This window comes from Pleurodeles waltl, chromosome 2_2, assembly GCF_031143425.1.
Source record: "Pleurodeles waltl isolate 20211129_DDA chromosome 2_2, aPleWal1.hap1.20221129, whole genome shotgun sequence".
In the NCBI taxonomy this organism is placed as follows: Eukaryota; Metazoa; Chordata; class Amphibia; order Caudata; family Salamandridae; genus Pleurodeles; species Pleurodeles waltl.
The window spans coordinates 309810761-309954939 of NC_090439.1; the positions used below are offsets into that span (position 1 = coordinate 309810761).

Below are 144179 nucleotides of genomic sequence, written 5' to 3' on the forward strand. Positions count from 1 at the left end.
TAGAACTACCCAAGATTCTAAAGAGTTTGTGCATTCTTATTACGAGAGGGCCATGCAGGCTTTTTGTCAGCATAGTGGATTCAAAAAATCCCAAAAGAGGAAATCTCTGGAAGTTTGGGTCTCCGTTTATTCTTGGTTTGCACCTGGAGATTAGATTGCACATTCAGCAAACTGATTTGTTGGCATGCAAAGCTTTTGAATGACATTTTGGATTATGCTAAATATTGCAGTATTGATTTGAGATTGAGGCAGATTCTTAAAGAGAAGTTCATGTTGACTCAAACAAAGTTAGCATAGAAGAGATTTCAGAATGGCCCCTATGTGGCAAACACAGGTTATGCTGTTAACATTGGTGCTGGAATGCAGGGAGTTGGATATCAATGTGGTGGTCAGATGACAAATGGGATGGTGTCACACAAGGTAGGGCATAAGGGAAGCTGGTTTACCCTAATGCAGGGGTGGACTTAGCCATGTTAAAAACAAGACTACTCCTTGTCATTTTTGTAACAAGATGGGCCATTGGAAACTATAATGTAACCTGAATCTAAATCAAAAGCCAATAGATGATCAAGTGCCTAATATGAATGTGATGCTGATACACAATAGGGAGATGCCAAGACATTAGAACCCTGACATGCCCTAAGCCCTGTTAATGCAACATAACATGAAAGGACGGAAGTTTAATACAAACCAGAACCCCAGCTCAGAAAAACCCTTTCACAAGTTTTGAAAGTCTCCAACAGTTCCTGGTCTTTGACAGTTTCTGAGATCCAGGTTCTGATCAAACACAATGACGGTGCCTGACAGGGGAAGCAGACTGCATGCTTGGTGCAGTCTTTGAGGTTCACCCGAGTAGCCCATATCTGAATTGACAGGTGAATATCCACCCTGTATCATTCCTTATGGACACCAGAGCTGTAGAGGTCCCAAACCACCCCTCTCAAGAAAACTAGTCTAAGTTGTAGGCATTTCCGATAAGCATATTGTAAACCCTGTTTCAGCTAAATTTCATGTGATTCAAACTAGGTCAATATATCGGGCAGGGATTTTCTCTGCAAATTAGATTGAGTGATGTACTGTGCACCTGATGATATTAAACTTCCGACACCCAATAAGGATGCAGATTTTAATTGAGCATATAGAAGTCCTCCATTAGACTGTTCTTGGTTTTGACTTCCTTCTACTTGTAGTACTTTAAGTCAGGGGACCTGACTTAAATGAGTCTATGTAGTTGGAAGTCCGAGATTCTGATGGAAAAGATAGTGGCCTGATCAAAGATACTGGACACTTGGGAATAACAAACCAAATGTGCAGTATCCTTGAACACCCCAGTAGAACATCCACTAGAGGTGGGGGCTCAAATTACCCCTTAATTGAGTCCATGCTGAAGTAAGGCATGTTAAAAGTGATATTAGGTAGTTCCTGCAATACTCTTATAACTGAATTGTACAAGATCTTCAAAAGGTCAATAATATTAAAATATTGTTGTTCTGTGGTGCAGAATCCTGCTGTGATACGGTTGAAAATACCCTGCAATGCTGAGTTGTTCATTGTCATTGACATGTGCCAAGCATTCTTTTCCACTCCTTTGCATGAGTACAGTTAGTTCCTCTTCGCATTCTGACTCCAAAATACAGTTCTGGCATTGTTCTTAATTCCAAGTGGGTCTACAGAAAGCCCCTCGATCTTTAACCACATACTGAAAAAACAATCTGGAGAACTTGCAGCTGCCATGCAACTCAGGCCCGGTCCAGTACATCAACAACCTAGTGGTGTGTCGACAAAAACATAATTAATGCAGACAAGACACCATTGCCTTGTTGAACCATCTGGCTGAGAATGGACATATGGTGTTCCCAACCAAACTGCAATATTGTCAGACAGAAGTCCTGTATCTGGGACATCATATTGAGTTTAGTGGTTTTACTAGACACCAGGGATATTTGTTTTAGATATCAGAGAGTGGCCCCTGTGCCAAAGCCTTTCCCCATTAATGGGGCATGATTTTGGCCATTTTCTGCCCTCCTGGGGACAGTTCGGCCACATTTTGAGGCCAATCCGCCTCCAAAGGGGGCAGAAAATATCTAGATACCAGGGATGTTTATTTTAGATGTCGGGAGTGGCCCAGGTCGCTACCCATTATTGGGACATGATTTTTCTGTTTTCTTCATCCCTCGGGGTAGACCAGCCATATTTTTAGGCCCATGTGCACTCAAGACATAAAACCACTAGACACCAGGAATTATTTTATTTTGATGTTGGGGCAGAAAACCACTAGACACCAATGATTCTTTTATTTAGATGTCAGGTAGGTGTCCCTTGGGCAAGGGCTGCTCCCCATTATTGGGGAAGTGTTTTTTGACATTTACCCCCTCCCGCCCCATCCCCCATTGGGGCAGATCGACCATTCTTTAGTCTGATCTGCCCCAAGGTGGGGGGACCACTAGACCCCAGGGAATACGTTTCTGTGTGGGCGTGAAGTGAAGTTTGGTTTATTAAGCCCTTGATGGCAACTGCTATATTTCCTGCAACCATGAGTCATGATCGGTATTTGCTTCTGCTTCAGAGGCTGCATTTTACTGCTAATGTTTCAGCACTGTCACAGGAATACCCTGATTGTGACCATCTTATCAAGATTCAGCCTGTCCTTGATCATTTTGTAGATCGTTTTTCAGAGTTCTATGTTCCAGGGAAGGAAATAGCTGTGGATGAGTCTTTGGTCCCTCTAAGGGTCATTTGGTTTTTAGGCACTATGGGCCATATGTACAAACACATTTCCCCATTGACACAGAATGGGAAAAACCCTTTGGTACATCTGGCCCTATATTCCTAGCAAGAGGGCATGTTATGAAATTAAGACTTATATACTGTTTGAGAGTAGTACTGGATATGTCTAGAATTTCGAGGTGTACACTGGTAGAAATTCTTCTATTGATCCCCCCCACCCCCAGTTGTCCGTCCGTTTTTGGAGTCAGTGAGAATATTGTGTGGGACCTTGATAGAGGTCACTATTTATATGTAGATAACGTCTACACTGGTGTACAATTGTTTAAGGAAAGGATCAAAGTGGACACTGTTGCTTGTGGCACAATCTACCCTAACTGTGAAGGTTACCTTAAAGAGCTTGTATGCAAAAAGCTTCCGAGGTGACAGTGTAGTGCCTTGCATAGTGGTGAAAGTCCAACTGTGAATTTTTCAGACAGTAGAGATGTCCACATCTTGACAACCATTCAAGATGAAAATACCTCACCTGTGACTATTTGGGGTCAGATTGCTGAAGTGCACAAACCTGTGTGCATTTTAGACTGACTATAATATGCACATGAGTGGTGTTGATAAGGTAGAGCAGATGTTGGAGCCTTGCAGTGCTATTCGTAAATCATACATTTGGTGTAAGAAGTTGGCTGTCCATTTGTTTCATTTGGCAACCTCCAATGCTTTTGTTGTGTTCAAGGATTGTTCTCTAGATTCAAAGAAGACTATTGTTCAGTTTCAGCAGTCTGTAATAGGCAGTCTTGTTGTGGTGGAGCGGGCAAGTGTTCGTAGAGTTGGAATGGTGGAGAATGCAGCTAGATTGAAAGATCGCCATTTTCCTGATTACATTCCTCCCACACCCTAAAATAACTTTGCGTGTAGGAGATGCACAGTCTTTGTCCAAGGAGGCATACGAAAGGAGAGTCATATGTACTCCCCTGAGTGTCTTTCTAATCCTGGGCTATGTGTGCCCGCATGTTTTAAATCATACCACACGCTACTCAAGTATTGGGTGCAACGTGAGAGTAAAAGTGAACTGACTGGCCTGTTTAATTTTTTTTTTTTTGTTCAGTTTCACGGTTGGCAGTAGTTTGATGTATTTAGTTAGACTTGTTGTGTTTGCAGTCATAGTTGGTTTTTCATCTCATTTGAATTAGTTTGTGTTTTTTTTTGTTAAAAAAGAAATGCGATGACGGTGTGCATGGGATGGCGCTTGGCTGTCAGTGTCCGTGGACTGATGTTGGCTGGCAGTGTGTGTGGACTGGCACTTGGCTGGCTGTGTGTGGACTGGCGCTTGACTGGCAGTGTGTATGGACTGGTTCTTGGCTGATGGCGTGTGTGGCCCGGCACTTGGCTGGTGGTGTGTGTGTAGACTGGCGATTCAATGGCTGTGTGCATGGACTGGCGCTTGGTTAGTGGTGTCGGTGAACTGGTGCTTGGATGGTGCTGTGCGTGGCCTAGCACTTGGCTCATGGTATGTGGGAGCAGGCATTTGGCTGGCTTTGTGTGTGAGTAGTGGCTTGCTGCTGGTCACTACACACACATTGCCAGCCGAACAGTCCACACACTCTGTAAGCTGCCAGGTAGTGTAATTTCTGTGTTAGTCCTGTGGGTGCATGAAAGAGATCGGCCCTTGAATGGCACTGTTTGTTGATGTGAGAGTTGTAATGTGCTGGGCCTGGAGCTGGAGGTGTGAATGGTTTTATGGTTGTCATCAATGAAAGGTGTGTGAATATCCTTTAAAGAGGTTGGTGCCTTGTCATAGCTTTACAGCTCACAAGCTGTGAGTCACTGGTTCAACAATTCAGAACTTTCAATTATTAACACAATTTCATTTTTGTGAAATCTTTTGTTAATAAACTTTACATTTTGAACTTTTCACTCATCCTCGTGCCAAATCCAACTAGTATGTGTGTGTACTTGAAGGGGGAAATGGTTGTGCAGTAATAGTTGTCTTTTCTGTCTTTCCCTGCCAGGGTTTACATTGTTTTTATGGAAAATATATCAACTCTAAATATTTTCGTAAATTAGATACCGGGGGGACTCCAAGGTGGCTTGCACGGTTCCCTCAACTGCAATATGCTGGGAGCCTCAAACTTCCTGCCACTCAGAGTTCTCACATGTCTCCTGGTAAAAATGGTACCTCAACTGTGTTGGTGGGCCTAGTGCCCACAAAAGTGTGGGCTCTAAGACACAGTGTGGCAACATCAATAGAAGGAGTAGCTGCAGTTTTTGGGCCTGGGTTCAGCAACCACACAGGAAAACCTACCGAACCCAGGTATTTCTGAAAACTAGACAACGAGGGAAGTACAGGGTGGTGTGCCTATTTTGGATCCCATAAACTTTCTCATCCACAATGCCCTGCAAACCTCACAATTGAACTAAAATCACATTTTTTCCTTGCATTTCTGTAAAGTTTTCTTCCAGAATCAGAAGGAATCCACAAAATTCCTACCAGACAGCGTTTCCCCACTTATCACAATAAAGTTGAATGGATCAAACTAACATCAATGGGAGTCCTCACAAAGGGACACTGTTAGAAATTGGGTAATTGTCCTTGGCTTGATCTGTTCCTGTCAGGGCCACTATGCCCAGCCCCTCAAGTGGGGCAGCATTTTTATTTAGATAAGTGGGAGAATGCCGGATGGAAGGAAATTTGTGGATTCCTGCTGATTCTAGAACTTTCCATCACAGAAATATGAGGAATATGTGTTTTAGTCCCAGTTTGAGATTTGCAAGGGCTTCCGGGTAGAAAACCTGGTGGAAGCCACACAAGACACCCCACCCTGGATTTCCCCAAGTGTTTGTTTTACAAAAATGAGCAGGTTAGCTAGGTTTCCCTAGGTGCTGGCTGAGCTAGGACCCAAAATCTACAGGTAGGCACAATGCAAAAAAAAGGTCAGTTTTCAGTGGAAAAGTGTGATGTGTCCATTTTACATTTTGGCGCTTTTCATTTTGTACCACTACCTACTCACACAAGTGAGGTGCCATTTTTATCGAGAGACTTAGGGGAACATAAAATAGTAGAAAAGGTGTTATTACCAAGTGTATTTCTCTACATTTGTGCCTCCCAAATGTAAGCCAATATGTACAAAAGAAGACATTTTGAGAAATGCCCTCTAATTCACATGCTAGTATGGGTTCCCACAGATTCAGAATTGTGCAATTAGCCACTGCTTCTAAACTTCATATTTTGTGCTCATTTAAAAAATGCATAGGTTTTCTTGATATTTATTTTTCACTCTTAATAATTTACCATATGCACCATTTACACAAGGAAAAACCATTGCAAAGTGAAGTTCAGTTATTGGCTCTGGATACCTCGAGTTCTTGCACAACCCACAAACCCTGTATATCCCTGCAACCAGAAGGATCTAGCAGATGTAATTGTATATTGCTTTTGTAAATCAGCCATCATGGCGAAGAGTTACAAATAAAAACATTGTCACAAACTGAAATTTTTTCCTACTAATTTTCTATATTTTTTTATTTCAAAACAGTTTCTTTGGGAAAACATTGAAGGATTTACACAAATGAACCCTTGCTGAATTCTGAAATTTGTCTTGTTAGATGTATAACTTTCCAGGATCCACCATGAGTTTTACACCACAAACTGGGAGGAGGTTGAAAGCACAAAAATAAACAAGCATTTGCAATGCAACAGGTCTCGCGTTTGCTTGTGTTAGAGCTGATAGCGTTGTAAACTCCTAACCCGACTTTTCACTGGTAGTGAAACCTATCGGCAAAATTGCATTCATGTACTAACCAGAAAAAGTGCAATTAACTGTGAAACCGGGTAGATATTATGTAAAGCGCTCGACTTCTGCCAAGCAAGATCGCGCTGGGAAAAGAGAGGAAAAAGTAGTCCATGAGCCGGACAGAAAACAGCGAGCCTCGCATGTTTTCTGTACTTGGTCGATGGGCTCGAGGAGGGCTATCCACCGGAAAAGGCATGACGTGAGCATGCCTTCCACTAATGAAATCAAGCAGATTCTAAATGGCAAGCCCACAAGCCAAACACAAACACTGACGTGATGTGGACAGGGCTCCGAGCCCTTTTTAGTTACAAAAGCGTCTTGCTTAGCGAAACGCATGCGCAAGCGCATGCGACGCAGGCTCGACCCTAAAAATGGGCTATCTCCCAGTAAAATGCCATAAGTGGGGTAAAAATTTAGTTTTCTGAATCAAGTCTGTTCCTTCCTGAAAGCTGGGAAGATGGTGATCTTACTATTGCAACTGTTTTGTTGATGCCATTTGTAGGAAAAAAAGAGACACTTTGTTCCTCAGCACTTATTTCCAATTTTTCCCCAAAACACAAATATTTTGGCTAATTTCTCGGCCCCTGTTACAGGGGAGTCCACAAGACCTGGGTACCTTCAGAATCCCCAGGATGTTGGAAAAAGAGGATGCAAATTTGGCATGGATAGCCTATGTGCCAAAAAAGTTATGGAGGCATAAGCACAAACTATCCCAAATAGCCAAAAGGCTACTGGGCGGGGCAGGCTTAGTCAAAAAGAAAACTTGCAAAACCTTGAAGAATGCAGGGGCTAACTATGTTTTGGAAAAGATTGATAATCTTTTGGTTGAATGTGAGAAATACTGCCTTCTCCCTTAGAACATTTTCCCTCTCCTTTACAGAGCACAGGTCCTTCTACAAACCGGGTGGTTATTCACAAGAAAATTCCCAATATGTTTAAAAAGCGAGGGACGCAGGGTTTGAGGCCAGATGGGGAACCTGGGGTGGATCAATTCGCTGCTCGCATAACATCGTCCTGGGCTGATGTGGCACAGTCCATCAGTATCAATGTTTTGCCTTATAGCAATCGTTTTAGCCTCCCAAGTGTTATCTCAGATACACATGGCGATTCTGTAATAGAGGCTCCTACGGACGTGATTACTGATACAAATGTTTCTCCTAATGTGGCTCAGTAACAGTATATTTCCCATATGCAGGATTTAAAAACTGAGGTGGTTGAACTTAAATCTATGGTATCCACCTTAATTTCTATTGTTAAGCAGCTGTTACCCCCTGAAGAGAAGACTATTCTAAGCAGTGTGCATATTTCTGATCCAGGCTGCCCTGGTCTATCTGCTGCATCGCCTAAACCGTCCCTGCCAACCTCAAACAAGAACTCTTTCCCTACCTGCTGTCCGGTTACCATTAATTCTGTCCTTTGTCCTGTCCAACGGGCAGCTAATTGCAGACCTGGGGGATTTTGGCAGGGTCCTAGTATAAGCATCTCTCTTTCTGCAAGGAAGGTGATGAGTGGCTTCACTGCAACAGGTTGCTGCCAGCCTTTTAGGTATCTGCATAATGCTGCAAGTAATTGCATAACACATTCAGTTGTTAGTGGGCTAAAACCTGCTAACACTGTCCTGATGGTTGATGTTCCCAAGTTACACCCTAAGGTATGCAATGAAGGTGTAGAATCTATCAAAAACAAGGTGATTCGTTTGATACATCACGTTAGAGGTTGTCACTCCATGATCTGTGATGATATAATTGGGTTTATTAGGAGAACAGATTATGACACACATGATTGAAATTAACACTCAGGAACAAGCACATGGTGGACAACTTTGTGGATTTAGATGCCAGAACATGTGCGCCAAGGTATTCTAGTATTCTAGTTTGAATATTCTAGACTTTCTTTTGATCATAAGGCATAATCTGTTTCTTATTCAGGGAGTAGCTCTTCAGGCTTAAATGAGAATGATTGACTTACAGTGTTATCTGATCCGTCTTCAGATCATCTTCTTTTTTCGCCAATGTTATCTACACATGCTCCTCTGAGTGTAGCTAGCCGAGATCCATCTATTCCTCATTGTATTTATGTACATAATCCCCGATGGTTTCCAGTTCCTGCTTTACATTCATCATGGATTGTGCCTTGTATGCTAAAGCTAGTTCTGTTCGCACCTGTGCCGCATCCATTGCTGTCTCTGATCCTTCTAGCACACCTAGTTTCAATTGTTCGTCTCTGCATGAAACCTGGAAGGCAGCATTTACATCCATTCTGCCATCAGCATCCCAACATGGTGGGGTGCATCGTGTTTCTTGGAATGTTGAAGGGTTGGGGTCTAAGATCTCTCTACCTACCTGTACTCAATTCATTGAGGACTATGAGATCTGCCTTTTCCAGGAGATATGGGACTTGGACCCGATTTTTAGGGCTGTTACCTGAATTTTTGATTTTTGGTGCTCCTTAGCCAGAGGGGTAGAGCCTCTGGTGGATTAATAACCTGGGTTAAAACAACACTAAACTGCTGCATTCAACAGCTAACTATTGACTCACCTGACATATTAGGCATTCAGCTACAGTTTGGGCCAAACCTAGAAGTAATTATTATCAATGTTTATGCAAGACGGGTTAGAGGGGGATTGGCTTCTTGTACTCTCCTCATATTGGAAAAGTTTCTTAGGCAGTGTCCCCGGCACTTTAAACTTATTGTGGCAGGTGACTGTAATGCCACTTTTGAGCCTCTTGATTGGGATGACCTCCATATTACTCACAAGGAAGATATGGTGTGGCCTGTTGCTTCTTTAGGTATTCCTCCTATTAACAGGTGGTCTCAAGTAGCCATTTAGCTTAAAGCCCAAGACTATTGCTTAGTTGACTTAAGATTGTGGTCTCTTGTCATTGATATATTGGTTATCGAGAGGATAGAGAGTGATCACAACCCGCTCTCTGTTGAAATGCATGTTCTTTGTAATCAAGTTCTTATGATCACAGCCCTAACCACACTGATGACGAATATTAACATGACTATCGATAAACGCCATTTCAAATGGCATCAGGTAGTAGCTTGGCCAAATATTTTAAGTGCTGTGAAAGTTGACTTTAAGATCTTACTAATGTGCATAGAGGCGTGCCATATAATCACTAATGTTCAATTGATAACATCTCACATCACATTTTTGAGAACACTGTGGCACAGTTCCTTATAGACAGTAAACCTGGAAGTAGCAGACCCAAAGGTAATCATCCCTGATTTATCAAGGAATGTCGGGTGCTAAATCATTTGCTGGCTAAAGCTATCAAATCTAAGAACACAGTTTCCATTTGCATAACCAGGAAGCCTTATAAAGTGGCCATCCTCAAAGCTAAGTGTGAAAGTGACGAACGGTGGTGGGTAGTGTTAAAAGATGCATCACTTGAGAAGGACTGTTTTAAGTTTTGGTCTCTGGTTCCATGAGGTCCTGATAAGAGTGCAGTGAATGTAACAATGAATATTGCTGCAGAAAACTGGGTAGATTATTTCAGTCAATTGTACTCCAACGATCATACTAGTATGGCCCAACAGCATTATTTGGCTTCTTGTGTCTAATCCAGTCTTCATCTCAGTTCTTGCCCTACTCAAATGTTTACACTTTCTGATATTGTGCATTCACTTTATATGGTCAAGCATGGTAGGACGTCTGGCCCAGATTGCGTCCCAGCTGATCTGTTTTTGTCTGATATGGATTCATGGTCTAGCTACATTCTTATTATATCCAATGCAATAGCAGCAGGGGCCCCAATCCATGATTCGTGGAAGGGTGCTATTGTTGTACATATTCACAAAAAGGGCAACAGATCCTTGCCTTGTAATTACATACCTATTAGTTTGTTAGATTGTCCCCAGAAAGTCTTCTGTCACTGCCTACTGGGGAAAATCCAGGATTGGGTGTCTGATTTCGACATCCTTAACCCATTACAAGCCGATTTTTGCAGGAGATTTATACCATAGATCAAGTTTTCTGTTTTTCTTGTGTTTTGGAAAATGGTTACAATTGGCAAAGGGAATCTTTATGTAGCTCTTGTAGACAGTTGGTTTAGTACCCTGTGCAAAGTTGTGAAAAGACCTTTCAGACATGGCAATGCCTCTCCACATTCTTTCATTACTTGTACATCTGTATGAGGGCAAATACGCACACATTAGGTGGGGTGACCAAGGTCAGCTAACTGACAAGATCTCAAGTTCAGGGGAGTACACCAAGGTTGTGTACTGTTACCCACCTTATTTTCACTTTTACTCAACAACATTGTTCCTTTTCGGGCGCAGGTAGAGTCAAATGTTCCATCTTTAGGGAATGTTAAAATCCAGGTCCTCTTATTTGCAGACGACACTCTGCTGATCTCCAAGACCCCAAGTGGTTTAAAGAAACTCCTAACATGTTTTGAAGAGTTCTGTTTTACTCATGGGCTGGAGATCAACACTTCAAAAACTAAACTGATGTCATTTAATCCTCACAAATTATTCAAAGGGAACATTGTCCTAAGTGGCACTCCACTTGAGATATTGAATTATTTTACCCATTTAGGTTTATTGATCTCAGAGAATATGTCCTGGAAGCTACACATTGCCAAAGTGACACTGAAACAAAAGCAGATTACTGGTGTATTGATTAAGGAGTTTGCTGCCTTGTATACTATACCTATTTGCCTGGCCCTGCAGGTCTATGAGGCTAAGGCCACGGGTACCACCCTTTATGGAGCAGAGTTATAAGGATATTCTAATGCTTAAGAACTATCATCAATAGCAAATAATTTTGTGAGGAATCTTGCCTCCCTTCTACAGAGCACTCTTTTGATCCCTCTTTTTAAGGATCTGGGTACTAAAGGGACAGGGCCCAAAGGGCGTTTGTGACCTCTTCTGTACTGGAGTCAGCTCTAGACTACTCCAGAGCTAGCCCACTATCTTGCAGCTCTCCAGGTTGTGCTGAAAGACGATATTTTACCAGTGGCACTTGGCTTAGGAGTGTTAAAGACACGTTTTATCTGCTTGGTCTGAGTGGGCTTTGGGGCTGTCCAGAGGTTGCCCCATTTCCTTTAAGACCGACTTAAAAAACGTGCTACTGGATGGTGGAAGATTCTGTTGAGTTGTGTGGTGTTGTTTGTTCTAAGTTGTCATGTGATTTTATTGATTTCAAAGATGTGAATAGATATGAGGCATTTGAGGATGCGGCCCTGGCTTTTAAGGTCAGTTTCGTGTGGGGTTCTGCCATTAAGATTGTTTACGTGCAAGTGGTCAACTGGGGGAGCGACTGCTTGTACAGCATGCAATGCTCATACTGAAAACTTACCCCATGTTCTATTTGTCTGGCCAGCCTATGCAGCACCCTGCAGGAAATGGCCTGCCCCTGCTTGTAGATTAATAGGTGTTTGAAGTTACTTAATCGCTCTTCGCATCCTTAGGACGGTCACTCAACAGGCTTTAGCCATTTCTGTCGCTAAGTTTCTTGGAGCCATGTGGCTTCTTAGAACAAAGAATTGACTTTTACCTGTGGAGGCTGGACACCGCTACGTTGCCCCCTAAATTTTAGTTACCATTTATATAATCATATGTTTTATTGGGAATTGCTGAGCTAGTTAGTTTCAGAAACTCCTATCCACTCTTTCAGGAGCTGATGCCTCATCCCACTCTCTTGAGACCCCATGCTTATTTTATTCCCATTCATAGAGTTAAACTCATGAGCACTTTTATTCTTCTTTGCCTGGTTGAACCGTAATTTGGTTGTGCCTTAAGAGGCTTTTTTTGGTGACATCTGCTGCTTAACTTCCTCGATATCATTTGAATCCCCAGCTCAGCAATAGGAATTTCCCTTTTCGGGAACCTGAATCCTATTCAATTTGCATATGGCAATCTTTAAATAACTTTTGCTTATAATTGCTATGTTGACTTGCTTTAGAATATACAGAACAATGCTTTTATAAGTTGATTATTAATTAGGAGTAATTTGATTGTTTTGAGTTTGTAGCTTTGCTAATCTGCTAATAAACCTTTATGTTTTTTGAACTTTACACTTTTTGTTGTCCTTGCGTTGCCAAAGGGGCTTCAATGCTATTGATGTATTGCTGATGTATTGGTGTTAAGCCTCAATTTGAAAAAGGTCCATCCACTAAAATGCTGCATGTACTTGAATTTGCACTAAAGAGTTGCACGGTGCAAACCTAGTCATGTGCTGCTTCACTAACAATGTCTCCTACCTCGTACATACTAGTAAGGCAAGGGATATTGCGACCTCACGGTGACTTGCATTTTGCGATGCATCCAATTAGTACATTAGTTGCATCACAAAATGAAGGGCAGGTTTGCACACCAGCAAGAGTGCAAAAACACTGACAGCCCTTTGTAAACTGGCTCTAAATTATTATAATGTTGTGACCACAGCAATCTGAATACTACTTCTCTTGCTTCAGGGTCTTCTCTTCTTACTGCAGAAAATAAAAAGAACTGACAACTCTAAATGAATGTTGTCTCTATATAAGGCACGTTTAGGGGGTGATTTGAGGGTGCAGTGCCACTTTCCTTGCGTCCCTTAGCATCCCCCTACCGCCACCATGTGTGTGCCGTATTTAAAATACGGTGCACCGAGGCACAAGGTAGGGGGCACTAGCGTCAGAATTTTTTACGCTATTGATGTAGTGTTCAGGGTTAGCGCCAATATTTAACCCAGAACAGTACATAGCTGCCCATGATACATAAGTGTGTGCCCCATTTTAATGCCTGCTCTGAGCAGGCGTTAAAAATGCCTCAAAAATGGTTTAAAAACATCTTGTAGATTTCTTTGCCCCATTTTTTCGCACCCTCCCCCCCTTAATTGGGGAATGCCCCTCCTTACATAGATTATGACTGGCGCAGGCATAATGTGGCGCAAGGGGTTACAAAGTGGCGCATTTAATGCATTGATCCACTTTGTAAATCTGTGGGCATGTTTATGAGTCCCTAGCGCCACCTTCCACCAAATTTGCAGCATTTATTTTGATGCACATGTGGCATTAAGGTGGCATTTCCCATGCGCTACTTTGTAGCCTGTGCCATGCATAATGTATGCAAGGGGGTGTTACGACACTGGGGGTGGGGGTGTAAAAATGGCATAAAGGAATCTATGAGATTTCTTTGGACCCTTTTTACCAGCATTTCTTAACACCTACTAAGTGCAGGCGTTAAAAAGAGGCTCACATTGATTACAGTGGGCCTCTACGTGCTTTGCAGGATTAGCGTCATAATGTGTGATGCTAGTCCTGCAAAGCGCTGGACTAGCGTCTCAAATTTGGCGCTAGTCACCCTAACTACCGCCATGGTGCTCGGTATTATAAATATGGCGCTACCATGGTGCCGTTGGGGGGAGCTAAGGGGCACAAGAAAAGTGGTGCTACACTAGGTACAGTGCCACTTTTCATAAATATGCCCCCTGGTGCAGCGACTTTCGTTGTGCCACATTAGTGTAAAAAAAAATGACGCTAATGTGGCGCAAGAAGGCGCTAGGCCTTCTTAAATCTGGGCCTTAATTTGCAACGAGTATCCAATAACTGAAGCAGTCAATTATATTTTCTCTTCCTTGTATGGAGGGAGGCCTCTGCTAGCTTGTTTGCTGTCATCATTATGAACTGGAACTACATACAGCCTGTGCGGGTGGGATGGGGGGAGAGGGGGAATTGATTATTAAAAAATATGTAATAGTTATCATGCCGTAACTGATCATCTAACAAAAAGTGCTATGTTTCACCACAAGATGGTGATATAGCCTTAAAAAGAGACATTTCATTTGCAAACTTTTTAACGTTTGAAAGCATTAATATCAAGTTAAGTATCCATTATAGCGTATTTTTCTAACAATGACAGCAAAGAAGTTTAACACATCTTTCATGTGTTAAACAATATATTAAATCATCTTCTTAGGGAATACTTGTAGTGGAACTATTTCTCGAAACACTGGGTCAGTGCAGGTGCTTACGAGCGGTAGTGTTGTAACAGTGATGCTTATAAGATATTTTACTGTTTGCACATCATTAGGTCTCATCTACAGAAAGCACTAGCTGTCTGACGAGAGCTCCAGTCATCACACAACACCTGCCACACACCATACGACACACATAACACATGCCTTTTGGAAAGGGGATTTGGGTAAATCTTCGTCAAGGTGTGGTTGGGTGGGATGGAGTGTCACCCTTCGGACACCGGCTCAATGGGCTGTCCATGACATTTTGAATCAGTCCACAACATTTTACGTCTGTTTTCAAGGCAGTGCCTCTCCTTGTATCATACACATACCAATTTTATAAGAATGTGTTCTTTTTTCTTGCACACAGCCAATCAGTGGTATTCATTTTAAAATGATGTACACATGCACAGACACACACACACGCAAAGTTATTTATAAGCTTTTTCATGCCCCGGATGGAATTCAGGCACGACTGTGCACTGCACTTAAAACTTGACACCGCCATTTATGCAGGGTATGTCATAGACCATGCGCTTGCGTGGAAGTGTTGTTACAGCATCTTGATATTGATAATCTTGATATTGATGGACCTCTCTGCTGCCTTCAAAATAGTTGATCATCCCACTCTCATATCCCCCCTGGAATCTCAAATGGAATTGACAGAAAAAAAACCTTCACTGATTCAGGTCTTGCCTTTCCAACTGATGCCAGTGTGTTCACTTGAGCACCTCCAGGTCCCAAAGATCCCTATTGCATGCATGTTCCCAAGGTTCCATACTGTCCCCTATCATCTTCAAACTCTACATGGAGCTGCTTGGTGCTCTACTCACAGATAATTGTATCAAGATCCACTAATAGGTTGATGATACACAGCTCTACTCAAAAGTCTCCCCTCCTCTGCTTCAGACATTGAATGCCTCAAACACTACCTGCACATCATCCAGACTAGGAAGTTGAGGACCTATCTGAAGCTCAGCCCAACTAACTCAGAATTCCTTTTATTTGCCAAGAAAAACAAGCAAGAAACAGTACAAACCCGGCTCAAAGAACTGAACCTTGATGGCTTCAAACCCCAGTTTCACAAAATGCCAACTTGCATTCACCCTGAATTAACCCGCCTATATTCCCCAGCCTCACCTCAAGGATCACATTGATAAGAAAACAAAGATGGCCTGGTACCAGCTCTCTCTTAGAAAGTGAAATTGTTTTTGCTAGAAATCGACTTCAGAACTGCTGTTAAAGCCATGAACTCTTGCATTTGGACAGTGCTAACGCCTTGTTCCATGGCCTTCCAGACTTCACACTGCAACTTATTACGGCACCCTCCATACTGCAGCATGTTTCTGCCAGGTTCTAAAGAAAGCTGATCAAATCAACCCATTCAGATGGAACTCCATTGGCACATACTATCTTCAAAACCAACTACATTATTTACAAAGCCATCATGACCAGCACTCCTGTTTATCTTGCAGAAAAGCTCATTGTATCTGGTGTTTCTCAGCAAAGCCACAGCCAGGACGCCATCAGAATGCAGATTAAAAAGTGTAAAAAAGCAAAAAAAGCAGCAGGTTTTTTTCCACCTATGCCCCCAGGGACTCAAACAACATCTCCCTATTCATAAAGATTGCTTTTCCAATTTAGGATAGAGTTGAGGGTGGACCTCTTTAAATAACACTACATCACAAACAGGGGTGTAGATGCTAGTGGTGCAGCTCCACCAGGTCCCAGAGGCATTGGGTGCCTCAGCCTCCACTGCTGCAGCTGCAGCTGCAGCTGCAGTTAGGTAATAAGCCTTCCTGGTGGGGTAAAGGAGGAAAAGGTGTCATTGAGGCATTTTCTAGCAGTTATTGGTGCACCCAAACCTGACCACGCACAGTGGACTGAACAGATGCTACATGTACTTGAGGCTGCTACATCTGAAGCTAACATGATCACATATGTACACATTCTGTGGCTGAGCACTACAAGCTTGACTGGGCCATACCCGTAACCCAGGGAGCTTGAACTTTGCTGTCTGGTCACTCCTGTAGCTCCACTAAAGGCATGACACCAATCACTTTGGAACAGACCTATATCTGCCCCACAGACAACACAATCACTCAAGGATATGTGCAGCAAAGCGACGCAATATATGCTATTTTAAAGTCACAGTGAGAGAATGGAGAGGGTCAGGGCTGGGGTGACCCAGTAACAGGGTAGCATTGATTCACTCAGACCCACCAACTGAACAAGCTCCGGGCTCCTTGTAATGTTTGCTGACAGCTTATGTTGACTGCTTTCCCAATGATCCAGTCATCACTTTCATCACAGCTGATGTGTGTTGGTGGACTGTGCATCTCCATTGGTAATAAATAAAGGGAGCAACTGCTAGACACAAGGCTTAGATCCACAATCATGTGCAGTCATTAACACCAAAGGGAACCCGCTCAGCACCTTTATGTGCTCACTTTCTCTTTAACCACATAGATATCTTTTTGTGTGGATTGATGTGTTATTTCACTAAAAGCTGCAACACAAACAGATTTTTGTGACAGTTCCTACTATGCAAATATTCTTCCTTCAGTCATACTGACATAACAGGTTTGCACTCTCATTTGCAGTGTGGGCGCATTTTTCATCCTTCGCACAAATCAAATGCACAACAACATCGATGAATCTTTTGACCCAGTAAGATGTGTGGTGAACCATAAATAATTACTTTAACACCACCCCAATAATTTAGACAGCATGACCAGTGTGACCGCGCAAGGAAAATTCCAATCAGGAATATAGTTCACATCTTTGTTATAAGCACAAGCTCAGAGTCATGTAGACTATGCGCAAAACCAAGTTATAAAGATACATAATCACCAAGGGTTGCCCAGGGCGACAAAACAAGTTCAAGCAGACCAACATTAACAGAACTAAACAATCATGAAGAATAATACAGAAAGTTAACCAAAATATGTGAGACACAGAAATAATGCAGAGCTCAGATTGCACAATCATTTAGTCAATTCAAATTCAATTAAGTCAAAAATCATTGGCTGGGCACATGTCAACCCTATGGCTAACCAAATTAGGGACATGCATGTGTGGTGAGTAACACATGCAGGCATGATACAAAATTACGAAAGGGCCAAATATAATTTGAAAAATACAGAATAATTCGGATTACAGGACATAAACTAAAGAAAAAGAAAATAAGTTTCAGCATTGTGGAGAGTCTAACCTAAAAAGGCGGGGAAAATGGCAGAAAGGAAGATACCTCTTCAAGGGATACAACATAAAGGAAATCTTCATCAGCAAAGCATCAGATCAGCAGCAAAATTCAGTCAGAAAAATGCAGAGAGGTTGGTTAAAACATTAAGTGCATCCCTAAAATAAAACACAGAAATCAAAATGATTTGTCGGATTAATGGTATCAGGCCACACAAAAGGGGCATCATCCAGTCAAACAAAACTGTGCTGAAAAACTGTACTAGGATAAGCAATATTATTACTTGTTTTAGTACACATTATGCACCACCCCAACACGGGTGTAGGTATCAATAGGGAGCTGTGGAGTAGCACCAGGGCTTTGTATTGTTAGGGGCACAATAACCCCTGTAATGGCTATATTTTACTACCCATCAACATTAGAGAGGCCCATTTTCTTTGACTGCTGCAGGGCCCATAGCTTCTTTGGTACACCACAGACCACAATGCAGTAACCACCCACAAATCTGTTACTTGTTCTATCACTGCTTGACTTTATGCTTTTTGTTAACCCTGTATAGCTTTCTGCTGTCTTTTAGCTAGGTTTGCACCATAGAAATACCTACCGCATACATATACACATACTAGGCAGGCGCAAGACAACATGTAGGCTTGCGCAGTGATACCATGGAAAGCGACACAAGGCAAAAGGTCTCTCCTGTCCTCGGCGGCATTGGGGAAGCAAGTTCTTACTGTCTTGCTTCCCTAAATTTAGTAGCAAGCATTGGCAAAGCCAAAAGGTCTTCCCTATATAAGAGCTATTGCCTTTGTCATTGTATTTTAGCAATTTCATGCTGTGCAGCATGGCTGAAAGTAAAGAAAAAAATGATATGACGTGGTCAAGTGCTGGCCACACTAAATTACAAAATGGCCAAACAAAATCTTGACAAAGTAAATAGCTTTTGTGTAGGTGAGACATTCTGACTTTGAATATATATATTATATATATATAAATATATATACATTATGGGGCATATTTATACTCCGTTTGCGCCGGAATTGCGTCGTTTTTTTTGGCGCAATTCCGACACAAAACTAACTCCATATTTATACTTTGGCGTTAGATGCGTCTAGCGCCAAAGTCCATGGAGTTTGCTTCATTTTTTAGCGTGGACACCTACTTTGCGTTAATGAGATGCAAGGTAGGCGTTCACGTCTAAAAAATCGACTCCGAGGCATGTGCGTCGTATTTATACTCCCGGGCAAAATTCACGCCCGGGAGTGGGCGGGTCAAAAAAAATGACGTACGGCTGCTTTTGCGCCGTTTTTTAGCGCCTGCAAAAGGCAGGCGTTAAGGGACCTGTGGGCTCTGAAGGAGCCCAGAGGTGCCCTCCCAAGCCCCAAGGGACACCCCCTGTCACCCTTGCCCACCCCAGGAGGACACCCAAGGCTGGAGGGACCCATCCCAGGGACATTAAGGTAAGTTCAGGTAAGTGTTTTTTTTTTTTTTTTGTGGCATAGGGGGGTCTGATTTGTGCCCCCCTACATGCCACTATGCCCAATGACCATGCCCAGGGGACATAAGTCCCCTGGGCATGGCCATTGGGCAAGGGGGCATGACTCCTGTCTTTGCTAAGACAGGAGTCATTTCTATGAGGGTTGGGAGTCGAAAAAAATGGCGCAAATCGGGTTGAGGCGAAAAAATTGCCTCAACCTGACTTGCCCCATTTCTTGACGCCCAAGCCCCATATCCCCCTACGCCGGCGCTGCCTGGTGTACGTCGTTTTTTTCCACGCACACCAGGCAGCGCCGCCGGCTAACGCCGGCTAACGTCATTGATTAAATACGGCGCCCGCATGGTGCTTCAGAATGGCGTTAGCCGGCGCAAATTTTTTTTGACGCAAATCTGCGTTAGCGCAGTTTTGCGTCAAAAAGTATAAATATGGCCCTATATATATATATATATATATATAATATAGTATTTTGGTTAATAATTTGGTTTTATGTGCAAACTACAGGTTCCATGATACCTCATAACAGGCAGTATGGAAAAGCAATATAAAAGGTAAACATAGTGAAGGGACTCGCTAACCGTGAGAAAGACCGTTTAGGTCGAAACACGTATGTGCATTTGCAATCTGTTTTTACAATACAGGATTGAAAGAGTTCATGGGTTGCGGTGCAAATTACTTTTTGGATTGTAATATATATGGTTGCGGTGCAAATTACTTTTAGGATTGTGATATACTGTATATCCGTGAACTCTTTCTTTTACCATTTGGATTTTGATATATATCTGTGAACTCTGTTCCGATAGGACTTAACCATAGTGACAAGAAAATTACAAATGAAAATTAAGCTCCTCATCATAGTTCAATCCAAAAGGAGTCATAGTCCGCAGTTGAATAATATATCTTGACTCGGTTTTCCAAAATCATTTTCCTACGCATGCCTGTAGTACTCCTTATATACCTAAAACCACAATAGCAATATAGAAACCCTCACAGCGCCTTGAGACACTCACGGGTGATAAGCTGCGCTATATAAATCTATATTTTATTTTATTTCAATAATATATAATATAAATTTAGTCTCACAAGTAATTCTATGTTTGATCAAAATTTCAGTACTGTCTCTAGTAGTGAAAAACTAGAGACAAGATTGAAATTTTGATTGGCACTCGCACAAGCTATTAAGCGTGTTGTGTAAAGTGACCGCATTGTGGATATATATATATATACATATATATATATATATATATATATATATATATATAGTTGTTAGCCCATCAAAATTTAGAAATGCCCACCGTCTGACCTTGCAAGCTCACTGAGCATGTTGAGTCGCCGAATAATATATAATAACCAAATAGAAAATACAAATGCAAAACTGCCTTCTAGTCTTGATTAAGGGCACTTGACAGGAAACGCTCCTACATAAAGAGGAAAAATATGACGAGCAATGGCAAGTATTGGTTTTGCTTTCTTATCTTGCTCAGTTTACTGTATAGTAATATTTCTCAGATTCCAGCCAGCTGGATAAAAATAACAAAATGATCACAGCTGCCTGGAGAGCAAGCACTTTTTTGTTCAAGCATACAATTTCTGCTCAATCAAAACATGTACTCCTGGCTCCTATCGTGTGGGCAAAGCCAAAGCCCCTCTTGAGCGATGCCCACATAATTGTCTGGCAACAGCTGCACTGTCAAGCCAGATCATAAAAATGGAATACAGGGGAAAAACAACATGCATGGAGCAACTCATCACCGAGTGTGCTGGAAGTGTTATTAATTATACAATTCAGCAGCAACAAACAAATGCAGCCTTAAAACAAAACACAGAAGGCTAAATAAACCTTTAATTATCTGGGATAATCATGTGCACTAGGGCATTCTGTAGGATTAGATGAAAGGGAGAGAAATCTGTGTATTTTCCTCAAAATGTTGACTTAATTTTCATGTTTCCCGCTTCCTGCCCCCTCCTTGATTCAAGCAAGGCATGAAGTGGGACATTTGTTTTTTACATTTTTTCAGAGACCGTGAGACAGAGCCAGGGCCTGTACAAATGAGTGGAAGAACAGCAATAGCAGAGTATAAATATTAAAGATGCAGGTGATGGAGTGTGATTTTCTTTTACAAAAATTAAACATGTCTATTAACAAAGTGCAATTTACAATTTAACATGACTATTTTACTTCTAATTTGTAGTAGGCAACCACACTTAGCTATTAAAAGCAATGCTTGAGATAACATGTTGTAATGAATTAGGTTAGCTTAATAGTTATACCGTTTTAAATGTTAACTTTACACGTTTAAGGGTAAGAGGGCCTCACATTTTTTCATGGTTGTTTTGCACACGTTGTTTTTTTTTTTTTCTCTTCCCACTGCAGATGCTGTCATTTTCCAGAAGCCTTCTATTAGCTAGTGAACAGACATTTGCAATGCATTAGACGACTGATAGTGAATCTCTCACTGGAAGGAGGAAAAGATGCCAGGAAGCCTGACTAGTTGGATGAGTCGTCTGTACAAGATATCCTGCCCAGTGTTACAGCTCAAGGATTTAGCCTGTGTGAAAGCATGGGAACTAAGCAAGTTTACCTGCCCCCAGCCTTTGGAGAAGGATGATTGGTTTTTGAGAGTGGTAACAAGATAAAATGGTGCAAGTAGAGTTTTGTTGAATTATATTAGTGTGTGTTCCTTAGCCTAGAAGGGGACTCCCTAATTTGCTGTCTTTCACACGCTTTGTGCACTAAAGGGATGCTCACTGACTCTGAACTGAGAAAATCTGCCTCATCACTACGAATCTCCACAAGTTGAGTAAAGACTTCATTCTTAAGCATTCTTATCCACTGATCAGCAGTGGCAGCTTGTACTTTTACCAGGGAAGGGACTGGTGGGGGCACAAACGCACACGTAAACACTCACTCCCACTCATGCATTCACACAGGCAGGTACACACACATACACACACACACATCCATTCACAACTTTAATTCCCAAATATTCATGCACACATGCACGCATGCACCAAACATTAAAAATAGAATTATACTCATCTGCATGCACAGCACTGTGCATCGGAGATCCCAGAAGGACTGGCTCTCACTGGCTGACCAAAGAAGGAAGGCAAAGGCCCCTCACTGATCACAGAGTTGGGGGAAAGTGAGACTGCTGATCCTACACCACTTTGTGACAAGGTGTCACTGATTGTCAGTCAGCCCTGGGCAATTCAGGGCTTAGAACTGGGGCACCCAGGTCTGAGGCAATCATTGATGGTCCCCCTCATCATGAGGGGGATGACCTCGAGGTGCTTTGCCAGGCTCAAGATCTCAGGCTCACAGGAGCTGTGACTTCTTCAGCCCGGCAAACATCAACTCAGGCAGCCAGGGGCCTGACCATTTAGCGGATGTCTAGCTCCTGGCTGCCTGACCTGAAAATAAAGGGTGTCTGTTAGGATGGCCTTTGCTCAGCCTGACAGACACTCCTTAAGGTGGCCAAAAGGTGAGGGGGCTGTGGGTGCTCATCAGAAGCCTGCATTTGGTTTTATGAAGCTGACACCTTATCTATTTGCTTAACCAAATGCATTTTTAACCAATCCCTCCTTACATTAGATTAAGGGTTTTACTTTACAGAATTGACTGTCTGGCTATTTTTATGTTCTTTATGTAATGTTGGTACCTGTAATGTTTGTTTCTTTTTCTAAGATATCGGCTTTTAGAAAATGTAAATGTATAACAATAAAACGAATGATTCAAAACCCTTTATTGACAAATGATTTGATCTTACTAAATTGTTAATAAGTCCCTTTTAAACTCTCTTTGTCATTTCCTGTGGAGCCTAAAGGTTTCACAGTTAATGGTAATATATGTATATTCTAGCTCCTATTCACCTTCCCACGTTGATGTACAAAGGTCCATAGACCAGTTGTGGGGTTTGTATGATGATTACACTTATAGATTAAGATGTAAAAATCCTCATTCCATCACAGGATCCCTGCTGCCCGGATTACAAGAAGCCTCTGGAATGCATGGATGTGCCTCCAGGCTTCTCACAATGTGAGGGACTTATGTATTTAGGAAGCAGTCACAGCTCTTCCCGTGCGCTGTCACTGCACCTGGGCCGATGGGGTCCTCTGTTTGATAAAAGCCGGGCAGCTTTAGGTGGGGTGCAACTGGTGCGGCCACACTGGGCGCTGACTTGGGAGGGGGCGCTGACCTCGGGGGGGGCGCTGTGTTTACCAATAATTTACAATTTAAAATCACCTGAAGCGCTGGTGCGTTCAGCTGTCAGGCAACAATAAAAATGTCACAATAACTTGTGAATAATGTTCGTGACAGAAAGAGAGATCGGAGTTTTGTTCAGTGGCAGTTTTGCCTCACCATAAATCAGCGCAGAGGGTTAATATGTCTGCTGCTTAGAACATATCTGTACTTTATGTGGATAGCTGAGCGGATTAGTAAAGCCAGCTTTTAACATGACCTTTCAAACATATGAAATGTATATCAGAGAGGGGCTATGGAGAGATGCGGGTCACTTTGCGGGTAGTAGTGCCGGATTCCGAGGAGGAAGTCATGGGAGGTGCGCCAAAACAGATTGTTGCACAGGGCACCACCAGTGCTAAAGCTGACCCTGGATATAAGCAATAAATACCTCACTTCTATGGAGCAACATCTCCAAAAATTATTAATGTCACCTCCAACCTCACTGTAAAAACATGGATTACATGTGGTATCTTCGAGGATTACCCTGATAGATGTAGGTGGGCAGGGGCGCTTGGCCCCAAGGCGCTGTGCGGAGTTGCTAGCTTGATGGTGTCTGTGGGTGACCCCAAGCAGGCAGCAGTACAGCTTGAGAGGCTAGACGGATGCTGCTCATCCGCTACATGCGTTATTATCCTGGTGTGCATGTCCCTGTGACCTTTGGAGCAGGTAATCTGACAGGAATATACTGAATCTTTCACTGTTTCTGCATGGGGTAAAGGAGCCCGGCATCTTGGGGCTTTGAGTAAACCGGTACATGACTGCTGGGTGGAGGGAAGGTGATTCTATGTCAGAACCGGAGGCTCAGATTATGCTTCTCTTTCCATGCTTTATTTTTTAACAGCAGCCAATGAAAATCATGGAAAAACAAAAACTACAAATCCCAACACTTGCAATGTCACGTGATGACCATAGAGGAGGAAGCCTATAAAGTGTTACCTCACACCCAGCCACTCCTCTTTCTTTGCTGCTTCGCAGCCAGTTAAGTGGTTTTTCCCTTTTCTCTGATAAATTGTATGTGATTTTAATTGTGTTTGGGAGCGGTGTTTCCCTCCCGATAAAACGTCGGTTTGGATCGCTTTTCTAATTGTGGAGTGGGAGCAGGGGAACGAGGACTTGCGTGTTTTCGTGCAGTCCTCTCTTTATAGCCGGTGTTATATTTATTTTATTATATATATTTTATGGCACGCGCTCTACGTGAGCGCGTTATCCGGAGCTGTGCAGCCCATGTGCACGCTTCACTCCGGAGCTTCCTTCAGTGAGAGTTGTTCGCGCTGAGACGCGAGTTGTTTGATCTGCCCCGGGAGGTCCAGCACGAAGTTGAACCTACACATCAATTGTTTGGAACTCCTAGCCGGCTCATTCGCAATCAAGAGTCTCTCTCCCCTCAAGGCGAACTGTTGTGTTCTCCTTCGTATGGACAATATCTCGGCGGTGAGATATGTCAAGTTGGGGGGAACTCGTTCCCGCATCTTAGCAGAGATAGCCAAGGAGTTTTGGCATTTTTGCCTTCAGCACAGGATTTCAGTTGTTGCGGAATACCTTCCTGGGGCCAGCAACTTGGTGGTGGACTGGAACTCTCGCCACCTGAGAGACTTCAGCGATTGGAGGTTAAATCCCAGAGTATTCAGAGCTCTTTCTGCACAGTGGGGTCCTTTTTCAATAGACCTTTTTGCGTCTCGCCTCAACCGGCAAATCAAACGTTTCTTCAGTTGGAGACCAGAACCGGAAGCATCGAAGACGGATGCCTTTCTTCAGGACTGGTCTCAAGAACAGAGTTACGCTTTTCCTCCCTTCCTCATGATACCCAGGGTTTTGGCTCAGATCAGACGTCAGCAAGCGGACTTGGTCCTGGTGACTCCTCTTTGGAGATCTCAGGCATGGTTCCCGTTGGCAATGGAGTTGAGTTGCAATCATCCGATCCTTCTTCCCTTCCGGGAGAATCTTCTCCAAGACCCTCTGGGTCTTTTACATCCATTAATCCTGTCGGGTCAGCTATCCCTGATGGCTTTGCGTCTTTCAGGGAAAGATGAATCATCCCAGGACTTTCGCAAGAGTCTTCCAAATTCATTGCAGGTTCATGGTCCTCCAGCACTCACAAGAGATATGCTTCGGCTTGGAAGCGATGGAGTGCTTGGTATAGTTCTAGGAGTGCGGATCCTTCTTCAGCAGATTGCTGTCTGGTCCTAAATTTCCTATCCTCTTTAGCGGCGTCAGGTCTAGCTTATCGCTCTATCAATAATTATCGGTCTGCTATTTCGGCAGGGCATTTACCAATGGAGGGAAAACCCATTGGGGAGTCTCCAATTGTTTGTAAATCAATGAGGGGTATCAGCTTGGCTAATCCCCCTCGTCCTCGCTATTCTTCCCTTTGGGATGTGAATATTGTCCTTAGTTTTTTAGAATCTTGGCCTTCCAATAGATTTTTGTCTAGGAAACAGCTATCAGCTAAACTCACTATGTTGTTATGTTTAATTTCCTGTAAGAGAGTTTCAGATGTTAGAGCTCTGGATTTGGCTGGGAGAGTTTTTTCCCCGGAGGGGGTTTCTTTTTCTATTTCGCATAGAACTAAATGCAATCTGAAGGAAGTGTCCTATCCCTGTTTTGTGGACAACCCCAAACTATGTGTGGTGCAGTGCCTTAGGGCTTACGAGGTGAGCACAGAAGAGTTTTGTTCTGATATGGGGGGGTCACTTACTCATTTCATTAGTTAAGCCTTATCATCCTGTTTCTTCAGCCACCCTCGCTAGATGGATGCGATGGTTGCTGAATGAAGCCAGCATTGATATTTCTAGATTTGGTGCTCATTCTTCCAGAGGAGCCATGGCTTCAAAGTCTTTGGCTTTGGGTTCGCATTTAGAGGACATTTTAAGGGCAGCAGACTGGTCTTCTCCTTCGACTTTTAAAACTTTCTATTGTAAACCTATGGTGGATATTGCATCGGTGGTTGTGAATCAGGTTTGAACAAGCATAATCTGAGCCTCCGGTCCTGACATAGAATAAAAAAGTTTCTAGCATTCGCGTTAAGAATTTTTCAATTCTATTAAGGACACGGAGGCGAGGATTATCCCGCCGCACTGTTGTATATGTTTTATTGTGGTACAAATTATTTCTTGAAGTTCATATACAAATTACTGTATTTCAGTGCTAACCCACACTGTTTAGTAGTAGATATAAGTATCACTTTATGGTATTCAGTTCTTATGGCCTGAATTTTCCTTTTTTCCTAGGAAATGACGAGAAGTAGCTTCCGCCCATTCCAGTATCGTTCAAAGTCCAGTCAAGTTGGCTTCCAGTTCTTCTGTTTTTTCAGGATTTCGTTTTCAAGTTTCAAGTTAAGACTTTGACTTATCTGTTGCGAGTTTGGACAAAGAAAGAGGAGTGGCTGGGTGTGAAGCAACACTTTATAGGCTTCCTCCTCTATGGTCATCACGTGACATTGCAAGTGTTGGGATTTGTAGTTTTTGTTTTTCCATGATTTTCTTTGGCTGCTATTAAAAAATAAAGCATGGAAAGAGAAGCATAATCTTCGCCTCCGTGTCCTTAATAGAATTGAAAAATTCTTAACGCGAATGCTAGAAATATTTTTATTGACTGGCACACAGGCCCGATTCACTGTACGGGCTTGCGCTGTATTATACAGCGGAACCCCACAGTGTAGTAGAAAGATGTGTATTCCAAACAGTGTGCATGTGTGACCCTTTGATGCTTGTATAGTTTTACGCATGACACTGTGCTAAACCTGTGATCGTTCAGTTTATGCAAGTGCGGGTATAATTTCACAAAACACCCACAGATGTCTTTTCTCTGTCTTGCTGCTCCCAAATTAATTCAACTGCAGTTTGTCTGGAGTACGTCTGTAACTTTTACTGTTTTCACTGCACATTTCAGCTACAGGACAAGAGTCTGCTTCAAACTACTGAGCCAACTGCCGCCTTGTAAATCTCAGGAGATTGACATGGTTTGAAGGATTCAGCAGGCCTCCTGTGCTAGTGCCGTGATGAGAACTTGCAAAACTGCCCAGGGTTTGTGCAAACGCTTCATGCACAACCGGTGTGCCCTAATTTGTGTGCAGCCCCCGCCCGCCCTCTCAACCGCGCATCCTGCACCAATAGCTATAATGTGAGCACACACATGTCGGGGGCGGATTGTGTTCAAGCACCGTGGTGCCTTATGTAGGAGTAGCTGTGAAATAAGCACACCGAGTGGTTCACGCACCACGGGACATCCTGCACTGTGATGTTGGGCCCCTAGACCCTCATATTAGTAAGATAATAAGACGCAGACACAATGGTAGGGTTCTGCAAACTGGCCCTGGGCACGTGCGCCCAGGCCTTTTTATTGGCAGGGTCACCTGACTGGTGACGCCTGTGGGTGGGTGTGTGATGTATATGTAAGACCAGCCCTCAGCCGAGTGGCTGGCAAAACACTAGAACATGTCCAGCAGGACACTACATCCCTCCAAAACTTTATTGAGGAACAAAACAAAGTCCAACCTGTAAAATAAAACATAGTAACAAAACACCACCATCAGTCTCTCGGCCTCGAGAAGGCAGGCTGCAGTATTGCAGGGGACAGGTGCAGCTGGGAGCACCCGGACACCTCCGCACAAGTCCATGATTTAACCAGGTACAGCTGAGCATGAACACTGTGTGGAAGACGTCCGGACTATGTAATAGTCAGATGGTTGGTTAAGTGTCCACTCATGCACTGTGGTTCAGTCCTGTGGACACTCATGGCGAGGCTGGTGGTGTTTAAAGTTCACTTTATTCTAATTGGGTGCCTCACTCTAATTGGGTGTCTTATTCGAATTGGGTGCATCAGGAGCGTTGGTGGTGTCCGCTGCGAATATGCTTTTTGAGACATCCTGGCTTCATGAAGGCAAATCCCTCGAAGACGGATTACATCTGTGATGGTGTGAAATCATCCGCTGAAGGCTTAATACATCCTGATACTTTGTCGGTGGAGCAGCTTCCAGACCACCTCTCTTTTGTGGAAATTTCCTTGAGGCCCTTTCAATGGACTGCCACAGGACTGACGTGGACTGTGCTGGGCTGCGTGTGGGCCATCTCTAGGCCTCTGCAGGCTCCCCGATGGGAGCCACGGTCAAGTCATTCGTGCAGCCACAAGGATGGATGATTTGTGGTCAGTGCGCTTGCCGACATGGACCAGGTGTAGGTGAGCTCTCAGAAGGTCTTAGGTAACTTGTCTCTCACGTTGCCAGGAGGGTGTCTTGTTGGTGTTGTTGTATTGCGGATGTGATGACCCACCTTGGTATTTTCTGCTCCTTTGATGGATACTGTGATGCACATGGCAATGATGGTGCTTGCCATTCGGAGACCTGGATGACAAGTGATGTTGCTGGAGTGAGGGTGACTGGAGGGACTTCACCAATAGCTAGTGCAGTTTTTATTTTCCTCATGTGCAGATGTTAGCAGTGGTGCCATCTGCTTCAAGCAGCCGGTGACAGGTGTCTTGGACTGTACTCAGTTCGTGCATTTAGGCGTCTCATAATTGGCACTCCCGCCAAGCTATCTCCAAGTGGCGTCTCTGCACCCTGGTGGCTGTCTTGTCTGTGGGTGCACTCTTTCTTCGTGGTATGAGTCCTCCATCTCTCCACCCTTTGATCTTTCGCTCTTGTACTCCTGTGGTCGTCGGTGTTAAAGTGTGACATGTGTTGTCACACAATCTCCTCTCTTCCCTTTTCACAGCGTTGCGTCACGCCACACTCTCTTCTCCTTTGTTGTGGCGCTTTTCTCAGTGTTGTAGTAGTGGCATCTTGCCACTCAGGGTGTGCGACTCTCCTCTTGCCTATTGCAAGTTGCTTTTGACTCCGTCTTGAGGCAGTGTGGGGGAGGCCACTCCTTGATTATTCTCTGGCTAATTGCAGGGCAGTGACGGTGGGTCACTTTCTTTCCCGCCTCCTCTTTACTTGAGGACGCAGTGCTTGCGCCTCAAGGCAGCGCCGTCGCAGTATTAGGTCTTGATTGAACCTGGGCGTGCTTTTCAACGGTGGCCATCTTGTGTCGTGCTAAGGTCGGCTGACACGGCCTCACTTCCCTTGCATTACGTTGGTCTCTGTCCATCTTCTCAGGCTCTTGCCCGTGTTGTCAGTTTCGGTGGCGCAGCTCTCTGTGCATCTCTGACATTGTCCCTTTTTTCTTTTGGGCGTCTTTTGTTGCCGCCTGGCATGTCCCTCTCTTATCTTGCAGTGATGTCCATCACTGCTGGGGCATGTGGCGTTCTTTTGGCGGTGGACAGGTGCTAGGGGATGCGCATTCCATGCGCGCTCTCCTCGTGCTACTTACGTCCATTTTTCACTGTTGCAGCTTGGCTGGGATAGCTGCAGTCTTCTCCTTGTCAGTGCAGCGCCGTACTCTTCGTTTCCATCTTCTGCACCATTTCCAACCACGGGCGCTTTTGTTCTGGTACAGTCACCCTCTGGGGTGTTGCTGTAAACTTGTCTTGCAACACAGGTTGTTTCCCTATTAAAACAGAAACAAGGGTGCAGTACCTATTTTGGCCACTAGATGCCCCTAGTGCAGTTTTTTTCAGCTGGACAGACAGTCTTTCCTCCTACCAGGCCTCATTTGTTCAAACAGATGCCAGTGAGGAGCCATGCTTCCAGAAGAGTTTGTCAGGCTGGAGGGGGCAGCAGGAGCTGTAGGTACGTTTTATTTTATTCTTTTTTCTCACTTTTCTTCATTTTTCCTTTCTGTCCATTTTTTTTCTAGGCAAAAATGCACAGCCTCGTGGAAAAAGGGGCAAACAACATGGAGTTCAGTGAGGGTGAGGGGCGGTATAGGGCACTTTAATTCTTCTTTTAGGTGCGTGTCAGCACCTCTCCCCTTCCATCCACGCAGTTCTTTGTTTTTTCTTGAAAGGGGGGCCGCGGCCCTGGGCACTTTTCTTTTCTTTGGTGCGTGTCGGGCAGCACCTTACCACCAGGCAGTACCTGTTTATGCGTGGGCACAGCAGCCTTCCCACACGCTGTGGACCACGCTTCAGCATTATAACTTGAAGAAAAGGGGGGTATCGGCCCGGGGCATTTTTCTTTACTCTTGGTGCACGATAGCACAATTTTCTTGATGCGCGGCTGCAGCAGCATGTCTCACGCTGCGGGCCGCGTTACCTTCTTTTCTGGCGGGGCGGGGTGGCCGGCCCTAGCCATTGTTCAGTGTTTTCTTTTTTGTTCTTCACGGTGCGCAACAGCACCATTTGCCCACATTATGGTGGCCGCAGCAGCATTCCCGCATGCTGTGGGCCGCGCTTCGGCTGACATAGGGGCGGCTCCGGGCATTTGTGCACAACTCTTCTTTGGTGCGCAACAGCACCACTCACGGCACGGTCGCAGCAGCCTTCCCTGATGCTGCAGGCCGTTCTTGCTTTTCTTCCACGGAGGAAGGGTGGCCCTGGGCACTCAGCACCTCGACAAAGCGCAGTAGCGCTTTCACTTCCGGCGACCGCAGCCGTTTAGGCAGTGCTGCTGGGCTCTCTGGTCGCCACCTCCTACCACTTCACATGCATCGGCAGGGCTGGGGCTGCAACGGCTTTCTTCTCCCCGACTCGCTCTTCCTGCGCCGGTCGCTGTCGTGCTGGCAGGATACACGGGGGTGCCTTATGCAGAGGCATTCTTTCCCCCCATGACCACCGGCAAAGTTCCTTTCGGCAGCCACATGGGGTTGTAGTGCCCACTCTAGTCGCCAATGTGATGTTGGGGCTCTAGGCTCTCATATTAGTAAAAACATACGACGCAGATACAGTGGTAGGGTTCTGGAAACTGGCCCTGGGCACGTGCTCCCAGACCTTTTTATTGGCAGGGTCACCTGACTGGTGACACCTGTGTTGGGTGGGTGTTGGATGTAGATGTAAGACCAGCCCTCATCCGCGTGGCTGGCAAAAACACTAGAACTTGTCCAGCAGGCCACTACATGCACCACTGGATATTACGTGACCACTCAAAGTGTGCCCGCAGTGTGTCACGCACCGCGAACCTCCTGCACCGAGAGCTGTGACTGGAGCACCCTTCGCAGAGCACGGTTTGTGTGCACAACCCACAGGACGTCCAGCCCACTTGCTGTGATGTGAACACTATTCCTGTGCATTCTAACGGGTGTGCCTTCTCTCATACACCTGGCACTGCACACGGATCGGATTCTGTCCATAAAGATGCTCTATCGACTGAAATAATAGAAGCATTGTTTTGATTTGTCTTGACGCAGGGATTGATTTATAAATCGTTTCCTTCATTGATTGCTTTGCGGTCTCCAGTCATATGAAATGATCAAATCTCATCTGAAGGCACCCCTGCGCAAGGGACGGCTGCGAGATATACTGTGTGAACTGGCATTGCATGTATGGCCCACCCAGTTACAAGTGGCTTTGGCATTAATATGAAATCCATCTAGGAGCAAATAATATGCTTCTAATACGGCAAATGTGTGTATTCTGCATTTAATTTGTACTTGTTGCTGAGATGGCATGATGCTGGTACTAGTAACGCAGGCCTGGCACGAAATATTGTATGGACAAATGCGACATCGTATTGTCACATACATTGTGAGAGCACAGCAGTCATGTTTTACATTTTCTTAAGTTCGCTTATGTTTTTACAGCCTCAGCACAGATTCCAATAGTGGTTCACATAACCATTGCTCTGGACTATTACAAGCTACATATTTGCACTTTTGTGTCTTTAATATGCATCACAACAACATATAAAAACGTAATGTTCTAATTGATGTCAGCACTCTGAAAACATAACATAAACTGGGTGGATTCAGTCAGCACTCCTGCACATTGAAGTGTGGAAGGCTGAATCTCTCTTGCCTGATTCAAACTCCTGACCTAAGGGTAGCTCTAGACATCCATGACAAGGTTTATCTGATTACCATGCTAGCTGTCTAAAACACCACTTTTATATTCTTGCGTTTCCTGAGAGATACCCAAAGAAGAGAAAGTGTGAGCACCTTCTCTGCTTTCTAATGGGTATGATGTCCTGAATCAGAGATTGGAGCAGAAGCTTTCCTGAACCTGCCAAACCTCACTGTGGTAACATGACTTTTACAATTTCTTTCTATTCGGAGGTGGTAAGATATTTGAAACATGTTTTCCATGGGCCAATATCTTTTTAACATTTCGCATTAGTTAAAACCTTTTGATTTTACTCATATTATATGTATAATAATATGCTTGCTTACAGGTGACTTTAGCCAGCCCCTTCATCCATTGGTGTTATTGTGTCATTCACATTTTCCTTCCACTCGCTGCACCACACAGCATGAGTTGATGGTTCATTCCAATTCAGCTATTGGCTAACTTCACTGTGAGAGATTACATTCTCCCTTTCACATGGAGCATGTCCACAGGCAAAGTAGTCCCCTTAGGTTCCAGGGACTGCGAAGTCTACTTTTTCAGGCCAAAATATATTTTTGCTTTCATCCAATGCTTCTATTTTTACTTGAGGTCCAAGCCTCTTCCCCAACAATGACATTTTGCAAAACCACAACAAAACAAGCATTGGCAAAGCCAATAAGCCTGCCAGCCAAAGGCAGACCTACTGGCTTTGCCAACACTTGTTTCATTGTTTCTATGTGTGCTGCTATGACCAATATATTGGTTCATGTCATCATACAGACCATAATTACAGCTCTGCAGTGCTTTACAGCATTATACAGAGACTGCATTTAGAAAAGGGTGCAACCCGCTCAGCATGCGGTTACATAGGAAGAGTGTCAGAACGTTTCACTGTTCTTGATATCGCTTGCATTGATGGATGAAAGGGTTAACTTCCCATAAATTACATTCTCTGATCAATAAGGAGAATCCCCGAAACAGGCAGAATATCTATATGGTGAAGAGACATTTGTACAGATTTATGGCAAATACGCAGCCGTCAGGTCTGCTAGAGGTTGCACATCACTTCTGACACGAACAAAAGAGAATTAATTCATGTTGAATAGAAGTTATTTAGGTAAACATAAATGTTTCATGTTATATTCTTCACACTCTCTTGATGGGATATTTTTAAATAGTGTGTAAAGGCATATGCCAAATGTCCAACATCTCTGCTTCTGGTTATTCTACCTGATTGACCCTTCCTTACGGGGTCTCTTAATCGGGATTCTCAAGATTTGCTGCTTGAAGACATTTGCTTTTTAAGACAGTGGCCCTTATTTAGAGTGTGTCAGATGGAATACTCTGTCACAAATGTGGTAGATGTTCTGACCACTCTATTACAAGTGCATTTGAACCCATGGAACCTGTAATATGACAGCGGGAGCATTCACCATGTTTTAAGAAAGTATTTCACGTTCCACTGGTAAGGTTTGATTTTTATTATTATTCATGTCACACTCCATTACTGTAGTTATTACGTTATTTGGTCTCCTAAATGGTACATTTTTCGTTTGTATAACGTTTTTTTCTTCTATGAAACTCTCCTTCATATGTTTTAATATCTAATATTACTTTTCTTGTGCTGAAGCCACTATTGCCTGAAATTCAGGTTCTCCGCTGTCCCTCTACCTTTCGGGGTATCCACTTTCTATCTTGGCTTCTTTAGCTTTCGTAGACTTTGCTCCCTGTATTACCACATCCATGTATATACAACTTCTGAAGATCATCTTCCACCTTCTCTTGTTCTTTACTATCTTGTTTCTTTCCCATTTCTTTGCTTTTGCAAAATTGATATGCCTAGTTTTTTCCTTGTTACAGCAGTTGTTTATTATACTTCTTGTTATGCAACTTAGAACTGTTACTTGGAATGTTAAGGGGCTTAAACACCCCCTTACACATCAGCGTGTCTTATCTCACCTAGCTCATTTGAAATGCCACATTGCTTTGTTGCAAGAGACTCACCTCAACGACTCTGAGGCAATTAAGCTTAAAAAACAATGGGTAGGGGACATTTTCTACTCCTCTTCCACAACAAACAAAAATGGGGCCATTATACTCTGTCATAAATATCTCAAACCTACTATATTTTCACAACATCAAGATACAGAAGGCTGCTGAGTACTTGTTACATTTACAATTGACAATATTTATCTTGCTATCCTAAATATAAAGGGTCCCACATGTCCAGATTCAAATATTTGGAAGAATCTTTCACATATTGTCTCTGAACAATTCAGTTGGTGACTGCAACCAAATTCTCTATCCATTTTTGAACAGACGTTCCACGTCACGTTTCGTTCCACATGCCTCCCACAAAGCTTTTAAAAACTTTATTTTATAGCATTCTCTTTCTGAGTCCTGGAGAATGTACAATCTCGACCTCTTGGAATATTCTTTTTATTCTCCTACCCCCCACTCCCATTCTAGCCTTGATTATATCTTTCTGAGTAAAGGTTTATTGCAACATATGGTCAACTCTGAAATCGGTGCTATTTTGATCTCAGATCAGGCACCTGTGATTACTAACCTTGATCTTTTTCTTCATGGTTCTAAAACGTCTTCATGGAGGTTTAATAACTCTCTACTTTCAGATGCTACTTTTATCTCTTCCTACAGTAAGTTTACAGAAGAATACTTCCACATCAACGATAGTGGTTAACTATCATTTCATTTTGTGTGGGATGCATTCAAAGCAGCCTCAAGGGTTTCATCATAAGTTATGCTCACTAAAACAAAAGTCTGCTCAACAAAAATCGACTTCCATCCTTCAAGTCCCTTGAACATGAATACTATACTCTCAAAGCTAGTAAATCACATCTAGAAGCATTAGTCTCAGCTAAAATGGAGTTTAATCAATATACCACTGAACAAGCATGCGGCACCCTCCTGAAAATAAATGCCAGATATTATGGTGGTAACAATAAAGTTGGTTCTCTTCTAGCTCAATATTTGAAACAAAGAAAATAAAAAATAACTATTAAATCTATCACAGATAACAATGGTGTTAAACACTATAGAGAGAAAGATATAGCATTGTGTTTCGCTTCCTACTATAAGGACCTATATACTCCAGAACACACACCATCAGTTGAATCTATCAACCAATATTTCTCTATTCTCAAACCAAAAGACCTAATGCAGATTGACCTCTCATCTTTAGACCAACCCCTACAGTTTACCAAAGTATATACAGCTTTACAATCTCTCCCCAAGGATAAGGCTTCAGGCCCACATGGCTTCACAGTAGAATTCTTTATTCAGTTTGCTAAGTCTCTCATCTCCAAACTCTTTCAATTACTTAATCACTTTATAAAGTCAGGTTCTGCATCTGGCTTATTTACGGAGGCCATGATTTGTCTTAGTCCCAAAAAAGACCGGGATGCAACTGAATGTAAATATTATAGACCCATATCTGTCATTAATACAGATTATAAACTCTGCCAAAGTTTTAGCTCTCTGTTTACCCCTATATATACCTGAACTTATTGATTCTCATCAATCAGGTTTTATCCCTAATAGAAACGTAGCAGATAATTCTCGTACTTTTTAAAAATATTATTAACAAGGCTTCTAAACTTAAGATTCCTCTTGCAGCTTTATCATTGGATGCGGAAAATGCCTTCGATAGGGTCTACTGGGGTTTCTTGTCAAAGGCATTGGAATGGCATGGACCAGGTACTAAATTCCGACATTTTATATCCATTCTTTATTCTTCACCATGTTCCTTGGTTATAACAAATGATATCCGATCTCCTTTTTTCCCTCTTAAAAGGGGCACACGTCAGGGATGCCCATTATCTCCTTTACTATTTATTTCAGCTCTCGAACCCTTTCTATACTAATTAAAAATGTCTGAACAATTTACGGGGTTTCAAATTAATAATACACACATTAAATTTATGACATATGCTGATGATATTCTTTTGTTCATGCCTCACTCTGACACTTCTCTTCCTGCATTCCTGTATGAGCTCAACTTATATTCTGATGTATCTGGCTATAAACTTAATATAGACAAAACAGTGGTCTTACCACTTAATTCTCATTGCACTGGCTCTGTATTCCTTGATGCAGGATTATCTTGGAATTCTTCTAAGATTAAATGCCTGGGGGTATGGTACTGCACTACACTCAAGGAAACACTAAAGACTAATTCAGAAATCTTATCTGCAAAGCTTGTACATCTCACACAGAAATGGTCTCCGTTATATCTCACGTGGTGGGGCCGCTTGGACACCCTTAAGAAGAGGCTTCTCCCTATCATTAACTTCTTCCTTATGATGCTTCCTATTAAGATACCTACACTTTTTTTAAGTTCAATTGATAAAATTCTATCCAAGTTGCTGTGGAACGGTTAACAACGCCGAATCTCTCTCTCGAAATTAAAACTTCCTAAAGTACAAGGAGGAGTTAATTTTCCTGACTTTTAAACTTATCACAAATCTTTTGGCATTAAGCAAATACAACCCTATTTATCTACATTCAATGATACACCTCAAGAGCTAAGGTTCTCTTTGGAAGAAACATTTATTTCTCCCTTTTCCCATAAACACATTATATTTATGTCTAACCCCTGCCAAAATTCTGTTTGCCCAGCACTATCTCCCATTCAGTCAACTTATTGAAACCTTTTTTTATTTTGCATCTTACCCCCATTAATCAATTCTTTAACAGTCCTATTTGGCACAATAGTTCTCTTAGGAAACAAGGTAAAGGTTCTTGCTGGTGAAGTTTGTTTGCTCTTACGTAGGATGACCTGTGGGAGATTAGTTCTCCTCGGAAAATGGCTTTTGTTGCATCACAAAGGGTCACCGGAGATACTTCACCAGTATGATTTTTGGGAAAATTGCATTTCACGGCATCCTTGATGCCGTCGTGTGAAACCGTGTCCCTAAGCACTACTTCATTAAGAACCCATAGTCTGGGGAATGGGAGATGTGGGACCACTAAGCTTAGTGTTATTGAGACTGGGGTCTGATCTGAAATGGCGCTAACATCAATTTTGGTATCAAAAGGGTTGAGCATGAGGGTCTGGGAGGCCAGGAAGAAGTTGAGTCTGCAGTATGTCCTGTGGACATTGGAGTAAAACATGTAGTGCTGCTCCTGGGGTTGGTGATTATGCCAGGCATCCACCAGGGCCAAGTCTAGTATTCCCTGAGCTATGGCTATGGTTGTGCAAGGTTCACCCTGTGGAGGATAAGAGCGACCTAAGGGAGGATTCAGTGAGATGTTATAGTCACCGCCTAGGATAAATTTACTGCATTAAACATGTGAAATCCTCATGAAAAGTTTTGTGTAAAATTCTTCCCCATCTCCATTAGGGCCATAGATCGCGGCTATGGTCAGCTGTGGGGAACCATATGTGCTTCATATCCATATTTGTCGTCCCTTGTGGTCTCTATCGGTACTGTCTAGGTTAAAGCAGACATTGCAATGGAGTAAAATCGCTACTCCTGGGACTTATGGGTTAAGCAAGAGTGAAATTGGGTGGGATACCAGTAGGAATGGAGGCATTTGGTGTCAGCTCGGAGGAAATGTGTCTCATGTAAAAGTGCCACATTTAGCGGGGTGTTTAGACTTGAATGTTAAGGGAAACATTTAGAAATGGGGTCTCTAGCTGGCAAAGGTATTCACCTTTGTCCAAATGGGATCACAATCCTAGTCAGGGTAAGTCACACACAATCCAAATTATTCTGTGCCCACTCTCTGGTAGCTTCGCACTGAGCAGTCAGGCTTAACTTAGAAGGCAATGTGTGAAGAATTTTTGCAATACATCAAACATTAACACAGTGAAAACACCCCAAAAGTACACCACACAAGTTTAGAAAAACATAAGATATTTATCGATTAAATTAAGGGCACAACGACAACGATTCAATAAGCACAAATTGAAATATCACTTTTGTACGATTAAGAAGAGTCCTAAATCTTAGAAATAAGCAGTTGTCTCTTGTTAGCACAAAGTTCCTGGGTTGCGTGAAAAATAACACGCACGTAGATCGCAGAGGAGTAGATGTGTGGAAAAATAGGGTGTAAGTCAGAATTCCCGGCGCAGCACAGATGATGCGCCGTTTCTTTCCATGCTGCAAGGGGCTTTGCATCAATTTCTGGTGCGAAGGCTTGGTTACTCAGTGCAATGTGGGGATCTTTTTGATACCAAGGGACGAAGCGTGGAAAAAGTCACAAGCGTTACGTCAATCTGGTAGGCGATGCGTCAAAATTTCTGTTGCACGGTAGGCGCTGCGTTGATCTTTCACTCAGGAAGTCGGACTGCGTCGTTCCGGCTTGCTTGTGCATCGATCTGGTAGGGCTGTGCGTCAAATGTCCAGTTGCAACGCAGGCGCTGCATCGATCTTCGTTTGGGAAGTCAGGCTGCGTATTTCCAGTTCGGCTGTGCGGGGATTTTTTCGTTGCAGGGCAGGCTGTGAATCATTTCCGGCAGGCTGTGCCTTGACTTTCGGCGCACAAAGAGTTTCCTTGAAGTGATGAAGTCTTTTTGGCCCTGAGACTTCAGAAAACAGGAGGCAAGCTCAATCCAAGCCCTTGGAGTGCACTTGTCAGCAAAGTCAAAGGGCAGCAGGGCAACAGCAGGGCAGCAAAGCAGTCCAGATGAGTCCTTTGGGCAGTCAGGCAGTTCCTCTTGACAGGTTGCAGGTTCAGCTCCAGAAGTGTCTGAGTTGGTGGGGTCAGAGACCCAGTATATATACCCAAACATATCTTTGAAGTGGGGGGAGACTTCAAAGAGTGGTTTTGAAGTGCACAAGGTCCCCTTTCAGTGCAGATCTGTCTGTCAGCATTCCAGTAGGAGGTTTGGCAGTCCACTGTGTGAGGGCAGGCGACTAGCCTTTGAAATGTAAGTGTCAGGCCCTCCACCCTCCCAGCCCAGGAAGACCCGTTCAGTATGCAGATGAGTGCAGATGTGACCGAGTAGAACTGTGTTTGTGGTTGTCTGGGTGAAATGCACAAGGGAGCTGTCAATCAGCCCACACCAGACGTTGATTGGAGACAGGCTGTAAGACACAGATGGATTTTGAGTGGAGAGAAATGCTCACTTTCTAAAAGTGGCATTTCTAAAATAGTAATTAAAAAAAATCCAACCTCACCAAGAAGCAGGACTTTGTATTACCATTCTGTCCACACTACATGTGACCTGGTTACCCCTTTCTGATCAGAATCTATCACTCAAACAGTATCTGAGGGTAGCCCTAATGCTAGCCTATGAAAGGAGCAAGCCACACAGTAATGGAAAATTAATTTAGGAGTTTTCCACTACCAGGACATATAAAACACACATGTACATGTCCTGCCTTTTACCTATATAGCACCCTGCCCTATGGGTTACCTAGGACCTACCTTTGGGGTGACCTATATGTAGAAAAAGGGGAGTTTATGGCTAGGCAAGTACTCTTAAATGCCGAGTCGAAGTGGCAGTGAAACTGCACACACAGGCCTTGCAGTGGCAGGCCTGAGACATGGTTAAGGGTCTACTTATATGGGTGGCATAACCAGCGCTGCAGGCCCTCTAGTAGCATTTAATTTACAGGCCCTGGGCACATGTAGTGCACATATAGTGCACTGTACTAGGGACTTACAAGTAAATTAAGTATGCCAATTGGGTATGAGCCAATGTTACTTCTAACGCGTCACAATCTAGTTCATTTATTCACTCTGGGACTCGTTTTAAGCCAATGAATCTTTTGACCCTGATTGAAGACACCTTAGGACGAGATAGCTAATCAACATGTCAACCAACAAGTCAATAACGTCATCAATAAGACTCGGAAACCACCATGACCTTTCAGTCATGAATAACCACACCAGTTTAGTACAATTTTATGATGTTTATTCCCTATTGGTTACAATTCTACTAGTAAGTTTATTAGTCTCAAAACCATGACACACATCAACATAGTCATAATATGGCAACTCGAATAGGATTTCATCAAAGCAAAGATCATGAACATTAGAACATAGCACAACGTCAACATGTATTAATCTCAGCAGAGTATCATTAGAGCATTATTCAGCAAAGCATTGATTCAGTCACTTGTCTATTTGTGTCCATTTAGTGAACCCCTTAACTAACCTCGAATTGGCATTGGCATGTTGGGCTTCATGCAAAATAATTTGGTAACACTAATTTGGAAAACATTTAACTATGGTCTCTGTCAAAAGGAAGCAGTTGGTACCTAGAAAGGAAAGGCAAACAGACAATTACAATTTCATTATCATATAGTTACCCTCCGTAATGGATCAGCATACAGTCTATCTTTGTCCTCAGGACATCAGTTGATTCGCCATCAGCCAGGGAATTCAGCAAGAAGGATAAGGAGGGACACTTCCCTCATAAGGAGGAAAAGCATATAACGGGCAAGATAAGGGTGAGGATGGTTTGAAGAACCCAACAGCAAAGTCTCTGGGCAGAGTGACAAAGTGTCTGGGCCATAGCAAAAGTTCGCAATGGCATCTCCCAATGGCTCCTTGTGTCAAAGGTTTTTATCCCTTTTCTGTTGTACAGTCTCCTAATTTCTGATTGGGTAGGGTTGGCACCCCACTATCTCCATCCAATGGGTCTCTAATGATTTCATCAAATTTTGTCACCCCATAACAGTTCTCACATAGTTTATTGGTTCTTGTGATTGACGTCTCCAGTGGGTAGAATGTCCGGTATGATTTCATATTCTTGTGGTCCTCTTGCATCCTCAGTCAGTAGGTCCATTGTCTGTACCGGTTTAGGCGACCTTGTACCTGTAACTAATCTACACTGTTGCATTCGGCAAAAATGTTTCTCTGAGCAAGTCAAATTTCATGGGAACGGATCTACTACAGTTACATACATCTAGCTTTGGAAAAATACGAGTACATGCCCTTCAGCAAGTCCGCACACTGCACGTTAGAAAAACACATTTAATATAAAACCGGGCAGCTAGGCCTCGACTCATGCTAACTAAGGCCTAATGATTTATTAGCAAACCTTAACATATAACTCTTAATATTAGTGTAAAATCATACATTTTCATATCATTATTTCATTATTAGTCAATTTCATTAGTCATTGTATACATTGGTGGCCACTCCCCGTGGGCACATTTCAAGCACATGTTTAGCAAAAACACATTAATACATTTTCTATGTGGTATTATTATGCATTAGTTCATAAAACATTTCATGTTAACTTTGAGTATAAGATCTACGCTCCCTCAGTCCCTCCTCTGATGACACTTGTCATCACACGAAACCTTTCCCTTCAGAACCTTTCACTTTCTTAGTTCGCACATTTCATATTCTTCACCCCTTCTTGATTTTTCCCAAATTTCTTTTCCTCTTTTTTTTATTTCGTTTGGCAATTTTCTTTTAATTCTTTTACTAATTTTGCATGATAACCATAGTCCAAATAAACAAGTTAGAACAATCAATATACCCCCTATTATTTTTGCAAGTATCCCATTCAAAATACTACTAAACCAATTCCCCACTTTAGTAATTCCTTTTCCAATATTTTCCCAAACTCCAGGTTCCTTCAGCTCTTTCAAATCTGTACTGTCTCTTGTTAGGTTAGTAAGCATACCTCTAATGTTATTACTATTATCAGGAATAAATGCACAACAGTGGCGCTCATTAAGCATCTTACAGACTCCGCCACTCTTCGATAAAAGGATGTCTAAAGCAACCCGGTTTTGAAGAGTCATAGCCCTCTCCGCAGCAAGTTCAGTATGCATCAGGAGTGTAGCCCCTGTGAAGTTTGCCAGCATGTTATCCACAATAGTAGACAACTTTCTAATCTTTATGGAGTTTAAGATAACCCCCACTGAAGGAATTATGGCTCCAAATATGTCACCTATGACAGCAGCCTCTCTCTTTTGTCTAGTATGATGTAATTCAGACATTTTAGGAAGTTGCTTTAAGCCATCAATTTGGTAAATCTTTGGGAAAACTATTCCCAAATAACATGTACCATACCATCCCTTTGGGAGACGGTAATAAGCATTAAGCCCACATATGTAATAAATCCCAGGGATCGCTGGATCCTGTCCATTTAACATGAACGTCCATTTACTCTGAAACAAAAACACATGTCTGCATTCACTCGTTCCCACAAATAAAGTGTCATGATCAGATTTTGGCCTATATATACAAAGCTTTCCTATGTGTAAGGCATCTATAGCTAATTTCCCCTGTGTCTTTATTGCACTATAAGCATAATCATTTGCAAACGTTCGTTTTTCTAATCCCTTTTCTAGCCTTTCCTTTAATGCCTTTTGTCTATCATCAGTGTGATCTAGGAAGCTTTTCTCTACAGGTGTTAGTAAGCAGGTTAGATTATTGCGGTGCGCATAAGCTGTTCCAAATGTCAGTGTCGGCTCAAAGAAACCCCTGACTATTTTTATGTTATGTTCCTTAGCTAATTTATTTAGAAACTCAATTACAGGCACAAAAGAAAACACTACATCTAGATTAGAGTAGAAGTATTGAACATGTTCTTGATTATAGAATCTCGTTAATAGCAAACTACAGCTTATTCCGTAAGTAAGCGGCAAGCTATGGTAAGTAACTCCTTCTCGTACTGATGAAGGAATCTTTGTGCACACATAACAATTCTTCGCATCCATTGTGTCAACATACTCATTCAGCAAGCGATAAAAGACATTAGTAGATAGTTCCCTTTTTGAATTAGTTCCCTCATGCAAGTATTTAGTATCCTACTCAAACCTCTCCCATGGTGTTAGTGTAGCAGTCTCAGGAGTGAAGCATTGTTAATCGCACTCTTATCCACCAATGGCATTCCCACAATTGCACCTATAATTATTATTGCACACACAATACCCAAAATAACACTCAACCAACCACACATCCTACCCCTATCATCATTTCTAGTGTTATTCATGATCTATAAAGAATCAGAGAACAGAATAGGATAAAGCAAACAACCAACTTGAGGATGATATAAAAGTTCTTTTTTTTTCTCATGCAAAAGTTTCTTTCTTAGCAAGTATTTAAAGCGTTTCACTCACTACCAGGACCTTTTGTCAAATCAGGTTAGCAGCTTGTCATAATCGGCTTTTCAGAGTCAATTCAGGTTAACAGTGTCACATCCGATAATTTATCAGTCTCTTACCTCAGGTTTCTTTCTCTTTATTTAATTTCAACTTAACACAGTCTCTTTCTATGGTCGAATTCAGGTGCCGTATAATTGACCTGGAATTTCTCGATCAAAACAAAATGCCAAGAATTCTTGTTGCCATTCAGCTGATGTTGCATACGCCCATTCAGGACCTGCGTATCTCCTGTTTGCAACTCTTTTTCTTTTCAGTTTGCGATCACCCTGCAACTCTCCTTCACTGAGATCTTCTTTCCTGGTTGTATCAACTTCTTCCTCTATTGTTTTGTTAGGGATCACTTTTGCCTTTGCAGCTTGTGGCTCCGGCCAGTTATCTCCTACAAGTGTTTTCTTTCCACTCGGCCTTTCAGGACACTGAACAGTGCCCTCCTCTTGTACTATGGTGTTTTCTCTTGATGGATCTGCAATCTGCTCAGGGGGAGTCAGAACACTTTGACCTTCTTCCACCTCACCTCCTTCGCCTTCAGGGTCTGTTTTGGGCTCAACTTCAAACCTGTATCCGTCTGCTTCTGGGAGAACCTCTCCTTGTCCTAGTTCTCCTGGTGCCTCAGTTGAGATAGGCTCACCGTCACCCCTCTGGATCTCGTTTGCTGTTTGAGTGACTAAGCCGTCCTCAACGGGCTCTCCTTCAGTCTCAGTTCTCCTTTGATTACTCTCCGGCCCTGAGACTTCCTTCTCCGCAGCTGTTGTTTTGGGCAATTCAAGATCCTCATCAGTTGGACACGTCACCTTCTTTGTGTGACTGGCATGTATCCAGTTTGGAAGACCTGCACATTTTACTGCAGTAGTAGTTGTCAGTATTACTTGATATGGCCACTTACAACGTGTTTCTTGACAACAACCCAGTCACCGGCTTTCAGGGTGTGACCTGGATCACTTATCGGTGGCAATGTGGTGGCTTCCACCTGGTGAGAGAAAGAGTGGACCACGTCAGCCAGACCCTTGCAGTAGTCCAACACCATATCATCCGTGACATTCACAAGAGCATTTGTAGGCACTGCGGGCAATCTCATAGCTCGGCTCATAAGAATCTCATGAGGAGACAGTCCTGTTTTCTTGTCGGTGTATTTCTCACTGACAGCAGCACTAAGGGCAATGCATCTGGCCATTTCAAATTGGTAGCTGCGCAAATTGTTTCCATTCTCGGCTTCAAGGTACCATTCATCTGCTCCACTAGTCCTGATGCTTCAGGGTGATAGCTACAGTGCAACTTCTGTTCAATGTTCAATGCAGCACACAAGAGCTTAATCACCTCATTGTCGAAGTGTCTTCCCCTATCTGATTCTAATGAGATCAGAAACCCGAAACATGGTATTAACTCCCTAAGCAGCAGCTTCGCTACTGTGAGACTGTCATTTCTACGTGTAGGGTAAGCTTCAACCCAGTGACTGAAAATGCACACAAAAATCACCAACACGTATCTCAGACCTCCACACACGGGCATCTCAATAAAATCCATCTGCATTCTGCTAAATGGACCTCCTGCTCTCCCAATGTGGCTCAAATTCACCACGGTCCCTTTTCCCGTATTCATCTGCTGACAGATAATGCACCTGTGACAGATAACTTCTGCAGCTTGCCTGAATTTTGGATTGAACCAATCGACTTTGAATAACCTGATCATTGCGTCTCTCCCAACATGTGCTTGACCATGGTAAAAAAAATGTGACAAAAGACTGTTTGGCATAACCATTTTCCCCTCCTCTGAAACCCATAAATCATCAGATCTCTGTACACATTGCATTCTCAACCAAGAACGTTTCTCTTCCTTGCTGGCACTTCCCTCCAACGATTTTAACCCATCTAGTGTTTCAACCACCCTTAATGCATAACTTGAGCATGTTTCGTTTTAAGTTTCAGGTAACAATTCCCATTGGTCTTGAAACGATATACAGTTCAACGCACAAAACCTTGCGACTTGATCTGCATATACATTTCCCATTGACACAAAGGTGGTCATTACAACCCTGGCGGACGGTGTTAAAGCGGCGGTAAGACCGCCAACAGGCCGGAGGTAAAAAAAATGGAATTACGGCGGTACAGACAAACAGCTTGGCGGTCACCGCCAACAGACAGGCGGAAGACAAAGTACCGCCCACAGTATCACAACCTACCAATCCGCCACCTTTTCCGGGGCGGATTCACTGCAGACAAAAACACAGCAGAAACAGGATCTCAAAGGGAAAACGCTCACCTCTACACACCCCACGAGGAATCTGGATGCCATGGAACCAGAGCTGCACATCCTGCCAGCCCTTCTCTTCCTGCTTCTCTACCAGGAGCACCAACGCCAGCGGCGAAGACAACGGTGAGTATTGCACCTATGACACCGACGAGGGGGGAGGGAAAAAACAGGGACACACACACGCAACACCCCCACCCTCACCCACGACAACACACACACCAATACAGCATGATACATTACAGTTACACCCCCCACCCCCCCAGAAGAATGCAAAGACAAAAGGAAATGAGTGTAACCATTGTAATATATTAAAATCAAGTATGCAAAAATATATATATACACCATAAACAAAATATACACCAAGCTTAATAGTCCAGGTAGTGCTCCAATGAAGTCCGTGGAACACTGGGCCCACACGGTATGGGCGAGGCCCACACAAGATCCCCGACCATGATGGAGGGAACACTACAGGGGCATCAGAGAGCAAGAAAACAGGCACCTCAGGTGGAGAGAAGGGGGGGCACCTCAGCCGGTTGAGTGCACAACGGCAAATCCAGGAGAGGGCCACATGCCCACTGTTCAATCCTGGGGAGTGCAAAGCCACAGTCTCTCAAGTCTATACAGTGGGTGGGTTGCCCACTGTTCCATCCTGGGGAGTGCAAAGCCACAGTCTCTCAAGTCTATACAGTGGGTGGGTTGCCCACTGTTCCATCCTGGGGAGTGCAAAGCCACAGTCTCTCAAGTCTATACAGTGGGTGGGTTTACCCACTGTTCAATCCTGGGGAGTGCAGAGCCACAGTCTCTCAAGTCTGTACAGTGGGTGGGTTGCCCACTGTTCCATCCTGGGGAGTGCAAAGCCACAGTCTCTCAAGTCTATACAGAGGGTGGGTTGCCCACTGTTCAATCCTGGGGAGTGCAAAGCCACAGTCTCTCAAGTGGATAACAGTCTCCACTGGTTCTGGAGGGGGCATGGTGCCCAGAGTGCTTCATCCTGCTAAGGACGGAGGTAGTGGATGACAGTCTCCACTGGTTTTGGAGGGGGCATGGTGCCCAGAGTGCTTCACCCTGCTTAGGACAGAGGTGGTGGATGACAGTCTCCACTGGTTCTGGAGGGGGCATGGTGCCCAGAGTGCTTCATCCTGCTTGTGACGGACTCAGTAGCGTCAGTGCCCTTGCCGCTCATGGGCCAGCGGTGCTTGTGGCGGCTGTGCCCTGTTCAGCGGTGCTTGAGGCAGCGGTGCCCTATTCAGCGGTGCCCTATTCAGCGGTGCTTGTAGCGGCGGTGCCCTGTTCAGCGGTGCTTGAGGCGGCGGCTCCTTGTCCAGCGGTGCTTGTAGCGGCGGTGCCCTGTTCAGTGGTGCTTAAGGCAGTGGTGCCCTGTTCAGCGGTGCCCTGTTCAGCGGTGCTTGAGGTGGCGGTGCCCTGTTCAGCGGTGCTTGAGGCGGCGGTGCCCTGTTCAGCGGTGCTTGAGGCGGCGGTGCCCTGTTCAGCGGTGCTTGAGGCGGCGGGCTCCTTTGCAGTGACACAGCTGCTGGCGGTCCTCTCTAGCTCAGCGGGGCTTGTGCTGGCGGTCCGCTCTAGCTCAGCGGGGCTTGTGCTGGCGGTGGCCTCCTGGGCAGCGGGGAAGATGGCGGTGGCCTCTTGGGCAGCAGGGCAGGTGCTGGCGGTGGCCTCCTGGGCAGCGGGGATGATGGCGGTCTTCTCCGCCGTGCTGCTCTTCCCCGACTTGCCAGGTTTCTTGTGGCCCTTCCCTACCTTGGAAGGTGTCGCAGCTGACTCCACACTCCCACCGGGACCCCTGGGAGCGGCTTTGGTGGCTGGAGTCTTCCCCCTCTCCCGCCGGGCACTGTCCAACTTTTGATGCTTGAGAGGTTGGGGACTGTCCGTGCTGTGGCTCTGTGCCACACTGGCTGCCCTGGTGGCCGGTGCACTCCAGATTCCGGTGACTACAGGCACCACTGGTCCCAGAGATGTTGTGGCTGAGGTGCTAGGTTGGGACCTGGAGAGTCGGGCCCTAGGAGACGGACGGGGTGGGGGAGGTGTGGGAAAGAGGTCAAGGTTGGACAGGAAAAGTTTTTGGGAGACACTGGGACGGGTAGCTGGAGGGGGTTTGGGAGTGGAGGAAGAGGTTGTGGTTGTAGGAAGTGTTAGTTTGGTGGCTTTGGGTGAAGGTGCATGCGCTGGAGGCTGTCGTGAGGTGGATGGCTGTTGGGTGGGTGTGTGCCTGCGTTTGTGTATCTTGGAAGGTGGCGTCACAGACACACTGGGAGAGGACACAGGGGACGTGTGAATGGTAGTGGGGTGGTGACTGCACGTGAGCGGGGTGTGGTGGTGTGTGTGCTGGTAATGGCAGTAGTGGCTGTAGATGTAGTGCACGCAGGTGTGAGTGTCGACGAGACTGGGAGGGAGGAGGGAGATAAGGAGGAGGGGGACACAGTGGAGGCAGTGGATGTTGGTGTGTCTGCATGTGTGTGATGTTTGCGTGAGTGCCTGTGGGATGTGTGGTGCTTATGTTTGCTTGAGCTTCCCTTGTGTGTTGACGTGTGTGCATGTTGGTCTGAAGATGTGCTTGGGATAGGCTGGGGTACAGGGTATTGGGTCTGGGTGGGGAAGTTGGAGGGGGGAGGCTAGAGACAGGGACAATAGCTGCCATCAGTGCTGAGGCCAGCGTCTGAAAAGTTTGCTGAAGGGCCGTCTGACCAGAATGAATGCCCTCCAGGAATGCATTTGTTTGTTGCAACTGCCTTTCTACACCCTGGATGGCATTCAAAATGGTAGACTTCCCAACAGTGAGGGACCTGAGGAGGTCAATGGCCTCCTCACTGAGGGCAGCTGGGGTGACTGGGGCAGGGCCTGAGGTGCCTGGGGCGAAGGTGATGCCCACCCTCCTGGGTGAGCGGGCACAGGACAAAGGCTGAGGGGCTGCTGGGAGGGCGGTGCTGGTAGGGGGGGTGGAGGCTGTACCTGTTGATGCGGGGCACAGATGATGCCGCCACCACAAGGGAGCTCCCATCAGAGGACGAGTCCGTGTCGCTGGTGTCAGCTCCTGTCCCCGCCGTGGAGCTCCCCTCGCCCTTCGTCCCACTGGTGAACTCCGAGTCTGTAGTGTCGCCCTCCAGGGCCATGTGGGATGCAGCTCCCTCGTGCTCCGGTGCCACTGCTCCTCCGCCTGATGATGCTAATGCACACAATAACAGGGAGACCACAAAAAGGGGGGGGACGACAGAAGAAAGACATGTTGAGTGCACGCATTACCTCTTGGGCTCCACTGTTCAATCCCTGGGAAGTGGCCTACAAGGCTATGGATGACATCTGCACACATGGATGACACAGGGGCATGACTAGGTGTACTTGGCACTCTACAGAGGTTGGGTGCCACATGGCCTGCCTTATGGAGGGACCTTGCCTACTAAACTCGTCCTGGCCTAGGGAAATCCACAGCCCACCTCCCCCACCCAGACACCTCCACTGCGCGCAAAATCAGCAAGATGAGAGTGTACTCACCCCCCTTGTGGCTGCTGTGATGCCCTCAAGCTCCCATCCAACTCCGTGTACGCCACCGCCAGGATCCTGAACATCAGGGGGGGTCATGGTGCGACGGGCACCCCTCCCACGTTGGGAGGGCATCTCCAGCGGCGAATGTCCTCCCATCTTTTCCGGCAGTGGGTGCTCTGTCTGTGGTAGACCCCCAGGGTCCGGAAGTCCTTGGCGATGGCACGCCAAATATCTTTTTTCTGGTGTGCGCTGACCTACATGAATTGTATAGGGGGAAGAGAAACTTTATTACCAACTGCACCGTCACAGTCATTGGCCCCCATCCCTACCCTTGCCACGTGGCACCTGCATTCATCGTCGTTTCATGCACGCCTCAATCTCCCCCCCCCCATCTTTCATCCACCCCACTCCACTCAGGCATAGCCCATACAGCATGCTCCCAGTGTACTTACCTGTTTGTCTGGAGGACCGTAGAATAGCATGTACTGGGGGAGGACCCCATCCACGAGTTACTTCAAATCCTCCGATGTGAAGGCAGGGGCCCTTTCCCCAGACACTCGAGCAATTGTCTCTTCCAGACCAAGGTCACAGCAGCACTTGCAGTATAGGTCCCCTCCTGTCAAAGATCAGGTATCGAGTGATTGAACAGATAGAAAATGGTGGTCACGTCCCCGGCGCTGCGTACCGTCACTGCCGGCGTACATCGTCATTGGCTCCTGGGACCCATAGGGTCCAACGTTAACCAATGCAGCATTGCGCCACGGTCTTCGACCGCCTACCGCAACAGTGTACAACGCCAGGGCAGTTACCTCAAATCCCACTGTCCCACTTTAGAGGTCAGGCAGCCGCCATTTCAGGGGCCCACATGGCTTAATTTTTAACTGCGTCACACATACCTAGGCCTAGACTCAACACACATACATGCCACTTTTCGGATTAGGATCAGTTTTCTGTGTATGCTGTGAGTTCGTACCTCTAAGTTGGTTGACTCTGTGCTCGCTGTTGTCCTTCATAGGCACTGTCCGCTGGGACATGTGAGGAGGTGGCGGCATCCTCCGGTGTACAGACCACTGGTGGACCGGTCGACAATGGAGGAAAGACATGTGATCATCACCTACAGGCTTGACCGTGCCACAATCCATGAACTGTGTACCCAGCTGGAGCCAGACCTGATGTCAGCTATCCTCCATCCCACAGGAATCCCCCCTCAAGTGCAGGTGCTGTCGGTGCTCCATTTCCTTGCAAGTGGGTCATTTCAAACAACAGTGGCTACAGCATCAGGGATGTCCCAGCCTATGTTTTCCAACGTGTTGTCCAGAGTGTTGTCTGCCCTGCTGAAACACATGCGGAGCTACATCGTTTTCCCTCAGGTGGAGGATTTGCCTACAGTGAAAGGTGATTTCTATGCCCTGGGACATATCCCCAACATCATAGGTGCCATTGATGGGACACGTGACTTTGGTCCCCCCCGCAGGAGTGAACAGGTGTTCAGAAACCGTAAGAGTTATCATTCCATGAATGTGCAGATGGTGTGTTTGGCAGACCAGTACATCTCCCATGTGAATGCCAAGTTCCCTGGCTCAGTGCATGATGCCTACATCCTGCGGAATAGCAGCATCCCTTATGTGATGGGGCAACTCCAGAGGCACCGTGTGTGGCTATTAGGTGAGTACCTGGAAGCAAGACAGTGGGAATGGTTGTCTGGGTCTGGGGATATCCCTACAGGTTAGTGTGTGTCTAACAGTTGTCCCTCGCCATTTGAAGGCGACTTTGGTTACCCCAACCTGTCATGGCTACTGACCCCAGTGAGGAATCCCAGGACAAGGGCAGAGGAACGCTACAATGAGGCCCATGGGCGAACTCGGCGGATTATCGAATGGAGCTTTGGCCTCCTGAAAGCCAGGTTCAGGTACCTCCAGATGACAGGTGGACCCCTATTCTACTCACCAAAGAAGGTGTGCCAGATCATCGTGACCTGCTGTATGCTTCACAACTTAGCTTTGCAACAACCGGTGTCTTTTCTGCAGGAGGATGGCTCCTCCAGAACGGTTCTCAGGTGATCCTTTGAAAGCGCAATCCTTTCTGATGCAAGTAGAATTGCACTTTACCTGTCGACCAAGTGTTTTCCCTGATGCCCAATCAAGGTCTTGTTATCATACCTGACTGGGGACATAGCCACCTTGGCAATTCCTCTTGTGCTTAAAGACAGTCCCGTGCTTTACAATTGGAGAAATTTTGTTCGTGAGTTTGAATGAGTATTTGATCGTAGAACTGTGACATTGTCGGCAGATCGTGAATTATTAGACTTACAACAAGGTAACCAGGATTTAGTGTCATATTTAGCCAACTTTAATCGGCTGGTAGCCGAGACATCCTGGCCTGAAGAAAAGCAATAGGACTCAAAGAGGAGTTAAAAGATATTCTAGCTGAAATAGACCCGCAGCCTACAGACTGTCAAGACCTGATAAACCTCGTTTTAAGACTGGATCATCGTTTAGCAGAACGAAGGGGAACACGCAAAAAAACTGAGAAATATTCCTGGTGTGTTCATGATAACAGAGAATCACAAGTTCAAGAAGAGAACAATGAGGAACCAATGGAAATTGGAACTATTAGACGGTCCTTAACGACTGCCGAGAAAGACCTACGTCGGAAAAGAAGACAATGTTTGTATTGTGGCCAGGAAGGTCATTTTGTTAAAGAGTGTCCAGTAAAATCAAAAAGCAGATTGGCTGTTGCCAAAAAGGTTGAGACAAAACTAAAATCCCCAGAGTGCAAGGAAGGTTTAGTCTTGGGAGTTACCTGAGACCCTTCTCAGAAAGTGACACCACCGTTAAGAAAATCACAGTATTTGAAATTGGATCTAGCAATTCAAGTAGAAGGACACCCCCACCTAAGAGAAGCTTTAGTGGACTCAGGTGCTACTGAGAATTTCATAGACACTCTATTGGTGGAAGCATGGGGGATCCCATGTGAGAAAAAGAAAACACCTGGGTTAGTGGAGACCGCAGATGGCAAACTCCTGACTGGAAGTCCAGTGACTCTACAGACCCTGCCCTTGTCAATAACTTGTGATGGACAAACTTATGACATGAAGGCCCATATTTATACTTTTTGACGCTAAACTGCGCTAACGCAGTTTAGCGTCAAAAAATTTAGCGCCGTCTAACGCCATTCTGAAGCGCCATGCGGGCGCCGTATTTATGGAATGGCGTTAGCCGGCGCTAGCAGACCGGCGCTGCCTGGTGTGCGTGGAAAAAAACCACGTAGACCAGGCAGCGCCGGCGTAGGGGGAAAATGGCGTTAGGGCGTCTTGAAATGGGGCAAGTCAGGTTGAGGCAAAAAAATCGCCTCAACCCGATTTGCGCCATTATTTTCGACGCCCAGACGCCATTTAAATGACTCCTGTCTTAGTAAAGACAGGAGTCATGCCCCCTTGCCCAATGGCCATGCCCAGGGGACTTGTGTCCCCTGGGCATGGTCATTGGGCATAGTGGCATGTAGGGGGGCACAAATAAGGCCCCCCTATGCCACCCCAAAAAAATTAAAAAATATAAAAAATTATACTTACCTGAACTTACCTGAATGTCCCTGGGGTGGGTCCCTCCATCCTTGGGTGTCCTGCAGGGGTGGCAGGGGGGGTCCCTGGGGGCAGGGGAGGGCACCTGTGGGCTCATTTTGAGCCCACAGGCCCCTTAACGCCTACCCTGACCCAGGCGTTAAATAGTGGCGCAAATGCAGGGTTTTTTGACCCGCCACCTCCCGGGCGTGATTTTTGCCCGGGAGTATAAATACGACGCATTTGTGTCGCCGTCATTTTTTTAGACGGGAACGCCTTCCTTGCATCTCATTAACGCAAGGAAGGCGTTCACGCCAAAAAATGACGCTATTTGCCCATACTTTGGCGCTAGACGCGTCTAACGCCAAAGTATAAATATGGCGTTAGTTTTGCGCCGAATTTGCGTCGAAAAAAACGACGCTAATTCGGCGCAAACGGAGTATAAATACGGGCCTAAACATGTTGAGTTAGTAACCTTTGATGTTATTCATGCTCCTCAGTATGGAATCATCCTCGGAATGCGGTGGTTGAGTTACCATAATCCTCAGATAGACTGGGAGGAGAGAAAGATAATATTCCAGTCATCCCTTTGTAAGACAAGATGTCTTAAAACTTTGAATGTTCTCACTCTGAGGGAATCTCCGTTAGCTATAGTCGCTACAAAGGAAATAACATTGCCTTCACAAAGCGTATCATGTACAGGTGTGGAGGGGGAAAGGAAGAATGGAGAGCCCTTCTTGTGGTCCCCAGAAGCCGATAAAGCCTTTTCGATTTCAAAGGAAGTCTTTTCCAGTACTCCTATCCCGACTCGTTCAGGGGCTAACAGTCTCATTGTCACAGAAAACTGTCTCCAGACATCCAGTGGTATAGATCCTCAACAAGCCCACACAACCAAGGATGCTGAAAAAGAAGACTTCTCCACCATGCAAGTCTTGACTCATCCTGATCTTGACCGTCCAGTCACAGTAGAAACAGGTTCTCCATATGGAACAAGTGGTGGCGTGTTATCGCACTGCAATAAAGACAAGACAAAAGCATGCAGAGCATCACGACAAGAAACACAGTGAAGGACCTCAATATAAAATAGATGATAGAATGAGGCTTTCTACACGACATATTGACTTCAAGAAAAGGCACGTGTTTAGTCCCAAATTCACCGGTCCTTACACCGTCTTTCAACAAGGCAACCCAATAACCGATGAACTGCAGCTCTTTTGGAAAAATTATGGTCCTAACAGAGACTCATGGGACTCCGCTTTTGACATTCATGCTCTACGATTAGTGAGGAGTTTTCATCGCCTAAAACCAGACAAACCAGGCCCTAGAGCGCGCTTGGGAGAGAGGAGTACTGTCAACATCTGGGTAGTGTGCGCTCTACGGGCAACTGGAATGCAAAAAAACAGCACTTATGAGATAACGTAATTCATGCATTATGTTGATATGCTGTTGTTTAACCGTTTGCATTGCAGAGTTTAATCCTGAAGACTTATATTCAAGGTGCTTGTAAATACTGTTCATTTGCAATGTATTGCTGCAGGCTTTCAGAGTGTGTCAGGGTGTGGTCCCTTTCCAGGGCCTTCTAGAAGCTTCCTCTGCAGCATGACTGGGTGTGGTTTGTGGGCTGGGCCAAGACTCAATATAAGGGAGCCAGCCCAGCCCCACGTGCTCACTATTCAGAGGTCCCGGTGCAGAGCAGCAGCAACTTCCTGAGCTCCTGTTCCAGAGGCCTACTTTGATCTTCCAGGCCTTGCCCTTCACTTTCTTGGTGATTCTTGAACAGTGCGGTAACACGGAGATTGGACTGGGCCCCCGATCCCGTTCTCGAAGGCTTTCGAGTTCTTGGGCCTAATTCTCATGATAAATGATTTTACCTTGTGCGTGTGAATGTGCACTTGGCTTTTTCTGCCACTTGCATGCTAGCATTGGAATCGGCAAGACGCACAATTCATTTCTTGTGCTTAACTCATGATATTCATTGTACGCTACCATTTCATGGCATTTACAAGGTAGCATTCGAATCGGCAAGACGCGCTATTCATTTCTTGTGCCAAATACATGTTATTCATTGTGCGCTACCATTTCATGGCATTTACAATGTAGCATTCAAATCGGCAAGACGTGCGATTCATTTCTTGTGCTTCATCCATGCTATTCATTGTTCGATACCATTTCATGGCATATACAAGGTAGTATTCGAATCGGCAAGACGCGCAATACATTCTTTGTGCTTAATTCATGTTATTCATTGTGTGCTACCATTTCATGGCATTCACGTGGTGGCATTTGAATCGGCAAGACGTGCGATTCATTTCTTGTGCTTAATTCATGTTATTCATTGTGCGCTACCATTTCATGGCATTCACATGGTGGCATTTGAATCGGCAAGACACGCAATTCATTTCTTGTGCTTAACTCATGTTATTAATTGTGTGCTACCATTTCATGGCATTCACATGGTGGCATTCGAATCGGCAAGACGCGCGATTCATTTCTTGTGCTTAATTCATGATCTTCATTGTGCGCAACCATTTCATGGCATTTACATATTCTTGTGGAAATCAGCAATGTGCGCAATTCATGTTTATGCATTTAAAAAAATAAGGCGGTCATTACAACATTGGCGGTAAAAGCCACTTACCGCTGTGCAGAAGACCGCCAACACACCGCCACGGAATTCCACCACAGCTATTATGACCCACATTTCGGAATCCGCCAAAATTCAGACACCCACACAAGTCCGCCACACCAAAGGTCAGTGATAAACTGGCAAAAACAAAATCTCCACCGTCACGCCAACAGAAATACGCCCACACTATCACGACCCACGAATTCACGCGGCGGTCTTTCAACCGTGGTATTCCATTGGCGGTACACACGGCCGCGCTCAAAATACACACACATTTACAAAACACTACCACATTGGACAATTCAAAATACGCACACCTGATGCACATACACACACCACTCCCACACACCCAATACAATATAAAACACACACCCACAACACCCACAAACCCCCACGACAAAAAAATCAGAAAGAAGGCCAGAAAGAGAGCACCAGCAAGAACAACAGCATCCACAGGCACACAATACCATCACCCACAGAACTTCCACGCACCTCACACAACACACCACTACATATCAGCACACTTATCACCACACACTCCACCCTACACATCACCTACACCCCCCCATGGCACGGCAAAGACACCCTAGGTTCTCGGAGGAGGAGCTCAAGGTCATGTTGGAGGAAATCGTCCGGGTAGAGCCACAGCTATTCGGAGCACAGGTGCAGCACACCTCCATTGCAAGGAAGATGGAGCTATGGCGAAGAATAGTGGACAGGGTCAATGCAGTGGGACAGCACCCAAGAAATCGGGAGGACATCAGGAAGCGGTGGAACGACCTACGGGGGAAGGTGCGTTCCATGGTCTCAAGACACCACCTGGTGGTTCAGAGGACTGGCGACGGACCCCCACCTCCTCACCCACAAATAACAACATGGGAGGAGCAGGTCTTGGAGATTCTGCATCCTGAGGGTCTCGCAGGAGTAGGTGGAGGAATGGACTCTGGTAAGTCAAATCTTAACTATTACAACCCCCACCCTATCTGCATGCTATCACATGCCCCACCCTCACCCTCACCCCCAGCACCCCAACTCCTCACATATGTCCCAACATCACAAACCACCCATCCCAACACCAAGCCCTGCATGCAACAACAAAGCATGGACACCCATCACTAAAGCATGCCCACTGCACATACCCATACAACCCCCTAAACCATCCTCACACAAGGTCTCACACAGAAATGCAAGCACTGGGGTACACGGTCACCCACCCATATCACACCATGACACACACAGATGTAATAACCATCCTTTTATACCCCTGCAGGACCCCTACCCAACGTCACCGGACAGGAGGGTCCACACATGTCCACACCACCAACAGAAGAGGCCCACAGTGATGACAGCACCTCTGTCCAACTGGATCTAGATGACCAGCCCGGCCCATCGGGGACCTCGGGACAGTCGGTTCCCATCACCCAGTCACAGGCCACTACAGACCTTCCACCCTCTGGAAACACCAGCACAGCACCCACCCAGCGGGCCCATTCCTCTGTCCCCAGGAAACGTCAATCAGCAGTGTGTCCACCACTACAGGGAACCCAGGATAACCCACCACCCCAACAACAACAGGGACCTGGAGGCAGTGGTAGTGGGCACACGGTCCAGGGGACGGAGGCCCAGGAACACAGGGGAACTGGGAGGGCTGCTGTGCGACAGGTGGCGGACAGGCCAAGGGAACCCACTCTCCACGAGTCCCTCTCCTCCATCATGGGAGCCTGCCACCACTCCCAGGAGACGATGGCAACGGTACTGGCCAAGTTTCAGGAGACCCAGCGCCTGCAGGAGGAACAGTATATGGGCTTCAGGGAGGAACTCAGAACCATCAGCTCCACCCTGGGCACCATCGTAGGGGTGCTGAAGGAACTTGTGAACACCAGGAGGGACACTGTGGCACTACAAGGGGCCCCTGACACTAGCATGGACGATGAACTGCCCACCACCTCCGCCGGCGCTAGTGGACAGGACGCCCCACCACAGGACCACCACACCAGCACCCCACCCCCCTGCAGAGGGAGAACCACCCCGCAAATGGTCCCTGAGATCCAGGACAAAGACAGAGCACGATGCCAAGACCCCGCCAAGAAATCAGACCACCCTGATTGTCATTCTACTGTCCCACTTTGTCACCCTGTCCATACTGAAACTGCCCCAGCTCCACTTCCTATGCCCATATGGGCAATGCACCTGTGAGACTAATAGACTGGACTCTGCCATGGACATTCCTCCGCCATCACCCCTCACCATTTCACTACCCCCTCCAATATTGAGCACTTAAATAAACACATTAAAGGCACACAACAATCTGGAGTCAGTCTGTGATTTCGAAATAGTGTATTAGCAATTACAGTGACAAAATGCTCTTTCAAGTTTAATGTCAACATACCTATGTCACACAGCTCTAGTCCATGAGGAATCTAAGCAGATGTCACACAGTGGGACCCAGATCTGTGACATCGTAAGGGAAAGTGACAACTCAGTGACCATACACTGGGTGAAAACGACACACAGTAGAGAGGTAGTAGTGTTAAAGTACATGTAGGTGGCAGGTTTATATTCTTACCTGTGTCTCACTGGAAATATTGCTGAATCACTGAGTCCCTGTCGTGCATGTCTTCTTCCCCTGCTTCCTCATCTTCACTGTCCACAGGCTCCACAGCTGCAACAACACCGCCATCTGGACCATCCTCCTGCAGAAAAGGTACCTGTCGTCGCAAAGCCAAGTTATGAAGCATACAGCAGGCCACGATGATCTGGCACACCTTCTTTGGTGACTAGAATAGGGATCCACCTGCATTATGGAGGCACCTGAACCTGGCCTTCAGGAGGCCGAAGGTCCGCTCGATCACCCTCCTAGTTCGCCCATGGGCCTCATTGTAGCGTTCCTCTGCCCTTGTCCTGGGATTCCTCACTAGGATCAGTAGCCATGACAGGTTGGGGTAACCAGAGTCACCTGCAAATGGTGAGGGACAACTGTTAGACACGCACTAACCTGGAGGGATATCCCCAGACCCAGACAACCATTCCCACTGACTTGCTTCCAGGTGCTCACCTAATAGCCACACACGGTGCCTCTGGAGTTGACCGATCACATAAGGGATGCTGCTATTCCGCAGGATGTAGGCGTCATGCACTGAGCCAGGGAACTTGGCATTCACATGGGAGATGTACTGGTCTGCCAAACATACCATCTGTACATTCATCAAATGATAACTCTTCCGGTTTCTGTACACCTGTTCACTCCTGTGGGGGGGTACCAAAGCCACATGGGTCCCATCAATGGCACCTATGATGTTGGGGATGTGTCCCAGGGCATAGAAATCCCCTTTCACTGTAGGCAAATCCTCCACCTGAGGGAAAACGATGTAGCTCAGCATGTGTTTCAGAAGGGCAGACAACACTCTGGACAATACGTTGGAAAACATAGGCTGGGACATCCCTGATGCCATGGCCACTGTTGTCTGAAAGGAACCACTTGCAAGGAAATAGAGCACTGACAGCACCTGCACTTGAGGGGGAATTCCTGTGGGATGGCGGATTGCTGACATCAGGTCTGGCTCCAACTGGGTACACAGCTCCTGGATTGTGGCACGGTCAAGCCTGTATGTGATAATCAAATGTCGCTCCTCCATTGTCGACAGGTCCACCAACGGTTGGTACACCGGAGGATGCCGCCATCTCCTCACATGTCCCAGCGGACGGTGCCTATGAAGGACACACAGTTTACACAGAACACCTATCATACACAAAAGGTGGCCTGTATGTGTGTTGAGTCTAGGCCTAGGTATGAGTGACGCAGTTGGAAATGAAGCCATGTAGGCCCCTGAAATGGCGGCTGCCTGACCTGTAAAGTGTGACAATGGGATGTGAGGTAACTGCGCTGGCGTTGTACACCATCGCGGTAGGTGGTCGAAGACCGCGGCGCAATGGTGCATTGGTTAACATTGGACCCTATGGGTCCCAGGAGCCAATGGCGATGTACGCCCGTGGTGACGGTACGCACTGCCGCGGAAGTGACCGCCATTTTCTATCACTTCAATCACTCGATACCTGATCTTCGACAGGAGAGGACCTACATTGCAAGTGATGCTGTGACCTCGGTCTGGAAGAGACAATGGCTCGAGTGTCTGGGGAAAGGGCCCCTGCCTTCACATCGGAGGAGCTGGAGAAACTCGTGGATGGGGTCCTCCCCCAGTACACGCTACTCTACGGTCCTCCAGGCAAACAGGTAAGTACACAGGGAACATGTTGTTTTTGCTATGCCTGTGTGGAGAGGGCTGGATGTAAGAAGGGAGGGGGGAGAGTGCTGCGTGCATGAAAGACGGTGAATGCATGTGCCACATGGCAAGGGTAGGGATGGGGGCCAATCACTTCGACGGTGCAGTTGGTAATAACTTCTCTTTTTCCCCTGTACATTTCATGTAGGTCAGCGCCCACCAGAAGAAAGATGTTTGGCGTGCCATCGCCAAGGACGTCTGGACCCTGGGGGTCTACCACAGACAGAGCACCCACTGCCGGAAAAGATGGGAGGACATTCGCTGCTGGAGCAAGAAGACGGCGGAGGCTCAGCTGGGGATGGCCTCCCAACGTGGGAGGGGTGCCCGTCGCACCATGACCCCCCTGATGTTCAGGATCCTGGCGGTGGCCTACCCGGAGTTGGATAGGCGCTTGAGGGCATCACAGCAGCCACAAGGGGGTGAGTACACTCTCATTCTGCTGACTTTGCGCACAGTGGAGGTATCTGGGTGGGGGAGGAGGGCTGTGGGTTTCCCTAGGCCAGGGCGAGTTCCGTAGGCAAGTCCCCTCCGTATGTCAGGCCATGTGGCACCCCAGCCCACCTCTGTAGACGGCCAAGTACAGCTAGTCATGCCACTGTGTCATCTATGTGTGCAGATGTCATCCATAGCCTTGTAGGCCATTTCCCAGAAATTGAACAGTGGAGCCCAAGAGCGCGGCGTAGTGCAGGGGGCTTTTGTGCCTGTCGTGTCCGCCAACGGTAGCGGTAATGCATGCACTCAACATGTCTTTCTTCTGTCTTCCCCCTCCTTTTTGTTGTCTCCCTGTTCTTGTGTGCATTAGCATCATCAGGCGGAGGAGCAGTGGCACCGGAGCACGAGGGAGCTGCATCCCACATGGCCCTGGAGGGCGACACTATGGAGTCTGAATTCACCAGTGGGACGGAGGGCGAGGGGAGCTCCACGGCGGGGACTGGAGCTGACACCAGCGAGACGGACTCGTCCTCTGATGGGAGCTCCCTTGTGGTGGCGGCAACATCTGTGCCCCCGCATCTACAGGTACAGCCGCCACCACCCTACCAGCACCGCCCTCCCAGCAGCCCCTCAGCCTTTGTGCCGTGCCCGCTCACCCAGGAGGGTGGGCATCACCTTCGCCCCAGGCACCTCAGGCCCTGCCCCAGTCAGCCCTGCTGCCTTCAGTGAGGAGGCCATTGACCTCCTCAGGTCCCTCACTATTGGGCAGTCTACCATTCTGAATGCCATCCAGGGTGTAGAGAGGCAGTTGCAACAAACCAATGCATTCCTGGAGGGCATTCATTCTGGTCAGGTGGCCCTTCACCGAGCTCCTCAGACTCTGGCCTCAGCACTGACGGCAGCCATTGTCCCCGTCTCTAGCCTCCCCCTCCCCCCTCCAACTTCCTCAACCCCGACCCAATCCCGGGTACCTCAGCCTATCCCAAGCACACCTACAGACCAACATGCACACACGTCAGCACCCAAGGGAAGCTCAGGCGAACATAAGCACCACACATCCCACAGGCACTCACGCAAGCATCACACACATGCAGACACACCAACATCCACTGCCTCCACTGTGTCCCCCTCCTCCTCGTCTCCCTCCTCCCTCCCAGTCTCGTCTACACTCACACCTGCATGCACTACCTCTACAGCACCTACGTCGCTCTCCAGCACACCCACCACCACACCCAGCTCATGTGCAGTCACCACCCCTACTACCATTCACACATCCCCTGTGTCCTCTCCCAGTGTGTCTGTGAGGCCCCCTCCCAAGATACACAAACGCAGGCACACACCCACCCAACAGTCATCCACCTCACGACAGCCTCCAGCGCATGCACCTTCACCCAAAGTCACCAAACGTACACCTCCTACAACCACCACCTCTTCCTCCACTCTCAAACCCCCTCCAGCTACCCGTCCCAGTGTCTCCCAAAAACTTTTCCTGTCCAACCTTGACCTCTTTCCCACACCTCCCCCACCCATTCTGTCTCATAGGTCCCGAACTAGCACCTCAGCCACAACATCTCCGGGACCAGTGGTGCCTGTAGTCACCAGAATCTGGAGTGCACCGGCCACCAGGGCAGCCAGTGTGGCACGGAGCCACAGCACACCTGTGAAGCATTAGAAGTTGGCCAGTGCCCGGCGGGAGAGGGGGAAGACTCCAGCCACCAAAGCCACTCCTAGGGGTCCCTTTGGGAGTGTGAAGTCAGCTGTGACAGCTTCCAAGGTGGGGAAGGGCCACAAGAAACCCGGCAAGTCTGGGAAGAGCTGCACGGCGGAGAAGACCGCCATCATCCCCGCTGCCCAGGAGGCCAGCACCAGCCCAGCTGCCCAGGAGACCAGCACCAGCCCAGCTGCCCAGGAGGCCACCGCCAGCACAAGCCCAGCTGCCCAGGAGGCCACCGCCAACACAAGCCCAGCTCAGCCATGAAGGACCGCCAGCAGCTGAGACCCTGCAATGGAGACCGCCATCTGAAGCACAGCTGAACAGGGCACCGCCATCTCAAGCACCGCTGAACAGGGCACCGCCCTCTCAAGCACCGCTGAACAGGACACCGCCATCTCAAGCACCGCTAGCCCATGAGCGGCAGGGGCACTGACACAACTGAGTCCGTCACGGGGTGAATGATGCACTCTGGGCACCATGCCTCCTCCAGAACCAGTGGAGACTGACATCCACTACCTCTGTCCTTAATAGGATGAAGCACTCTGGTCACCATGCCCCCTCCAGAACCAGTGGAGACTGACATCCACTACCTCTGTCCTTAACAGAATGAAGCTCTCTGGGCACCATGCCCCCTCCAGAACCAGTGGAGACTGACATCCACTTGTGAGACTGTGGCTGTGCACTCCCCTGGATTGAACAGTGGGCAGACCACCCACTGTAGAGACTTGAGAGACTGTGGCTTTGCACTCCCCAAAATTGAACAGTGGGCAGACCACCCACTGTAGAGACTTGAGAGACTGTGGCTTTGCACTCCCCAGGATTGAACAGTGGGCAGACCACCCACTGTACAGACTTGAGAGACTGTGGCTTTGCACTCCCCAGGATTGAACACTGGGCAGACCACCCACTGTAGAGACTTGTGAGACTGTGGCTTTACACTCCCCAGGATGGAACAGTGGGAATGTGGCCCCCTCGTGGATTTGGCATCGTGCAATCAAGCGGCTGAGGTGCCCCCCCTCTCCCTCTCCCTGAGGTGCCTGTTTTCTTGGTATCGGATGCCCCTGCAGTGTTCTCTCCGTCATGGTCGGGGATCTTGTGTGCGCCTCGCCCATACTGTGTGGTCCCAGTGTTCCACGGACTATCTTAGTGCACTACCTGGACTACTATGCTTGGTATTTATTTTGTACATGGTGTATATATATATTTCTGCCTGCTTGTTTTTAATATATTACAATGGTTACACAAATTTTCTATTGTCTTTGCATTCTTCCCAGGGGTTTGGGGGGGTGTAACTGTGATGTATTGATATGCATTTGTGTGTGTTGTAGTGGGTGAGGGTGGGGGTGTTGCGTGTGTGTCCCTGTTTTTTGCCTCCCCTGTGTCGTAGGTGCAGTACTCACCGTGGTCTTCGCCGCCGGCGTTCATGCTCCTGGTAGAGGAGCAGGAAGACTATCGCAGGGAGAATTTGTAGTTCTGGGTCCATGGTGTCCTCGTTCCTCGTGGGGTGTGTAGAGGTGAGCGTTTTCCCTTCGAAATTCCTGTTTCCACAGTGTTTTTATCCGCAGTGAATCCGCCCCGGAAAAGGTGGCGGATTGGCCTGTCATAATAGTGTGGGTGGTACATTGTCTCCCGCCTGTCTGTTGGCGGTGACCGCCGCGCTGTTTGTTTGTACCTCCGTGGCGGTCGGAGTGTTAAAGTGGCTGTCTTTGTTGGCGGTTTCCGCCACGGTCGTAATTCCAATTTTTTAATCACCGGCCTGTTGGCGGTTTTACCGCCGCTTTAACACCGTCCGCCAGGGTTGTAATGACCACCTAAGTGTTAAATTCAAGATGTTACATTCTATGTGCATGTTAAGTCTTTAGTACAATTCCTATTGTTTTCCAGGGAATGCTTGGATGGCCTTTTATCCTCATGTAATGAGACAGTGTTTGTTCTGGGACATTGTTCTAGAACGTTCTTGTATTCCTAGAACAGTATGTTTCAATTCATGAGAATTCCATATGAAACATTGTACTAACCATTCTTGATTCTTTTCCAGGCACCTAGATTTCTTGATGCCTAATTACAGTCTAGTTCTAGGCCATTCATGTTTCCCCAGTCTAAGTATTATTTCATGTTCCGAGCATCAAAGAACTCTAGACTCAACAGAGTATTAATTCATGTTCCGAGTATCACAGAACTCTAGACTCAACAGAGTATTATTTCATGTTGCGAGTATCACAGAACTCTAGACTCAACAGAGTGTTATTTCATGTTCGAGTATCACAGAACTCTAGACTCAACAGAGTGTTATTTCATGTTCGGAGTATCACTGAACTCTAGACTCAACAGAGTGTTAATTCATGTTCCGAGTATCACAGAACTCTTGACTCAACAGAGTGTTATTTCATGTTCCGAGTATCACAGAACTCTAGACTCAACAGACTGTTATTTAATATTCCGAGTATCACTGAACTCTAGACTCAACAGAGTGTTATTTCATGTTCCAAGTATCATTGAACCCTAGATTCAACAGAGAGTTTTTATGAATCTAAATGTGGTTTGATTCTGATGTTGTGTTGTTTAACCTTTTGTTTCCTACAGGTCTCCTTCCCAGCTGTTCCCTACCTAATCCCCTTTTCCCCACTTGGACTCTCTTAGACTCTGTGATATTTTAATCAGAGTATTGGAGCTGTCTTGTGGTGGACATGTTGGGAACGTGCGCAGACCCCGAGGATCTGGTGACTCTGACAAACACCCAGTTGTTCACCCGATAACTATGGTACTTCTTGCCCTCATCATACATTGCTTTATTTTATTTGGTTTTTTTTCTTGATTAGTGTGTGAGGTCTTGGCGTTTACCAATCTAGGCTTGTAGTTGATTGGTATAATCCAGTAATGAGCCAGCCTCCTCTTCGGTATCCTTCTCCCTTACCTTTTTTGTCATTTCCAGTAGACTATGAGGTTGTCTGCCATATAACAACACACATGAGGAATATCTCAGGCTACTTTGGACCTGACCCCTGATAATAAAGAGGGCCAGTGGCAGCAGTTGGTCCCAATTCCTCCCCTCACCTGTTAACATCTTTTTAAGGTGAGATTTAAAGTGTTGCTATATCTCTTCACTAACCTGTCTGTCTGTCTGAGGGAGGTGTACTGATGTTTTGATGTGGGATCTATTTGAGAGTTTACAAACCTGCTACATCAATTTAGATACAAAGAGGGTCCCTTGATCCATAAGGATCTCTTTAGGGAACCCCACGCTGCTAAATACTTCAATTAATATCGGGGATATGTTATTGATTGTGGGGGACCATAAGGGTACGACCTCAAGATTTCGAGTTGAGTAGTCAACAATAACCAATACATATTGGTGGCCTTTACTAGACTTTTGGAGAGGACCAATAAAATCCATCAAATACATTTGAATGACTTTCTGATGTGTGGGAGGAGGTAGAGAGGAATGGGAGGGGGCTGATAGAGTGGTTTTCTTTGGCATACTTCACACTCCTGGCAATACATTTTTATGGTGGCATAAATCCCTGCCTATTAAAAATGACATAGAACATCTTGGATGGTTTTATGTGTTCCTGTATGCCCTGCCAATAAATGGAAGTGAGAAACAAACATGATCTGCTCACCGAATTTGTGAGATACTAGCAATTATGGACTTTCTCCCTCATCACTTATCCGGTATAACAATCCTTTTTTATGATAAAGTGGGACTATCTAGTGTGCGGTTGATTCTCATAACGGCGTGCGTCTCACCATGTATCCTGTAATGTACCGTCATTGATCTGGTCATGCTCTTCTGTCCTGATTCTGTGTGTTTTATGTTAGCCATAAACATTTCCAGAAAGTCAGGATTGTCAGTGCCTAAAATGATGTCATGAGTGAGATTATCTAATACCACTACTTCTATATTCATGACTTGGCCCTCAGAAGTAGTAACTGCAAGGTGGGCTATTGGGTAGAGCTTGACATCTCCATGTAAGTGCCGAACATGTTTGACTCGCTCCGGGAAAATTAAATGGGTGAATTAAGTCCCCCTGTACTGCAAACTGTTTACACCCAGAATCCAATAGAACGAAAACCCATTTGCCGTTTATTAGGAGACTTATGTAAAAGCTATGATCAGGTTCCTGCATGTATAGAATAGAATGAGGTGCATTGTTGATCTCCATGGGTTCTTCTCCTGTCTTCTTGGGCGGCAGAATTGGGCGATGTGACCCCAGTCCCCGCAGTCAAAACAGTGTGGACTTTTCCGGTTTTGATTCTCAGGTTTTAAGGGTTTAGGTTTCATCATTTTCACCTGGTACTTCCTCACCCTTTTCTCTAGTTTTCCTGGACCATTTCAGCTTATTGGGTGATAATCCTGGTCTGTCTTCCCGGAAGATAATCAGGGCTGAGCTCTAGAAAAACTAGTGGCCATTTCTACAGCTTGTTCTACCATGAGGTTGGTATGTTGGGATAATCATTTTTACATAGAAACAGGAAGAGCTTCCACATTTTTTTCTAAATATATATTATTAATAATGTCTTCTTTACTGCTCTCCCCAAGTTTCAACCACTTTACACTGCCATTTTTTGCTTAAAAAACAGGGTTTTAGGATTGTCTGCGGGGGATCTCTTTTCTTTTCAAATTCGGATTAGGTAGGATTCTGTGTCCAAGCCCAAATGGTCTAGGATTATCATTTTGATCTCTTCATAAGGAGTATGCCCATCGATGTTGGCGATCTGATATGCTGCTTGCGCTTCTCCTGTTAGAAGGGGTGCAAAGAAAAAGGGCCATTTTGCTGGTGGACACACACTGGCCCTCACACACTCCTTTCAAAATTCAGCAGAAGGGAATCTGGGATCTCTTCTGCCAAATATTTGTGCAACGCAACATTAGGTCTCATGGACGCTGCACTTCGAGTTCCCAATAAACTGGAGGTGAACTGGAGTTGTTCCTCAGCCACCTCATATAGGCTATTTACATGGGCTTTCCTAGAATCTCTGAAGATTTCCCGATCCGCATTCGCTGAAGACATATGCCGCTCTAGGGCCCATTCAAGTCTTCTTTGTCCTTTTATTAATGGTTGTATGACGTCCTCCATTTTTGCTTCAATGGTGAGTTGCCCGCATTATCCACCACATGTCAAAGGGTGCTGGATTTAGTAGATGAACTAGTATCTGCTGTTAATGTGTCTTTTTATTTCCTCAATGAGGTACAATATGTTTTAGTCATAACATCCGTTATTCTTCTTCTCTTCCTTTGTAGATTGGTCGGAAGTCGGGACCACTGCTCAAAAGTATGTCCCTCTAAGGAAAGGGAATGACTCAGGTAAGTGTTCAGTATGTAGTTTTTGAATCTCACGGACCATGATTTGTGAGGATTTTCTACCCAAGCGTTCATTCTAGCAGAATGCTCCCCTCACCATGTGCTCATCACCCCATTGTGGTTGTAATCTTCTTTGTCACGGTTAACTAGTTTAATAATCTAGATTTGCCACAGCAAAATGAAAGAAGGAAAAGAAAACCAAATGTACAACAAAATCAAATAAGCCTCCTTTGATGGGATCTCTAAGCTTCTACTTGGTGTCTTGCCAGCATCTCCTCCGTCTTTCGCCTGATCTCTTCCTGAATCTGACATCTTTTCACTCTTAAATGGACCACGTCCAGTTTCAGCTTCCTCCTAGGTCTAAAAATGTTTTGTCATCAACATTCTCCCAGTTCCAGGTAAAACGTGAAGTGGAGGGACTTCCGGGTGTCCGTCTCGTTCTTGCCTGATATTGCATGTGGGGCTGAAAACAGAGAATAGGTGGTTGAGCAGTGAGCTCCTGAATGCCTGTTACATACCACGGAGAAACATCTGTTATCTCATCCGGGGTAAGATCACAATCCCAGTCTCAGTGACAGCCTGTAAGAATACTGTTGCTAAATCATGTCCCCTATACCTGCCCTTTATAGGCTATCCATGCACCTTTGCCAGCATTAGTAGATCAATGCGGTGGTCACTGCTACTTGTCTAGACAAAGAACTTGTGGATTTTATCCAGGCCATACATCACAATTTATAAGCTTTGATTAGATCTGGGGAAGTAAAAACTTGGGGACCCAACTTCATTCTATCAAGGGCCACTTCATAGAGATGGCTTATCAATTCCCTTACCTGGGAGTGACATTTGATTCTGCATGCTCGTGGGACACCTATTTGTCAAATAGGAATCAATGTTTTGCACAATTGATAAGCTTCCTTTTGAACTTGGCAGACAAAAATAGGCAATAAATCACTTATCATTATTATCACTATAGTAAATGTGTCTCAGTGTCAGTATTTGGGGAAATGGGAAGTGAGTACTTTCAGGTGGAAGACAAATGTGTTTTTGGTGTTCCCATAGCAGATCTAATTTTGTTACCCATGAAGACCTCAGCTCAGATTACAGAGAGGATCACATTGAGCAAGCTTCTCTTTTTTCATTATGGTTTTCCATCTGATTAAACCAATATGCTTCCTTGAAAAAGGCCTTTATAGAGGACTATTTATCTTGTGAGTATGGTTTAAGAGTCTTGTGGATCTCTTCTATAATGATCAGAACCGAATAGGCAACCCCTCCCTTCTCATAAATCTGAACGGAATGTCTATTAGTGATCAAATCAGCCTAAACTAATATGCACTGGAAGTGAGGATTAGGTAGAGAACTGTGGTACAGCACAACAGGCCCTTTAATAAAGATTAAGGGCCTGATTACAAGTTTGGCAGTAGGACAGCCAGTCCATTGCAATGATGGTCCCAATAAGACTGCTGCATCAGTGGTCTCCTGTTTGCTGTATTACATCTCCTCCGTCTTTCGCCTGATCTCTTCCTGAATCTGACATCTTTTCACTCTTAAATGGACCACTTCCAGTTTCAGCTTCCTCGTAGGTCTAAAAATGTTTTGTCATCAACATTCTCCCAGTTCCAGGTAAAACGTGAAGTGGAGGGACTTCCGGGTGTCCGTCTCATTCTTGCCTGATATTGCATGTGGGGCTGAAAACAGAGAATAGGTGGTTGAGCAGTGAGCTCCTGGATACCTGTTACATACCACGGAGAAACATCTGTTATCTCATCCGGGGTAAGATCACAATCCCAGTCTCAGTGACAGCCTGTAAGAATACTGTTGCTAAATCATGTCCCCTACACCTGCCCTTTATAGGCTATCCATGCACCTTTGCCAGCATTAATAGATCAATGCTGTGGTCACTGCTACTTGTCTAGACAAAGAACTTGTGGATTTTATCCAGGCCATACATCACAATTTATAAGCTTTGATTAGATCTGGGGAAGTAAAAACTCGGAGACCCAACTTCATTCTATCAAGGGCCACTTCATAGAGATGGCTTATCAATTCCCTTACCTGGGAGTGACATTTAATTCTGCATGCTCGTGGGACACCAATTTGTCAAATACGAATCAATGTTTTGCACAATTGATAAGCTTCCTTTTGAACTTGGCAGACAAAAATAGGCAATAAATCACTTATCATTATTATCACTATAGTAAATGTGTCTCAGTGCCAGTATTTGGGGAAATGGGAAGTGAGTACTTTCAGGTGGAAGACAAATGTGTTTTTGGTGTTCCCATAGCAGATCTAATTTTGTTACCCATGAAGACCTCAGCTCAGATTACTGAGAGGATCACATTGAGCAAGCTTCTCTTTTTTCATTATGGTTCTCCATCTGATTAAACCAATATGCTTCCTTGAAAAAGACCTTTATTGAGGACTGTTTATCTTGTGAGTATGGTTTAAGAATCTTGTGGATCTCTTCTATAATGATCAGAACCGAATAGGCAACCCCTCCCTTTTCACAAATCTGAACGGAATGTCTATTAGTGATAAAATCAGCCTAAACTAATATGCACTGGAAGTGAGGATTAGGTAGAGAACTGTGGTACAGCGCAACAGGCCCTCTAATAAAGATTAAGGGCCCGATTACAAGTTTGGCAGTAGGACAGCCAGTCCATTGCAATGATGGTTCCAATAAGACTGCTGCGTGAGCGGTCTCCTGTCTGCCGTATTACAATGTATGGAGGTTGAACTGTGGACTATGTCGACATATTGCTGCCCGCCAGCGGCACGGCAGGCTGCAACATTGGCGGTGCGTACTCCATTGCCGTCATAGCTGCAGCCAATCACCAAGCCTATCACAAAAACAGTTGACATGGTGGCCACCTTGTGGTGGTAGGCTGAAGGCCGTCGGCCATTGCGGTACCCTCACAGCAGAACACCAGACAAGTACCCACTGGATGGATTAAAAAACAACACAGCTAACATCCATTGGCCAAGTGGACACAACTGCAAATAACACTGTAAAACGCACTCCATCCCAGACCATGGTCCTTTGCCTCTCCACTGTAGTACAGCAAGTCAGAGCTTACATATCATTACTTTCATTTTTGTTACATAAGGCAGCCCTTTTTCCCTATCCATTATACACCTTTCACACACTTTGTCGATTTTGCTTTCACCATAGTCACTTGTCTAGTTTAGTAACCCACTTTAATTTTCAGTCATGTCACGGCCTAAAAACCCATGTTTTCCAGAGGATGAGTTGAGTCAGGGCAGATGAAATCTTAGGAGTAGAGCCACAAATGTTTGTAGCCCAAGTCCAACATACTCCTCTCAGTAGGAAAATGGAAATGTGGCACAGGATAGTTGACAGAGTGAATGCTATAGGCACCATCTTGCATACAAAGGAGGATATAAGGAAGATCTGGAATAACCTGAGGAGGAAGGTCCATTCCCTGGCCTCCAGGCAACACATGGAGTCCCAGAAGACTGGTGGTGGTTCCACCCAGTGCCCCATTACAACTCTTTCCCCGGGAGGAGGACTTGGCCATCCTGTATCCTGAGGACTTGACAGGAATAGCTGGGGAAGCGGAGTCTGGTGAGTCACACCACAAAAACTCACAAAACTTCAATGTCCTGTCTGCTCACATCTCAGCTTTTGCCATTGTGTTGTCTACTTTTATATCCTGCATTACCCAAAGTATCAGAGATTGTAGATTGTCAATGGTTATTATCGTACATAACATCACGTGTATCAATCTCTATTTCATGCCATATGTTGGATAGGGGTCTGTAAGTGTTTTGGTATCAAAAGATCATCCCAGAACCCATGGTATGTGTCAAAATGTAAATGTATGAGCCAACCTAACTGCAGTGTGGCAACAGGTACGTCAGATTAAAAATTTGTCTAGTGTTGGGGGTAGAGAGAATGGCATGACTATAACTACCACGAGGCCCTCTTACTGTAATTCAAAACAAGAAACCATTTGCTTTTGCACAAAGACAGTTGTTAGCTATGTCACAACTAATGTTCACTCTTCATGGAGTTTGCCATTTGTCTAGTGTTGGGAATTAGAAAGTGACATGACTATAACTACCATGAGGCCCTCTTCCTGTAACTCAAAAGAAGAGGCAGTTCTGCTCTTGCACAAGGACACTTGTTAGCCATGTCATAACTGATATTAACTCATCATAGACTAAGCAATCTACATGTCATTCTTAACTCTGAGACACGTATGCCTACCTAGCTTGATGTTGTCCTGGTAACCCCAAATGACACTATTGATGTCATGAATGACCTTACCAAGTGTGTACATCAAGTAGTTGTATGGCATTAAGCTGCTTTAGCCGATGGGAAGTGGCAGGAAGCCCACTGACTCTGCACTGCTCACATGATGTATACTGCTTCATATACAACCAAGTTGTGTGTACGCCTGTATCTTACACAACTATGCTTTGGAATGCTAAAATACACATGTTACTTCTCCACTGTGTTCGCTGAACTCTTTAATTAGATGCCATGTTCATTCCTTAATCCAAAATGCAGCTTATCAGCACATCTAATGAGCTGCTCAGTCCTAATTGTTTTTGCAACTGCCACAAAGGTCCTGTTAAATACTTCAATACTATGGAAATAAATCACTGTAGTAAACTTTGCCTATTAACATTTTCCTTTGTCTCTGCGTCCTGTGACACTAAACATTTGGATAGAGAGTCTACACTTCCACCAATAACAATGTACTCCATTTCTCAATAGGTGAATTGGCACTGCACCTGGGCAGACACTGTCCACCGATCAGACTCCCAACCCACCCCCAGATAAAGTGCTCAGGGATGACAACACTCCTGGACATGTGGCCCTGGATGACGGACCTGGCCTATCTGGTCAGCCTGGTCAGATGGCAACAGTGTGTCTCACTGTACCCACATCAACACCTCCCTCCCTAGCTGATACATCTCAGCCAGCAACATACCCCGACCTGTGTACCTAGCACAGTTAGTACAATCTTGTGCCCTTCAGTCCTGGATCCTGAAGTGCAAATCACCACCCCTCACAAAGAGGGAACAGAACCCAGTTGGAGAGGGTACTGTGGGCCAAGGTGTAATGCTATTTGTATTTAACCACCAGCTCCACCTTGAGCACTGACTCCATTTTGTACTTAGCTTAGCTTCACACACCGTCACATTGGTGGTGCAGGTATTTTTCTGTGCACAGCTTGTGCAACGTGTTTTCATTCTTTCTCGCTGAAGGATGGGTACATTAAATGGGGGAGTGAAGAATAAGGGTGATAAGATGTACCAAGCTTAGAATGTTTATGTTTATGGTAAGGCAGAGGACAGCTTGGTCTTGAAAAAACACAGTGAGATTTGGCCAGTCTCTAGTGTGTTCTTTTTCAACATTGACCTGGTAAGGCCAGCGTTTGAACAACAACTTACCAGATGGGAGGGGGAGTTTCTTGAATCCTCCTCTCCAGTTTGTTTAAAGTATATAAAGTAGTAGGAGCTTGACAGCTGGATAGATGGAGCTCATCTGAGGAGGGATGCCTTGCTCTGAACCTAATCCCATTGCTGGTAGTTCTTTCTTTCTGGTCGTGCGGTCATTCAAGGCCTGATACTGGCAAACAAAGGGATGATCTTGATATCAAGCCCCATGGTGAAGCATTTTTAATTCTTATGTTTAGCTTTGCGTTGTGCATGCGTGAATATGATATATATATATATATATATATATATATATATATATTTACACACACACATAGTTTATAACCATTGCTGAATTCTGTGATCAGTATTATTTCACTGCTGTGATAATTTTCAGAATTGCACATTTGTGTCTCAATGTGAAATAAAAACTCAAGTTATTTTTTCTGTGCATGAGACTTGAGAAGTGTCTTAATAAATTCATTACTCAGATTAAGAGTGCTGCATTCTTGGCATTCCTTTTTTTTGTCTCAGTCCAAAGTAGAGCAGAACAATCTGGCGTAGTCAGCAGCACGAAAGAAAAGTTGAAAAGTGTAAGTTTAAAAGTGAAAAATGTTTGGCAAGAAGTCAAAAGTAGCTTCACAAGCCGCTTCCCAAGTCTCATGTGAGATTCCCAGGTAGATCAAAGAGCCTTATAATGTCTTGGCCAACAAATAGTCTTGTTGTTCTGGGCTTTCAGAGTCATGGGATGAATGTCTTGGTGAAGCTGAACACTAGAATGTACTCTTATGTTTAAAAAAGGTACCTCTTGAATAGGGACGTAATTTATCTATTTTAGGTTGCCGGGGATGGCCTTTGTTGTCAGCTTATAGAAAAATGTGTGAAAAATGTAAGAAATTGGAACATGAAAACCAGCAATTAGAGTGGTAGCTTGTCGAAACTAAAAATACTTTAACTATGCTGTCTTGTCAGAATAAGCTATTGCAAGATAAAGCGTATACCTATCTGTCCGTGGCAGAGAAAGCCACTGTCAAAGTCGCTCAAAACAGATTCCAGAAATACAGAGGTAGAATAAATCAGGAAAAAGTTCATTTAGCAATTGCTAAAGCTGGGTTAGATTGGAATCTGGATGAATGGGACATGAATATCTGGAAAAGTACTAATTTCTCAAACTTCAGTGATGAAGAGGTTAAAAAAGGTGGGGGCCAGTTTGAGTCAGATGAGCCAAAAATGGTTCGCGCCCAGCCCATATTTAGACAAAAAATACAGGGCACTCCCTAGAATCCAGCAGAATTTGAAATGCACTCTCTGAAAGATTACACCCAGCAAGAAGTTAATGGAAACATTACTCACATGGATGGTGTGATTATTTTACACAGGAGGCTCTGGAGTAATGTTATATATAGGAGACGCTCCTAAGTTTTGTACTCTTAGCACTGCCCCATAATGCAGGAGCAGTTTAGGAGTTATCAGGGTCACCAACAGATCACCCTACTGCAGTTAGCTGTTGTGGGATGCAACCATAAATATACCACAGAATCAGACTGGCCACCAAATGACAAACCCTGGTACACCTTAAGAGATGCACTGCAGAGAATTAAAGAGTAGTGAATGAAAACTGCTATTTTCATGAGTGATGTTACCGTCTGTTAGATAGACCGCTCTCTGTTTCAGTACAAAATAAAATCATTTGCCTTGCTCCTCCAGCCTATAAGTAAATAGTAATGACTCTATTAATTAATCAGACAGGGCAGTCCTTCAAACGATGTGCTGGAGGCAGTTCGCGAACTAGGAGAGCTTGGAGACTGGAATAAACCTGAGAGAGCTTCGAGGTCTGAGAGTTGCACAGATAATAACAGAGTATCTAGGAGAGACATGTTTATGGCACTATTAAAGGATGATGTGAACAAGGAGTAAATTGAAGAAATAGATACTAAGAGCTTGTGGGAGATGTACCACCAAAGAGGGCTAGACCAAAAGAAAGACAGTAGAAAAGTAAACAAGCAAGATAATAAACGAGTGAATCAGGGCCAGTCACAGACGCAGGAGGATGGAACAGGAAGGGAAAAAAAATGTTTCTTCTTGAGGGAATATCGGAGGAAGATTTGAACAGCGAGTGGTTAACTGAGAGCAGGGAAGGAGGAGAATCTACTCGTAGCTATGAAAGCATATATCCAGACCTGACTTGGGCAAAAGTTGACAGGTTTAATCAGATTAGGAAACAGGCTAAGCTCTGGTACAGGGGTGGGCTCATAAAGGTAACAGAGCCCATGTTGATTTAGAAATGCACTGGAAACACAAAAATGTTCAAAGAGTCTGAGCATTAGTTGACACCGGAGTGGAGACTTCTGTAATTTATGGAAATCCTAAAAAGTTTGCTGGTCAGCACTACACCATCACAAGGCTGGGTGGAAAATAAACTCCTGCCATGCAGACTACTGTTCAAATGGAAATAGGAAGAACACCAAAAACAAAATATACTGTTCTGATTGTGCCCCTTATAGAATATGTATTAGGAATTGACATTTTAAACGGAATTACTTTGTATTTAGAAGATGGTTGTTATCAATTTGGATTAAAAAGATACATTTCAGTGGCAACCATGGGCCTCATCTTCACCCCAGTGAAGTTGCCCCTAGCAACCAAGGTAATCCACTTGAAGCACTACAGCATTCCAGGAGGGAATGAGGAAATAAGTATAACTATACAAGAATTGATTGAGGCTGGTGTGATAGCTCCAACCACCACTGAATGGAACAATCCTTTGTGGTCCGTATGCAAAGGTGATGGTGCTATAGAATGACAGTTGATTACCGCAAGCTGAATAAACATACACCCCCTTTGACAGCCGCAGTCCCCGACACCATAACTTTGACTGAAAGAATATAGAAACATACAGGGACTTGGTATGCAACGATTGATATTGCTAATGCTTTCTTTTCCATATCATTGGCCCTTGAGTGTCAGGAACAATTGTCTTTCTCACATTGTGGCAGACAATTTCAAATGTTATCTTTACCTATGGGGTATATACATAGCCCCACCATCTGTCACCGGCTGGTGGCAGAGCATCTGGATGAAGTATCTGTTATCCCAGGGGTGCAATTGACCCATTACATTGGTGATGTAATGATTCAAGGACAGACACAAGAACAGGTGGAGACTCAGTTGAAGCGGGTTGCAGAACTTTTGCAGAGCAAAGGGTGGATGATTAATCCAGACAAGACACAGAGACCCTCTCAAAATGTGAAGTTTCTAGGAATTCACTGGAATCAGGGACATAGAGAGGTGTTGCCACAGGCAAAACAAAAGATGTTAGAGTTTGACACTCCCTGCACTAAGCAGGAGTCACAGCGATTCATTGGATTGTTTGGTTTTTGGAGACAGCATATTCTGTACTTGTCAGATTTTAGCCCCTTTGCATAAAGTGACACGAAAGAAGCATGAGTTTGAATTGGGTGAACAGCAGCAGTGTGCATTTTATTTGGCAAATGATGTGATTCAACAGGCTTTTGATTTGTGGCCAGTACAGGAAGGAGACATTGAGTTGCATGTAACCTTTGAGGGGCAATATGCAAATTGGAGCATGTGGAAAACAGAGAAGAACGAGGGTGCCCCTGGGTTTCTGGACAAAAAGCTACCTGATGCTGGGGAGCGATATACTCCCTTTGAAGAACAGTTACTTGCATACTAATGGACTCTAGTGGATGCTGAGCAAATGACCCTAGGCCATAATGTGATTTTGAGACCTGAGATTCCAATAATGCAGTGGGTGAGGAGTTCACCTAAAACTCACTGTATAGGACATGCACAAGAAGCTAGCATCATATGCTGGAAATGGTACTTACAAGACAGGGCCGAGTGGGACCAGCATGCACAGCAGCTCTACATTAACAGGTGTCACAAGTCCCTGTGAAGGATGAGGAGAGAGTGCAGGAAGTACTGCAAATAAAAGAGTCACGAGTGAGGTGGAGTGAGCCATTTAAATTAGAGTTTGAATAGAATTGTACGCTGTGTATTTGGCCTTGAAACAAGATTTACCTGGAACTTGTCACATTTACACTGATTCTTGGTCCACCGCCATTGGGTTAGCCACCTGGATTCCCACATAGCATGCACATGACTGGCAAATACATTCAAAGGACGTGTGGGGCAAAGAGTTGTGGCAGGCAATTTGGGAAATGCTAGAGCAAAGAACAGTTACTGTGTATCATGTAGATGGCCACTGCCCCACCGACTCACTTGATCACTAGCTCAACTCCCTTGCAGATGACAAAGCCAAATTTCAGAGGCAGAGGTGTCAACACCGAATTCTGACTTGGTGGGGATGGCTAAATGAGCGCACCAAAAATGTGGACACCTGGGAGAGAAAGCCACTTACAGGTGCGCACAGATTAGAGGGATGCACATTCCCCTAGAATTGATAAACACTATGATCATGCAATGTCCTATTGTCAACACACACAAGGGGAGAGGGTAGTTACCGGGGCAGATATGGCAAATAGATTACATTGGGCCACTACCGACTAATCACGGGTGTCAATACGATTGCACAGTAGTGGATACCTATTCTGGTTACTTGACTGCCGTCCCTTGTAAACGTGCCACTCAGTACAATACCATCAAAACTCTGGACTTGTAAATGTTATTTTATGAGTCACACTCCGAGTCCAGAGTGACAATGGGTCACATTTCAGAGGAAAATTGCTACAAAATTATTTTTTATAGCACAATATTGAGTGGCTTTATCACATTTCCGTATTATCCATAAGCTGTAGGGCTGATTGAGAGAATGAACTGCTTGCTGAAAGCCCAATTACGGAAACTATCAGAGGAAACTTTGAAAAACTGTAGAGAGCATTTAAATGAAACCTTCCAGATTTTGAATAACAGACCACCAACAAGTGCAAAGACTCTGCCTAACCCCAGCATTACAGATGCAACCCCATGTATCAACCAACACCATCATGTGTTGGAAAATGAAACCAGGAGCATTAGCCCCTTACCGAGCCACCCCAGAATCTGCAGGTCTTGATCTACATGCTTTAAAAGCATACACATTGAAACAAAGAGACTTGGCGCTTTGTGATACTGGTGCTGCAATACAAATTCCCCAGGAGCATTTAGGATTGATTGCTCCTAGATCTGGGTTGGCACTCAAAGGTATTCAGGTCTTCGGGGAAGTGACTGATGCAGACTACCAAGGATAAATTAAGATTATCCTTCTGAATAGTGTAGACACTGATTTGATGATACAATCAGGAGATAGAAATGTCCAGATGTTGATTATCTCAGTGTATGGAAGAATAGTGAAAAAGGGGACTGCCCCAGTCCTTCTTACAGTGTGTGGGGAGGGAGGTTTCGGTTCAACTGACAAAAACCCAGGTGCTAGGGTGTAGGTAGAGTCCCTAAATTGTCCTCCTGAACCAGCAGAAAACATTGCCAAGGGGAAGGACAGTATCCCCTGGTTATAAAGCCCAGGAAAATGAAATGAGTGCATGTACCAGCTGACAAATGTTATTTCAGAGCATGAGCATACTTGTCTCTTTTACAGATCATACTACGAGGTGTCTGTGTGCTGGCTGTGCTGCGTAGTCTTCTTTCGGGCATGTGGGTTCAGGAGGGACAGAAAGCCTCCCAACACATGTGGCAAGAGTGGTACTCAACAGATCAGATTTTTGCATAGGAGCTATGCAAAGTACGGTGGGCTGTCAGACTTACCAGATCCTCGGGGTCTGCGCACGTTCCCAACACGTCCACCACTGAACAGCTCCAAGACTCTGATAGATAAATCACAGAGGCTAACAGAATTCAAGAGGGGAAGAGGGGATTAGGAAGGGAACAGCTGGGAAGGAGACCTGTAGTGAGAAAAAGGTTAAAACACACAATATGAAAATTATATCTCCTGAAAACAATACTAGACTATGATTCTAAGCCTTGTCATTCTGATAACATGAACAATCTAAGAATTAAGCTTAAAATGACTACGTTTCAAGATGGCCGGATACCTGTAAGGGAATCAATATGGATTAAATGAAAACCTTCTAATTCAAGTACGTTCCTTTACATGATAATCAGAAAAACATTCTGACAAAATTCTAAACCAGTCATATAAATCCTTTTTTGAGAATGTATACTAGGACCATACAGTATTGCATCTAGAAACTCTGACCTTCTGTGTACTCTTAAAATGTTTTAACACAAATTGCGCATATTGCAGATTTATATATATATATAGTAAACACCATAAAAGGATTGTGCACCATGAATAACACAATATGGATTCAGGAAACAAATCACATAACTTGTCAACTCGAATATTACATAATAAATATCTTAGAATAGTGGCATACAATAAACAACATGAATTAAACTCGAGGAGAGAATCATGCGTCTTGGCGATTCGAGTGTCACCATGTAAAATGTTAAGAAATGGTAGCATGCAATGAATATCAAGGTCAAATCATAATTAAACGAATCGCGCATCTTGCTGATTTGTAAACCTTGATGTAAATGCCAGGAAATAACAGCTCACAATGAATAACAAGATCAAAGTACAATGAAACGAATCGCGCGTCTTTTGCTGATTCTTAAGCCACCATGTAAATGTCAAGAAATGGTAGCGCGCAATGAACAACAAAGTTAAATCCTCATGAAACGAATCGCGCGTCTTGCGATTCGTAAACCACCATGCAAATGTCAAGAAATAACAGCGCGCAATGAATAACAAATTCAAACCATTATGAAACAAATAGCGCGTCTTGACGATTTGTAAACCACCATATAAATGTCAAGAAATGGTAGCGCACAAGTAATCTGTTAATCATTAAAGAATTAAGCCAAGAATATGAAAGTTCTCGATAAGGGTGTCGGGACAGCCCCACCACCGTCTTACCGCCTGGAACAATGATCACCAATGAAGGATGAAGGGCAGAGGCCTTGAAGATCCAATAGGCCGCCGGGACAGGAGCTCGGAAAGTAGCTGCTGCTCTGCACCGGGACCTCTGAATAGTGAGCCCTGGGAGTTGGGCTGGCTCTCTTTTATAGAGTCTTGGCCCAGCCCAGAACCACGCCCAGGCATGCTGCAGGGAAAGTCTCTGGAAGGCCCTGGAAAGGGAACACACCCTAACACACTCTGAAAACCTGCAGCAATACATTGCAAAGGAACAGTATTTGTAAGCATATTAAAAATAAGTATTCAGGATTGAACTCTGCAATGCAAAAGGTTAAACTGCAACATATCAGCACAATGCATAAATTACTTTGTTTTGAGAGTGCTGGGTTTTTGCATTTTTGTCGCCAATAGAGCGTGTACTCCTCTGGTGTTGACAGTACTCCCCTCTCCCAGACGCGCTCTAGGGCCTGGTTTGCTTGGATTAAGACGATGAAAGCGTCTCACAAGTACTGGAGCATGAACATCGGATGCGGAAACCCATGAGTTACTTTCAGTACCATAACCTTTACATGAGATTAAGTACCATAGATTACGCCCTCTCAGTTTAGAATCCAACACTTTCTTGACTTCGTATTCTTCTTCCCCTTGTACTGGAACAGGAGCTGGATGAGGGTGGACCTTTTGGACTGCCTTTTTCAAGAGGGAAGTGTGGAACACTGGATGAATCCGTAAGGATCTGGGCAATTGAAGTTTATAGGTCACCGGATTGATTTGCTGAAGGACAGTATAAGGACCTATGAATTTGGGGTTAAACATGTGCTTCTTCTTGAAGTCTATATGTTTTGTGGAAAGCCACACTTTGTCACCTGGTTGATATTGCGGTCCCTCACAACGTTTCTTGTCATAATGCCTTTTATATTTTTGTTTGGCTTTTTCTAAATGTTGTTGAATCAGTTTCTGGATTTGATGTAAATGCTGAATGGTTTCTGACACAGCTGGAGTAAGAGAACTTTCTTGAGGAATTGTGATGGGCAAGGTGACAGGATGATAGCCAAATAAACCAAAAAAGGGTGTAGTGCCAATAGAAGTGTGGAATGAGTTATTGTAAGCTAACTCAGCTTACCAGAGCATAGATGTCCAAGAATTAAGTGCCTTTTCAGCGTAGGCACGTAGGTATTGTTTCAAAGTCTGATTTAGTCTCTCCGTTTGACCATCTGTTTGAGGATGGGCACTAGTAGATAGCGTAGATGTCACTTGGAGTGTTTTACACCATGTCTTCCAGAAATTTGAGGAAAATTGTGACCCCCGATCGGAGAGGATAACCTTTGGCAGTCCATGATAATGAACCACTCTGTTCAGTAAAATAGTTGCCAATTCACTAGAAGTGGGCAATTTTTTACAGGCGATGAAATGTCCATATTTAATGAGACTATCTACTACCACCAGAATTACTGAATGCTGTTGAACCACTGGCAGACCGGTAATAAAGTCTAAAGAAATGTGCTCCCATGGACGACTTGTGGTTGGAAGTGGATGTAACAACCCTTTTGGTTTTGAATGACTTGTTTTAATGCGAGCACAAGCTTCACAGTTGTTTACCATTGCTTTTACATCTTTTGTTAGGGTAGGCCACCAAAAATAGCGTTGGATCAGTTCAAGAGTTTTAGGAGTACCTGGGTGACCTGCCATAGGTATAACATGCAACCAATGAAACACTATCTTGCGAAGTTTGTTAGTGGGTACGAACAAACGAGCGCCATGAAAGGGTAAACCTTGCTTGATTGACCTTTTGGGATCTGCTTGGGCCCATGTTTGCCATTTTTCAACAGTGAAAGAGTTGCGAATTCCTTTAAAGAAATCTTCAGTTTTTATGATACATAGAAACTTGTCAGGAGCAATGATAGCTCTGGAGGCTTGAAATGCAGGCAACGTGGTAGACTCTTGACGGGACAAGGCGTCAGCCTCTCGATTATCTTTATTAGGCCGGAAGGTTACTACAAAATCAAATTGGGCAAGAAAAAGCATCCAGCGTAATTGCAGAGGGGTCAAAAGTCTGGCGGAACTCATGAATTGAAGATTACGATGATCAGTATATACTGTGACAGTGTATTTGGCACCAAACAAATGATGTCTCCATTCTTTAAAGGCGTCACGAATCGCCAGAAGCTCTCTTTCAGCAATGACATAGTTCTGTTCGGCTTCGTTCAACTTCCGAGACATATAAGCTACAGGATGAAGTTGACCAGTGTCTTTATTTCGTTGTGATAAGACGGCTCCTATTGCTACATCTGAAGCATCAGCTTCCACTATGAAAGGTTGATTCGCATCAGGATGAGTCAAGACTGGGGCAGTGGAGAAAGCTTCCTTCAAAGTCGAGAAGGCTTGATCAGCTTCTGGGGACCATACAAACTTTTCTTTCTTTCTTAGTAGCTTAGTGATTGGAGCCACTGTCTGGGAGAAATGATTTATGAACCTCGGGTAAAAATTTGCAAATCCCAGGAAACATTGTACATCACGAACAGTCTTTGGGGTGGGCCAATCAGATATGGCTTTTACTTTCTTTTCTGCCATCACCATACCTTGAGGGGTAAGAATAACCCCTAAAAACTCAACTGTGGTAACATGAAACTCACACTTGGTTAGTTTGCAGTATAAATGGTGTTTTCGAAGGGCTGCAAGAATTTTCTTGACATGTTGGACATGTTCGTTTTCATTGTCTGAGTAGATCAAAATGTCATCGATGTAGACTGTGGCAAATATGTCGAGGTACTCTCTAAGAACGTCATTCAAGAAAAATTTAAATGCTGCTGGAGCATTACACAAACCAAAAGGCATGACGGTGTATTAAAAAAGGCCATATCTTGTCTTGAACGCTGTTTTCCATTCGTCACCCTCTCTCATTCTGATCAAATGATAACCACCTCGAAGGTCAAGCTTCGTATAGATTTTTGCTCTCTTTACTTGTTCCAATAAGACCGGAATTAGGGGTAAAGGATATTTATTATTGATGGTGACTTTGTTCAAACCCCTACAGTCAATGCAAGTTCGAAGTTCTCCATTAGCTTTTGGAACAAAAAACAAAGGCGAAGCTGCAGGAGACTTAGAGGGGCGAATGAAGCCATTCTCCAAAAATTGATCTAGGTATTTTCGTAAATGTTGATTTTCATGTTCTGACAGGACATATACACGACAGTTGGGAAGTATCGCACGTGGGGCTAGATCAATTGGACAGTCATAAGATCTATGAGGAGGTAGAGTCTCTGCTCCTTTCTCATCAAATATATCTTTGTAAGATGAATACTGTTTAGGCAGCTGAATTTCTTTCTCTGCGGCAGTAGCTATGTAAGAGTTGCAAACTTTTGGTACTTGAATCTTTTGGAGACATTGTTCGTTACATAGTGCAGATGAGAACACAATTTTTCGCTCTGCCCAATTGATCTCCGGATTGTGATGAGTTAACCATGGCAAGCCGAGGATAATCCCAGATTGGGGAGCATGGATCACGTCAAGGATGATTTTCTCTTTATGTTTCTTTCTTTGATTCTTATCTTCACAAATCATCGACAAGGGGATAGTCTGAAGAGTTACTGGACCTCCAGTCAAGAGTTTTCCATCGACTGCCTGGATGATTTCTGGGGTCTTCTTTTCAATACATGGGATCCCCCATGCACAAACCAATTGGACATCAACAAAGGTCCCAGTAGCCCCAGAATCGACTAGAGCATATTTTAAATAGATCTTTTTCTTGACCTGAACTCCTATTTCCAGTTTAAGATGTCTAGATTGTGAAGGGTCCACGGTGACATCCAAGAGCAACCCTTCTCTGCATCTTGGGTGTTTTAGTTTTCCAACTCGACTGGTGCATTGGCTGCGATCTTCTGAACTGGACCTTGCTTGTTCTTTGGTTTGATTGGACAATCTTTGGTAAAATGACCTTTTCGCCCACAATAAAGACATTGTCCATTCTTTTTGCGTAGGTCCTTTTCATCTTTGGTCATAGGTCTTTTGATGGTTCCAATTTCCATCGATTCCGGCGTTCTTTCTTTCGGAGTTCCTGAGTCTCTGTTATCATGAACGTGCCATGAATATTTTTCAATCTTTTTGCGCGTTCCTTTACGTTCTGCTAAACGATGATCAAGTCTCAAGACAAGATTTATTAATTCTTGACAGTCTGTAGGTTTTGGGTCAATTTGCGCTAAGATATCTTTTAGTTCCTCTTTGAGTTCCTTGTAAAACAAGACCACTTGTTTTTCTTCAGGCCAGGATGTCTCGGCAACCAACCGGTTAAAGTTGGCTAAATACGACACTAGGGGGGTCATTCTGACCCTGGCGGTAATTACCGCCATGGCGGAGGTTGGCGGTAGCACCGCCAACAGGCTGGCGGTGCTCCGCCGGGCATTCTGACCACGGCGGTACAGCCGCGGCCAGAAGCGGAAAGCCGGCGGTGTACCGCCGACTTTCCGCTGCCCATGGGAATCCGCCATGGCGGCGCAGCTTGCTGCGCCGCCATGGGGATTCTGACAGCCCATACCGCCATCTTGTTCCTGGCGGTTCACCCGCCATGAACAGGATGGCGGTAAGGGGTGTCGTGGGGCCCCTGGGGGCCCCTGCAGTGCCCATGCCAATGGCATGGGCACTGCAGGGGCCCCCGTAACAGGGCCCCACAAAGAATTTCAGTGTCTGCTTTGCAGACACTGAAATTCGCGACGGGTGCAACTGCACCCGTCGCACCTTCCCACTCCGCCGGCTCCATTCTGAGCCGGCCTCCTCGTGGGAAGGGTGTTTCCCGCTGGGCTGGAGGGCGGACTTTCGGCGGTCGCCCGCCAGCCCAGTGGGAAAGCCAGAATGACCGCCGCGGTCTTTCGGCGGGAACCGCTTGGCGGGCGGCGACCGCCGTCCGCCGCGGTCAGAATCACCCCCTAGGTCTTGATTCCCTTGGTGTAAATCTAATAATTCACGATCTGCTGACTGTGTTACAGTTCTACGATCAAAAACTCTCTCAAATTCACGAACAAAATTTCTCCAGTTGTACAACAAGGGACTATTTTTACACACAAGGGGAATTGCCCAAGTAGCTGCATCCCCAGACAGATATGATAACAAGAAAGCTACTTTGGACTGGGCATCGGGGAAAGTATTTGGTCTGCAGGTGAAGTGCAGTTCCACTTGAACCAGGAAAGATTGCGCTTTCAAAGGATCACCTGAGAAATGTTCTGGGGGAGCTAAAGGAAGTGCAGAAGGGACATTTAGGGAAATCGGATTACTTCCAGAAGCCTGAGAAGAAGTACCTGGCCAAGACACACCTGTGGGACTTTGTTCCTTCTTCTCTACCTTATCTTCCAACTGAATCACTCTCTCTGCTAAGCTAGTTGTCAATTCTTTGGATGATACCACCTCTGCTTGGAGACGGGTGATAGCCTTGACTAACTCGCCTAGCGTGGCCATGCTGAGAACATACACAAGCCAGGAGGATAATAATTTGTGGGCTCACTATTCTGTCTGACTCACCAGATCCTCGGGGTCTGCGCACGTTCCCAACACGTCCACCACTGAACAGCTCCAAGACTCTGATAGATAAATCACAGAGGCTAACAGAATTCAAGAGGGGAAGAGGGGATTAGGAAGGGAACAGCTGGGAAGGAGACCTGTAGTAAGAAAAAGGTTAAAACACACAATATGAAAATGATAACTCCTGAAATCAATACTAGACTATGATTCAAAGCCTAGTCATTCTGAAAACATGAACAATCTAAGAATTAAGCTTAAAATGACTACGTTTCAAGATGGCCGGAAACCTGTAAGGGAATCAAGATGGATTAAATGAAAACTTTCTAATTCAAGTATGTTCCTTTACATGAGAATCAGAAAAACATTCTGACTAAATTCTAAACCAGTCATATAAATCCTGTTTTGAGAATGTATACTAGGACCATACAGTATTGCATCTAGAAACTCTGGCCTTCTGTGTACTCTTAAAATGTTTCAACACAAATTGCGCATATTGCAGATTTATATATATATATATATATATATAGTAAACACCATAAAAGGATTGTGCACCATGAATAACAATATGGATTCAGGAAACAAATCACATAACTTGTCAACTCGAATATTACATAATAAATATCTTAGAATAGTGGCATACAATAAACAACATGAATTAAACTCGAGGAGAGAATCGTGCGTCTTGCCGATTCGAGTGTCACCATGTAAAATGTCAAGAAATGGTAGCAAGCAATGAATATCAAGGTCAAATCATAATTAAACGAATTGTGCATCTTGCCGATTTGTAAACCTCGATGTAAATGCCAGGAAATAACAGCTCACAATGTATAACAAGATCAAAGTACAATGAAACAAATCGCGTGTCTTTTGCCGATTCTTAAGCCACCATGTAAATGTCAAGAAATGGTAGCGTGCAATGAACAACAAAGTTAAATCCTCATGAAACGAATCACGCGTTTTGCTGATTCGTAAGACACCATGTAAATATCAAGAAATAGTAGCGCGCAATGGACAACAATGTTAAAACACCATGAAACAAATCACGCGTCTTGCAGATTCGTAAACCACCATGCAAATGTCAAGAAATAACAGCGCTCAATGAATAACAAATTCAAACCATTATGAAACAAATTGCGCGTCTTGCCGATTTGTAAATCACCATATAAATGTCAAGAAATGATAGCGCACATTAAAGAATTAAGCCAAGAATATGAAAGTTCTCGATAACGGTGTCGGGACAGCCCAACCACCGTCTTACTGCCTGGAACAATGATCACCAATGAAGGATGAAGGGCAGAGGCCTGGAAGATCCAATAGGCCGCCGGGACAGGAGCTCAGGAAGTAGCTGCTGCTCTGCACCGGGACCTCTGAATAGTGAGCCCTGGGAGTTGGGCTGGCTCTCTTTTATAGAGTCTTGGCCCAGCCCAGAACCACGCCCAGGCATGCTGCAGGGAAAGTCTCTGGAAGGCCCTGGAAAGGGAACACACCCTAACACACTCTGAAAACCTGCAGCAATACATTGCAAAGGAACAGTATTTGTAAGCATATTAAAAATACGTTTTCAGGATTGAACTCTGCAATGCAAAAGGTTAAACCACAACATATCAGCACAATGCATAAATTACGTTGTTTTGAGAGTGCTGGGTTTTTGCATTTTTGTCGCCAATAGAGCACGTACTGCTCTGGTGTTGACAGTGGGAGTCATATCTACCTGTCTGGTTGCAATACCCACACCTGCAAAAGTCCTACTTGAAATATTTAACGCCACTAACCAGGATGGAGGTGTCCAAAAAAATGATGTGGTATCCCATTTCAGTCCCTATAAATATTGTAGGTTTTGCCAAGAAACAACTGACGAAAAGTGGGAAAACATTAACCAAATAATTGTGTACAATATCACCACCTGTGACGTGTGTTACTGCATGCCTTGCAATTCCCATGACACTGAAAAATGTGCTCAACTGCGCCTAGAGGGAAAAACGGGGTCTCCTCAAGAGATTCCGTGGGAATAACACACTCTGGCCCTCATTACAACCCTGGCAGTCGGTGATAAAGCGGCAGTAATACCGCCAATCTGAATCATGACCACAGCGGAAACCGCCAACAGATAGCCACCTTAACAGTCCGACAGCCACGGCTGTAGCACCAAACACCAGGGCGGTAACCAACACCAAGGCCATCAAAAGCACGGTGGAAACAGAACACAGAAGGGAAACGACTCACCTCTTGACACTCAAGGAAGAACCACGACGCCGTGGAGCCCGAGCTGCAGGTGTTCCCCATGCTGGTGTATCTTCTAATACACCAGGAACATGAACGCTGGCGACGACAACCACGGTGAGTACTGCACCTAGCACACATGGGAGGGGGGGGAAGAGAGTGACACACACAACACGCAACACCCCCACCCTCACCCCCAATACTATATACACAAACACAAACAACAACATTACATATACACCCCGTAACCCTCTGGAATAATGCAAGGACAAAATGAATGTAGTAAAATGAATGTAATATTAGTAATTTTAAGAAATGAGTTAATTAAGAAAAAACAGTATGTACAATATATACAAAAGGAGGGACAATGCCCACTCAAAAATTGTCCGTGGCCTTCTGGGCCAAAACACATAGGCCAAGGCCACACTTGACTCCTGCCTCAATACGGAGAGAACACTACAGGGGCATCAGGTCAAAAACACACAGGCACCTCAGGAGGACTGGGAATGGTGGGGCACCTCAGCTGGAAGATGATACAATGCCACTGCTCATGGAGGGGTCTCCATGCCCACTGCTTGGTCCTGGGGAGTGCAAGGCCACAGTCTCTCAAGTGGGTGGTTTGTCCACTACTTGGTCCTAGGGAGTGCAAGGCCACAGTCTCACAAGTGGGTGGTTTGCCCACTTCTTGGTCCTGGGGAGTGCAAGGCCACAGTCTCTGAAGTGGATGCCGTCTTCCAATGGTTCTGGAGGGGGGCCTTGTGCCCAGTGTGCTCTATCCAGGCAAGGATGCGGCGCATGGATGCCTTCTTCCACTGGTTCTGGGGGGGCCTTGTGCCCAGTGTGCTTCATTCTGGCAGGGAGGAGGTGAGTGGATGCCTTCTTCCACTGGTTCTGGAGGTGGCCTTGTGCCCAGTGTGCTTCATCCTGGCAATGAGGGGCTGAGTGGATGCCTTCTTCCACTGGTTCTGGAGGAGGCATCGCGCCCTGTTATTCAGATGTTTTGGAGTGCAAGGTCACAGTCTCTCACCTGGTTGTCACAACGACAGCTTTTGCAGGGGCCAGGACGTACTGCAGGTCATGTAGTCCCCACTACACACTGCTCTTCAGCAGTGACGGCTGCTCAGTGTATGCCAGTTGTGCTGTAGGTGGCGGTGCAGGCAGTGGTGGTGGTAGCCTCCAAGCCTTCACCTGCATCCTCGGACGGCTGCCCACTGGGGCTGCTGCTGCTGGCAGTGGTGCTACTGGTGGCGGGGCAGGTGGCGGTGCTTGCCGCAGTGCAGGTGGCAGTGATGGCCACGGTGCAGGTAGCAGTGATGGCCTCCAGACCTTCACCTGCATCCTCGGACGTCTGCCCACTGGGGCTGCTGCTGCTGGCAGTGGTGCTGCTGGCGGCGGGGCAGGTGGCGGTGCTTGCCACGGTGCAGGTGGCAGTGATGGCCGCGGTGCAGGTGGCGGTGCTGGCAGTTGTGGTGGTAGTCTCCAGGCCTTCACATGCAGCCTTGGATGGCTGAAGTGCCATGGCTGGTGTCTTGTGCCCCTTCCTGCCCTTGGCAGATTGTGGTGCCTCCTTGTTTCTGCCAGCTGGAGACTTTGACTTGGCCTTGCTGGCTGGTTGTGCCTCCTTCCCCTTGCTGGCTGCTGTCACCTTCTTGCCCTTGCCAGGTGGCGGACCCTTCTTGGCCTTGGCAGGTGTTGCTGCCACACTGGCTGGGCTGATGGGTGCCTCCTTAGAGCCTCTCACAGCTGCAGAAACCACAGTGGCCGTGGACTGGGTGGCTATGATGCGGGCTGGGTTCTGGCCACCCGGGCCTGAGGTGAAGGACGGGGGAGCGGTAGGGAATAGGGCAATGGTGGCGAGGAAAAGCTCCTTAGGGACACTGGGGCGGGAAGAGGGTGAAGGTTTGGGAGTGGAGGAAGAGGGAGTGGTTGTAGAAGGTGTCAGTCTGCTGTGTTTGGGTGCAGGTGCATGGGCTGGATACTGTTGTGAGGTGGCTGCCTGTTGGGTGGGTGTGTGCTTGCGTTTGTGTACTTTGGGAGGAGGGGTCACAGACACAGTGGGAGAGGACACAGGGGATGTGTGCATGGATGTGGGGGTGTTGACTGCCAGTGAGGGGCGTGTAGTGATAGGGGTGCTGGTGATGGAGGTAGTGGATGCAGGTGTGAGTGGAGATGCTACTGGGAGGGGGTGGACGAGGAGGAGGAGGGGGACACAGTGGAGGCAATGGATGTTGGCGTGTCTGCATGGGGATGGTGCTTGTGTGAGTACCTGTGAGATGAAGTGTGGCGCCTGTGTTTGCCTGAGCCACTTCTGTGTGTTGATTTGGGTGATTGCTGATCTGAAGGTGTGCTTGGGATAGGTTGGGGTTGAGGGGATTGGGACTGGGTAGAGCGAAGTTGGGTGGGGAGGCTGGAGACAGGGACAGTGGCTGCCATCAGTGCGGAGGCCAGAGCCTGGAATGCTCTCTGTTGGGCTGCCACGCCAGAGTGAATGCCCTCCAGGTATGCATTTGCTTGTTGCAAATGCCCTGCTACACCCTGGATGGCATTCAGTATGGTTGACTGCCCAACAGAGAGGGATCTCAGGAGGTCAATAGCCTCCTCACTGAGGGCTGCAGGGCTGACTGGGGCAGGCCCTGAGGTGCCTGGGGTGAAGGAGATGCCCACCCTCCTGGGTGAGTGGGCACGGGAAACATGCTGAGGGGCTGCTGGGAGGGCGGTGCTGGTACAATGGGTCACAGCTGTACCTGTTGTTGGGGTGGGCACAGAGGTGTCCGCCACCGCCAGCGAGCTTCCATCGGAAGAGGAGTCACTGTCAGTAGTGTCCCCTCCTGTCTCCGTCGTGGTGCTCCCCTCGCCCTCCGTCCCACTGGTGCCCTCACCGTCAGTGGATTCAGCCTCCAGGCCCATGTGGGATGCAGCTCCCTCCGTCGCCGGTGCCTCTGCTCCTCTGCCAGATGATGCTAATGCACAGAAGGACAGGGTGACAAAACAAGAAGTGGGGGAGAGACAGGGGATACACTTGCCAGCAACAGCACTACCGTTGGCGTACACTACACACAGGGAACAGCCCTATGCACTAGGCCATGCACTACCAGTTCCAATGCTAGTCACCAGCCCATGGGGTACAATGCCTAATGCTATTAGCTGCACACCTGAAACCCATAGGACCCTGCCCAGTAGTAGATGCCCACTAACACTATTGGGGTTGGAGTGCATCTGATCTTGCCCATCATTGAACATACCCTGCCATGTTCACCCTGGCCTAGGGGCACCCACAGCCCACATCCCCCACACAGGTAAAACCTTAATACGTGCAAAGTAATGATTCTGATTCTGTACTCACCCCCTTGTGGCTGCTGTGATGCCTTCAAGCGCCCATCCAACTCCGGATAGGCCACTGCCAGGATGCAGAACATCAGGGGGGTCAGGATACAACGGGCACCCCATCCTCGTTGGGAGGCCTGCCCCAGCTAGGCCTCTCCCATCTTCCTTGGCCAGTGGTGCAGGTCCTCTCACTGTTTGCGGCAGTGGGTGCTCCGCCTGTCAAAGACACCCAGGGTCCGCACCTCTTTGGCGATGGCACGCCAAATACCCTTTTTCTGATGGGCGCTGACCTGCAGAAAAAATACAGCAGAAAAGGGATTAGTCACACCGTCCGGACTTTCATATTCATGGCCCACCATATCCCTCCCATCCCCTTACACACATACATTCCCCACCATACATGCAGCACTCTGCCCAGCACCCCTCAGAACCCACTCTACACGGGGCTTACACACACAGCAATCCATACATTCATGGGACACGCATCATGCTCACAGTGTAGTCACCTGTTTGTCTGGAGGACCATGGAGTAAAGTGTACTTGGGTAGGACCACATTCACTAGTCTCTCCAACTCCTCTGAAATGAAGGCGGGGGCCCTTACCCCAGGCACTCGAGCCATTGTCTCTTCCAGACACAGGTCACAGCAGCACTTGCAGTGTAGGTCCTCTCCTGTTGAAGGTCAGGTAGCAAGTGAGTGAACAGATAGAAAGTGGCGGTCACATCCGCAGCGGTGTGAACCGTCACCGTCGGCGTACATCGCCATTGGCTCCTGGAACCCATAGGGCCCAATGATAACCAATGCGATGTTGCGCAGCGGTCGTCGACCGCAACGGTACATAACGCCAGCAGAATTACCTCATTTCCACTTGTCCCTCCTCACAGGTCAGGCAGCCACCATTTCAGAGGGGCACAGGCCATGGCACCTAACTGCATCACAGCAGACATTGACACATCAACTAGCTCTTGAGTTCACATACCTTTTCTGTAAATGAAGAAATGCATAATAATAATGACATATGTGTGAATATGACCCTCTGCTCACTGTTTTTCACCCTAGAGTTCAACCGCTGAGGATGAATAGGAGATGGAGACATCCCCCCGTGTACAGACCCCTGGTGGACCTGATGACAATGGAGGACAGGCACATTATCCTGACATACAGACTTGATAGGGCCACAATCCAAGAAATGTGTGCCCAATTGGAGCCAGACCTGATTTCAGCTATCCGCCAGCCCACAGGTATCCCACCTGTAGTGCAGGTCCTGTGAGTGCTCCATTTCCTGGAAAGTGGTTCCTTCCAAGCGACAGTGGCCATGGCATCAGAGATGTCTCAGCCAATGTTCTCAAACGTGCTGACTAGAGTGTTGTCTGCCCTGATGAAACACATGCACAGCTACATCGTATTTCCCCAGCTGGAGGATTTGGCCACAGTGAAGGCTGCGTTTTATGCACTGGTACATATCCCCAACATCATTGGTGCCATTGATGGTACACATATTGCATTTGTCCCCCCACCCCGGAGAAATGAACAAGTGTTCAGAAATAGGAAAAGCTTTCACTCTCTGAATGTGCAGATGGTGTGTTTGGAGGACCAGTACATCTCTCATGTCAATGCCAAGTATCCTGGCTCTGTGCATGATGCCCTTATCATGAGGAATAGCAGCATTCCATATGTGATGTCTCAACTCCAGAGGCACAGGGTGTGGCTAATAGGTGAGCCCATGGTCCCCACCCAGTTGATGTAGGTATATGGGTGTGGGTTTGGCCATAAGGGTGAGTGTGTGGCTAACAGGTATCCCTCGAATATTTGCAGGTGACTCTGGTTACCCCAACCCCTCATGGCTACTGACCCCAGTGAGGAATGCAAGGACAAGGGCAGAGGAATGTTACAATGATGCACATGGGCAAAAAAGGAGGATCATTGAGAGAACCTTTGGCCTCCTGAAGGCCAGATTCTGGTGCCTCCATCTGACAGGTGGATCCCTGTACTACTCACCCAAGAAGGTGTGCCAGATCATCGCTGCATGTTGCATGTTGCACAACCTGGCCTTGAGACGCTAGGTGCCTTTTCTGCAGGAGGATGAGCCTAGGGATGGTCGCGTGGCAGCGGTGGAGCCTGTAGAAAGTGATGAAGAGGAGGCAGAGGAAGAAGATGTGGACTACAGAAGTACACTGATTCAACAGTACTTCCAGTGACATACAGGTAAGACACTGTAACTTCACCTTCCATTGCAGTTTTGTGTTTGACATTGAACATGGCAGCCTGATTTCCCTATTTCTATGGCCACTTACTGTTCCCTTTGGCATCTCTATTTTCAGATCTCTGTGCCCCACCCTGGCTCCTGGTGTGTTTACTGCTTCCCACTGCAGGTCATACCTACGTAAATATTAAAGGACATTTGATTTCCAATGTTTACAGTTTGGGAAAGTAATACATTTGTCATAGAATTCACAGACTCAGTACTTGAATTTGTTCTAAGGGTGTATATTTATGTGCTAATAAGTGTAGGGAGTATTGAAATTGGCTGGGTTGTTGATGGAGGAAAGTCCAGGGTAGAGTCCATTTTATTTGTATCCCAGGGGCATTGTCCAAGGGGGCGTAGGAAGTGGAACAATGGCAGTTCAAGGTGGACAGGGTTGACAGAGTGGGACAGAGGGTGACAATCAGGAGAGTCTTATTTCCTTGCGGGATCTTGGCAATGTTCTCTGGCTTCTGCCTGGATCCCAGGGACCGTTTGTGGGGTGGTTCTCCTTCTGCAGGAGGTGGAGTGCTGGTGGCCTGTTGTTCCTGTGGTGGGGCCTCCTGTCCACTAGTGCCGGCAGAGGTGGAGGGCTGTTCTTCGGTTTGGCTAGTGTCAGGGGGCCTTTGGTGTGCCACTGCCTCCCTCATGGTGTTGGCCATATCTGCCTGCACCGCTGCAATGGTGACCAGGGTGGTGTGGATGTCCCTCAGGTCCTCCTTGATTCCCATGTACTGTCCCTCCTGCAGCCGCTGGGTCTCCTGCAGCTTGGCTAGTATCTGGCCCATGGTCTCCCGGGAATGGTGGTATGCTCCCAGGACGTGGAGAGTCCATTCCCTGGGCCTGTCCTCCCCCTGTCGCACAGCAGTCCTCCCAGCTTCCCTGTTGTCCTGTGCCTCTGTCGACTGAACCATGTGCCCACTGCCACTGACCCAAGGCCTGTGATCGTCCTGTGTTTGTGGGGTTACCTGGGGTCCCTTTAGTGGTGGACACACTGCTGATTGACGTGTCCTGGGGACAGAGGGAAGGGCCCCCTGGGTGAGTGCTGTGCTGGTGTTTCCTGAGGGGGAGGCTCTGTTGTGGGTTGGGACTGTGGCTGGGTAACTGACTGTCCAGAGGTCCCTGATGGGCCAGGTTGGTCATCGTGATCCAGGCGTGCAGAGCTGCTGTCATCACTGTGGGTCTCTTCAGTGGGGGGACCGGATGTGGCTGGCACCTCCTCTCCGGTGACGTTGAGTGGGGGTCCTGTGGGGATGTAAATGCAGTGTTATTGTATCTGCATGTGCCATCTTGTGCATGGATATGTTTCCCTCTAGGGTTGTTATTAGCAAGGCAGCTTTGGCTTGTGTGAGTTGTGCTTGGTTTGGCTAGGTGATTGTCACTAGTGTGCATGCTTTGGTGATGAGTGTCCTTGCAGGTCTGTGATGGGGGTCCATGCATTGGTGTTGCATGCAGGGCTTGGTATTGGGATGGGTGGGTTGTGATGGTGGGGTATATGTGAGGTGATGGAGTAATGGGAGTGAGGGTAAGGATGGGGTTTGTGATGGCATGCAGGTAGGGTGGGGGATAAAGTAGTACAATTTGACTTATCAGAGTCCAGTCCTCCTGCTACTCCTGCGAGGCCCCCAGGATGCATGATCGCCAAGACTTGCACCTCACATGTTGTTAGTTGTGGGGGAGGAGGTGAGGGTCCACCGCCAGTCCTCTATACAGCTACCTGGTGTCTTTCTACCACGGAAAGCACCTTCCCCGTAGGTCGTTCCACCTCTTCCTGAAGTCATCCCTTGTTCTTGGGTGCTGTCCCACGGCGTTGACCCTGTCCACGACTCTCGCCATAGCTCTGTCTTCCTAACAATGAACCTGTGATCCGAATAGCTGTGGCTCTACCCTGGTGATTCCCTCTACCATGACCCTTAGCTCCTCCTCTGAGAACCTGGGGTGTCTTTGTGGTGCCATGGGTGTAGTGTGAGTGGTATGTGTGAGGTTGTGTGGGGTGATGTGTTGGCGTGTGTGCTGTGAGGTGCGTGGATGGTGTATGGGTGATGATGGTTTGTGGCTCAGATTCAGTGGGTGCTCCTGGCTTGTCTCTCTCTCACTTGCTAAAATGTTTGGGTCATAAAGGGTTGTGGGTATTGTGGGTGTGTCTTTTATATTGGTGTGGGTGTGTGTATGTGTGTCAGGTGTGTGTATTTTGAATTGTCCAATGTGGTGTTGTTTTGTATGTGTGTGTGTATTTTGAGCGCGGCGGTGTGTGCCGCCAATGGTTTACCACGGTTGAATGACCGCTGCGGTGATTCGTGGGTCATGATGCTGTGGGTGTATTTCTGTTGGCATAACGGTGTGGGTTTTGGTACCGCCAGTTTATCACTGACCTTTGGTCTGGCGGACTTGTGTGGGTGTCTGCATAGTGGTGGATTTCATACCGCCGCAGTCACGGTATGTTAGCGGGAGTCAGCATGGCAGTAGGTAGCACTTACTGCCAGGGTTGTAATGAGGGCCTCTATGTTATTACAGAACGGATGAACATTGCAAAAACATGACCAACCACATGGCTTGCCTTCACGTTGTGACTGCCGCCAGTCACATCAAACATGTTAAACTACCAGTGGGATGGTTGTTCTCTTGTGAAGATATCACTTTCACATATATTCCTGCTCATATAACTGGTGGACTGGGTACCTTTACACGATTAGGACTCATGATCTTTCCATTTCACTCTGTACATACTTGTTATCTAAGGGACGCAGTTCAATTAAGTGATGATTGTGACTCCGAACTTCAATTATTATCCAAATCAGAATATATAAGCTTGAGTCTTTCTATTGTAGGTGTACGCAGACCAGCTGTTTATAATACTCAAATTGTGCATGGTTAATCGTTAAGATCATCAATTATACTTCTATCACTTTGGCCAAATTATTGCTAGATATATGAAGTACTAGAAAAAAATGTGTTGCAAAACAGAGCTGCTATTGACTATTTACTGCTAAAGCATGATTATGGTTGCTCAGAGCTTGATGACTTGTTTTTTTTTAATTTGCCAGACCACTCTAAATCTATCCAGTCCCAAATTGACACTTTACATGAATTGGTAAAAGGAGTAAAACAAGATGTAGACAAAGGGTAGAGGAACTTGTTGTTCCAATGGTTGACCGATTTTGGGCAGTTACGCAATGCTTTGGGTGGGATTCTGGCAGCAATTTCCATCATGGTAATGCTGTGTTGCTGTGTATAATGCATACCTAATTTGCTTACAATATTTAAATCAAAAAGAGTTCATTTCACTCCAGTATGTTATGAGAGTCACTGGCCCAAGGGTAGGTTATAATGCTATTTGTATTTAACCAACAGCTCTATCTTGACCACTGACTCCATTTTGTGCTCAGCTTTGCTTCACACACCATCACATTGGTGGCACAGGTATTTTTCTGCACACAGCTTGTGCAATGTGTTTTCGCTTTTTCTCACTGAAGAATGGTTAGACAAAATGGGGGAGTAAAGAATAAGGGTGATAAGATGTGCCAGGCTTCGAATGTTTATGGTAGGGCAGAGAATGGCTCGGTCTTGGAAAAACACTGTGAGATTTGGCCAGTCTCTACCGTGTTCGTTTTCAACACTGACCTGGTACGGTCAGCATTTGAACAACTTACCGGATGGGAGGGGGAGTTTCTAGAATTCTCCTCTCCAGTTTGTTTAAAGTATATTAGGTCATGGGAGTATGATAGCTCGACAGACAGAGCTCATCTGAGGAGGGACGTATTGCTCAGAACCTAATCCCATTGCGAGTAGTGCTCGCTTTCCGATCGTCTGGATTCCATGGCCTGATGCTGGCAAACAAAGGATGATGCTGATGTCAAGGCCCATGGTGATGCATTTTTTATTCTTATTTTTAGCTTTGTGTTGTGCATGCGTGAATACGTAATCTATATATATATATATAATAATAACCATTGTTGAGTTCTGTGATCAGTATTATTTCACTGCTGTGATCCTTTTCAGAATTGCACATGTGCTCCTGCATTTGAAATAAAAACTCTTGTTATTTTTTCTGTGCAGGAGACTTGAGAAGTGTCTTAATAAATTCATTACTCAGACTAAGAGTGCTGCATTCTTGGCATTCCTTTAATTTCGTCTCTGTCTGAAGTAGAGCAGGACAGAAGAGCACAGGCTCGTGGAGGTAGGATCCATGGGCGGGATGCTGTGGGCTGTCAGATTGAGGCCACTGGGGCCACCTATGACCAGGACACCATCAGCCAAGTCTCGGGGGTCTATCAGAAGTCTCATGGTGTGATGGGTCTTTGGAAGTAGTCTGGCCTTCGGTATTCAGATGATTTGGCATCTACATCTATGGTTTCATTCGCCATGACTGACTACTTCACTTTTTATTTATGTTTGTTTTTGCACCAAGTATGTCTTCACATTTAACACTTTAATACATTCACAAGTCACAAACCTATTGTCTGCTGTAGTAAATTTCACATTTAGCAATGTAGATATGTAAGACTACGTGAACCATAAAATGACAAAACAAGGTACTTGTGTAAGCATGGATATATTGCATGCACACATTGTGTCCTCAGGACCACAACCATGCCACACCAACACATACATTCAAGTGTCTCATTGCAGAAGATTTTTATTACATTGTTCTAATCATAGTTTGTCAAGTTGTCAGAAACATAGAAAACCAAACATGATTCAATCGTGCTGTGTAAGTGATCAAATTACAGGTACAGACCTCCAGAACATGGAAGTAAAGAATATATCAGACATAGTCCTGTGAAATATGTAAAAATGAATTTGGTTGTTGTCATCAGCTGGAGCCATATCGCCTACCTCACAAAAGGAATCCAACATCACATAATGCAAGATTCAGACAGATGGCAGTACAACAATTCCTGATCACAGGGGCATTACAATCCAATGCTTCTGCATCTGTTGGTATGACACAAAGAAATGTCAGTGATGTGCCACAAGCACTTTGGCCTACAATGATGAAACACATTAACAGCTAGCTATAGTTCATACAATAAGAGTGTTTAGCTAATGTGAAGTAAAACCAACATGGGTTTGGCCTACAACTACATGTGTTTTGCCCACATGATGACACCCATTATACATTGTGGCCACTGCACGACAAAGAACAAGTCCAATGGAGTCTCCTTAACTTCCATCCTATTACTGTGCAAGCTGTCTTGGCACAGATCTTGTACACCCAAACTCTGTCACATACATTCCCAGAAACAATCCATGTTCACTTAGTATGTCCCAACAACATCATATACCTGCCTAGATCACAACTCTGAAATGTCCAAATGAAGATGCCATGGTGAAGGTACCTAAAAAAACACAAAAACAAGGAGTATAATTATGAAACCATACATATGACATACTTCACCTAGCAAACGTCTGGAGAACACAGTCCATGTTAAAATTCTGACATAAACAAAGCAACATTTGCTAAATGTATCTAAAACTTCATCACCAAACACCCTTTGCCAGATTTTTCCAGAGCTTCAGCCTCCTAACACTTTTTAAAAAAATATACTCCTCACATCATGACAACAAGACTTCATTGTACAGTCAAAGTCATGACATCTCATTATATACTTACACTTCTGAGAAGAAGATGTCGCAAGTCAGCTCCTTCTTCTACACAACTATCATCATCATTTGCCATTTCAGGATCCTCACCTGGTAGCAGCTCAGGCTCTTCCTCCTCTGTGATGTAAGGGATGTTCCTTTGCAGGGCGGTCGTATGATCCATGCAGCAGGCCAAGGTGATTTGACGCACCTTCCCAGACGAGTAGGGGAAGGCTCCCCCAGTGTTGTACAGACAACAAAATCTGGCCTTCAGGAGCCCAAAAGCCCGCTCCACTGGCAGCTGTGTTCTTCCATTGGCCTCATTGCAGCAGACTGCCCCTGGTATAGTTGGATTCCTCAGCAGTGTTAACAGCCAAGGATGGATGGGCTATGCTGAGTCTCCTGTTTTGTAATGAGGCATAAGAGCTTCAAACAGTCGTTCACTTCCTGATTATAGCACCAGGCATTGCACACACAAAGTTAGGACAGATGTTACTTACCAACAAGCCAGGCCCTCTCCGGTTTCATCTGTGGTATGGTGCTGTTCTGCATTACAACAGAATCATGGGCTGAACCTGGGAACTGGGCACAGATGTTAGAAATGTACAAATTTGTCAAGCAGACAACTTGCACGTTGATAGAATGGAAGTGCTTCCTGTTTTGATAAACTTGTTCACTGGCACGTGGTGGCACTTATGCAGTACAGGTGCCATCAATGGCTCCCACCACATGTGGGAAGTGGCTAAATCCATAGAAGCCAACTTTCACATTGGCTAAATCCTCACATCTGGGGAACTAGATGTAGCCGTCAATGTGTTGCATCATTGCTGATAGCACACCTTTTAAACCACCACTGAACATAGGTTGTGACATACCACTAGATATATCCACTGTATTTTGAAAAGACCCTGTGGCCAGAAAGTGTATTACAGCCATGAGTCCCACAGTGGGCGGTATACATGTTGGATTATTGTTTTGAGTTATAGGATCTGGCTCCAACTGATGATTTAAATCTTGTATAATTTGCCTATTCAGACAAAAGTGCTTTATTACTCCTTTTTCTTCCAAGGTCTGAAGGTCTAGAAATGGATGGTACACTGGAGGTTGTCTTCTCCTCCCTCTCCCAAGGTACTTATGTGTGGAATCAAATCAGTAGGTGCATCAGTAACAGTGTCAAGAGCAACATATATGATGAGTAAGACAAAAGTAATGTGTTTAAAAACCATTACACACATTTCACATTTCAATTATCTACTCCCCAAGATCCAGCTATGATTCCCATTGTTGTCTGCACGTGTCTACAACATATATGCGCACATCATACACCTATATGGTCCTCATCTGCACCTTGATATAGAAAAGTATGTTTTTTCCTCCCAAAATAGCCACAGGCGGTGTACAGTGCACCACGGTTATATAGCATTTATGACCAGTAAGGCACTACACAGATAATTGTGTACCAGAAATTACACATCAATGGAGTATTTACTAGTCACCAATACTGTAGTTTCAACCACTAAAATAGGGATGCCTTACCTCGTATATTGGACTTTTGGAAGCTGCCACTGCCATCGGAAGTTGACCTCACGGTGGGCAGTTTCATCCACAGCAGTCACAGCCATAGTCTAATGTTTTTGGCTGTGACGATCGCAGACCAATGGCTGTGCCCATCTACCCTGATGATCATATACATGGTGTACATGTACACAATGATTTGAACAATAACTCACTTGCACAAGTGACAAACATATAGTGCAGATAGTTGGTTAATTCTGGAGAGGTCATTACATGCATTTCACCAGCTTTATTAGATTCAACCAATCAGACCAAACATACCTTGTTATGTTGAATGTCATCTCTGAAAGAGTTCCACATGTGGTAAAAGTTGTGTCCTGTGTTACCATTACATACCACACAAACTCAAACAGATGAAGCATAAGCTTCCATTCAGTAGTTCACATGTCCACTTATCAAAGAGGAAGCTCTCAGTGACACAGATGCAAGCCCTTACATTGTCACCTCAGTCTTAGTACGCAGTCTATACTATGGTAGTAGATTGTATGGCCCATATGCAACAAGTCAATGTGCCTTAATGTCAATGTGTCTGTTCAGTCATGCACAAGTAGTTTACCCTTCAGAAGGTCACAATGGTGTATTGTGTTTCATTGTGGCTAACATCACAGTACGTGTTGCTTGGCCCTGGGCTACATGATGCTAAAGGGCTTAGTTAGTCAGTGCAGGTCATGAACAGGGTTATGGATAGTCAGCAGATGAGTACAAAAGTGTGTATGTATATCCTTGTAGTTATCAGCATGAGAAATATACACATGTAGAGTGTTAACAATTCAGAAATGCTTGTGCTGTCTGTCTACAAAATGTGTGTGGACCATACAGATATCCTAAATTATGCATTTTTGATCTCTTTGTTTATCCATTGTATCCTTATAGGCCAAAAGCCCATCAGAAGCAAGCTATTTGGCGAGCCATCGTCTGGAAGTTGCAGACCCTGAGTGTCTTTTGCTGATGTAGCGTCCATTATCGGAAAAGGTGGGAGGACCCAGGCTGTTGGGCCTGGAAGAGCATGGAGCTGGGGCTGTCCTCCCAATGTGGGCAGGGCACGTGCCCAACTCTGACCCCCCTAATGGCTCGCATACTGGTGGTGGCCTACCTGGAGCTTAATGGGCTGTGGAGAGAATCACAGCAGATACAATAGGGTGAGTCCTTGGCAGATTCATACATGTTACATTGCCATCTTTATGTGTTAGAAACAGCCATCTCCCCCTGAATATTGGAGGTGGACCAAGAGTGATGCACAAGAAGAGTTATTGTGTGTGTAGGTCTGGTAGTAGGTGCATGCTGATGTGCCTTGCCTATTGTCCAAATGACTGGATACACAACAGAGTCCAGTCTACTACCAATATGCTCTCTTGAGTAGACACATGGCTGAGTACAGTGATCAGTCAGATCATGTGGTTTGATGTTGTGGGTGACGTTTGTACCCAACAGGCCACTTGTCTTCAGTATATGACCCACAACATCAAACAACAAGAGCTGATTGTTTACTGTACTCAGCCATGTCTTTGATCAAGATAGCATATTTGCATTTTTACACAACAAGGCACTTGTCTCCATTGTTTCATGAGTGCTGGTACATCACTACTGTGTCTCATGTGATGGTGGCCCTCATTGATGTGCAATAGCATATAGTGCACTTTGGGTGCAGTCACTGAGCAATACTTTCCCTTAGTAAGTGGGGAATATACAGTTACATTAGATGGCTGACATCACTGTGCCAACAGTATGTGTGCTTACCTGTTGGCATGTGTACCTTTGACTTCAATAATATCATTTACAGTGCTGTTTCCCACATGATTAGCCTGTCATCATGGGATGATGTCTGATTCCATCACATATGTGTGCATGCAAGAATATATTGGAAAATAGTCATATGTGCTGGCTATAAAGTTCAGGTGTTAGCACACACAGGAGTGTCTAAGCATTGGTTGGTGGGTCACACATACCCCAATCCATTACTCAATGTCATTTGTCGTGTCCAATTGCTGAAACAATGAAGGACATGACAGGTAGACCTACATTAATTATTCACAATGTGCATTTCCATGCCATTGATATGGAATTATTAGGTTTATGGATTTGCACATTTAGTGGTGAAGTTTCATTAACTGGCTGTTGACATGCATCAGGGAGTGACATGCAGAAATGTGGGAATCATATGTGAGGGTGTCCACTAAGTAATAAAATGGAATGTGTCTTTGCATGAAAAAAGGTACAGAGGTGGGCTTTCCCATTGAGAAACAGATCAATCAACCTCTTCTGGTAATGGATATTCCCTGAGCCTCAACAACATTCAATGGACTATTGGCTTTTAGTTATGCAATGTTAGAATGGAGTTCTCATCAGTGCCAATCACATCTGGCGATTTGCCTACACCTACCTGATTCATTGTGCTGTGGATGTTTGTAGACAAATCTCCCAGACATTTTGAGCAGATTGTCTCCAGTGTACTTTTCTCTGTGACATGTTTTGTAGAGCAAAGCCACATTAGTACGACTTTCATGAGACTATTTTGACAATGGACATATTATGAAGTTACAATTAAGAAGTTTCTACAGTATGACACAAGTTTTTCAATGTCACCTTCTTCCAACTACTGTATATTTTGCTGCAGCATAGCTGTATTAGTTGACCATCATTTCATCATGCTGTGGTATTAGGTATATGAGTATTTGCTGATTGCAGGGCCTTGTGTGGAATCTGTAGGATTAAATTTGGCATTGCCATACTATTTGATAACAACAGGTTACTGAGGTATGCTATAGAAGCCAAACCATTCAAGGTGACATCGTCTTCTATGGATTGCACAACGTCACTAATGCAATTGGAGTTGTCTGTGATTCTGAATTTACAGTGGGAAACTGTGTACAGTTCATGTTGCATGCATGTATGTGGCCTTGCAAATGTTGGAGCCATTTTGGTGGACCTTGTAGCAGTGGTCTATTGTACATTATATTAATGTTCTGTGATCATAACTTTTGGTCAAGTGTGTTCTGGCACATGCAATAAAACTATTTGTATCTGTCATTTCAGCACCATTCCAGGCAATTGGAGAAGGCAGGGGCCATATCTGTGGGCAAGCAGCTGGCCACGGTACCCCTGGTCAGGAAACACAAGATACGGACGGACCCAGTGGCCCAGAGGGTGAGGGGAGTGCCACAGAGGATACAGACATTACATCGTCGTCATCCAAGTCCAACTCCAGTGGACACTACTTAGTGGTGGCAGGACATACAGGACCTGTTCCTACACCATCCTTGTCTGCCCCCCCACTACCATTCCACTCTTCCTATTGCTCCCCACCCAGTCGACTAGGCCCACTCACCCAAGAGGCAAGCCACCTCATTCACTCCAGGCTCCTCACCTGCTGCCCTGTTCCTCCTGCTGCCCTGAGTGAGGAGTCTTTTGACCTCCTGAGAAACATTTCTGTGGGTCAGATGGTGCTACTGAATGCCATCCAGGTGCAAGCCAACCATTTGCGACAGATGGTGGCCTACCGGGAAGCCATCCACAGTTCTATGTCAGTCCTATAGAGATCTTTTCAGGCTCTGGCCTCCTCCCTTACAGAAGCCTTCCACCAATCCCATACTTCCACCCCACCACCTGCCTCTTCCACATCCAATTTCCCTATTCCCAGGCTTGTCCCAAGCACGCTCACACATAAGCACGCACACACCTCAAGAGCCCCAAACAGCACTCGTAAACAGAAACACCTCAAAACACACAAGCACGCAACCACTCAAGAGACCCTCACCCACTCACAACTGCCACATACCTCCAGACACCACAGCCCCACCCACAGACCCATTCATTACTCCTACCATACCCCAAGACACCCCACCCACATCAACAGACACATCCACCACTCCCACCACACCACCAGACACCACACCCACACCAACAGACACATCCAACACTCCCACCATGCCCCCGTACATCACACCCACACCAACAGACAAATCCACTACTCCCATCATATCCAGCACCTCCACATCACACGCCACAAAGAAATGCAAACATCTACACTCACTCATACAACTGACATTCACAAAACACAAACATCAGAACTTCAGACAGCAGCCCAAAAATACCTGACACTTCCACGTCCTCAACCTCCCAAACCTTAATCTCTCCTGGACACCTCACCCAGTTCCCAAAAGAAAGTTTGGTGTTTGCCCTTGCCCTTACATCTGTAAAATCCATCCCCCTCCTAAAGCCAAAGGGACCACAACCACACCCCAACCCACTCCTTCCACATCAAATTCTCCCCTGTGACACCTGATCTGCCCCGCTGAACCCAGTCATACCACAAAGAAACCCCAAAAAGGAATCCCAAAGTTAGGCCCACCCCTTCTAAAACCAAACCCACCTATACCAAAGAAGATCATTGAGGTGCCTGGACTGCCCACTAGATGCCCCTTACGATGAGGTTCTCATGGCAGTGTTCTGAGAGGCGAGTTTAGTGGCACAGCAGTATGCTAGACCACAGATTGAATGATTGGACTGGCCATTGGCCTTTAATTTACTCCATGTGTTTATTGTTTTGAATAAAAAGAAATGTTGCTTGTTTTTGTACACATTAGTCCTGCTATGTACCATTTTGATGTTCATGGATACTTTGGTATGGATGACTACAGATGTGTTTGTTTCACCCTGATTAATGATCCATTTGATGTGGTTGGAATGATCTGACCTTGGAACCTAGGAAAAGGTCAATGGATGAATATGTGGGATATAATCTTATTGGGGCTGACATTGCATTGGGTGGAGTTTCATATCATAAGTATTTAATCTTGGATTGGCCAATGTCAACATTAATTGGGTTTTCTTTCTATCCATGATGTAACATTGTTCAATGTGAACAAGCTAGAGATGTGTTTGTCCACACATGTAGGGTGTATAACCTTTGTATGCATTTTAATAAACATGTCCATTTTCATGTGTGTTCCTTCCACCTACTTTAACTAAATGTGTGACCCATGCTGTAACCTCTGTATTTGCTTTCATGACTTGCACTTACAAATGTCCCAAATATGCAGGACACTTGGTTATATTATTGGTTGTCCCTAATATACATCAAGCCACAGTTCCTGTGCAAATAGTAGTTTTGAGGAATGTGCCAAGTGTTATGTGGCCCAGGGCACCAGCCTTCCAGGGGTTCCCTTGGTAGAGGCATACCTATTCTGAAGGGATTCTTTACATTGTGACCTTTGAATGTTTCTCTCACTGATTATTTTGGATCCCATTTACCTCGCATCATCTTGAAATGTAGGTAATATGTAGAAGTCAATGACATCGGTTTGTCAGAGAAGGTGTGTTTCAGTTTCATGATACGTCCATACAGATGTATCTTTTATATCACAATAGACCTTGGCATGTGAACAATGTGAGGTTGTCACTTAGGTTTGTAGGTGGAATATTGATGATGAGTTGCTGTTGTGTGACACAATGTTATGGACACATCAGAGTGTGCATGTACAGTGTCAGTGACCTGGCCAAAGAGTGCATCACAGGGCTTTGATTGGGTCCTACATTGAGTACGACTCTGAACAGGAGCACACAATATGTGTTTAGCCCACAAACCACATATGACATGCCAAGTCCGTGGACGGGGATCTATTTGCTGTGGAGTTGTTGGTAATGGGTAAGTGTTTGGCTTAGCGTCAGCTTCATCCATGACGATGCCAGTTTTGGGCATCATCTATCAACACAAGCAGCAGAGGTGCATATACAGTCGGCTCCATGGAGCCACAGGATGTGTGAAGCTGAGTACAGATGAATTTCGGCCTTATGTCCCCCCCTTTTCACAAGCTCAGATGTGGTGGTTGGACCACCACAGTCACATCAGCGGAAAGCCACCTCAAAATTAGTCCGGTGGTAACACTGGCAGCCCTGCCGGCGACAGACGCATTGGCCTGCTTTGCAAATGCTGCGGTCTAGATTTGCTGGTGGTGTAGGCAAGACCACTGCAGTCTTTTGTCTATGCAACTGCATGCTTCATAATATGGCAGTCGGACTGCCAACACTGCGGTGGGGTGACCATTGCCCCGCCATGGTGATCCCAAGACCACCAAACTTGTAATCAGGCCCTGAGTGATAACATTGGGGACCGAGACAATGACCACCTACTTTGTTGCTGCTGCTGTCCTAGAGATATTTCAGGAGCTTGGGCATAGCCTTGAATTCAGTCCCATTTTAGGTTAATTTTTAGTCAGAATGTGTGTGGGTGTCTTTGACTGGGGTACTTACTGCTGAGGGCTGTTTGGGTATTTTTAAAGTTTATTATAAACAATGTTGTCAGTTTGTAAGTTGTACTATTTTTACTATTTTTTGTTTTGGTTGAATTGTTTACATTCTCATTGTTGCTTCAGTGGTGGTATACAGACTAATGAATGGTCCACATACATTTTGGGTACATGTTTGTGGAATCTTTTCCTTGTATTGCTGCAAGTGTTTGTTGGTGGAGGGGAGAGGGGGGAAGGAACTCCAGCCAGGACAGGCAGCCATGTTTACTTTGCCCTCCATGTCTTCTCTTTGCTTGCCCTGTGCTCGTCCACTATTTTGTAAAAACATTGTGTGCCTAAAAGGAACCATCTTGGCGTTGTCCTACCTGCCTTCTGTATTGCTAAGCCATGCACTTCTCCACCATTTTGTGAAAAAGGTGTGCACATGTCAAATCATTGATTACTAACCATGCTATGCTAATTTTAGCTCTTCTGCTGTGAGCGTTGTATGTGTTATGGGCATTTTGGTCACAAATATTTTACAATTTTTTCTTTTTTCATACATATTCCCTGTTATATTATGTTTGTGGGGCGGTTTGTGGTAGTATGTGTTTGTTAAACCTGACAGCCTTAGGGTGGTCATCCCCCAACTTTTTGCCTGCCTTCCTCCACTTTTCTGACACTGTTTTTGCTGGTTTTAGGACTCTGCACACTTTACCCCTGCTAAACAGTGCTAAAGTGCATATGCTTTCTCCCTTAAACATGGTAACGTTGGTTCATACCCAAATGCCACATTTAATTTACTTGTAATTCCCTAGTAAAGTACACTACATGTGCCCAGGGCCTGTAGATTGAATGTGACTAGTGGGTCTGCAGCACTGATTGTGCTACCCACATAAGTAGCCCCTTAACCATGTCTCAGTCCTGCCATTGCAAGACCTGTATGTGCAGTTTCAGTGCCACTTCGACTTGACATTTAAAAGTACTTGCCAAGCCCTAAACTCCCCTTGTTCTACAAATAAGTCACCCCTAAGGTAGGCCCTAGGTAGCCCATAGGGCAGGGTGCTATGAAGTTAGAAGGCAAGACATGTACATGTGTGGTTTATATGTCCTGCTGTTGGTAATCTCCTAAACTGGTGTTCCTCTACTGTGAGGCCTGCTCCTTTCATAGGATAACATTAGGGCTACCCTCATATTCTGTTTGAGTGGTAGATTCTGATCAGAAAGGGGTAACCAGGTCGTATTTAGTATGGCCAGAATGGTAATACAAAATCCTGCTTCTTGGGGAGGTTGGATTTTATATTACTATTTTAGAAATGCCACTTTTAGAAAGTGAGCATTTCTCTGCACTTAAAATCCATCTGTGCCTTACAGCCTGTCTCCAATCCACGTCTGGGCTAGACTGGGTGACAGCTCCCTTGTGCATTTCACCCAGACAACCACAAACACAGGATACTCAGACACACCTGCACTCATCTGCATACTGAATGGGTCTTCCTGGGCATGGAGGATGAAGAGCCAGACACTTACATTTCAAAGGCTAGTGACCTGCCCTCACACAGTGGACTACCAAACCCCCTACTGGGACCTTGGCAGACAAACCTGTACTGAAAGGGGACCTTATGTACTTTAAAACCACTCTTTGAAGTCTCCCCCACTTCAAAGGCATTTTTGGTATATAAACTGGGTCCCTGACCCCACCAACTCAGATACTTCTGGACGTGTACCTGCAACCTGTTAAGAGGAACTGTCTGGCTGCCCAAAGGACTCATCTGGACTGTTTTGCTGAGAAGGATTGCTGCCCTGCTGCCCTCTGACTTCACTAACAGTGCTCTCTAAGGGCTTGGATTGAGCTTGCCTCCTGTTTTTTTAAGTCTCAGGGCCAAAAAGACTTCGGGCCTGATTACAACTTTGGAGGAGGTGTTAATCCGTCCCAAAAGTGACGGTAAAGTGATGGATATACCACCAGCCGTATTACGAGTCCATTATATCCTATGGAACTCGCAATACGGCTGGTGGTATACCCATCACTTTACCGTCACTTTTGGGACGGATTAACACCTCCTCCAAAGTTGTAATCAGGCCCTTCATCTTTTTAAGGTACTCCTTGTGCGCCGAAAATCAATACACAGCCTGCCGGAAAAAATGCACAGCCTGCCTTGAGACGAGAAAATTGCTGCACAGCCGAACCGGAACGACGCGGCCTGTCTTCCTGAGTGAAGAATCAACGCTGCGCCTGCCTTGCGACAGAAAATTTCACACATCACCTTTCGGATTGACGCAATGCCTGTGACTTCATCCTTCACTCCCAAGATTTCCATGCATCGTCCCTGGGCGTCAAAAAGATCCCCGCATCGCAGTGAGCAACCAAGAATGCATGCTGGAAATCGATGCAAAGCCCCTGTCAGTGTGGAAACAACACATCGTCTCTGCTGCACCAGAAATTCCGACGCACACCCTATTTTTCATCCTCTGCAGTCTCCATGCATGTTATTTTTTACGCAAACCAGGTACTTTGTGCAAACAAGAGACAGCTGTTGATTTCTAAGATTTAAGACTCTTTTTAAACTTGCAAAAGTGATATCTCAACTTGTGCTTATTTAATCTTTATTGTTTCTACCTTAATTTAACCAGATAAATATCTTATATTTTTCTAAACCAGTGTGGTGTATGTTTGTGGTGTTTTCACTGTGTTACTGTATGATTTATAGCACAAATACTTTACACATTGCCTTCTACGTTATGCCTGACTGCCCAGTGGCAAGATACCAGAGGGTAGGCCCAGGATAATTTGGATTGTGTGTGACTTACCCTGACTAGGATTGTGGTCCCTGTTTGGACAGAGGTGAATACCTCTGCCAACTAGAGACCCCATTTCTAACAATAGTCAATGCTTATTAATATTTCTATCTAATGTAATCTATTTTTTCAGCTACACACTGGCTCCTAAGAGGGTTCTGTGGGTCATGGATAGACAACAAGTATTATTTCTTATTTTGTAGATTTGTTCCCACCTGTTATGCCATATGGATGGGACCTCTAGGCCATGGTCACTATTATGTTTAAATTAATGTAATTCGTTTTTTGCCAGCCTCTCTCTGGCTCCTTAAGGAGCCACTTTTGCCCTAGATGGACAGCATGTATTATTGTCCAGTTTTTAATATTAATTTCCCATCTTCTGTCACATTGATTGGGTTCTCTGGGCCTTAGTTATTATTGTTTTTAATTAATGTGTTTGAGTTTGCCAATCTGCTACTAGCTCCCATTAGGGTTCTAAGGATACTAGATATATTCCAGGCATTATTTTCAATGTTCTTTCAAATGTTATTACATATGGTCTACCACAGGCATTGGTCCCTCTGGGCCATGGTTATTATCATTTTACGTTAATTTATTCCAATTTTGCCAGCCTCCCTTTTGGCTCCTGTAAGCCCACAGGGGGAACCAAATATTGAATTTTTATGTAGCGTTTCAATTATAGTTTTTCTGGCCAGTGCCCAGTCTAACAGAGCAATTAGTTTACACATGGGTGTATTATTGTTTTGATGATTTATATTACACTGGCTAAAATAATCAAGTATATTTCCTTACTACTTATTTTTCGCCCGCAAGTGGTCGAGACTGAGATGGACAGAAGTCTGTGAATTTATCACTGGAATTCAGAGACCTCTTCTAAGTGCTACTGATCATGCTGACCAACATGAAGTAAAGTAGATAGCATGTAAGAAACAGTTTCCTACCAAGAAAAGAACCGATGAGGAGCAGTCATCTGTTGCAACCATTGGCATCATGCCCTCTTCCTGCCAAGCTAAGCAATGCTGTATACAAACTGCTCTCTCTTCTGGACAGAAAGACACTGGGACTATCAACAGTGGAACAACAGCAGTAGCACCAACACTACAACCAAAGGACAAATCTCAGTGCAGCAGTTACTGCATTCATGGCTGAGACCAATAAGTCTGAAATGGACTTGTCCCCCAAACCATATTGTCTCAGGAAACTCAGCAGGTAAAATAGTCTTATAGAGGCAGGAGTAGAAGAGGAAGGTGAGGCTGGTGCACAGCAGGATGCTGTGGCTTGCTCTTACCACAGACACGTGGAGCAGATTTATCATTCTTTCACACAGCACAACTCAGCTAGCCACTTTGCTGCACTGTGTGAAAGGGTAGGGCAGGAATGCACTGTGTTTACCATTATGCAGCACACTCCTGTGGAACACCATGGAATGGGCACATATATGCCCACCCTAAACCCCAGGAGCACCACCACCCACACCACACGGACACTACAGGAGGGGGACCCCATCCCAGGTAAGTTCAGGTAAGTATAAATATTTTTTTTGTATGTGCCATTGGGGGCCTGGCAGTTGGTATGTTGGGCTTGCCCAGGGGACAATAGTCCCCTATGGTGGGCATTAGGGTGGTGGTAATGACTCCTATTTACGCTTAGACAGGAATTATTTTTTGGCTGCATGGGTGTCAACGCTAGGCTCGTTAGCGGCATATTTTTTGCTGCTTACTTGCCTAACGTCTTTTCAGACCCTCTAGCGCCATTTTCCCTAATGCCATCCCTGACCAGCTAGCGTCTTTTTTTTAGACACTAGCCAATCATTAATAAATATGGTGCAAAGATGGCTCTAAGGAATGGCGTTAGCCGGTGTTTAGAAACATTACGCAAAACTGCATTAGCGCAGTTTAGCGTCATTTTTCATAAATATGGGCCAATATGTTCAATGGTGTTTTAGTGCAGTGTTTATTGTTCTAAAAGTGAATAGATTAAACTTTAAAATGAAACCATTGAACATGGTAGGGAGAGTCTAGCCATTGTTCTATATTTACTACTTTATCTGAAAGATACAGATGCTATAATATTGCATACGCTCCTTTTTAGGTCTGGCCACAAGTATTTTAGCAGTCCAGTATAGCTAACATGATCTATAGAAAGTGAGGGACAAAATGTCAGCACCCCTATCCATTTGTTCTAGGTGTACCTCTGTGCCAGCCTTTCTTCTCTTGCCCTCATTTTAATACTGTCTGCCATTATAATCTATACTGCACCTTCTATCTTGCATCTGTATTCACCCTCCTCATTCTCCAACAAATCCCGTGTTCACTCACTATGCTTCTTTCTTCCTTCTCTTTTCTTGTCACATGAGCTTCTCTCTTCTTCCTTACCCCTCTCAAAACTGCTTCCTAGTTCCTCTATGTTCTCTCCCTATAGTTTCACTACTTCTCTCACTTTCTAAATTTTTTTTGTATTTCCTTTCCATCTATTTTTAAGAAGAGGGTGTTTGCCTTTAAAACACGTCATACACATTATACATGAATGTATTTGAAACAGAGACGTTGAATTTAGAAGGTTACTTTTTACCAGATGATAAAAAGTAGACAAAACCAATTGCCACTTGAAAATAACTCATATTGACCTGAGGATCAAGACCCAGATTTACTAACCTTTTGTGCAATGCAACGCAGCAAGGCAACTACCTGCAGTGAAGATAGCAGAAATGCTCCACATTGAACAAGATATGGTGCTCTTCTGCTCTGACGTAGTGCTTGCGCACTTCCGTCAGCCCAGCACCAGCACAGCCACCCTTGTCCCATAATGCATGGGTGTCTGCATTACAGGCAGGATTGTTTTGGTGCAGAATGAATATCTTCCAATGCAAAAACAATCCTTAGTGGCACTATGCAGCACACATAAAAAGAGGATGCAGCGAGGAGAAAGAAGATATTACTCCTCAATGGGCCAGCCTTAGGTAGGTGCACCATTCTGGCACAAATTCAGTTTATGTTATGTTAGAGACTGCAATCACTCTTGTGACAATTCTATTCCACAATTGCCATTACTCAGCAGTAGTGGTATTCTGAACCAAGGCACCAAACAACTGTGGCTCTTCCCTAATAATCTCATCAACTATGACAGTTAGTTCTGTCTCTGAAACTCTAGGGTTCCTTCTTACAGCCTTGGAGAGGGACAAAATAAAAATACAGAGCTAAGTATAAGGAAAAGTACCAACTTTTTAGAAGTTAAGGGCTAAACATCCTGTACATCTTGCTGCTTTAAAATGTGGAAGGCAAAGGATTGTTGTTTAGGAATGGGTGTGTATTTAAATGCATACAACAGTGAAAGCAGTATTTAGTTCAGTCAGAGGCTGCCAGTGCTGCAGACGCAAGACCTCCACTGCCCAGAAGAGGGCAACACAGTAAATTATTGCATTGCGCCACTTTGTAAATATAGTGCAGGGGAAAATACACTTTGACTTCAGAAAATTATGCTATGGCAGCGCTAGGGGCTCTTAAATATGCCCCTTGGTCTCTGTAAATGTGTGCTTTTTCTAATTCTAATCAGAGGGGGGTACGAATTTGGTTCACTGCTGAATTATGGCTGGGCTCCCACAATGCCAGATTCTAAATGCCTTCCTACATGTCCTATATTTTTTCTCTGAAAATGTTCGATTATGGGTGACCTGCAGAGGAAATGCCAGATGGAATTGACATCTTTGTGGCCCTAAAAAATTGAATTTTTAAAGACGCAACAGTGACTTCAAGCATGGCTTCAAGTAGCCCTGGCCAGACAGCTGATCACAAATTGACACCCACCCACACATACAGCATTAAAACGTAAAGCCACTGCCTATCCCTAGCAGTTTAAGAGTTTCTGCTTTATTCATGACAGTTTTGAAGGTGACATACTGGTGTAAAATAACACCAACAGAAAATCAATTAATTTGCATTTGGGTAAGTTAAGTTTGACTCTTATTGAAGTTCAGCTGATGCAATTTTGCGAGGAAAGTAATGAATAATCACTATAATTAAAATGACAATGATACCCTTACCAGTGGCAGTTTCTGCATGAGGGCGTCGGGGCTCCACCCCCATTACAAAAGTGAAAACAAACTCCTAATCTGTAAAACAAAAATGTACACACCTCTTGCTTGGGGCTGGGGCGTGGCCCGGGGCTACTGTTGGTGTGATCGTAAGTCTCATGTCACATGACACTGGCAGCGATGCCGATGCATTCCATTTTCCTCTGGGAAGGCCCTGAGTATATGTTATTTGCCGGGCTGACAAGCTCACAGCCTGGGGCCTGTGAGGTCATCAGCTCGGCAAAGACATAGCTTCGAGGACCAGCCTCCACCCCCTAATGACGTGTGGGTAAAGTTAGCCCCAGGAGCTTCTGACTGAAGCTCTGTAGCGCCAGGGGCTTCACGTCAGTCAGGAAGTGGAGAGGATGGTCACCCCACCCTTTCCCAATTCGTCACGGGGTGGGTCCAGCCCTGTGACAAGTTGGGCAACAGTGGGGTAGAGGCTGCAGGCAGCAAGCTGAGAGATCGAGTATGCGCATTTTGTCATTACTAGGAGTCGGACCTTCCTGAATTATTCAGTTGTGCGACACCAGGTATTCACACTCTGCTCTTTGCACACGACTCTCTGTACTGTGCAATCTTTTAAGAATAAGTCAAATAAAAGTTGAAAATGTAACTTTTAAGGACAAAAAGACTCCTGTGTAAGAAGCTTGTATGCAGTCTGTGTAATATGTTCTGCGCCTGTTTTTGTGTTACATACTGAGACACGTAGTTGCATCTAAATTTCTTCCAGCCTGGGTTCTCCCCCTACTAAATAAAGAGTAACAGCCATGCAAATGTGGATTTCCCCTGGTGGAAAAGAGTACATTTTGGGACGTAGTAAGCATACTCCTGGAAATCTATGACTTTCCACAGTCCCCTGCATCCTTCTGGAGCCCTGTGGCATTCACAGGAGTAAAGAGTCTTCTACCATGAGGACTTTGTGAACCGACCAGTAAGATCTGTGAGCGGATCATGATGACATGTGGAGCAACTGCATTTCCCAGGGTTTTATATTTCAAATAAAAACACTGCACTGGAACACCGCACTCATTTATTATAATTATTATAGTTAGGGCTATAACAACACAAACTTGTTTTCTTTTTTTGTGGCTCAGTAGCACTGCAATGAACAAGTGCTAAAGCGCAGCTCAATTGTACTAGTGACCTTGGACGGATGAAAGGCTGAGATGGCCCATGCCTGACAGGAACAGGCGCACACTCGAGTCTTCAGCAGGTGCATTAAACCGACGAGCTACCTTGCTGGCGTGGTGGATAAGTGCACCGGGCGTTAATCTGCCATCTGCAAAACTAACAGCTAAATTTTCAGGAAAAATCAAATACAATATCCGAGCTCTTCAGGTGTGTAAAGTTATAGTTCAACCCCGGAACACCTGAACTACTGAAAGTGACCCCAAAGGAGGGCAAAACTGAGGGAGGTGTAAGGGGGGTGGGTGAGTTTCTGGCCCTGTTTATACCACTGGTGATAGGCCCGAGTGCGCATGCATGCCCGGGAGTGCCTGCTGTCACTTGCGAGGCCCACAAGCGTGCTCAGAGGGGGGCTGAAATCTCGGCACCATTAATATGGGCAGCAGGCCCTGAAGTCCAACGTGGTCGGGTGACAAGGCCACGGCTCGCAATGTAAAGCAAAGCAGAGAGTGCACAGTCAGTCAGAAGGGACAGCTCTTCTTCAGATGCCCGTCCCTCCCAAAGTCAGTGTGGCAACGGACAGATGGTCGGACCGAGCGAAGAGAGAGTGCTCTCAGGGTAAGTGTGACCGGTCCCCCGGTAATGCCAACAACGGGAACGGCCGCACCGCTCTCACTCCCTGTGCGGTCGTCCCTCGGGTGGATCACGAGCACATACCCCACGCTGCCACAAGAACTAGAATGACCACCTCAGCCCATGGCAAGGCAATGCAGCAATCCAGTGGGTCGCAGACCCTGGTGCTGCTCCAGTCCTCTGGTGTCAGAGAGCTGAACCCGCAGCTAGGTCCTGGTCAGCGGCGCGGCCAGCGGGGGGCATTGAACAATATCCAATCCACCATTTTGGCCTCGACAGGTCAGAGTCCCAGGTAATACAGACGACACTTCAGAGTCACTGGGCGCCACTCCTTACTTTGGCCAGGGTCCCGGGGGAGTCATGTCGTTACTGGATGCACAGGATTATAGCGAATGCAAAAAGCAAAGCTGATGGACAGAATGCTGAACTATGCAAATATTCACCCCTAGTCACAAAGATCTGGGTTTAATCCATAATTTTTTGCTCACCACACCACCCCAGTTTGGACCCAGCCATATGCAAAGCAGACTTGACCCTGTCCCCCTTGGGTGCAGTTCAGCCCGAACTGCCAAGTCAGGTCCTCCCTGGACCGGAAGCAAGCATCCTAGGACCGATTTCAGGGTATCACCTTTCATTAGCCAGGCTAGCTTGAATCCAGTGGCGCAGTGAGCACAGACCCACTAGCCTGGCTGATGAAGGGTAATACCGTGAAACCGGTCCCAGGATGCTTGTTTCTGGTCCAGGGAGGACCTGGCCTGGCAGTTTGGGCTGGACTGCTCCCATGGGGAACAGGGTGAAAACTGATTTGCATATTGCTGGGTCCAAACTGGAATGGCATGGGAAGCAAAATAAACTGATGAATTAAACCCAGATCTGTGACTGGGGGTGAATGTTTGATTTGCTCTGCATTCCGTCAATCATCTGTTGTTTTTGCATTTGTCGCTCCAAGTGGGAAGGGTATGCCCCGACGTGGGTCCCATGCTTGCTATGCCACCAGATTCAAGCTAACCTGGCTGATGAAGGGTGATACTCTGAAACCGATCCCAGGATGCTTGTTTCAGTGGTGGTTTCTGCATGAGGGCATCGGGGCGCTGCCCCCATTATAAAAGTGAAAACAAACTCTTAATCTGTAAAACAAAAATGCACACACCTCCTGCTTGGGGCTGGGGCCTGGCCCGGGGCTACTGTAGCTGTGATCGTAAGTCTCTTTGCACACAACACTCTGTATCCAATGGTCCATAGTCTCAAAGCTTATATCATATTTCAATTTTTCGCAGGCACCAGAGAGGAGGTCAGCAGATAGCTAAACCTCAGGCAGCAGAGAGGAAACCAGCAGAAAAATGTTCTCCAGGCACCAGAGAAAATCAGCAGATAGTTTGACAAGTACCAGGAAGGAAATTAGCACATAGCTTATCAATTGGAACAAGAGAGGAACTCAGCAGAAGGTTGTCTCCAGATTCCTGAGGAACTCAGCAGATAGTTTATCAGGAGGCATGATTTACTAAATCAGCAGAAAGTTCATCACCTGTTGCTAAAAAGTAACTTGAAGTGCAGTTGCAAGTGGAGGAAAAATCTATAATCTAGTTTAGCCTTTCTTTGTCTTGTTCATTTAATTGTTTGCAAAAATGAACACAGTAGACAGTTTACTGACAAAACCATTTCTGGGAATGACACCCGAAGTCAAACTTCGTGTTAAAGCACTAGGACAAGAGAAACCCGACATAAGCATTGAGCAGTCTGCAAAAGACCGGGGGAAAGGTTACACACGCAGGTTTGCACAAACATGGTTTGATAAAATGGATTGGCTTACTGCCAGTTCTTCTAAGAATGCCTTGTTCTGTTTCCCCTGCTTGCTCTTTGGGGGTGAAGTTAGCTGGACTAAAACAGGAGTTACTGATCTAAAGCATCTGACAGAAAAAATAAAGAGACACGACTCCAGTGAATCCCACTTGACCATTGTATTAAAGTAATCTTTGTTTGGAAAATCAAATATTGCACTCCATGAAGCCTACCGCAAGGGAGTAATCAAACATAATGAGGAGGTTGATAAGAACCGTTATATATTATCAAAATTGATTGACTGTGTGAAATTTTGTGGAGCCTTTGAATTGGCGTTGCGAGGCCATGATGAAACAGAAGAGTCACTAAACCCAGGTGTCTTCAGAGGACTGGTTAATTTTGTGTCCAGTATAGACAGTGCAATGGAAGCACACTTGAAAAGTGCAACTGTGTTTAAAGGCACTTCTAAGACAATCCAGAATGAGTTGCTTGACTGTATGCTGGATGTAACAAGAGAAACCATTGTACAGCAATTAAGACGCACTGATTATGTGGCTATCCAGGCCGATGATACAACTGATGTCTCTGCCAAGACACAGTCAGTACTTGTTTTTCGCTACATTGATGGTAATTCCAAGGTGGTAGAAAGATTTTATTGCTTCTCGTATCTGAAAGATTCATCTGCTGATACAATTTCAGCAGCTATTCTTAATGAACTTAACCTTATATTACCAGAGCGGAGTGGCAAAGAGAAGTTAATTTCTCAGAGCTATGATGGCGCTAATGTCATGCGTGGTACCTCTGGTGGGGTTAAAAAACAAAACAGAGATATATACCCTAATGCACATTATGTCCACTGCTATGCCCACTAACTAAATCTAATAATGGAACAGGCTGCATCGAAAATATCCAGAGTCAGAATTTTCTTTAACGTGTTCTGTGCCCAGGACGTAATGGTTACGTCCTGAGGCACAGTGCTGCTGTGCCCAGGACGTAACCATTACGTCCTGTGCACAGAGCACAGAGGGAGCGCTAGCGCTCCCTCTGTGGGGTTCCCTCCCTCCCCCCCAAGTCAGGGATGGAAGGGGAAGCCTTCCCCTTCCACCCCTGAACCCCCCAACCCCCCCCTGTGACGTCAGCGCGCAAGCGCGCGCTGATTAGTCACAGGGTCTCCTTCCAGCTCTGCTTCCAGCGCGATTGAAAGAGAAATGCAAAGCATTTCTCTTTCAATCCCATGGGGGAGGCCCGGAGGGGCTTCAAAGGGAAGGAAATGTATTTCCTTCCCTTTGAAGTCTCTCCCAGGGTTTCAAAAGCTGGATTGCTTGCAATCCGGCTTTTGAAACCCCACTAGACACCAGGGATTTTTTAAAATTTATATTGAAACTGACAAAATGGAGCGACCCCTTGGGCAAGGGTCGCTCCCAGGGGGGGGCATTTGTTTAAGAAGGCCTTTTCTGTCCCCCCTGGGGGCAGATCGGCCTATTATTAGGCCGATCTTCCCCCAGGGGGGGGGCAGAAACCTCTAGGCACCAGGGATCTTTTTTTTTTTTTTTCTTTTTGTTATGTTTTCTTTTTTTTTTTAGGTGGGGAGCAACCCCTTAGGCAAGGGTCGCTCCCTTAGGAGGCAAATTATATTTAGGCCATTTCTGCCCCCCTTGGGGGCAGATTGGCCTATTTTGATGAGGCCAATCTGCCCCCAAGGGGGGCAGAAACCATTAGACACCAGGGAGTTTTTTTTTTTGCGTGAATTTCACTCAAGGGGAGCGACCCCTTAGACAAGTGTCTCTCCCTGGGGGGGGGGATTATTTTAGGCCATTTCTGCCCCCCTGGGGGGTAGATCAGCATATTTTGATGAGGCCAATCTGCCCCCAAGGGGGGCAGAAACCATTAGACACCAGGGAGGTTTTTTTTTTGCGTGAATTTCACGCAAGGGGAGCGACCCCTTTGGCAAGTGTCGCTCCCTGGGGGGGGGGATTATTTTAGGCCATTTCTGCCCCCCTGGGGGGTAGATCAGCATATTTTGATTAGGCTGATCTGTCCCCAAGGGGGTCAGAAACCACTAGGCACCAGGGATTTTTTGTTTTTATTTTGTTTTACAGATGGGGAGCGACCCCTTGGACAAGGTCGCTCCCCTGGAGGGGCAAATTGTACTTAGGCCATTTCTGCCCGCTTTGGGGGCAAATTGGACGAATTTAGGTCAATTTGCCCCCAAGGTGGGCAGAAACCACTAGGCACCAGGGATCTTTTTTTTGCGCCGTTACGCAAGGGGAGCGACCTTGTAGGCAAGGGTCGCTCCCGGGGGGGTGTGGGGGCAAATTTATTTTAGGCCATTTCTGCCCCCCCTGTGGGCAGATCGGCCTATTGATATTAGGCCGTTCAGCCCCCAGGGGGGGCAGAAACCTCTAGGCGCCAGGGCAAATAGTTTTTTGTGGGTTATTTTTTTTTGTTTCTTTGGTTTTTTTTAGAGATGGGGAGCGACCCATCAGGCAAGGGTCGCTCCCCTGGGGGACAAATTGTATTTAGACCATTTCTGCCCCCCTTGGGGGCAGATTGGCCGATTGTAGGTCAATCTGCCCCCAAGGGGGGCAGAAACCACTAGGCACCAGGGATCTTTTTTTGCACTGTCACGCAAGGGGAGCGACCTTGTAGACAAGGGTCGCTTCCCGGGGTGGGGGATGGGGGGGCAAATTTATTTTAGGCCATTTCTGCCCCCCCTGGGGGCAGATCGGCCTATTGGTATTAGGCCGAAACCTCTAGGCGCCAGGGCAAATAGTTTTTTTGTGTTTTTTTTTTTTTTTTTAGAGATGGGGAGCGACCCATCAGGCAAGGGTCGCTCCCCTGGGGGGCAAATTGTATTTAGACCATTTCTGACCCCCTTGGGGGCAGATTGGCCGATTGCAGGTCAATCTGCCCCCAAGGGGGGCAGAAACCACTAGGCACCAGGGATCGTTTTTTTGCGCCGTCACGCAAGGGGAGCGACCTTGTAGGCAAGGGTCGCTCCCCGGGGTGGGGGATGGGGGGGGGCAAATTTATTTTAGGCCATTTCTGCCCCCCCTGGGGGCAGATCGGCCTATTGGTATTAGGCCGAAACCTCTAGGCGCCAGGGCAAATAGTTTTTTTGTGTTATTTTTTTTTTTTTTTTAGAGATGGGGAGCGACCCATCAGGCAAGGGTCGCTCCCCTGGGGGGCAAATTGTATTTAGACCATTTCTGACCCCCTTGGGGGCAGATTGGCCGATTGCAGGTACCACTAGGCACCAGGGATCGTTTTTTTGCGCTGTCACGCAAGGGGAGCGACCTTGTAGGCAAGGGTCGCTCCCGTGGGAGTTGGGGGGTTGGGGGATGGGGGACAAATTTATTTTAGGCCATTTCTGCCCCCCTTGGGGCCGGCTGAGCTAGAGGCCAAAATCCACAGGTAGGCACTGTTTTCTATGAAAAAATGTGATGTGTCCATGTTGTGTTTTGGGCCATTTCCTGTCGGGGGCGCTAGGCCTACCCACACAAGTGAGGTATCATTTTTATCGGGAGACTTGGGGGAATGCTGGGTGGAAGGAAATTTGTGGCTCCTCTCAGATTCCAGAACTTTCTGTCACCGAAATGTGAGGAAAATGTGTTTTTTTAGCCAAAATTTGAGGTTTGCAAAGGATTCTGGGTAACAGAACCTGGTCAGAGCCCCACAAGTCACCCCATCTTGGATTCCCCTAGGTCTCTAGTTTTCAAAAATGCACAGGTTTGGTAGGTTTCCCTAGGTGCCGGCTGAGCTAGAGGCCACAATCTACAGGTAGGCACTTTGATAAAAACAGCTCTGTTTTCTGTGATGTGTCCACGTTGTGTTTTGGGGCATATCCTGTCGCGGGCGCTAGGCCTACCCACACAAGTGAGGTACCATTTTTATCAGGAGACTTGGGGGAGCGCTGGGTGGAAGGAAATTTGTGGCTCCTCTCAGATTCCAGAACTTTCTGTCACCGAAATGTGAGGAAAATATGTTTTTTTAGCCAAATTTTGAGGTTTGCAAAGGATTCTGGGTAACAGAACCTGGTCAGAGACCCACAAGTCACCCCATCTTGGATTCCCCTAGGTGTCTAGTTTTCAAAAATGCACAGGTTTGGTAGGTTTCCCTAGGTGCCGGCTGAGCTAGAGGCCAAAATCTACAGGTAGGCACTTTGCAAAAAACAGCTCTGTTTTCTATGATGTGTCCACGTTGTGTTTTGGGGCATATCCTGTCGCGGGCGCTAGGTCTACCCACACAAGTGAGGTATAATTTTTATCAGGAGACTTGGGGGAACATAGAATAGCAAAACAAGTGTTATTGCCCCTTGTCTTTCTCTACATTTTTCCCTTCCAAATATAGGACAGTGTGTAAAAAAGACATCTATTTGAGAAATGCCCTGTAATTCACATGCTAGTATGGGCACCCCGGAATTCAGAGATGTGCAAATAACCACTGCTTCTCAACACCTTATCTTGTGCCCATTTTGGAAATACAAAGGTTTTCTTGATAGCTATTTTTTACTCTTTATATTTGAGCAAATGAATTGCTGTATACCCGGTATAGAATGAAAACCCACTGCAGGGTGCATGTCATTTATTGGCTCTGGGTACCTAGAGTTCTTGATGAACCTATAAGCCCTATATATCCCCGCAACAAGAAGCGTCCAGCAGACGTAACGGTATATTGCTTTCGAAAATCTGACATTGCAGGGAAAAGTTACAGAGTAAAACGTAGAGAAAAATTGATGTTTTTTTCACCTCAATTTCAATATTTTTCTTTTTCAGTTGTTATTTTCTTTAGGAAATCCTTGTATGATCTACACAAATTACCCCTTGCTGAATTCAGAATTTTGTCTACTTTTCAGAAATGTTGCGGTTTCTGGGATCCAGCATTGGTTTCATGCCCATTTCTGTCACTGACTGGAAGGAGGCTGAAAGCACAAAAAATCTTAAAAATGGGGTATGTCCCAGTAAAATGCCACAATTGTGTTGAAAAATTGGGTTTTCTGATTTAATTCTGCCTGTTCCTGGAAGCTGGGAAGCTGGTGATTTTAGCACCGCAAACCCTTTGTTGATGCCCTTTTGAGGGAAAAAAACACAAGCCTTCTTCTGCAGCCCCTTTTTCCAATTTTTTTGAAAAAAACGGCATTGTCCCTGTATTTTGGCTAATTTCTTGGCCTCCTTCTGGGGAACCCACAAAGTCTGGGTACCTCTAGAATCCCTAGGATGTTGGAAAAAAAGGACACAAATTTGGCTTGGCTAGCGTATGTGGACAAAAAGTTATGAGGGCCTAAGCGCGAACTGCCCCAAATAGCCAAAAAAAAGGCTCGGCACAGGAGGGGGAAAAGGCCTGGCAGCGAAGGGGTTAAAGAGCTGGGTGGCATTACTGAATTTTTTCCCGTTCTCCAAAACGGACTGAAGTTCTTGAACAGATAGTGTCAAGAAGAATACCGAGAGGGTCTGCAACTCGCTGGAACTTCAACATTCGAGCTATCAATATAATTCACGAACATAGAGAGGACCTTGTAGAATGCATTAAATCTATTACACAAAACACTACATTGGATTCCACTTCTGTATGTGAAGCAAAGGGCTTCACCAGAACTCTGGAAGACAAGGAATTTCTTTTTTTTCTTCTGCTGTTCTACAGCATAATGCCTCATATCAATATGTTATACAATCAGTTGCAAAAGCGAGACATTGATACTTTATTTGTACAAAGGGCCACTTCAGACTTTGTGGTAAGCATCAACAAGGTACGGGAATCCATTGACAATTTGGACTCTAAATGCCACATGATTGTCAATTTGCAAACCGCAAACTGCAGATAAGTACCTTGCTACAGGAGGGAAAAGAAGTATGTGACATTATTGAGGTGCATGCCAGGGAGCGCTTTGCATTTACAAGGCATCTTATCAGTGCAACACTACTGCATAGTGAGCTGTTTCAAAAACATGCCAAATGTTTTCCTAGTGCAGCTCTCAATGAAACTGTTGAAGCATATCCAATGCTAACAAAGTCAAGACTACGCACTGAGCTATCAATCCTGTATGGAAGACAGGATTTTCATCAGGCTACAGGCGGTGCCATGTCTTTATATATATTTTATGTCAAAATAACCTACAGAAATCTTTTTCTGAGACTCTAAAGTTATTGAGAATTGTCATTACAACGCCCATGACAACATCTGAAGCTGAAAAATGTTTTTCTACACTGAAGAGAATAAAAACATTTTTAAGAAACACAATGACTCAAGCTCGACTAAATACATTAGCCATGCTATCAATGGAAAAGGAACTAATAAATGAGATTCCAGAATTCAACAAAAGAACTATTGAACGGTTTGCTCACATTAAGGAACGTTGTGCAAACTTTCTGTATAAATAGAAACCATGGCAATGCATGTAGGGTTGTAAAATATTGTTCCTAGGGAATACAGTTTTGGTTTAGTTTGCATTGTAAGTAACATTAAGAAATACTGTAGGCACCTTGTATGCAAGAAAGTGCACAATGTATTCAATGTATGTTTCAGTATTTTGCATTGCCTGAGAGGAATTCAGACTTGCTTATCCTTACAAAGCCACATAGCTTGGTGTTGTTCAGGGTATTAGATAATATACCTCTCACTGTTTCTTTTTTTTTAAAGTTCACCAGCAAATATGGCCCAGTTATGTAAATAACCTAAACTCTGGAAAGCTTTGGACAAACTTACAAACCACATCTAGACAGATTGACAATGTACCTTCCACGACATACGTAATGATGGTGCATACTGACTAACAACCAGTCTTGTAAGAAGCTACTGAATTCTATTTATTGCTGTCATCTTTCCTGAGGGTATTATAGTCTTGGTTTGCAAACTCTAGCTGTACAGCAAGGTTTTTTTTAGGAGAAGGGATTTTCTGATGGCTATCCGGCTGATGAAGCATTAATTGTTTGCTCTTTTCCGAATTGCAAAATCATAAACTGTAATGTTTGCTGTACTGTTAGAAGCTTGTAGCATTTTTACCATATCTAGGGCTATGAGTACCACATGGACTGATAATGAGTGAATTTGTTGATAATATTTCTTGCTTTATAATGATGGACTTCCTTACTGAGTCGATATGGCTTAATACCCTTTTCCACTGAAGAGCAGAGTAGATTATTTGACACCAGTGAATAGCTTTACATCTACACATGACGTGTTACGTCAAACTTGATTGTTCAATGCCAAAGTAAAAAGGTTCATAGTCAAACAATTATATGAAGGTGGCACCACTTCATATTGATCAAGTGTGTTTGTTTAGCAGAATCTGAGTCTAATCACCATCTGCAGTGAGGCAAATGCCATGAAGGTGTACTTACATTTTCATCAAAGTTGTCTGAATGTTGGCTCATTTTTGATTGATAAATGATGAGATAACAATGTTTGTGTAATTTGGCACATGTTGACTTATCTACGACTACTAGTAAGAATTTGTGATGGGAGCATGGGTGGGAGATAATATATTTTATATATAAATGGGTAAACCCATACATCTTGGAGACAGGTTTATTTCTTCTTTGAACCAATACATATTTAATTTCATTATATAATTTCTCTAAAGTACTGGGTAACTAAAGTCCTTATCAGAGATGTACAAAGTATTTAATGTTAAAGTATAATATTAAAGTATGCAAATTTACTTTTTGAACTATTAAACCGTCCCTACACAAAGAGTTTTCGGCGATGGACATTTACTTTTTGTGTTTCAACTACCCTGCTCAAAATGTAGTTGACTTTCTATAAGATCAATTTTTTTTTTTTTTCTTCAAATAAATATTTCTTCTATCTGACTGTGGCCAATTATATTATATGAATATTTGTTTGAACTCCTGTGTGCTTGGCTTTGAACAGATGCTTCAGAAAAGAAACAGACATACACTAAAGGTAAGAAAAGCATTTTGTGTGTTGCATGTATATATTTTATCTCTCCATGTTTCTGCTTTTTTAGTGTATGTGAGTTGCCTTTATGCATGATCTTGAGTTTCAGTATGGGAAAACTAAACAATTTATTATTGTATGGACTAATAAGGCATTGACTTTGTTGGACTATCCTGAATGCCATTTTATCTCTGGCATGCACTGGCTAAATAGACAGCTCCAACCTTTTTATGCAACAGCAACATCATTAAATTATGATTATTAGCCCCTACCTATGGTATTATTCTCTATATATCAGCCTGACATATTCACATGGAGAGGAGAACTCATTTCACAAACATGTTGTGAGTAAGATATCAACCCCAAAACGTCTTGATGCTGTACACATTGCTAAAGAAGGAAGTCAGGCTTGCCTACCAAGCCAGGCCAATGAAAGCTATTTTGGTTCTTTTTATCTTAAAAAATGTATCTCAATTTTGTTAAATAGGATTTGCAGAAGAAAGGGAAATTGCTACCAACCTCCTGAAAAAATGCACACGCACATCCCCCTCGCCGCCAAGCCCAGCCCCACCACTCACAAACCTCACCAGCCGCCACTGACCCTTACGCCACTAAAATCTGGGTGAACTTTCAGATCATAGGTTTCAATCCAAACAAGGCTCACTAAGATATCCTTTCATCAGTTGTTAACAAATCGATTACCAATCTTATTGGCAAGGAATTAAAATACAGTAAAATTCAGTACTTTATCAAACTAGTTATTAATTTCAATTCTTTAATTTTCACATATTTCTAATGTACTGCAAGACCAATAAAGTGCTGCTGGGATGAGTGGGTATGCCAATTACTGAGTTCCTTTGCTTGCCTTGACATCTAGTGTGCCTGACTGTCCAATTAATGGACCAATTTCATCCAGGAAGGAAAAATATGCTGCCCGCTTCCCAATTCGAGGGAAGCGGGAGGGCAAACTTGGTGCTCATTGCTTTGAAGAAAACACTTAGGGCCTGATTTATGAAAAGTAAGCGCTGCCTCAGCGTGATTTTTTTCTGCAAAAGTGGTAATTATAATTTATAAATTTGCACCGCTGTTGCGTCACAAAATTACGCTAAGGTGGGGCTAACTTTTCATAAATCAGTCCCTTATTTAATGAAGGCACTCTAAGGCTCAATAGGAATTGGCACTGAATAAAACGGGATTACACTAAACAATGCTTTATTGGGCATGATTTAGAAGAAAATTGGAAGGGACCATATAATATCTGAAGTCCAATACAATCCCATAGAGTGATATCTGTTATAGGTACTCTGGATGACAATGTTGCTTCAAACGTTATTTTTCCAAATCTGTCATCCTTTCTGTCTATTTCGTGTATAGCAAGATCCAGGTTTTAACAAAGATTTCCTGTTACAGTGCCACCACTTCAGGTATGGTAAATATAGAAATACAATATCCAGAAATTAAGAAAATGAAAAAATGAAACATATTCCAACAGTAAAGTGAAAGAAAAATTAACCCATCTTGCACAGAACCTTGATTTTGCATTTCAGCTATAATCGCTTTCTAATATTCCCAATTCGAGAGCTCAATTCAGAGAGCATTTTATACTTCTGATATGATATTTAGTAAATCAGTAAAAGAATATAAAATGCCAATCCCGATTAATTGATTCAGACTGTTGAATTTCAAGTGTGCCACGTTCATTTGCAAAGGGATAAATTCTACCAGTAAGGAGATTCTCTACATTTGTAAATATAGCTGGATGAGTTAATATATAACATTAGGGAAACAACTGATGCACAGAGAACGACTCCAAGCTCGCCTGCCTAATCTCTAATCTAAATCTATAATATTCTATGGATTCAGGAAAGCAGTCAGCATGACAGAAGTTCTGGAGAAGTTTCTATCAAGAGAGGTATGATGGCATGAAGCCATGAGAATTAGAGTTCAAGATAAGTAACTAAGTAGGTCTGCTCTCAGCTAACGTCAGAGGGTATCTGTATCTTACAGTAAAGTAAACCACACTTAAATCCCATTCTTTACAAGGATGAGCTCATTGGCAAATTCTTGGCTCCAGTTCAAAAACATGACCGCAAATTATACTCTGTTTAATTGACATTTTGGCCTTCTGGGTTTTCGGCATCGACCTTGGTACACCAATGTTAAAGTAACATCTCTTTCTGTTCAACAGAAAAACAACTACCCTTTCATTTAATGATTTAGGAGGTGTAGCAGCACAGCCAGGTTACGTTCTTTCAGGGCTGTAGCAGCCAACAAAATTGAAGCTTGCTGCAGCAATAGTGATTGAATGACTGAAGCTATTTGGTCTCGTGATTATGAAAAGTGAGGTGGGAGGGGGCATTGGCAATCCACCTGGCTCCTGCATCTGTAGCAACATAGCATTCCGATATCAAACCACTGCTCGAGTGTGGGCAGTGACCTATTGTAGCTTTGCTGATGCCTGAGTGGCCTTGATCAGCTAGGGAGTGCAAGGCAGGCCTCCATGCTTAGCTTATTTGCATCAAGTGGCAATAGGGAAAGCCACTGTGAGAGGTTTTACTGGAGCTCCTCATCAAGGATTGGTGCAACACCAATGAGGAAGCATGGGAGTGTCACCCCAATGGATGAGCTCTTTCAGTACTGCCCATCCTCATCAGGAGGAAGCAGATGATGATGACACTGAAGACTTATTTAGTCTGCTCAGGGGCGAAAGCGTCCTTATTAAGTCTCTGGAAATGCACTGCAAGAAGACAGATAATATGGAAACCAAAATCCCAGCAGTTGTGGGGCAGACTGACCTCACCTCGACATAGGTTATGAATGTTGAAACTGTAGTCCATTCATTCTTTAAAAAGACCAGTGTGGCTGAGGATTTTGGCGTGCCTGCAAGAGACAAATGGGTAAACAACCAACTTCCAGGGCTAGTTATGGCATTCATCTACTTTGAAACATAGGGGGTCATTCTGACCCTGGCGGTCATTGACCGCCAGGGCCAACGACCACGGAAGCACCGCCAACAGGCTGGCGGTGCTTCCTGGCCAATTCTGACCGCGGCGGTAAAGCCGCGGTCAGAAAAGGGAAACCGGCGGTTTCCCGCCGGTTTTCCCCTGGCCAAAGGAATCCTCCATGGCGGCGCGATTCCGACCCCCTTCCCGCCAGCCTGTTCCTGGCGGTGTAGGCTGGAACGGGTGTCGTGGGGCCCCTGGGGGCCCCTGCACTGCAAATGGCATTGGCATGGGCAGTGCAGGGGCCCCCTAACAGGGCCCTAGCAAGATTTTCAGTGTCTGCTTGGCAGACACTGAAAATCGCGACGGGTGCCACTGCACCCGTCGCACCGCAGCAAATCCGCCGGCTCCATTCGGAGCCGGCTACATCTTTGCTGGGGCTTCCCCGCTGGGCCGGCGGGCGATCTTTTGCAGATCGCCCGCCGGCCCAGCGGGAAAGTCGGAATGCCCCCCGCGGTCATCTGACCGCGGGCGGTGTTTGGGCGGTTTCCGCCTGGCGGGCGGCACCCGCCGCCCGCCGGGGTCGGAATGACCCCCATAGTCAGGAGAAGCTGGAAACAGTGAAAGAGCTGCTAACCTCAGATATATCAACTTGGTGCAGTCTGATATGGATGGCGGCATTTGTATGCTGTTGAGACTATCAGGAAAAAGGAGATGGCTTTGGGAATGGGTGACACCTTGTAACCATGAACTTGGCAATGGGAGAACTGGCCTTTGAACAATGCTTTCAACACTAAGGCTCTCATTTGGACCTTGGTGGTAAAAACTACCTACTGCTGCGGCACGGCCGCCAAAAGACCATTGCCGCGGCTACCAGCGATCCGCCATAATATGACCACAGCCAATCTGGCTGTGGCCATGCTGGCGGATGGCGGTAAGGTGGCGCTGCTGCCAGCAGCAGCGCCACGCCAGTAGACTGCTGCCGGCCGTATTATGAGAAATAATACGGCCTGGCGGTGTTCTGCTGAAATGCTGCTGCTGGCAGCAGCGCCCCGTCCCTTCTCCTGCAGGAGAACCCCCTGGACACAGGCAAGTGGGTGCTCCGACAGGGGAGAGGGGTGGGGGGTGTTGTGTGTGTGTGTGTGGGTGTGTACGTGTATGTTTGTGCATGCGTTTATGTAGGTGTGTGTTGCGTGTTGTATGTGTGTACATGTCTGGGGTGTGAGTGCGTGTATGTTGAGTTGTGTGACTGCGTGTGTGTGTGTATGTATGAAGGTGTGTGCGGATGTGTGTGTGAATGGATGTATGCATGCATGCATGAATGTGGGAATGGGTGTGTGCATGAGTGTGTGTGTGAAGGGAGGGGTGTGTGTGAAGGGGGGGTCTGGAGAGTAAGGGGGGGAACCTGTGGAGGGGGAGGGGGTGGTGAAGACCCCTATCAGTGACAGGGAATAAATTCCCTGTCACTGATAGTGCCTACCGCCATGGTTTTCGTGGCAGTAAGGAAGCGACGAAAACCATGGCGGTAGGCGGGGTCATAATCCCACAGGCCGTCAAGAGACAGCCAATTGGCTGGAGATTCATGTCTCCAGCACGGTGGCCATTACCGCTGTTGTAGTCAGTGTGGTACATTGGGGGTTTGGCTTCAGCCAAACTGCCAATTTCATAATATGGTGGAAATTACTGCCAGCCTGTTGGCAGTACTTTCCTCCATATTACCGCCAACCGTCTGGGTCATAATGACCCCCTTATGTCAGACCAGGAGTTACTGTTGTAAGGTGGTAGGCACTTCAGGGTTTGATAAAGGACATTGTGATGAAAGGCATCCCAGGCTGATTGCTGGGAGCCTGCAAGTCAGAGGGTGGTTATGTATTCAGGTGAACTCAGCCTCCTTGAAGAACCTCAAATCTAAGAGTTAGTCTAAAGTGTTGTTAACTTAGGGGGTGCTCTGCCATCGACCCACTCCCATTTCACTCTGCCACTATAGTTTGTGTTGTTTCTTTATCCAGCTGATGTGATTTGGTCCTGCCACCTCCATCCCTGGGCTTAGCCAGACAGCCCTGCAACCACGGGATCCTGACACTGTAAGCCCACTTTATTCTACCATCCCTTTCCAGTCCCTCATTTGTAATGGTGGTCCTCACTTTACATTATTTTAATTATTTGAGTGTTATTTATAGCAGGCAATGTGACACTTTCTCCCATGTTATGATTATAGGCGTGACTTTATTTTGATTGTCATGATGGAAGGCTTCCTGTACAACAGTATATATTGTTTTATTGTTAAATTCAATAAACTATGTTTAACAAAATAGGCAACTGCTGACAGTCTTGTCTGTTTGCAAATATCCATGCTTCACTTGTAGATAACTTTCTGTTTTGGAATCATTTGCAAATGTACACTTGTCATAGGAAGGACTAGGTGTATTTTTAATGTTGAACTGGCGAGGGAACGCAGGCATTTTTTAACAGGAAAAAAGCACTTTACTAAAGGAGGGATAAAGAATAAACAAATGTGCAAATGCACGTTCACACCAGCTTTAGGCATGCAAGATGTTGCACCTTATGGTTGCATTTGTGTATTTTATGCGTTTCTTGCACTGTCGTAAATTTCCTGCAATACATGTGGGATCATTTACAAACCCAAAACAGTAGGCAATTTGCTTCAAATGCTGGTGTAATCCTACTAGACCAAATTCCAAACACTAAATAAGAGGTCTTTGTGCATCGGAGCCCTTATGTTGTTTATATTTTCTGTTAGACCTAGTGTCCTTGGTGTGGTCTCCCTTGTATTTTTGCGTCTGCTTCCCATGTTTTGATTGTGTGCTGGACTCTGTTTTGCTGTTTTGGTACTCTTGACACTTTACCACTGCTGACCAATGCAAAAGTTCAAGTGCTCCTGTGTAAATTGTATGTGTAATTGACTTTTCCATGATTGGCACATTTGATTTACTAGTAAGCCCCTAGTAAAGTGCACTAGAGGTGCCCAGTGCCTGTAAATCAAATGCTACTAATGAGCCTGCAGCACTGATTGTGACACCCATATGTAAACATGTCTCAGACCTGCCACTGGAGTATCTGCGTGTGCAGTTGCAAACTGCCAATTTGACCTGTCAAGTGTACCCACTTGCCAGGCCCAAACCTTCATTTTCTATACATCTAAGGCACCCCTAAGGTATGCCCTAGGGCAGGGCACATTGTATATTAAAGGTAAGACATGTACTGGTGTGTTTTACATGTCCTAACACTGAAATACTGCCAAATTCATTTTTCACAGTTGCAAGGCCTAACTCTCTCATAGGTTAACATGGGGGCTGCCTTTAAATATCTTTTAAGTTCAGTTTCCCTTTGGGAGCAGATAGAATTGTGGAGTTTGGTGTCTCTGAACTCACCAGTTTAAAATACATATTTTAGTAAAGTTTTTTTTTACATTGTCAGTTCGAAAATGTCACTTTTAGAAAGGGGGCATTTTTTTGCTTACACCATTCTGTGGCTCTGGCTTTTTGTGGATCCCCTTGCTTGGTCAGACTCACAGTTTGGCTGTTTGTGAATCTCCCCTAGACAGTGAAACAAAGGGAGCTGGGGTGTGGGCTGCATATACTGATGGGTCATCTGAGCTAGAGTGAAGAGAGGAGTGATAATTTGCACCTGACAGGGCTGTGCCTGCCCTCACACACTGCAGTCTCCAAGTTCCTTGTGTGTGTCTAGGGCAGGCCTGGGCATGGCAGGATCCTGTGAACAATAGAGAATTTCCTTTGAAGTTTGCCTATTTCAAAGGCAGAAAGAGGTATGATTAGTGGACCCAAAACCCAGATTTTTAGATTACTTCTGGAATCAAGAGGAACCTCTGAAAAGGAGAAGAGCTGGAGGAGGAGTACTGTCCCTTTGCCTGTGACTGTGTGTTGCTGGGTTGTCCTGCAGTTGCTGCTTCTGCCTGAAAGAGGACAAAGACTGGACTTGTTTGTGCATTCCTGCTTGAGAAGAGTCTCCAAGGGGTTGAACTGAGCTTGCCTCTTGTTTTGAAGTCTCAGGGCCATCAAAGACTTCCTCTGCCAGCACCTGGACTCTCTGCTGAGACTCCTGCCCTGCCAAGTGGTGCCCTGTCCAGTCTTTGGGCCCCTGAGAGGTAACGTTGGTAGAACAAGGACTGAAATCCACAGACAGAAAGCCATGCAGGGAAATTTTCAAATCACCACTACCGGAAATCGACACATCGCTGTCTAATGAGGGAGAGAATCGCCGCATCGCCTACCCGACCAGAGAAGAAACGACGCACAGCCTCACTTGCGAGTAAGGAATCAACGCATCGCTGATTTTTCTGACGCACGCTCTCCAGTGCGGCTTTATTTTTTACACAAACCAGGTACTTTGTGTAAAATCAAGGTTTCCATTGTTTTCTATGGAGTAAGACTCTTATTCTTTTGAAAATTCATATCTTGACTTGTGTATGCTGGATTTTTGTCATTCTGGTCTTGTTTGATTTGGATAGATTTTGAATATTTTTCTAAACTAGGTGTGGTGTCCATTTTGTAGTGTGTTCACTGTAATACTGTGAGTGTTGGTACAAATACTTAACACATTGCTTCTGGGTTAAGCCTTACTGCTCGTACCAGGCTACTGAGGGGGTGAGCAGAAGTTAACCAGGTATGTTTCTCCTTTGGCCTGACTAGAGTGAAGTTCCTTGTTTGTACTGGGGGTGACCTGACTGCCAACCAAAGACCCCATTTCTAACATTGGTGATCAGCAGTGAGGATTGGATTTGTATTTGTACTTGACACACAGTGATTAAGTGTACACTACTGTTTTCAGTGCAGCCAATTATGTGACCACTTACTACTTGTCTTTGTGTTTTTACTTTTTCTCTTTTTAGACTCTCTCCTGCTTCCATTGTTTTGGTAATGTTTGATTTTTTTTTACTTCTCTTGGGAACTCCCTGGTCTTTTTGAAACTTTGCACTCTTGAGCGAATCTTATCAACATGCCTCAATCTGGGGATGCACCAGCTGTGTCTACAAAAGTTGTTTTTGTTTTGGAGTTAGAGAAACTGGAGAAGTACACAGTTGCTCAACTTAATCAATTTTGTAAGGATCTTGCCTGCGCAATTTAGAGCTCCACCAGGAAGGAGGAACTGCAAAAGGCATTGAGGGCCTGGGTGGCAGCCAAGGAAGCTGGGGGCACACAAAGGAGGAGGATAAGGGTGAGGAAGTGCAGAGTATTCATAATGTGTTAGCGGATGTGCCTGTTCTGCCTTGGGGAAGGACCTCCAGGGCAGGTGGCAGTGTGTTATCCAAGTGTCTGACTCCTGACAGGACAGACAGACAGAAAGGTTGCACCAGTTCCAATTAGAGACGCTTAAAATAGACATGGAAGAGAGAAGATTAGCCATAGAGGAGAAAAATATGCTATTGGCTCATGAGCTCAGTTTAAGGGAGCTGGACCAGAGGATCCAGTCTAGTAGAGATGGTGGCAGCAGTACCTCAGTGCAGCCTGAAAGGAGGGTACACATTCCAAAGGAATTAGTGAAAAATTACAAGGAGTAGGATGACATCTATCTGTGGTTCAAGAGGTATGAGTCAGCTCTCCACATGAACACGGTCCCTGAAGCACATTGGTGGACGGGTCTGTGGAAGCACTTTCAGGTAGAGGGGAGGGACACTCTGACATCTTTAGGGGATCCTCAGGGACTCACCTACACTATCAGGAAGGATGCCCTACTCACAAGATATGGTCTCACCCCGAAGCAGTACATGGATAAGTTTAGGTCCTACAAAAAGAAGGAATCCCAAACTTGGTTGGAATGTGTTGACTCTTTTTGCAGGTCACTGGATGGTTGGGTGAAGGGAAGCAAGGTGACAACTTATAAGGGGCTGTACAATTTTATTGCTTGCGGCATTTGTCCAGTCTTTGTTTTCCAGAGCTGTGCCAGCTCCTGATTGACAGCAAGCTAACTGACCCTAGAAAGCTTGTGCAGAAAGCTGACTGGGGGGAGAGCACCAGGGTCCAGAAGAGGTATGGGGCAGACCATGCAAAGGGTGGGCAGGGTCCCCATCAGAAGAAGTGGGGGGGTAAGGGTAAACAGGGGGCGTTCTCTAAAGGGCCCCTACCTAGTTCCCAGGGTAAGGATTCCTAGCCCCCAGTAGAAAAGAAGCCGGTGGTCTCTACAGGGAAACCTGCAGAGAAATGTCCCCGCAAGTGCTTTGCATGTGATCAGGTGGGTCACATGAGGGGGATCCCATATGTTCCAAGGGAACACAAGCACCCACTGGTGCTCAGTCACAGGGTTTGGCCAGTGTAGTTCTTGGGGCGGAGTGGGGTCTAGGAGGGTGGAAGCCCGCTGAGCTGACCCTTGTCTCACTAGGGGACAGTGAATGGTTCAGAGGACCCTCGTGCATGAGAACACTAAGAAATTCAGGCAGTGGGTGGCCATCAATGGACAGAGGGTGGATGCTCTGAGAGACACTGGAGCCAGTGTTAGTACTATGAGAAGTCACCTGGTGTCTGAAGAGCAGATAGATCCCCATGTACTTCAGTAAGTAGTAGCAGAAGACAACTCTGAGTGCCTGTGCAGATTGGCGCAGGTTCCCTTTGAATGTGGGGGAGGGTCTCAGGTTCCTTGAGGGTAGCTGTGAGTTCAACCGTGCCTGTAGATTGCCTGCTTGGCAATGACCTGTAGGATTGCCCTTGGAAGAAGTTAGAACACAGGTCTTTCTTGTAGATGTTGGGTCTGCCTGGGTGGGTGTGTGTGTCCACCCGGTCAATGGCAGCCCAACAGTGACGAGGAGATCCTGGAGCCTGAAAGAGTGGCCCAAGTGTCTGCCAGAAGGAGGAAGGGCAAGAGGCGCCACCTGCTGCGCAGCTGAAAAACAACGTGCCACCTGGTTCGTGGCCAAAATCCATAATCAGCCTGCAGCACAGCTGGGAGATTTATACATTGCAGCTGGAGAAACAACTCAACACCCACTTGAAGCTGCTGATAAAGACGCAAACCCCATGTAGCACGGTTTTCCAACACTGTGCAACCAGATTTCACATGCAGCGTAGCTGGGCGACAAAGTCGTGAACCTGCGCGGATCCAAGGTGCCACATCGCCTATCCGACCAGATAAGAAATGACGCATAACCAGGATGTCATGCTCATTCTCATTAAAGCGTCACTTCTGCTTCCAATTCCCCTTCTCCTGGGATGGTGCTGGACCATCCTGGCTGATATTTGGGTGATTGGGGTCTCTTCTGGTCTGCATTCTCCATCTTGCCTGTCCAAATGTTTATTTCTTGCTTGTTGTGTTTTACGCCCCCCACCACCAGAAATGGGTAGCCTGACCAGTGGCAGCAAATGTGCAAGGAGCATGTTGCACACAGGCTATTTATGTGCTCCCTTCTAGAACCTGAGGGCTATAGTGAGGAGCCTTGGTTATAGTGCAGGGTGAAGTTCACCTCCATGAGCAGCTCAAGCAGGGCTCTTGGAATCTCTGTCCGTCTCCCTAAACTTCGCTAGATCAGCAAGGCAAATGTCAGTGAGCCATCTGTCTGGTCACTGCAGCTGTGCTGCAAAATAATATATTTCATAGTCTGGGACTCTGAGGCCATCCTCTTGTATAGGCCACTGGAGTGTGCACAAAGACACTTAATTGCACTTCCTGTTCCATACAAGCTCCCAGAGCAGTGTATTCAAGAATCAAAACAGGCTCATCTGAATCCTAACTGGAATGTTCATAACGCAGAGGAGGACGCACCCCAGTTTGACCGTTTTTGCAAAGGCCATTCTGGCCATAATGGGCAGTCTCAGAGTCTGCCAGAAAGCCACGTTCCTTTCAGGATCCGTAGGGCAGGTCCCAGGTTATCTTCCTTTGTATCCACATCCAAGTGGTAGATCTTGACGACCAAGTATCTGAAAACCCTGGGTTCCCATTGAATTCCCAAGTGTTGGACTGCCTCCAGATGCTCCTGGACGTATGAAGACACAGGGAATGCACAAGTCTTTCTTCAGCTTGTGCACCACCCAGACAGACTACTCTCGTGAGAGCTAGAGGTATCCCTGGTTTCACCAAGATCAAGGCTCCTATGGAGATTGCAGAATATCCTGTGGCAAAGATCTGATCCCTCTCTTTCAGTTTGGCCAGTTCTCTTCCTACCCGATGTGTTTCCTGTAGGAGTGCCAGATCTACTCCGCTTCATTTCAAGGATGCCAGTATTTTTTAATGTTTGCTAATGGACCTCATTCTTCTAAAATTTCATGTAAGAAAGGAATATTTAGCTCACCCGGTGAGCATTGTGTGTGGAGTTTCAACGTCACCTCTCTGCTACCCCACATGTAAAGGCCCACCCACTACCTTTCCTGACAGCTGAAAATGTGCCAACCTTGTGTCCCCGTGCCACTCCCTAAATGATATGTTACCATACAAAATCGAGACTGGGTTAGTACGCAACAGAAATCCCTACTCCGCGACCTCTGGTCGGCCTCGCAAAGGCTAGCCATCCAAAACTTTGTAAAGTAAACAGTAGTAAAGACTAAACCCCAAGACCACACCAATGGACAGGGGTTTCAGAGGGGTGGCTGCCTCAACAATAACGTATTGCTCGGCCCCAACTCCGATCCTCTCTAAAAAGATCATAGCAGAATTCACCTGGCAGTCATGTGGAACATATATGGACCAGGGCAGACTCCTGGTGTCCACCAGGCTGTGTGCATGTATATGTTATATAATCATAGGACCCACCATACAACATGTGCCCAGTAGAGGTCATCCACAATTCTGGGCGTTATCTGAGGTCCAAGATGCAGGCATCCCTGCACCATACCTGAGTCCAATGCCTCAGAGGCGGAGTCAGTTTACTGGCCCTTGGAGTTTTGTTGCAACAGTTCCTGGAAGTTGGTCACAGTACAGATTTCAGCCACCAGTTCCAGCTCAGTCTGTATTTTGGTGGGTCGTATGGGGTGTTCAGCATCTAATCTCCTTCACTGGTGGCACTTCGGGAGCATGCTTCCCTTCCCTGCCGACAACAAAGTCCTCATTGGAGGCCACGCTATGTTTTTTGATTAACCTAATGGCTCCTGGGACTGGCTTGAGTTCTTGGCTTCTTCCTGTGTTATATTTCTCAAGCCATTTCCAAGAGCCATCAGGTTCATCAAAAAACACGGCGTGGTCTCCAGTGATGTTGGCAGGGAAGAGAAGCATGGGGTGAATGCCTGCCTCTCACAATTCCTTATTTACTATGAGAAAAGAGGTCTCATGCAAGATGATGCGTACACTAAGAATCAGCCCTCACGTAAGTTGAAGTGTTCTGCTAGCTCTTCAAATGGGAGGAGGCAGTTATCTTCAAACAGGTCCTCTACTGTCATAAGGTTTACGGTGAGCCAGTGACTTAAATTCCTCAGCCCAAGAGGCTGTTTGCTCCGATGAGACCCAGAAGGAAAACGACAAAGACAAATGGTATGGTCGGTTTGGTAAGGCATAATACACAAAAATAGGATCACTGTGTGTGAACAGAAGACTGTTTAACTCCACTAATCGGAGTGGACATATTTCAGTGCGTTTCTCTTCCAGGGAGGGGCCGGAACAGCCACTTGTTCAGCCATTATAACTCGGCTGTGAGATAATATAGCTCAAAGTGAGGAGCCAACAGACCTCTCAAGTCAGTCAGAAGTTGGAGCTTGGCAAAGGGGACCCTGTGTCTCCCTGTGTTCAGACAAGTTGCCTAAGTAGCTTGTCCACACTGCAGAAAAACCACTATGGCAGGATAAGAGGCAAATTTGTAAAAAAAAAAAAGTATAAGAGGCAGGATGGAACAACCATTTGTTAAAGTGCAGTAGCCCTATGGGGGCAAGGTGAAGAGTCCTCCAAAATGCCTCCTGGGAATTGAAGGCCATCACCAGGAGGTTCAGATTGCAGTCAAGTATGTCTGCATCATTAGGATAAATTCTGATCCCCAGGTCACAGAAGGTGATTCCTCCTCATCAAAGGGGGGCTCCTCCAAATTCCAATTGCCCTTACGGAGCACCCTGCACTAATGGGAATACACAGGACTTCAACCATTTGACTCGGAGGTATGAGGCGGCAGTGAAGCTTGTGAAGATCTGGGTTAACTCAGAAGTACGTCCCTTGAAATTCCTGAGGTCTATGAGGATATTGTCAGCGTAGAGGGAAGCAGAATGTGTCCCATCAGCTAGGGGGTTTCCCTAATCTGCTTTGCTTGTTCCCAGTCACACCGCTAATGGCTCCATGGCCAAAGTGAAAAGCAAGGGGCATAAGGGGTAGTCCTGCCTCACCCCTTGCTAACGACAAAGGAGGAAGAGCCTAGGAACAACACTATAATTAATGATGTGCTCAAATAGAAAAGCTGGCCTACAATGGTACTGTGCAACTAAAAATGCCCTTCTGAATATTTTCCCATTGAACAGTGCGCCTCAAAACATTGGGCCCAGATTATGCCCACAGGAAAATAAGTCACACACGTTGCCCTCAAACTATTATGTGATAGAATTACAATATTACCATAACTATCCAATTAAATAATGACAAATTCCTGAATTTGTTTGCATCACAGGTTTTAACAAGTAATCCATGTTACTTGACCGCATTTATATTAATAATTAAAGAGTTTTTTTATGGATGCTGCTTTTGTATTTTTCAATACAATTGATAATTTCTATCTTATGAGCATAAGCATTTACAGCTTCAATCTTAACAATACCCACAGTCATTGATAACTCTTATCTACATACCACACTGGGTCACTTCAAAAGCCCAGAGACCAAATAATCCGTAGAATCACCAAAACCGCTCTTTTTAACAATACTCAGAGCCCTGCTTTTGACAATACACAACTTCACTCGGGGCTCTTTATAAACTCTTGATTCATCTAGAGTTTGGTACTGAAATTAACTAATCACTTAGAGATCAGCTCACAATGCCATACAGATTCGATCACTCAAAGCTCTCTACTTTAAAAAGACTAGATTCGTTCAAAATATTGCTATTGGTAATACCTAAATTTTCTCAGAGATCTGTCACTGATAATACCCAGAATCACTTAGAGCTGTACTGTTGATGTTACTCAGATTCACAATCTAAAACATCTCTCAAAACATGATTTCCTTCTAAAACAGAGGGCCTGATTCAGAAAGGTAAAATTACACTTTTACAGTTGTTTTCTATTCACAAAGGTATTTTACTATTAATATTTTTTCCGACTGGGGAGACACCGCAAATAAAAAGGAAAGGCAATCCTAAATGTGCAGTAGGTTTACCTTTGTGAATCAGGCCCTCAGAGGCTCTCAGAAGTCTTTTTTTTCATAATACAGACTCTCTCAAAATGTTATTCTTAGCAAATGTGGAATATCTCAAAGATTCTCTTTTTTGACACACAGGGCCTCATTACGATGCTGGCGGTCTTAAGACTGCTAGCCTTGCAATAGTGGTTGGACCACCGCAGACAAGGCGGTCCGTCTGCCCCATTATGATCGTGGCAGAGAAGCGCTGCCCTGGGGATTACGAGATGAGGATTACAAGAATGGGGGTGTCCGGGGCCCCTGCACTGCCCATGCACTTGGCATGGGCAATGCAGGGTCCCCCATGCACAGCCCCATCGCGCATTTCACTGCCTGAATTACGGCCAGTGAAATGCGTGACTGGTGCTGTTGCACCCAAAGATGAAGCACCAAAACATTGCCACTGGCTCAATAACAAGCCGGTGTCAATGTTGTGGTGAGTGTTTCGCTGGCCAGCGGGTGAAAGTGCTGTTTTCTCCCGCTGGCCCAATGGAGCACTTCTAATATGGCGGGCAAAAGACCTCCATTACTGGCGGTCTTTTGCCTGCAGGGGCTTCAGTGATCCTGTGATAGGACCGCTGAATTAGTAATGAGGGCCACAGTCTTTCATAAATCTGCTCTTCACACACTACGGCCCATATTTATACTTTTTTAGTGCCGCATTTGCACCGCTTTTTGGCGCAAAAACGGCGCAAACTTACAAAATACAATTGTATTTTGCAAGTTTGTGCCGCTTTTGCGTCAAAAAGCGGCGCAAATGCAGTGCTAAAAAAGTATAAATATGGGCCTAAGAGCTGGGCTTGAGGTTATGGCATTTTGCACCCATTTGATAGAGTGAGACTGGTGCTAAGTGAGCTGAGTGTTGTGCCTTGTTGCATCTCCTGCAAGTCTTTGCAGGGCAGAATCCTACAGGAGTAGAGTCCTTAAGAAGCAAATCCCTCACCAGGGTTCATCCTATCCAGGTTTGGTACATGTAAGCGCAAAAGCGAGGCTATGGAGTGTCAGGCCATCTGCCTAGGAAAAAAGAAGTGAACCCCTCTGCTTGTGTCTTTCAATTATATAATGTGCCTTATTTGGGGCACATAATACTTAGTGACCAAGGGCCAGATGTAGCAAAGGGTTTTACCCATTCTGTGTCTATGGGAAAATGTGTTCGTACATATGGCCCGAAGTCTCTTCTTATGCTGTAAATTTGTAAAATGGTACATAAATGTAATTAGTCAGTTAATCAGTTGCGAGCCTGTCAGCAGCTGAGTACAACTTAATGGTGTGGAATCTCAGTGGGTTTGTGTGCTGCATAAAACTGAAAACCTTTCAAACAGAGGAAAAGGATACTACAGACTCCCTAAACAGATATTAGAGCAGAGATTAAAATTCAGTTTGATCTTTTAGCTCCTAAATGTGGGATGAGTTTCATAAGGACTGAGGGCCTCCTTTACAACATAATCAAAAATCTCATCATGAATAGGCATTTGCCTATTCTTGGTGAGAGGCACGATCCCAAATGTTATTCAGAAAGGCCTCATGAATGCTCCATTCAAAATTATAAACTTCACATTTTCTTAATGTATCCCTGTGTCACTAAATCACATGAACATGGAATTTCTGCTGTTGTATGTATTCGAAGTGTTTGTGAAATGCACACATTTACATTATTTTATTTTTTCTTCCTAATGGAAAAAGTGGAATGTGGGAAAAGCAACAACTGCAACCATAATTCCACTAGGCACCTTTCAATAATCTTCTGCATGGTTAGCAGAAATTCTGGCGGAAACCTTCGTAGAGATCTCCATCATTGAAGTACGGCGCTGTTCCTGGTGGAACTGTAAACGGACAATGGGGTGTGGTCCAATTTAGCCTCGGTTGGAGAGGGGCCATTTAATTAACAATACATACAACAAATACTCCACCGGCTACTGAATGATAATTGGACAGAAAGACACCAACCAGCACCTCAATCCTGTGTGTCAATAATTACCTCATTTCCCATCAATTTACATCATTTCTTCGTTTTTTCACAAAATGCCTTATCAAATGATCAAACATTCTTCCTTACTCATATAAACAAAACACCAAAAAGTTGTCTTGTTTTAATGGACAAAATAGAAGAATAATACATACATAGCACAAATGTTACATACAAAAACATACGTCCCCCAACATGAAACCAGACTTATTATATCCAATCTTTTTAAAAGTTCAAGAAGTCCCATCACTGACTCAAAACATTCTTTAGCTATCCATTCCGTAGTCATTGTATTAGCTATTTATCTCTCATGTCCATCATATCCAGGGTTTCCAGTGAATCAGTTGTAGGGGCAAAATCCATTTGAGAAAGTTTATTGAGCATATCAGTAGTATCTTTCAAATAACTGTGTACTTGCTGAATTAAAGGTTTCAAAAACACATCTACATACCTAGCCGGAGGTTCCAAATTGGAATTCACTTCTGATATAATCTAGCTCCCTGGGGATTCAGCAGGTCAGTGTGTGTTTTAGGAAGGACATATATTAGTGGTGTCCTCGGTTATTTATTTATTAGATAAGCCTTCTCCTTTTCAGTATGCAAACCTCCAATAATTCCTTAATTGATCAATTAGTTAACCTCTAACCTGATTGCCGTGGTTGGAGCTCCATCTAATCTTCCTTAATGGATCACTTGTTGAATTTGTTGCAGAATTTCTTATTCATACTTTGATCGATCCATAATAACAATAGCTCCACCCTTGTTGGCTGGTTTTATAATATTTTCTTCATCTGTCAGCAATCTTACCATGACTATTTTTTCTTCCCTCTGCAAGTTATGTTCGATGTATCTGCTCTTGGATTCCAATACATCTAAATCATGGAGAACTACTTTCTCAGACATAATCATTTCAACCGGCATGTTAATAGTGGGAGGAAAATAAATGTATGGTTTCTTCAAACCTTAAAAGCCATTAAAAGGCTTCGCTTCTTTTTCAGAAAAGAACAGCTTCAGTCTCATTTTACGAAAGAATGGAATCAATTCAGATCTTGTCTTTGTGTAATCTGGTTTCTCAGAAGGTACAAATGATAAACCATTGGTTAATACGAGTTGTTCCATTTCATCTAAGGGTTTAGATGGTAAATTGCATACTGGGATCAGTTGTCGTTCCCGCATCTGTGAAAACCGACCTCTAATTCTGCCCGTCTAAATCAGGTGGGAGGAATTGGAGGTCTACCTCCGACAACCCTTACTCCACAGTGACGGAGGTGTTGAATCACAGTGGAGACTGAGCAGTCTCTGCCATGACTGAACCTATGGTCTGCCCACTTCTAAATCGGGTGGGCGCACCTTTATCTTGGCGGTTGGTATACTCTTGTCACCATTACAATGGAGTATACATGCCGCCAAGATATAAATCAGGCTCTTAAGCAACTAAAGAAAAGATTCTGCCACATCATCAGGTTCCAAGAACTCCTTGAAAATGTGAACCCAGTGCACAATCCCTACTATGTTGATGTTGTTCTCTTAAAAGAAAGACATTTCATATTACCAACCCATCACAATGTTCACAAGTTTTCCGTTTTCACTGATAATTGCACACAAATCAGAAAACATTTACCTGCCTGCATTTGTTGGTTAATATGGATAAAAGTGTGAAACGTATCTTTTCGAGTGATCATTAATTTTGTTAGTCATGATTGTGAAGCCAATGTCTATGGAGTTTGATAGACATGGGGGCTAAAAGGAAAAGTTTTCCAAATGAAGCTTCAATAGCTAAAAATCTGTTCACATATTTGTACTAAAATACTCACGCTTTTGTATATGGCTAGTTAAAAAAAAAACACCAGGTATTCAAATATGAGTGTACATTTAAAAATAAGGAAAAATACTAGGTCAGGTTTTAATGTTTATTTAAAACCACAAAATAAATATGAGTAAAGCGAGATAAAACAATCAATTCATATAGGAAAAAATATAGTTAAATACACGGAAATGTAAATAACGAAATACAATAAAACTAGGTGCACTACTTATAAAACACCTAATCAATGTGTACAAATCTACAATACAAAAAGCAGTCATCCTGCAACACTGAATTAATGCAGTTGCCACATTTAGACCCAAGTGAAGCAGTAAGTATGTACAACATGGTAGTTTTGTCAGTTTCTGTAGAGTGAAGTAAAAGTAATACTATTAAAGAAACATGTTTTGTTTCCCTTGCATGCTTAGGGCGTTGCACAGTAGAGAACACGAGGAAAGTTCACTATGTAGTCCTGGTAAGAAGTCAAGGTGGAAATAGAATAGGAGTGAGGCTGTCTTCTACATTTGAACCTGCAGAATGACTTAGGTTTGCTTGTTGTCAGCCATACTTTGAGAAAAATAGCTTTGTGTTTCTTAGAAAACACAATGTTCTGACTTCACTCTCTCTGCTCTCGTACTTCTGCATTGTTCTTTAATTTCTCCTGTTCTGCCCCTCTGGCACCCTCCAAAGGTTTGCACTCGACAGGTGGGACTGGGCACAGGGAGTCAGGCTAGTGACAAGGTAAAGGCTGGCTCGTAGTTGCTTTCACAGGCTAGTAAGTGGCAAGCCCTTAGAATCTGCACCACACGTGTTATGTGCATCACATATAATGGAGGCACTACTCGTGGACTAACACATCCAGCGGTCAATAAACTGGTGACTTGCTGCAAAGTGGCAGAGTAAAAGTGGGGGAGCCAAAGCCCCCTTCTGGCACTCTTTATATATGTTTTTGTGCTGTAACTCCATCCCCCACCACATTTAACGCCATCTCTGGGCAGACCTAACGAGTCCCCACGCCATTGACACAAACCAAGCAGGCAAGGGTGCAAAGTGTCTGATTTGATGCCAGCAGCTACTGTCAATGCAAATGAGATAGCCACCATGACTGACACACTCTCCCAGCTCATGTCAAAGGCTTGTGGAGGAAGGGCAATGGCTCCTGAACATTTGGCTCATCAGAGAGAGGTCTTGGGCACACTACTCGAAGCACAGACAGCAGCACTTGATAGCTGAATTCACATAAAAGCCCTCATTTTGCCCACTTGAAACCGAGCTTTCTACCAGGGGGTTGGAGGGTTCTCTTTGTCCCCACGCAGAAAATAATCAATTACATAGGGGCAAACAGAGTACTTCCAGAAGACATTTACCAAACCATAGAACAACCAGCATTGGCATAGTAAATAGGTCTCACTTTCAAAAGGTGAATGCTGACCTATTGGCTGTGCCAAAGGTTTTTTTCAATTGGCACTCCTGTGCAACAATCCTTGTATGCAAATGTGTTGCAGTATATGTAAAGTCATGCGCGCAAATAGTGTATATATAGGAATGGTTAAAGATAAATTCAACATGGCTACCAATGTGTGAATACATTCTCACGCTTGTGTTGTCATGCACTGAAGGCTATATTTGCTGTTTTACTTCACCATTCCAAAATGACCATCTGGCATCTTAGAATGGAGAAGTAAATATAAAAAATATAGTCTGCGGGACCATATAAATGAGACATAAGTGGCCACGCAGCAGACTGCAATATGGGTCTCACAAAATGCAGATTTTGACAGGTTCAGATGGGGTAGCACTAGAAAGCCACTGACAAGTGGGGTGAGCCGTGCTTGTCAGCCAGACTTTGTGTGTGTGCACTACTTTTCGGTTGTTCACATCCACAAAATTGCATGGGCGGGTACCAAAGC

At 45.3% G+C, this 144179-nt stretch overlaps 1 long non-coding RNA gene across 2 annotated transcripts; it reads left to right on the forward strand.

Annotated features, from left to right (window-relative positions):
• Nucleotides 1–29981: 29981 nt before the first annotated feature.
• Nucleotides 29982–104704, forward strand: LOC138282355 (uncharacterized). Of its 2 annotated transcripts, none has more exons than XR_011200930.1 (4): nt 29982–30065; nt 66949–67011; nt 100637–100902; nt 102797–104704. It is a non-coding gene; the product is annotated as an uncharacterized lncRNA (long non-coding RNA). The 2 variants fall into 2 exon arrangements; XR_011200931.1 differs by having other exon boundaries at nt 29998–30061.
• Nucleotides 104705–144179: the final 39475 nt, after the last annotated feature.